The following is a 131,873-nucleotide window of genomic DNA, read 5'->3' as shown; positions in this document are numbered from 1 at the left end:
AAAGCATTTAAATAGTAGAACATGTTCAGTTCTGACTCAAGCATAAACCAGCAAAACTCAGAGGGTGCTGGGCCTAATTTAGGGCTGAATTCATGCAGTGGTGAGAATCAGGCATCCAAAAATTCTAAATGAGAACTTTAATTTTGTTCCTTCATCACTGCTTGACCTCCAGGGCAATGACACTGGTCTGTGATCGTGATCAGTTTCCTTCAGAGAATAAACCTACTTCATGCAAAGGCCATGCTCATGGGTCCTGGCAACGGGCCAGATCATGACTCCCAGATCTGACCATGTAAGAAGCCATCTGTGAATGTGCAAGAATCTCCCCTGAAGCAACTGGTTGGGAGGCATCAGCTATCTCCATGATCCTATCACCTCCTGCCCCAGCCCCCACTCCCTGAAAGGAATCCCTTATTTGGGAAGCAAGAGGTTATTGCTTATAACATGATAAATGCATATGTTTTATTTTTAAGGAAGAAAAATGGGGAATGAGTAATCTCAAAACAGTTGCATGTAGTGCAAAAAGAGACAATGTAACACTGAGACAGATAGTCCTCCAGGCAGTGGAAGAGGTTGTGGGGTAGGTTGGGCCGGATTTGGGGGACAGTGATTTGATTAGTTGATTCGGATCACTGTCCCGATTTGATTCAGCCGAATCCAAATCTGAAGATTCCATGCTGATTTGGAGAATCAGCACCTCAGCCATAGACACAGCTTTAAATGTTTTTCCTACATACTTCGAGGTACCAGGCGTGGCTCATGAACACTGAGATGGTGGGGCAAATGAAACATCCCACAGGAGTGCAGGGCACCCTCCACATGCTGGGCAGCAAACCCAGAAGTGGACTGGAAGTATTTCTGGTCCACTTCCGGGTCCACCACCAAGCCCACAGGGGACCACCACCAAGCCCCCGCCCCCCCCCGCCTGTGCCCTCCCAGTGATCAGCCACAGGGAGACCCTGAGTGCCCCCCCCCGACCAGATGCTGAGCTGGGGGACCCTGGGTGCCCCCAGGAGGCACCAGTCGCTGAGCTGGGGATGAGGGAGGGGTCCGCCGTGCACTCTGTGGTGGACTCAGAAGTGAATCCACTTCTGGGTCCACCGCCAAGCGTGCTGGGGACTCCCCTGTGCTCCTGTGGGATGCTCCATCTATCCCATCATCTCAGCATTCACGAGCCATCTGGTACCTTGAGGTATGTAGAGAAAACATTTAAAGCTGTGTCTATGTCCGAATCATCGAATTTCTCCGAATCGATTTGGAGGGTTCCAATTTGATTCGTAGATATTAAAGGGTCTCTTGATTTGATTCAGATTCAAAGATTTGGCCACCAAATCAGGCCATATCTCCGCCGAATCAAATCGGTGACTGAACCTTTGCACAGCCCAACTGCCCAGCAATCACCAGTGGCTCAATTCTAACACTTCTGCTATAAAAAAAGATAGAAAGAAAACCTGGAAGCCAGGGAAGGAGTGACAGCCTTGCAAGATGATATAGTATCCAAAACAGGGGGGGGAGGGGAAAGGGGGGCTGTTCTTCAGCTTTGCCATGACCAAAAAAGTGGTGAACAACAACCCCCACTGGGGATGTTGCTTAAAAGAGATGATGTCTTAGACAGACAGTAATTTTGAAACCAAAATCCAACCATCTAAAACACAGATTCTCAACCCCCAGGCTGCAGCCTGGTACTGGGCCACGAAACCAGCGCTGGTCCTCAGTTTGCTGGTCTGCGACCACTTCCGGTCCATGATTAGTCAGTCTGCAGTCACTTCTGGTCCACGGTTTGCTGGTCCACAGCATTAAAAGGTTGAAATGCTGATCTAGAAAACCCTATAATAAACCCTATGATATTGAAGGTGCCCAACACAACAAACATTAAATATTATTGGTACAAAAATCTATGGAGGTCCCAAAACAAGAAAAGAAGGGCTTGTCTATATTGGAAATTGAATTGCAATAGCCCTACTATCCCAGTACTATTTAGCTCTTCCAGGATAGCTTCTCTTGGGCACTCTAATCCAAAACAAAGTCACTTTGTATTCCAGGAGAGTGTATCCACAGCGAGACCTATTCCAGAAGCACTAAATTATACCTGAACAATTATTAGAGAACACAGCAATTAACAAATAATTTTTCACATTTAGACAAGACCTAGCAAATATTAGTGAAAAATGTATTTGCATCTAAAGGTAATCATTCTTTCTTAGCAGCCAAAGTCTGCCTTTGGATATACAAGTACATGATTCCAGCTAACTACAGTGGGAAGCTCAAGAGCATCGGGAAGCAGAATTTGACTGCACAGCTTTTCATAAGTACTTGCTCAGTGATTAACACAACTGTCCACTAGATGGCACTATTATTCCATACATATACAGCTCCTGCAGGACTGTGTCCCTTTCATTGCTATTATCATTTAGTGTAGCATCATAGGAGCTTGATATTTTACAGACAATCCTGATTTGATCCCAGCATTGAGAATTTACCAGCCTGGAAAAAAAATCAAAACCCCCAGATCCACGTTTTTCCATGGTTAAAATGAAGCACCACTAATACACACACACATAGATAGATAGATAGATAGATAGATAGATAGATAGATAGATAGATAGATAGATAGATAGATAGATAAAGTGGTGTTTCATTTGGATCATGGAAAAACGTGGATTTTGGGTTATTTTTTTTAACCCAAACATTGGAGATTATTTTTATCAGAGATTAAACCAGGATCCCTGTACATTAGTGCTATTTGCATTAATTGAAAGAATTGTTAGGTAGCATATATTTGCTACTGAAATTTTAAATGAAAACATGGAATAGTGACCGTGTAAGTACCTGGAACCAGCATGCGTCAAAGTGCTAAACTTTTGACAATAGTAGTCTTTTCATGTGCAGACAAAATGATTCCCTGTATTCCAATTCTTCAATTCAGGGCCCAGCACCAAATTTCGTATAACAAGTATAACAATTGTATTCAGTTGCTACTCCACATATTTTACAGGTTACCAATAAATGAGAATAGGCCTTTCTTTTAGTATAGTAACAGTAATATAGAATTTAATTACTACTTTTATTTGCTCATAGAATATTTCTTCCATTGGAATATCTCAAAGAAACTCAGTTATTAACTTAGCCCCACTTTTTGGAAATAGGAGATTACTGATAGCCTTATTTTACATATTGGGAAACCAAAGCACAGATGACTTAACCAAGGTCATCCCACAGGTCAGTGGTCAAGCTGTTTATCCAAAACAGGTTTAGGGCTTCTTGATTTAAATATTCAGCAAGCTCCTTTATCTCCTTTCTGCCTCATTTTTCACTTTCACATGCAGACAATGACACTAGCATTCCCTTGCGTTCACTTTGATGTCTACTGGTAAAAAGTTGGGGTGTGCAAAACAGGCTGCATTCGATTCAGATTCGGCCTGAATCATGGACAGTGATTTGACTTGTTGATTTGGATCACTGTCCCGATTTGATTCGGCCAAATCCAAATCTGAAGATTCGATGCTGATCCAGATCTGAAGATTCGATGCTGATTCACCCCCAGACAGAGATTTAAATGTGTTTTCTACATACCTCGAGGTACCAGGCATGGCTCATGAATGCTACAATGGTGGGGCAGATGGAGCATCCCACAGGAGCATGGTGGGGCCCCCCACGTGCTTGGCAGCAAACCCAGAAGTGAACCAGAAGTTCTTCCAGTCCACTTCTGGGTCTGCCACCAAGTGCGCAGGACCCCCTCTGTGCCCCCCCCCCGGCTTGGTGATCAGCCACAGGGGGACCCTGGGTGCCCCTCCAGACCCAGGAGGCAACAGTTGTCGAGCTGGGGAGGGTGGGGGGGGGTCCCCTGCGTGCTCCACAGCAGACATGGAAATGGACCAGAAATGCTTCTGGTCCACTTCTGGGTCTGCTGCCAAGTACACTGGGGAGCCCCCCATGCTCCTGTGGGATGATCCATCCACCACACCATTGCAGAATTCAGAAGCCGCCTGGTACCTCGAGGTATGTAGAAAAAACATTTAAAGCTGTGTCTATGTCCAAATAATGAATCTTTCTGAATGTCTCCAAATCGATTTGGAGGGTCCTGATTCAATTTGAAGAGATTAAAGTGTCTCCTGGTTCAATTCAGATTTGGAGATTTGGCCACCAAATTGGGCCGCATCTCTTCCAAATCAAATCAGCGACTGAAGCATGGCAAGGTCCTAGCGAAAAGCAAATGTTACAGTAAACTCTGTTGGAATGGGGCACAGTATCATTCACACTTCGTTGTTTGTTGATTTCCTTACTCCTGAAGATTCAGGGGAAATACCTGGAGATGTTAAAAAAACTATTTTATATTGCTACACCATTTCATGAAAAGAAATAGATGCAAAGTGCTATAGCTTGGCTCTTAAAGAACTAGTACAACAACATTTTTGAGAAATATTGGCAGTACTAAATGCATACCTGAAAGAAATGTGTGTGTGCACATCATATAAAATTGTACAATATTAACATTTTTATATTTGTTTTGATTTTGACTCAGCTGCTTAGTAAATTGTCCCTCATGAATAGGGAAAAATTACAAAATGATGCCTATGAAATAATATGTGAAGATTCCTCTAAAGGAAAAAATGATGGATTGTTAGTTTATTCCTTGCTTCTGCTCATCTTAATACAGGGTGTTTATAAAGTCCTTGTGCAACTTTAAAGTGTAATAATTTTGTATATATAGATGATAAAAGCAAACTGTGAATAGCAATTGAAAGCATAATTCATTAAGTTTTTTTAGCATAGTGTATGCATAGAGTAAGGATCACAAATGCAATTCATGAAATCACTCAGCAGCAACTGGAAAATGTTTTCTATGACTTGGAAAATCAGATTGAATGATGTATCATGAAAGATAGCGGGTATGTTGAAGTCTAGAAATTTGAGCTGTATTGTGTTAAAATTTAATGAATTATGTTTTCAGTCGCCATTTATAGTTTGCTTCTATCATGTGTCCATTCAAAGTTACTGAAGTTTAAAATTGCACAAGGACTTTATAAATTCCCTGTATATTTGCACTTTAACTTAACTTCCAGTTCTACTAAGTACAGCAACTAAAAGAAACAACAGCATGATGTCTTGTCTTTATTGGCTTGCTGAATTCAGATCACAGTAATTCAGTTTAAGTAAACCCACATCTTCCTAGCTTCCTGTGTTGCAGATTAATCTTGTGAGCTGAAAATCAAGGTTCAGTCTTTTCTTCTTGACCGTAGTTTTGTGGTATTACTGGCATGTATGACGCTAATGTGCAGCTATGGTGTATACTATCACTACTCAGTTCACAGTCAGTTGCGATGCTCTCTAAACAGAAATGATGGCAGATTGACCTTTGCATCTATGACAGATCTTATTTTTTTTTCCTAATTTTAAATTAAATTAACCTAGGATATAGTGACAGATGACTAATTTGGAACTCCACCCTGCTTTTCCTGAACTACTATTTAGCTCAGGTTCACTCTTTGCTCTTTGAATCATAAAAGGATAGTGGCTCCACAACCCTGATGCAGTAGGCAGGGAGTGGGGCTGGGCATGCTGTGTGGCAGGTCCTGACCACTCAGCACACCCAGCTCCACTCCCTGCTGCCAGCAGCTCCAGCTACTTCCAGGGCTCTGGCACAACTCTGCCCCATGCCGAACCTGGTACCCAGCAACCATGGCCCACTAAGTCATGCATGCCTGGCCTGACCCAGCTGCAGGTTTCATCTGCACCACGCTGTCCCCTCTCCCCTCCATGCCTGCCCTCCAGGCATCTGGGGGCCCTGTTTGGCAGGGTCCCCTGGGCCCAGGCCCAGCTAGCCTGTGCATTAATCTGTCTATGAATAAAAGACAGAAACATGACATCACTAATGGGAGAGTACTTTTCACAGAATAACCATTCATCATTGCACTCAGAGCCGTTGTCCTCAAGTGAAACATATACTATGCCTTCAGAAGACAGGCCCAGAAATGACCATTCATAACTTCCTTGGACACTAAAACCACGGTCTAAATGCACAAATCATTACATTTTACCTGACCCCTCAGCTAACTTCTCTGTGCTCCGCAGGTTAGAACAGTCCTCTTCCTTTTTGAATAGTCTTATTCTTTATAATTTGGTTTATCTCCCTCACTAATCTTTACACGATCTGTAACTACTTCTGATAACTTCTCTTTGCTCTACCAGTTTACTGTCAACTTCCCTCCTTACATGACCATTTCATTTACAAAATGGGGTTAACCAAAAGTACTTCTTTTAAGTCTGGTTTAGTTTAGGCTGTGATCTGCTTCTTTTCCAGACCTAAGGAAGAGCATATAGTGCCTGAAATCCTGCCTAAATTCTCCCATTTTTATAGCTAAATGCAGAAGTTGAGTGACTTCTGCAGTGTTTTGACCACAGGGGGCTTCACCCACACAGTGGCTGGGTGATGGTGAAAAGCGGTGGCAGTGGTACTGAGGGGAGAGTTGTGACTCAACTTCTAGCTTCAGCTTCAGCTCTGGCACCATGGGCCAGGTTCAAAGCAGGCCACACTTGGAGCTAAATGCCATTAAAGGGGCCTCTGAAATGTTGCCAATCTCTGCCATAAAATACACCACCAAACCCTGTTTCTCACATACTCCCTGGACCATTGCAGCTACAACACTATAATGCTACTACAGCCTATGTATATAGGATTCAACTCATGACCTTTAGGTGAAGGGCACATACCAAAACTTTTACACCCAACTGCCTAAAGTTGGAGTTTGTTAAACAGCTCCGGATCTAGTAGTTTATGCTACTGTGTTGGTGAGCATTTGAAGATTCCCCACTTCAGATTTTCATACATCCTCCAAGACTGGGCCTTCATGCTGATGGAGTGGATTTGTAATGTAAGAGATTGACCTTCTGGAAACCATTGGGCATTTAGAGGCTGTGGGTTTAGACCTCCTCAGAGTTCTCAAAAGTGCTGTGTTTTTAGCCTCCATCAAATAAAAAGCACAGTACAAATCTCAGTCTTGCTGGTTAGACCTGAAGATAGCGGATCACAGAAGACAAATTGAAAAGGGAAGGGCATCTTAGTTAACAAAAAGAGAAAAGAAGCAGGATATTATGCAATGGGCGAGCTAATTAAATTCAGGGCAGTGACTCTTCCAGGACCAGAAAATGGACTGTTTTAATTGCAGACATAAATGTAATCAACAGGTAGAAAGTGAGGAGCATGGTATGGAGATGGGATAAGTAAACTATATTTACATACTCCTTCATTTTGAAACATCTCTCAAGTTTACACATACCCCTACATGTCATCTCCATTCATCTGTATAACATTAATTAGCCTGAAAAAGAAATTAAACTGAGCTCTAAGGAGTTGGACAGATTTGGAATAAAAGGAACTGAAACAGGACAATAAAAAGGAGGAACTGCATCTCCAGGGCATCCTAATTTCTTTAATTAGTGACTGCATTAGTTATTTGTCTATTTCACAAACTCAGCACATAATCCAGCCTGGTTAGTGGCAACTGTCAGGTTTTAGTCAAGAAAAAATCATAGCTGTAAAGATTTGGGAGATCTGGGTTCTAGGACTAAGCTACACTAGCAATGTTCCACTGGGCCTAGGCAGTGCTGACCACCCCTTGCTTTCAGTTTTTAGCAAGCACTTATGTTTAATCAATATTTAAACCATATGGAAAGAAATCACTGCAAAAAGTACCTTCCTCTGCAACATTGTATTATTCCTCAGAATGAAGAATCGTCTTATTGTAATTATTCTGAGTCATCTTTTCCTGGAAACGATTTAAAGATTGCACTTTCAGTACTGGCATTTTGAAAGTAGGCATCAGTAGTTTTTACCATATATATGTTAAAACGCACTGCAGTATGTTTAAAAACACACTGCAGTTAGAAAAAATCAGGGAAATAGAAACTGAATAATACAGTGGAAATGTTTTTGCTCAAATTCAGAATGCATACCACTGGGTTCTGCAGTTTACATCTCTGGAAATATAGCCAATATTGCTTTCAGAGTGTTTGTTTAAGAAATAAATCAAGACAGATTGGTACAGACTGCAGGTAGCCCATTTCTTAATGCCCCTGCAAGCAACCCACGCTTAACGCGGTTTCACTTACCACGGTTTTGTTATAAATAATGTTCATTTAAAATACCTACCTAGTTTCGCTCAGTGTGGGCATGGGGAGAAGCAGTGGTGGTGGCAGCAAGGGAAGTGATGAGTGGTAGCCAGTGGGAGCCCAGAGAGGGGTGGCAGGAGCCTGGGGTCTGCTCCGGCACATGGTGCTGGAGCGAGCAGGGAGGAGCAGTAGCAGTGAGAAGGGGAGGGTGGGGGGCATGAGCTTGGAGCCCAGGCCAGCAGGGCCCAGGAGCACAGGGTCCACTCCGGTACATGGTGTTAGAGTGGCCAGCACACAGGGAGGAGCAGCGGCAGAAGTGAGAAGGGGCGGGTGGGGGGCATGAGTGCAGGGCCTGGAGCAGCAGAAGCACGGGGCCCAAAACCAGGGCCGGCAGGAGTGCAGGGCCTGAGCCAGTGCAAGCTGAGCCCACAGAGCTCCCCCGCCCCAGGCTGCAGCCTGTGCCCTCCAGCCTGTTCCACTCCAGCCATACACCCACCCACGGGGCACAGACACTGTCCCGAGTCTGCAGTGATCTGGCAGTGGTGGCTTGTCCCAGTGTCAGGTGTCCGGGAGGGAGCCCCCACTGGGCAAAGTGGGGTGTGGGCAGGTGGGTGGCCCCACTGCTTACCCTGCACCAGAGCCCCGACTCAGGCCCCATGGGCAGGCCGGCTGGGGCCATGCACATGTGCACTGGTGGCCAGTGGGTGTGGGCCAGCAGGGGCCATCAAGGTGGGGGAACAATGAGGCTGGGAGGAGCTGATGCCTTCCCTAGCAGAGCCCAGGTGGCACCTTGCCAGGAGTGGCCCTCCCAGGGCTGGCAGAAGCGCAGGGCCTGGGCCGGCAGGGCCCAGGGTGGGGCTGCAGGAGCGTGGGGTCTGGGTTGGCAGGTGGTGAGGAACCAATTACCTATATTTACATTAAATCCTATGGGAAAATGGGTTCCACTTAACACTGTTTCACTTAGCGCTCAGTTTTTCCGAAACCAATTAGGAGCGCTAAGCGTGGGTTGCCTGTATTTCCAAGGCAGACTGATGCCATTATTCTGAGTTTTTGTTGTCGTTGCTCTTGTTGCTGCTGCTACTGCTGTTTTTTAAAAGGGTTTTAGGCTGGGGGGGGCAGTTGTAGCATGAAAATTTGTTGAAGAGGTTCTCAGGGGAAAATTGGTGTTTGTGTTCGGCATTTGTACATTGTTATCCAGCCCAAAATATGCACATTGTAAGTACATTGCTTATTAACTTTTTGCTTTGTAACAAATCCCACAAAAAAAGAAAAGTAGCAAAACTTTCTGTGGGCATGTCTACATGTGCTGTTAATGTGAAGCAATAAACTAGGGTGTTTATTTCTCCAGAGTTTGTTTCTCCTGGGCATGCTGTTTAAACTTGTACCCAGGACCACAACAGGTTGAGCCAGGTTGGAACAGCCCTGACTGGCAAGTTACAAGTACTACCCTGTGAGGAGTTTTCTAGTTTACTTTAACCTAATAGCCCTGCACATGTAGACGCCAAGACATTTACTGAAGAGCTATTTCATCTATTCAGCAGTAAATGTCTTGTGTAGACATGCCCACTCTTTGATAAAATAGTGATGCTTGATTCTTGGAGATTTGAAAGTTAATGCAGCACTAAAGAGGTGCAAAAATCTTGGAAGGAACAAATTTAAAAATTGACTTGCTTTCTGAGTATATAGAAATCCATGATAAACATCAAAATTGTTAACTCACAGCATGATGAGTCCTGCTGTTACTACTTCTTGTTCATCTCCAGATTCCTGATATTTTACTGGATGCACAGCAATTCTTGGGACTGAAACCCCCTTTTTAATAATTGATTATATAATGCATAGATAATAGGGCATTTTGCATCTTTTTTTCCCTGTTTTTGTTACAGATAGATATTGATCCGAGCTTCAGTACTTTTATATAGATGCTTGAGCCTTCTTTTGGAGGAATAGAGACTAAAGTTTTTTCAAGTGCATTGTGAGAGAATAAGGACCACTGGGCTAGAATTCATAGTAACTTGAGGTTGTCTGATCTTCATTAGGATTTTACATGGCCTTTTGCTAACTCACTTTAACTCATTCTATGAACTGCACGGAATGAAATGTTGTGGGAGAAAACTCCCTAGAGTCCGTTGTCTAGCTGTATAGAATCCAGACTACCCGGGTAAAGGGCTAACTGCAGTTTATTTGCTCGAGCAAAGACCATAAACCAGCAAAGAGGTAAAAAATGGCCCCGACTTAAGGGTGGGGCTGTCTTTTGTACCTTTTCTAACAAAGAAAACTACAAGGTTATTGAATATGCAATACTTATGGTAATCATCTCCTTACATGGTGCATTACAAATCTCAGTACTTTTCCAAAAGAAAAAAGTTAGTGTTATCTTACACATTCCAATCTGTTTTTCCTGTACTCCGCTGTACCATCTTCTTCCTTCTGGGCCCCGCTTATCTTATCTCACTCCTAGCTGCAGCTGGTACTCAGTACACAGACTTAATTTCTGCTTTTTCTAACAAAATGGTTAAGGCACTTGGCATAAGAAAATGGCTGGCTTAGCTATCATTCTGTCTTGTGGTCAGCAACATTGCTAGGCCACAGGTCATGCCTTGTGTTTAGCTACAAATCTAATACTATTTAATAATCTAAATTATTGTTAACCTAACAGTATGCTACAGAAAACTATTTTATTTCAGGGTAAAAACAAACTTGCCCATCACAGAAAGTCTTTTTTGAAAGCTGTCTTCTAATAGAAAGCAATCGCTCAGGGTTTGTCTATGGAGCCTCCATGCTGAGACCAGGAGTACCACCAAGAAGCCTGACCCATCCACTTGCTCCACTCTATGTTCACACACATCTCGGAAATCAGGCAATGCACCATATTTACTCAAATCAAAATGAGGTCCCCCCCCCACCATTCAACATTGGGGAAAAAACCCTTGTCTTAGATACAAGTACAAGCATGGGGGGGTGGGACTTGGAGGAGGAGAACAGGCAGTGAGTGTAGTTCCAACCCTGAGCCCCACGTTGGAGTTGGAGCCATAGCCACTGACTCCACCTCACTACCTGCCTCCTGCAGCCTCTGCTCTCCCCTGCCTTTGCTCTCACCTCTACTTACCTTCCTTTTGCAGCTCCAGCCCTGGCTGGGACTCTGCTCTGGCTGTGGGTGGACAGCAGAGAGCACATGCTGCCTCTGGCTCTAGCCCAGTTATACAGTGGCGGTGGCAGGTCTGGCCCCAACTCTGGGGCTGGGAGATGAAGCTGCTTCTTTTGAAACTGCTGCTGTGTGGGTGAGCTGGGGACAGAGGCAACCCTCTGTTTTAGTAGGGAAAACAGGCAGCAGGGAGTGCAGACACTATGGGGGGAGGTATAGGGCAGGCAGGAACTGCGGAGGGTGGGGAGGGAAGCAGCCAAGGGAGTAAATAGTGAGGGGAACTAGGCAAAGGATGGCGGTCAGGCCACTTGACTCCCTTGCTACTGGCCCCACCCCTCCACCACCTGCCTCCCTGGTGCTTGCCCTACTACAGCAGCGTGTGTGTAGATGGGGGAGGAGGAAGGTTGGAATTCAAGATGACCCTCCCAGATTAGATTCTAGACATGAAAAATGATAAATTAAAATTTGTCTATGACCAGAGTCTAATATTGGGGGGTCATTTTAATTCAGAGTTGTCTTGGACTTGGGTAAATGCAGTAGTTGCTTTCAAGTGACAACCAGGCTCTAGGCTTGAGTGTGATTTTTAGCATGGGCTCAGGGCCGTTCTAAGTATTTATATTGCCTCACTCCTTGGATTGGCACAGGTAGAGTGGAAATGAGGGGGCTGGCTGGGCCAGACAGAGTAGCATGGTAGCAGTGTAGTAGCATGCCCTTAGCAACAGTATTTTGGTTGTTTGCAAATAAAGTATCCCATGTACAGCTGAGAGGTCTACACTGAATCCAGCTAATGGTGAAACATCCCTTGGCATACCTTTTTCCTAGAGTAGAAAATAGATTCCTACCCTATCCAACTTATCAATTTCCACCTTTTCTAGTCAAATATATCCTCTTACAGCCATACTACCATATATGGAACAAAGCCTTTCCATTGATATTCATGCAAAGTGAATATATTTTATCAATGCCTATATTGGGAGGCTTGTTATTAATCAGAAATGATATCTGTCTCTTCCTCCACTCCTTGTAATTAATATATGTGCTGCCGAAGAAGTAAACCTGTGATTAATCCACCAGAAAGGAGAGGCAGTTCAGTTGTTGAGGCCTTAAGGCCAAATGCCTTCAACTATGTAAGAAATTAAAATGCAGCAATTAGCGTGTCTCAATAAGACTTATAATTAACCCTTGCTTAACTCAATAATTTCAATAACCCAATGATTTTAAAAATACTTTGTGTTTTCAGATTAAATCCTTAAATTCTATAATGAGAAGGGCCGTACAAGGATCCAAAAGAACAAGTAGATACAGTGAAACCTAAAACAGAGTTGTACTGGACTGGGAAAAAGTTTTGCTTTAGACAGGTCTCTATCTTATCCAGGGAGCAGAAGTGCCTGCACCCCCTGGCTCCCTGATAGCCAGTCCAGCAGTGAGCTGTCAGGGAACACTGTCCTCTGCCTGGTACCACTAATAAACTGATCAATGGAACCAGGCAGGGAGGGTCTGTCAGGATGGCAGGCCAGCAGAGCTAATGGGAGGTCTGTACCACCTAATCAGTTCTTGCTGTAGCTTGCAGGGAGCTCTATCACCCTTGCTTGCCTGAAGCAGACACAAAAGGGGTCACATGCATGCTTCCATGTCCCATTACTGCTCACAACCAAAGGAGCAATGAGGACAGGGCAGCACCAGTGAGTAGGAGCAGCTTGCAGGCTGCCCTCCCCACCCCCCCACACTGGTTCCACCCAGCATTTTAAAAGATGCTCTGGCAGGCCCAGGGCTGGGGAGCTGTTTTCTAGTCCCAGGGCTGCTAGTACCCCATTTTAATTTATCAGGGCATAAGCAGCCCGGGACTGGAAAACCACTGACCAGACCCAGGCTTTTCATGCACCAGGTACTGGACTAGGAATCAGTAGCCTAGCCTTAGGGGTACCACTGTGCCTTTTAAAGAAGACAGCGGGCATACATGCAGACCCCAGATCCCAGTGTTGCCTCAGGACTGGGAAGTGCCTTAGGGACACAGGCAGCCTGGGATTGGGAGGTGGCGTGGCTTCCACTACTCGCTGAACATGAAAATCTTGGGTTGCTCTGGAAATGTCTCCAAAAAACATTCAACTGGCATAACGTTGTAGAGGAACAAATTTTCCTCAACATACCATTGGAAACATACCTTGAAAGTACTAGAAATCATTAAGTACAAGAGATACTGGTTCATTCATTAGATTTAGTTGCTCAATAGTTACTTTTCTTGCCATCTAAGAGAAGCAGCTTTTCTACATCTTTAGCCATGCCAATAACAAGACAAAAAATAGTCTCATTTTTCCCAAGCTTTGTTTTTTGGTGAGGTGGATGTGTTAGGCCATATTATTCTAAACCCAGAGCTGTTTTTCATAGAAGATAACATTTGCCGTAAAGGTATATGCTTTACATTGTTGTGTGATCCTTATAGATACCAGATAAAAATGCCTGCAAGACATTTCTCTTGACATTGTTATTTTGAGTAATCTGTTTTTGTTGAGTTTTTGCAAGACAAGGCCTAAGGTTTGGGGGGGGGGGAGGAGGGGGGTTATGGCAGACATCTGGTTTCTCGTATCACACCCATTATGAAGTCTTCAGACTTTTAACAATTACTGTCAGAACGTACCACACACAGTGATACTTAATCAGTGAATATAAAATCAGATGTACTCCCCTGTTTTCTGCTGACTCTGTAAGATGCCATGGGAACACTTTGTCATTGTTCTTTGTACAAAACTGTTCAATACTGTTCTCTCTTTGGACAGAACAGAGCTCCAGTAAAAATTGTCAAAGTGTAACATATCAAAGGATGAATACAAGATGTCAAAGTAAAAGCCTTGTTTATTTAGTAATTTTATAGTTTGCTCTATAAAAATAAATAAATATACTGTATGCAGAGATCAGTCCTCACAAATGAAACCCAGAAGTATTAAGAAAAAAATGTCCTAAATAAACCCAGCTCTTATTTAAATCAGTTTTTCAAGGCAATCTGATCCTGCTTCCAAACACTTCATTGTGTTAACTTGAAGGAACGACGGTACTTAGATTGTAAGCTATTTGAATTAGTAACTGGTTTTTGGTCTGGGTTCTATAGCATCTATCAAAATAACCAAGGCTCCTAAGTACTACTCCAAATACCTATAAAAAGCAATAAACATGATGGCAGCTTTATGTGGGTGAAGTCACTAAGCATGATGGATACCTCAAAGTTTAAATGCTCTATGGCCCTGTAATTTTGTTATAGCTAGTAAAATCAAGATGCTGTCCTACGAAAATGTTCTCCTGATGGAATGAAATTAAACCCAATGAGATTTTCTTGTGCAAAAAGGCTCACAACAATTATTAGTTCAATTGAATGCAAATAAGCTTCTAAACACTTCTGTGAGAGGGATGATGCCCAGAGGAAGGAGCTGGCCAAGAAGCAGTATTTAGGTAAATATTACTCATAGGAACAATATGTCATTATAACACCCAAGGCTCTGGTTGTGTTACTGTCATAATCAATACAGGAGTTTGTAAATCTAACTTCCCCAAGCATAAGGTTCTGAAATGACAGCATAAATTTTGCAAAAATGATTATTATAGGAACTATTCTGACAAGGTGCTGAGCACTGACTTTGAAGTCCTGTAAAATGCTGAACACCAAACAATTTCTACTAATCTCAATGCTCTAATTATAGATTTCATAGATTTCATAGACATAGGGGCTCGAAGGGACCTCACAAGATCATCAGGCCCAGCCCCCTGCCCAAGGGGCAGGAAGTCAGCTGGGATCAGATCACCCCAGCATGATAAGCATCCAAGAGTTTCTTAAAGGTATCCAGAGTTGGTGCTTGCACCATTTCTGGGGGGAGTCTAGTCCAGACTCTGGAGACTTGGCTGGTAAATAAGTTTTTCCTTATGTCCAGTCTAAAACTATCTTCCAGGAGTTTGTGACTGTTAGACCTTGTCTTCCCTTGGGGTGCCCTGGTGACCAGACATTCTCCCAATTCCTGATGCACACCTCTTATATATTTATAGGCTGCCACCAAGTCACCCCTGAGCCTCCACTTCTCCAGGCTGAAGAGTCCCATGCCTCTTAGCCTCCCCTCATAATGCCTGTTCTCTTGACCTCTAATCATGCTCATGGCTCTCCTCTGGACCCTGTCAAGCTTCTCCACATCCTTCCTAAAGTGTGGAGCCCAGAATTGGATGCAGTACACCAGCTGCAGCCTCACCAAGGCTGAGTACAGGGGGAGGATGACTTCCTGGGTCTTGCTTGAGATGCATCGGTAGATGAAAGCCAGAGTTTTATTTGCTTTGCTGACTGTGGCATCACATTGGTGGCTCATGCTCATCTTGTGGTCAGTCGTGAGCACTTCGCATTTCTCTGCATTGAATGTCATCAGGTTTTGATCCACTCACCTTGTAAGCCTGTCCAGGCTGGCTTGAACTGCCAGCCTATCCTCTAGCATGACCGCACTTCTCCATAATTTGGTGTCATTTACAAACTTAGCCAGTCCACTTCTGACACCCAAATCCAGATCATTTATGAATATATTAAAGAGTACTAGTTTTATATTTGAAGATAGGCATCACATTGGCCCCCTTCCAATCTTCAAGAACCTCTCCTGAGTGCCAGAGTTCTCAAATATCCTTGCCATTGGTCATGCTATGATGTCAGCCAACTCTTTTAGCATTCTTGTGTGCATTCCATCCGGGCCATCTGACTTGTGGATGTCCAGCCTCTCAAGCTGTTCCCTCACAAGATCATTGCCAATTATAGGCATATGATTGCTCTTACCCTGGTAGTCCTGTGACCTGTCAGGCAGGGCAATCCCCTTGGGCTGGTGGAAAACCAAAGTACCATATTTTCACGCATATACCCCACCCACAGGTATAAGCCGCACCCACGCATAACCCACGGAAAATTGTATTTTTGTAAATAAGTCCGTGTATACGCCACACCCATGTATTCCCCGTGGCGGCATATACACGGGGAGGTGGCACAGCCCAGCCTGCCCCAGCCCCCATGGCAGCGGCAGCACAGCCTGGCCTGCCCAGGCCCAGCAGGACGGCGGCACAGCCTGCCCTGGCCCCGGCCCCTGCAGCAGCAACGCAGTCCAGCCCACCCTGGCACCAGCCCCTGCAGCAGTGGCGGTGCAGCCCGGCTTGCCTGGGCCCAGCGGGGAGGCGGCACAGCTGGCCCCGGCAGCAGCAGTGGCACAGCCCGGCCTGCCTGGGCCCAGCAGGGAGGTGGCGCAGCCCGCCCCGGCCCCCACGGTAGCAGCGGCAGCGGCCCCCGTGGCAGCAGCGGCACAGCCCGGCCTGCCCATACCCAGCAGGGAGGCAATGCGGCACAGCCCAGCCCGCTCTGGCCCTGGCCCCAGCCCCCTGAGGTGGCGTAGCCGGCCCCGGCCCCCATGGCAGCGGCAGCAGTGGCACAGCTTGGCCTGCCCAGGCCCAGCGAGGAGGCAGCGCAGCCCACCCCGGCCCCCCGCAGGGAAAAAAAGTCCACTGATAGCCCACACCCCCATATAGCCCATGCCCATCCATTTTTTTTGTAAAATCATGTATATCCCCGCAGGATATATGTGCAAAAATAAGGTAATCATTGAGGAGATTAGCTTTTTTCTGGGTGTCAGTTGTCAGCTGCCCCATTTGGTTGCCCCTGTTTTTTTTCCAACCCCCCATGTATTTGAAGAAGTACTTTTTATTGTCCTTGATTCCTGTAGCCAGTATAAGTTTGGTTTCAGCCTTGGCTTTTCTGGTCCGCTCCCTACAGGTGCAGACCAGTGCTACATAAACCTCCTTAGTGGTAGTTCCCAACTTCCATCCCTTATAAACGTCTCTTTTCAGATTCAGGAGGTCCGTAAGTTCCCTATTGAGCCAAGGGGGTCTCCCAGTCCCTTTGCTACCTTTCCTATGGGCCAGAATGGACTTCTATTGTGCTTTTAGGATCACCTCCTTAAGGAGCAACCACTCATCATGGACTCCCCTCCCTATCAGATCAGGGTCTCTCAGGGCCTCAACAACCAACCTCTTGAGCTTGTGAAAGTCAGCTTTCCTAAAGTCGAGGATTTCTGCATTGTTGACTGATTTGCCAGCTTTGTGATGGATAAAGAAAGTGATCAACTCATGATCACTGTCACCAAGCTTCCCTTCAATCCTCAGGTCACTGACTAGATCATTCCCTTTGGCCAGTACCAGATCCAGCATTGCTTTACCTATTGTAGGCCTGTAGACTTCTTGAGCCAAATAGGTGCCTGGCAGGACCAAGGTTTGGGCTTGTTTTGATGACTTGTAGGCAGTACATTTCTGTTCACTTTAACTAGGAAAAGGACAGATCTAGCTCTAGCCTAAAGTCAGGTTTGGGGACTGTAACAGAGGGCTTCCTCAGGGCCAGTATACCAATGTCTCGCCCACCTGTTTCTATGGACAACCGCTCACCTCCTTTCCTGCCACACCTTGATGAGATATAATTATGTTGTTAATTAGGAGGGAGGCTGCCCATTCTTGCCACAATGCTAGGGGGCGCTATCTGTGGCTCTGTTCCTCCCCTACACTGCAGCCCAAGCCTCGCAGATGGCATCCACAGTTCTTATCATCACTGGCCCCACACTGGGCCCTAGAATCCTCCAATTGGGACCACAACCAAATCCCTCCAATCAGGCAGTCTACTCTACCTTAATTTGGGCTGCCTAGTTCCCTGAACTATTCCCCTTCTTGGGCATGGCCCCCCCAGGACCTTTGGCCACACAGGCCCTGACCTCACCTCCAAGACCAGTCAGAAACCCCAGGCCCTCAGCTCTGGGCATCCCTCGCAGTGGGCCCCTGGCCTTTTTGACCGTTCTGATTCTGGCCCCAGCATTGACCACTGAAGGGTATTCTAAGTCAGGCTTCTGAGTCTATAGCCCACTTTCTTATTTGGGTCTGCCTTCTTGATCCTACTATGGGGTAATCCACCTGGTTGTCAGAGCTGGGGTTAAGGCGTCCCAACCTGCCTTCCACATGGGTAATAACTGGCCTGGTATTTCCTGGGGACTCCCATGCCACTGGGAGCCCCACCAGGCCACCCATCCCTAGCAGGGTGCAGTTTTAGGTCATGTCCAGGACCAGGAGCCTCCAAACCCTCCCCTACAGCTCCTGTCCTTACCTCCAGGATGTTGCATGCAGCCTTGCAGCCAGGCGATGTTTCTGCCTGGCCTGCCAGCAGCAAGCCGCTCTGTTTATATAGGCAGCCAGGGATCTAAAATGGTGGCCACAATCAAGCATCTGCTGGTTGCTTAGCTTAGCCCTTAATGTGGCAGGCACCAACAGTGCCCTGCCACACACCTCCCCCCTTAAGATACTCACATCACCCCTCAGTAACCTGAGCTTCCAGCCCTCTAGTTTCCCCCTCACTGGGGCTCCTCATCTCCACCCCCTCACTGGGGCCACCCCCTCACTGGGGCTCCTCACCTCCAGGCTCCATGCCCTATTCTCTATCAGGGTCTCAAACCCTACCACTACAGGGTGGAGAAGGTAGTACTGTGCTCGGCTGTTGGGCTGATGTTTCCTGGCCAATGCACCAATGTAACAGGGGCTTCCTTGGAGCCTGTCTACCAATGGCCCACCCACCTGTTTCTGTGGGCAACTGCTCACCTCCTTGTCTGCCATGCCTTGATATATAATTGTGTTGTTAATTAGGTGGGAAGTTGCCCATTCTTTCCCTGATGCCAGGGGGTGCTATCTGTGGCTCCATTCCTCCCCTACACCAGAGCCCAAGCCTTGCACATGGCATCCACAGTTCTTATTGTCACTGGCCCCACACTGGGCCATTGAATCCTCCAATCTGGACCCCAACTAGATCCCTCCAATTAGGCAGCTTACTCCACCTTCATTCAGGCTGCCTATCTCCCTGAACTATTCCCCCTCTTGGGTATGGTCTCCCCGGGACCTTTGGCCACACAGGCCTTGACCTCACCTCCAAGGCCAGTCAGAAACCCCAGGCCCTCAGCTCTGGGCATCCCTCATGGTGGGCCCCTGGTTTTTTTGACCATTCTGGTCCTGGCCCCAGCACTGACCACTGAAGGGTATTCTAAGTCAGGCTTCTGAGTCTATAGCCCACTCTCTTACTTGGGTCTGCCTTCTTGATCCTACTATGGGGTAATCCACCTGGTTGTCGGAGCTGGGGTTAAGGAGCCCCAACCCACCCTCCACTGGGGTAGTAACTGGCCTGGTATTTCCTGGGGACTCCCATGCCACTGGGAGCCCCACCAGGCCACCCATCCCTAGCAGGGTGCAGTTTTAGGTCATGCCCAGGATCAGGGGCCTCCAAACCATCCCCTACAGTTCCTGCCCTTACTTCCAGGATATTGCATGCAGCCTTGCAGCCAGGCAATGTTTCTGCCTGGCCTGCTAGCAGCAAACTGCTCTGTTTATATAGGCGGCCAGGAAACTAAAATGGCCACTGCAGTCAAGCACCTGCTGACTGCTTAGCTCATCCCTTAAAGTGGCAGGCACCAACAGTGCCCTGCCACAGGGACATAAAACAGTAGATAGCTATAGTACAGGGATAATGCACTGCATGAAAAATAAGCTCCTATTTGTATGTATAAGCTACTGGCAAAGCATAATGCAATATTCCATTACATGCCTTCACTTTGCAGCTGACAAGTAGGGTGAGATTTCAAAAGCACTCATCTAATTAAGTTTACTCCCCCGGAAGTCAGTGGGACTTTTGCTTTTGACTTTATGAGCTGATAGAGTCCAGCAACAAGTGCATTTAGAAAATCCATCTGAACATTTTAAACTGTGCTTTATTGTGGTTCATTTGTGACTTAAAAAGTTGTACACCCCTTTCCTCTCCCTGTCTCACAGATACTCCCCAAACTTTTTTATTGTAGCAAGCATATTAAATCCCAGGGCTCCCCTAAAAGCCTCCTCAAAGCACAATTGTGCCATTATTTGTGCAGTATGTGAGGACAAGGAAAGTAATATAGAAAGCCTCCTACTGGGTGTTGTGTGTGTTTTTTACCCTCATTTATTATGTCACTTTTAACATTTTTGCTTACTTTAAATAGGGGTGATGCTATCAATAACATGCAGGTGGTTGTCTGAGCAAAGGATAACTTGTGAACTAATGGAAACGACAGTTTATTTACAGCTAATGTTGAAGGGCCTTTGTACACACCATGTTTTTTGCCCTTTCTTGCGCTGCAATGTCTTGACTGTTTGCACAAGCAGTTTTTCCAGATGCTTTAAAAGTCTTTCTGGCACATTAAAATAAAACTCCTTGGATGCAGTTTAGTTTGGCTCACTGCAAATTAAAGTATCACGTTTATGGATTCATTGCACACAAACACAAAGGTACTCAAAGAACTATAATGATCCTCTTTGTTCGCCAGGTGGCACTTCAACTTTTTTGTAGTTCACCTCTTCAAATTGCTTCCACTTTTTTTTTTCTGGTGCTGTTTGCTAGGTCTGTGTTCCCACAGCTGCGTGGCACAGGATGGGGGGCCTGAGGCCGGTGGAGGCAGGGCCTGAGGCCGGGGGGGTTATCCCACTCTCCTGCAGGACTGGCCAGGCACTGGGCTTAATTCATTCAAAAACCAAGTGCATGCAAATACTGATGCGATGCTCCAAAATAAACAAGTTTAAATTTTATAAATCTATTTAATTTAATGAGGCTTAAACCCCAAAATGGAGCATGATCCCCACCTTTCTCCCCTCCCCAACAGTGAATGTCTGTTGGGTTAGGGGGTTGCTCTAACTCATGGAGCTTTCTGTAAAGCACCATGAGTTAGAGTGGGGAGCTTCACTTCTATCAGCACCCTATAGTTATAATTTAGTTTAAGTGGTGAAGCACGAGGTTTAACATCCCTCGCACACAATTTTTATCATCTTATAATTTTGACAAGAGTGAATATTCCTGTTCTCCAGGAAAATGTCCCATTCTTTTTAGTTTCTGTTACATTCTTGGGCTCAGCAGCTTCAGTGGCAGTAAGTCCCTAGGTGTAATGTGTTAAGAATTCATTACCTGCTTTTTAATTTCACAGGCTGTCCCCTTGTTCATGTAGTGTTAAGTGGGACAACACAAGTTCTTGATCTACCTTCCAGAGACTGTTCATTATTTTAAATATTTAAAACAGATTTCAATAAGTGGAACCAAACTTTTCAGACTTTCTTCATGAGTTTTTCAAGGCCTTTAATCCTCCTTATCACTCTTATTTATAGCAGAGGCAACTGGTAGGGGGGCACAGGGGGGCACGTGCCCCCCGAGATTGGCCCCCAACTCGGCACTGATCAGGACAGGGCAGTTTTTTTGCCGCATGGGCCAGCAGTGTGTTGGGGGGCACAGTATAGGAGTGGATATGGGGCTTTTGGCCGGCCCCCAGGCCCACCCACAAACTGTGACCCCCCCCAGACTCAGGAGGCACTAGTCACCCCTGATTTATAGACCTCTAATTCTGCAGTATCCTTTTTGAGAGGGGGAGATGAGTTCCGCACACTCTGTTCTTCCTGAGGCTGTAACACTGATTTAATTCACAAACATTGTATTATTCTTCCCATTCTTCCCATTATTAATCAGCGGGTTCCTTATGCAACTTAGTTTCCTGTTTGGTTTTTGGACTTCAACTGTACACTGCAAGCAGGAGGTATCCCATCGCATGTCTAAGGCAAAAGATTGCACACAGGAGCTGCCATGTGGTAACTATCTGCGTATATGCTGTTGCTCCATGGAAAATGAGAGAAAACTATAGAGCTAAGCTTCTGTGAGTTAGCTTCAGGGTTTGAATTACAGGGAGGCTTGGAGGAGCTGAGCCCCCCGTAAGGGTTGAGAGCCTCCTATAAGGGACAAGACCTCCTCAAGAGTCAAACTGTAAGTCAAACCCTGGTTAGCTTTCACTTGCCATGGAGTAACAGGATACATGCAACAAACTACTGAAAGGCATCTGGCATATGGTAAATCCCAGTCTTCTTATGGTAATTGGTTAGTATGTCTGTGTCCTGAGCAGAAGTATTCATCATGCATCTACGACATGAACTAAAAAGTGAATGTCTTTTCATATGTTAAAAACTATGAGCCTGATCCATCATGACCTACTGGGTCATCTAAGCTCTCCCTCTAAGATCTGAATGAGTTTGGGCAAATGATATCATGTCACTATGCACCTTGCACCCCAAAACATACACACGCAATGTTTTGACTACGTGGAGTGTAAATAGGGATAGGAGGTCTCTCTCCATATGTTTGTACAGTGTCTAGGAAAATGAGGACACAGCCTCAGGGAGGGGCCTCTAAGCACTTCTGCCATTTTTTTTCTCTTAAAAGATCAAGAGCAGGTGAAATCCTTTCATTCAGTTCTTCAGACAACTTATCAAGTCATCCTGTCTATCTGACTACCTATTCCCCAAGTCAGTTAACAGTTATATGCCATAAGCTTCCGGGCAAACTCCCAAATTTTGTTTTCCAAGTGATATAATTCCAAGTAATGTACTACTCCTGCCGTCATTGGCACGTGCACTCCCTGAGATTGGTCATGCACCCCCTGGAAATGCCAGCTGCAAAACCAGAAGTGCTGGTGGAAGTGCACTTCTTCCACCAGCACTTCTGGTTTTGCGGCTGGCGTTTCCAGGGGGTGCATGACCAATCTCAGGGACTGCACGTGCCAACGACTGCAGGAGTAGTACAGCAGTTTCACCACTGGTGATTTTGGGCTTGGCAATCGGCCACTGCCCCGCCCCCCCGCCAACTTGGGAGGCACCAGTTGCCCATGCCTGCAGTAGTGACAGTAATAATAATAGAAGCAACTGAAGAAACAAAAAACCTTCCCCAAAATGTTCTTTATTTGTGAACAAGCAGATCTGGTGTAGATAGTACATGCCATGACCCTAGGGCATAATAAAAATAACAGTAAACTCCTGTTGGCTTTGGATTATGTGCTCATGTGCCCTGTGTCCTCCAACTGCTTCTAGAACCTTATTTGATTAAACCATTTGAAGTATTTTTGGATTTTCCCTTATTCTCTTTCCTATTGTGTATCTTTACACACTGGAAAAGTTTGTATTCTGATTAATCAAATTCAAAGTATGAATTCTATTACCATTGTTCTCACCTCTGCTTTTCATATCCTGTCTATCACAGATATATGACTAGTTATTAAGAATAACTTCTCCATTTGTAACTAGAGGTAGAATATTTTTTTAGGTTGACAGCATATAATTACCTAAGTTGAAAAGAAGAATTCACATTTAGTTCAGTGTCGGTCTTTTGTCATTATCCGAGTTTTTCTATATGTTTTAGCTTAAAAGATCAAGGGAAGGTGAAATCTTTTCATTCAATTCTTCAGAGTACTTATCAAGTCATCTTGTCTATCTGACTACCTATTTCCCAAGTCAGTCAACAGTTATATGCTGTAGAATTCAGAGCAGACTCCCAAATTTTGTTTTCCAGGTGATATCATTCAAAACGAAGAAGAAAGAATATTTGATGAAATTGCAGTCAAGAAAGTTATTTTCTTGAGTGGTGGTTTTGGGAGATAGCAGGAGTGAAAAACCTTGGGGTACATAGGTACAATATTATCAGACCAGTTAAATAGCTCTAGTTCAGGGGTGGGCAAAGCCTGGCCTGCAGACCAGATCAGATGCATGGTGGACTCCATTTTCCAGCAGCCCCTGTAGTGGTAGCTCCTTCGGGCTGCTGCCACTGGACCCAGCCCTGCTGCCCAGGCACCCTCACCCATGCAACCTGTACCTACAAGGGGTGGGACCTGCGCAGGCAGGGCACACAGCTGGATGGCTGGGATGGGGCCACTGCCAGGAATGATATAGGTGGGTGGAGCTGGGGAGACCCTGGTATCTTGGGGAGCCAGGGCCAAGCCGTGACCCACTCCCCACATGCCCCTGCTATGGGCACAGGTTCCACAGGAAGGGACATGCAGGGAGTGGATCATAGCTCTGCTACTGCCCCACACTGTCACCAACCCAAGATCCCAGCCCCAGAGCAGCTCCCTGCCCAGCCACACACTCTGCCCATGTGGCTTCTGGCTGGTCTCTGTGGAGACCAGCCAGGAGCCACACAGGCAGGGGCTGCTAGGAAATGGAGTTCGGCCACTGGCCAGATCCCCCATTTTGTCCACCACTGCTCTAAATATTTATAAATATAGCTATAATCATAAATGTTCTGTTCCATTATCTGTTCTACCTTTACAACATTTTTCTTCCTTATCAGTTTTCAAAGCTCAAATGACCAGTTTGTTTTATTTCAGTCATTTTTTTAGGATTCAGGGCAGACTCCCAAATTTTGTTTCCCAAGGTATATCATTCAAAAAGAAGAAAAAAGAATATTTGATGAAATTGCAGTCCACTAGATACCTACTCCCAACCAGTTGTTGGACTATTAATGACTACTCATTGAGCACAATGATCCAACCAGTTGTGTACCCATCTTACGATACTGTCTAGACCAGGGGTTCTCAATCCCTGGGCCACAGCCCCAGTGCCAGGTCACAGCAGGTCAGCTGCCGATCCACAGCATGGTTGGCTGCCGGACCAGAAGTGGCTGCGGACCGGCAAACCACAGCTCCCCGTAGCCGGGCAGACAAACAGTTACAAACAGTTTCTTCTGTTTGTAACAACACATTTAGACAGGAACAAACAACATAATTTTCTATCACAAAGTCATGGCAATTTGACTTTTTTCATAAGCCCCCACAGATGTCTGCCCATGTAAGTAACACTACTGTTGGAAACAAAAATACAGTATTAAGTACCTTCTTATTCCTGAAGGAGAAAATGGCTGTAGGGGACAGGATAGGAGCAATGGCAGAGGAAATTTAGGTTGGAGATTAAGAGGAATTCTTTGACTATGACCATGGTCAAATATTGGAACAGGCTATCTAGAGAAATTGTGAAATCTTCATCCTTGGAAATTTTCAAGAGCAGGTTAAACAGATGGGAAGGGTTTAGTCAGGGATGGGGTTTAGTCAGGGAGCAAGGGCTGGACTAGATGACATAGTGAGGTCCCTTCCAGCCCTACTTTCCTATGAAATTAAATGTTACTGTAGACCCCAAATGGACTACCCATATTCATTTCTGTACCCAGGCAGAGTTCTGTTGATTCCACAAGGGCTCTGTACATGTGGATCCCCTTGAAAAACTGGGACTATAGTCATTTAGTCCTTGATTCCCACAGTACTTAAGAATTTTCTTAGTTTACTTACTTAATAATAATGGAGAAGCAGCAATGCAACTTGTATAGGACTAACTGTGTAAAAGATTGTGCCATTTCTGCTTAGATTCGGGTAAAACCCTGGGACAATCAGGACTGGGTCAAATGCAGCACTTATTTATAGCCTGGGTGGACATGGGTGAACTTTCCAAAGTCACATTGCCATGGGAAGTCTGTTGCAGAGCAAGAAACTGACTCCATCTCTACTTAATGGGCCTACCTTAATATTAGTAAATGAATAGCAAATTTTCTGTCTTTAAAGAAAGATTTTGGAACTCTTCATAGTGTGATAATAGGAACCACCTTTCCTTTAGAAAGAATGACAATCAATTGCATAATTAGCAGTGAGTGAGAGGGACACCTGCCCTGGGCGCAAAGTTAGAAGTGCCAGACTCACCTCCACTTCTGCAGAGTCTGAACCCTGGCAGCATTGCCATGCTAAGAATTTCAACCCAGGCAGAAGAGAAAGACTGAAATAGTGGGCCTTTAAAAGCAACACAGCCAAGGTGGGAAGAGCCTGTGCAATGACAGTAGCTCAGACCATTTAAGAGTTCCCTGTGTGGGTAAGAATGCTTTCCACAACCGCTTTTCACTCCAGAATCCATGCCTCCCCACCAGAGGTCATGTGTTGGGGGGCACAGGAGGCATGTGTCCCCACCAGATTTCTGTGCCAATGGTGGGGTTTCAGGCTCCAGCTCAGCTAGAGCCAGGGCCCGGCAGCAGCCAGGGTGGTAGAGGCACAATTTCTGCGCTGACGGTAGAGGGCAGGGTGCAAGGCTGCAGCCAGGCCAAAGCCAGCACCTGGCAGCAGCGGAAGCAGTGATGGTGGAGCAGAGTTGTGCCCCCCCATTGTCAACACTTACATGTCGTCTGTGCTCCCCACCCCCTGCTCTTGGAACTGTTTGCTCCCCACAACCTCGGGGTTTGCCCCAGATATTAACTTGGCTTGTTACACCACTGATAACAATCGACACATTACCAAGGGTTTAAAATAAAATTGTACTGCTGAGCTGTTATTTGCATGAATATTGTATAATAAATGTTTAGTTTCTTCCTGTCTCTTCTCATCTCTTCTTTTCTGCCTGTCTTTCCATCTTTCTGCCTGTCTGTACTTTATAACTGGGGAAAAGCAAATGGCCCAGACCAGACTCTTTTGCTGAACTGTCAGCATGCCTTCTGAAAAAATATTGAGCCTTTTTCTAACAAAAAGGCCATTAAAAATCAATAATTAGTTAATCTGTTTCTCCTACGGAAGACTGAAATACAGAGTCCAGAATCTTCTGTTTGGTCAGAAATTTCTATCCATCCGGAAACTTTGCCTCCCTCTAGTGGTCTATTGTTATCTACTAGACAATACATTTCAAGCAATTAAGTTTTTAGGCTGCATTATTTTGCAATGGGTATGATGTCTTTTTTTATCATGCAGTGTGAAGGCATATTGAAGACTGAATTTGCATTAAAGATCACTGTATGCTAGACAGTTTTAAGATTATGTTTTAAGATTTCCATCATGCTAATAATTACTACTTTTGAGCCTCAGAGTACTTTTCAAATATCCTGGCTCTAGTTCAAACAAAAAAAAAATGCAGTCTATTAGTTAACATCCTCTAAAAGTGGTAAGCCTCTTTAGGGTTTTTTCAAGTTCTGCATATTTCCTTAAAATATACCTAATATATGCATCTAAAAAAAGCTTTTGTTACCATAGCCCATAGAACTTCAGGTCATCAGTTGGAGAGCCACTTGTGGCTCAGGACCAGCATCTGGGTGTCATGGAAGGTGTTAGGAGCATAGGAACTGCCATATTAGGAAAGACTTCTAATCCATTAGCCTGTTTCTTAGGGATTGGAAGACAACATCTTTATACTGCTATAATACAGCAATTATATTAATGTGCATAAGGAGCAGTTAGATGCTACACAGTTGTAACTTACTTGAATCCAGTGTATAATTAGCCCTAGAAAAACTAAAAAGAAAATACACCAATGTAGGTTACCCCTGCCTATGCATCCTAGATCCACAGCTTCTGCCAGGGTAGCTATTTGCTATAGACAATACTATTACCTGTTTCCATACTATCTGGGGGCAAAGTACAATAATTAAGCTTATTGCCAACAGATACTTTGAAATAGCTGCTCAATACTTGATTTGCTCTGGCTCCTACCATACTTTACATTTGATTTTACTTTACCCAACACAGAGAGCTAGCAATAGCCAGGAATAAGATGATGAACTGATACCAGACCTTTACATTTTAAATGCACTTAATTGCCTTGCTTGCATTCTAAATGGTATTTGATGGAAAGAGATTATGAGCTCTTTTTCTCTAGGTCAGGAGTAGGCAACCCCTAGCACATGTGCCAGTGCATAGCACACAAAGGCATTTTGCTTCACACACGTCACAGGGCAGATAATGGGGAAGGGGCTAGGACTGCGCTGCCCCAATAAGGACTGGGTCCCTCACCATCCACCCTGGCACGCCAAGATCTTACAAGTTGAGTTTGTGGGTGTTTTTGGCCAAAAAGCTTGCTGATCCCTACTCTAGGTACTCATTTCTGGTTATTCCATGTTCCTGAACCGCATCGTCTATGAACTTCCTGCCTTGTGTTCTATCAGGGTGGCCATCTGAAGTGACTGGATGACTCTACACTTTGTTCAGTATCACCAGGCAGCTTTAATTGTCTACACCAAGGTTGGCAACCTAAGACCTGCAGAGGCATTGGAGCCGGCCTACAGAGCTAGGGGGTTTCAGCGATGGGGACCTTTGCCCATTCTATGGACAGGTGGCAGGGAGCTTTGCCCACACGGTGGCCAGGCAGCAGTGGTGACAGTAGTTGGATCCTAGCATTGACCCATCTCAGCCCCAAACTGGGTAATTCTGGCTTGCCACCGAAGTGTGTTGCCAACCATTGGACTAGGTCAAAATACTTGATTAAAGTATTTCCTTTCAATTTTTGGCACAGTTTTATATAGAGCATATATTCATGGGCTGTTGTTATTTATTTCCCTTTTTCTATGTGTCTGTGAGCATATCAGTTTTAGAGTCTATATTATTAAAATGATAGTGACAAAAAACAGATACCTCTGGATATTATTTCCTCCTTTAATATAACAAAATGCTTTGACCCACGCATCTTTCTAAACTAAAAGTCAATAGTAACATTTCCACCAAATCATGCTTACTCATTAGTCTCACTAACGTAAATATCATCATTCATAAAAAAAATTAATCAAACAGAATTTGATTCCTAGGTAAATGGAAAGAGGAGCTCATGAATATATAGATTTGTTTAAAACACTTATATTTCTAATGGTTTTTGTCAGGGAATTCTCAGAACAACTTTAACACCAGAGTTTTAACTCTTTCTTTTATTCTGTCCATTTCTGGAATATTCTAATATCTTCATTAAGGATAAATAAGTCCCAAATAAACCTTTTTTTTTACTTGAAGATCTTCTGGCTATCAAAATAGTCCTTTTATATTGAATTCTTAAAGACAGTCTTTAAATTTATATAGTCATTAAAGAAGTCGTTGCCTTATTTGGGGATCCTAGTTTTCTCTGTTAAAAAAAAAATCCCCAATTTTTTATTTTAAAAAAGTAACCAAAAATCCACATTTTTCCATCATTAAAGTGAAACACCACTATATGTTTATCTATATATTAGTGGAGTTTCATTTTAATAATGGGAAAATGTGGATTTTGTGGATTTACTTTTTTAATCCAAAAACTGGGGATTTTTTTTATCAGAGAAAGCAAGGATCCCTGCCATCTTAACAGCCTTTGGAGTGGTAGGTCATGCTTTACTGAGTTTGGTACTGAAATTGCTTAGTACTGGAAGATATACTCAGCTTCTTGTATTAATATCTACTTGTAATATCAAATAATTTTGCCATATTGTACAAAAACCATTTTACTGGTTTAAGCCCTCCTCTGGGAGCTGAGCTTAAAGGATGGGACCTCAGGTAGTTTTTTCCTCTGTGCTCCCTGGTGCAGCCCACGGTCCAAGGAGGCAAAAATGCATCGATGAGATAAACTGGCATCTCCGACGGTGGTACCACCAAGAAGGCTTTGGCTTCTACTACCACAGTGCCCACTACAAGGACAGAGGACTCCTGGGGAGAGACGGCATCCACCTCACGCGGAAAGGTAAGTCCCTTTTCTCAGCCAGGATGGCTGATCTCTTACATAGGGCTTTAAACTAAGATCACAGGGGGATGGGGAAATGCTAATTGGAGCCTACCTGGGGACCAATATACAGGAAGGCTCCATTGACAATGAAACCAAGCAAGCCACTCTTACAGGAGCTGAGAAAACAGCTCCCCTTCAATGCGACAGGTGGCCAGTGACCTCAGTAGAAGAACTTAGGTGCCTGTACACCAATGCCAGAAGTATGGGGAACAAGCAGGAGGAACTAGTCCTCCTGCTTTCCACTGGGCACTACAATCTAGTAGAGATCACAGAGACCTGGTGAGACCCCTCTCACAACTGGAGTGTAACCATAAAGGGCCCCAAAGAAGAATAGCTTCAAACCCTCTGGGTCAAGCTCTGGGGCAGGTGCAGCGAGAGAGACCTGACTGTAGGTGTATACTGCAGGCCGCCTAACCAAGGGGAGGAACTTTATCTAGCATTCACCTGTGAACTAACAAAAGCCATGTGTGCATGGGACATGGCTGTCATGGGTGACTTCAACTACCTAGACATCTCCTGGGAGGAATGCTCGGCCAGCTCGGATCGATCACGATCCTTCCTAACCCGCACTGAAGAGCTTTTTTTGACTCAGGAGGTGCACAGGCCAACTAGAGGCAATGCAGTTCTTAACCTGGTCCTGGCCAAAGGGGATGACCTGGTGACCAACTTAAACACAAAAGACAGCCTAGGTGATAGTGACCATGAAATTATTACATTCATGGTCCATCGCAAGGCTGACAAAACAAGACTTCAAAAATGCAAATGTTAATAAGCTCAGGTCATTAGTAAAGAATGCCCTGAGAAACCAAGGACCACAGGTAAAGGGAGCACAAGAAAAATGGTCATTCCTTAAGGACACAATCCTTAAGGCTCAGAGAAAATCCATTCCTTCCTTTACAAAGAAAAAGTAGCAGAAGGGTCAAAAAACCCTCTTGGCTAATCAGGGAAGTTGCAGCCCTCCTACAGAAAAAGAAAGAGGCATACAAACAGTGGAAGCTTGGGACAGCCTCTAAGGAAGATTACTTGACAATGGCCCATACTTGTTGAAACCAGATTAGGCAAGCTAAGGCAGAAATCAAACTAAAACTAGCTACAAGAATCAAGGACAACAAGAAGTCCTTCTTTAGCTACATAGGGAGTAAAAGGAAAACTAATGGGAATGTGGGGCCACTGCTCAATGCCTCAGGATACCTGGTCACTACCACTCAGGAAAAAATAGAACTCCTAAATGACTTCTTTACCTTGGTCTTTCATAAGACCAAGGGGAACAACATGCCAGGTAGAGCACAGAATGAGCAGGGAGGGATTGACACCATTCCCACCATTGCCATAGAACTGGTGTATGATCAATTAAAGAAATTAGACATATATAAATCAGCAGGACCAGATGAACTCCACCCAAGAGTGCTGCAAGAGTTGGCTGAAGTAATTGCAGAGCCCCTGCCAAAGGTCTTTCAAAACTCACAGGCCTCTGGAGAAATCCCAGGGGACTGGAAGAGGGCCAGTATCGTTATCGTGCCCATCATCAAGAAAGGGATGCATGGAGACCCGGGAAACTACAGGCCAATTAGCTTAACTTCTATTCCAGGGAAAATCCTAGAAACATTCATCAAAGAGACTATATGTGACAAACTTGCAGAAGGCATGATACTGAATGACAGCCAGCATGGCTTCATTGCGGGCAGGCCTTATCTGACCACCCTCATTTCTTTCTATGATCAGGTGACAAGAGAAAAGTGGTTGACATCATATACCTTGACTTCCAGAAAGTCTTTGACCTGGTATCCCATGAGGTACTGATTAGAAAACTGGAAGATATTGGGCTCAACTGTGGGACCGTCAAGTGGGTGCAAAACTGGTTGTGGGGTAGGATGCAGAGAGTCCAAATGACTGGATCGGCATTGTCCTGGTGAGATGTGGGCATCAGCGTACCCTAGGGGTCAGTACTTGGCCCAATGCTGTTCAATACCTTCATTAATGACCTGGATGAGGGGGTAAAACGCCCATTCACCAAGTTCACGGACGACACCAAGATATGGGGTTGCACAGACACATCCTCAGATAGGCTGCAGATACAAGGAGACCTAAACAGGCTGGCATGTTGGGCAGAACGTAACCAAATTAGGTTCAATGTAGAGAAATGCAAAGTGCTACATCTGGGAAGGAAGAACCCCAAGCACACCTACAGGCTGGGCATCGCTAACCTGCTCCACACTACAAATGAAAGGGATCTGTGGGTAACAATAGACCCCAGCATGAATATGAGCCGGCAATGCAACGCAGTAGCCGCTAGGGCCAATAAAACTCTGGCATGCATCAATCGATGCATCTCCAGTAAAACCAAAGAAGTGATTCTCCCACTTTACTCAACATTGGTGAGACTGCAGCTGGAGTATTGCGTCCAGTTCTGGGCACCGCACTTCAACAAGGACGTACTAAAGCTCAAGAGGGTCCAGAGAAGGGCCACCCACATGATCAGGGACTTGCGTGGCAAGCCATACGAGGAGAGGCTGAGGGATCTCAGACTCTTCAGCCTAAAGAATAGAAAGCTGAGAGGGGACCTGATGGTGGCTTACCACTATATCAGAGATGTACATCAGGGGCTCGGTGAACAACTGTTCACCAGGGCGCCCTGGGGGAAAACTAGAAACAACGGCCGCAAACTCCTGGAAGGCTGAACATTAGGAAAAACTTCCTCACAACTAGGGTATCCAGACTATGGAACAAGCTCCCCTCAGAGGTAGTGCAATCATCTACCCTAGAGGTCTTCAAAGACTGGACAGTCACCTGACCCCAGATATCTTTCCTGCTCATGCAGGGGGCTGGACCCAATGATCCATCAGGGTTCCTTTCAGCCCTATGATTCTATGACTGTTTACCTAATAAGGATAATGGAAAGTTATTATACAAGTTAAAACATATTTACATATCAAAACAAGCCTGATTTTTATGAGCATTAAAAAGTAACCAAGATTTATGCCAGGAAAACAAAATTTAAACCTTTTAAAAAACATTTTTTAAAATAAGTTTAAGAAATTAAAAATTAGAGTGCCTATAGAAGACTTTACTTTCATGTTTGAGTGTGCGGAAGAGGGCCCCATACTTGATGACATAATTGACTTTGATAACACATCTCAGTGTTTCCCTTTGTTCCTAAATGGAATATCCTTGCATTCTTCTAAATCAGGCCTTTTTCTAGAACATAACAATAACACAAACCTTTTTTTCCTGAGATAAAAACCATGTTGTTATTACCGTAATACCTTGTACAAGCTGTTTTTTTTCTTAATGAGCCACTTGTTGGTATATGGTATTTATTTTATCTTGTGTTCCCATTAAGTTAATGCTATATAATTCTATGCTAAGTAGTCAACCAAATTCCCATGATGCTTTGTTTTTTACAACAAAGGCCTAGATAAGAGGTTTAGACTTTTACCTTAATCAAATATTTTTTTAAGAATTGTTTAGTAAAGGTTTTTCCTCTCTATTAAACTAAATGAATTGTGTGTCTTGCACTTATGTTTCTTAGTTTAAAAATGTTGGATAATTACCAGCAAGAATTTGCCTGGTAATGGAATATTTTCATTATACTCCATTTCACATAACCATATGTGAATGAACTAATTCTCTCAGATTACATGCTGCAAACAAGTTAGCTATAAGAAGGATCATGTGTAGTAATAGGCTGAGCTTGCTCCATTTCAACTGCTACAGCACCCTTGGCAGAGTATTTTCTGATAGTGGATTCATTATGATTAACAAAGGAATGTAACCAGGAAACTAGTTGATCTTCCAGACTTATAGTCATATTAAATAAGGGATACTCAGCATGTTCTTGTTGGTAGTTTGATTCTTGACTAAATGGTTCCTAGCTTTCTAGTACATTTGCAGCTTGCAATTAAGGATTCTTATCATCAGATAGTCTAAGCAAAGTATAAATTCCCATAACCAGTGCTTATTTTCTGAAATATAGCTTAAAAGAAAAAAGTATTGAAAGTTAAAGCAAGACAAAAGCTATAATAACTGTCTTTTAGAGTTTGTATAAACTTATTTGGGTGTTCCATGGCAGAGGTGGGTGTCTTTGTCACTAAACTAGCTTTTGATGACAGAAAACAAAAATCTGTCAGAATGCCTTTAACTAGCCTGAACATCTCATTTAACAAAATTTCAACTCAAAAGCCTATGTTTCCATAGTTTCTAAGCCTTTTTCAATCACAGTGGTGTGTCTAGAAATTCAGAAAAGCTGTGGGATAAATTACACAGACCTTCTGTAAAAATAAATCATAATAATTTTATTAACAACCAGTTTTTGCATCAATATAGACATTTCATCCTGTAGTCAGATTCTCAGCTAGAATACTCAGCTATAATACTATGTGGCACTAATGAAGTCCTGATTTATGCTAGCTGATGATTTGGCCCAGTGGCTGGGTTTGGGTTTGTGTGTGTGCGCGTGTGCTTATTTTAGATGTTTATCTTCTGTTTGCCATATAACAGTGGGGTGTCTACACGTGAGCATTTAATCCGCATTAGCCCAATTTAAGGCACATTAAGGGCATGTGTCTAAAAGTCAATGGTGATTTTAGGCTATTTGCGCAAATAGCTAAGTCACATTAGTGAATGTGTAGACACGCTAATGTACATTAATGCAGTGTGTATCCATTGACTTGTGACTAACTTTAGTCCCGAGGCAGTCTGCACACCTGCATTAATGCGCCTTAGTGGGTGCACAGGTAGACGTGTGCCTAAATCACCTTAATGCGCATTAGGCTAATGTGCATTAAATTTAGGCATGTGTAAAACCACATGTAGACATGCCCAATGTGAGTAAAAAATGTACCAACAGCTCTTAAGGAAATGATGTGTTGCTCTTTAGAAAGATAAACTTTTCAAGATAGACTGAGGAGGAATTAAGGCTCTTTCCAAAGATATAGGTAAGGAAAAGACACACAAAATGATTCAAGATCTAGAAAAAACATACCTTAAAGCAAACAAGTTACTTAAAGAGCTCACTCTTCTTTGCTTATCAAAAAAAAGATCAAGAGTGAGTAAGGATCTGATTATAGTGAATAAGAATCTTCAAGGGAAGAAAATACAAGACACTAAGCTCTTCACAATGAAAGGCATAACAAGGAACCAGCTCCAATTGAACAAATTCCAATTGAATATAAGACAACTATTTTTGACAGAAAAAGTGATTAATCCCCAAAACACATTCCCAAAAGAATGGGTAGATTATTTTCCTCTACTAAACTTTCAAACTAAGCCTGAAACTTGACACTTTCAAACTAACCCTTTAGTTATTGGGATCAATACCAGAGGAGCTGGATGAAATCTATTACCTGAGTTATGCAGGAAGTCAGACTAGCTGATTTAATGGCCCCTTCTGCCTTGAATTCTATGCACTGGGGAGAAAAGGCATTGATAGGGAGTAGGAGGAAGATAATATGTTGGGGCTAGACTACTAGCAACAGATTTAAGGCCTCATGCTGTTTATTGTTCATAAATGTTAAAACCTTCATGTTACTCCCTAACTTTATGAAATGAGATTTGCTAGATTGAATAATTAAGAAAATGTGCATACCTTAGAACAGTGGTGCGCAATTCATCTAGCCCTTCAGGCTGTATGAGTGACACAGGGTAGTTTGTGGGCCCAATCCAACATGTCATACTGGTCTATGGGCCTGCTCTGGTGTGCAGAGTTGCATTATTTAGCCCACAGTTCTCCCCCTGGGTCTGGAAATTTGCTGGTATGACAAGCAGCAGCAGCACTAGTTGCCATGGCTCCAGAAACCACAACCATTGTTACTATTGAAGCCACTGTTACCACTCCCTTACAGCCAAAATTTCAGACCTATGGGGAATCCCATGGGCCAGATGATATGGCTCAATGGACTGGATTCAGTCTATGGGCCAGAACTTGATTGCCCCTGCTTTAGAAGATTTATCATGTTTCACTTTTTTGGGTAAACTTCAGAAAGCAGAAGAACATGTAGAGTTGACAGCTATTATAACCATTGCAATGCAAGAGACCTTGAAGTCTTTTAGTGAGTTGTCTGAAGTGATAAGTGCCTTGTTTTTTTCAGAGCCTATTACCTATTTCTGTTATGGGTAGACACTGGTTATGTCTGCTGGGCTATACTGATATGTATAGTAATTCCTAACTGTGTCTCTTTTCTTGTCTTCACTAACAAAGCTGCATTCTTCAGTAGCAGAACAGATGGGTCAGCCTCAGTTTGAGCTTCTGTTGGCGGACACCTAGGCAGAGTGTGCTGGTAGCCAAAAATCTGCCAGGTAAGAGGTAGGAGAAAGCAAATGTGGCAATGGGAAGCAGCCACAACATTTCCTCCACTGTGGGGTAATTCATAGCTCCAAAAGCACAGTACTGGTGAGGTGGGCAGGCACAGTGGCTCAGTGCATTCATAGATTCATAGATTCATAGATGTTAGGGTCGGAAGGGACCTTAATAGATCATCGAGTCCGACCCCCTGCATAGGCAGGAAAGAGTGCTGGGTCTAGATGACCCCAGCTAGATACTCATCTAACCTCCTCTTGAAGACCCCCAGGGTAGGGGAGAGCACCACCTCCCTTGGGAGCCCATTCCAGACCCTGGCCACTCGAACTGTGAAGAAGTTCTTCCTAATGTCCAATCTAAATCTGCTCTCTGCTAGCTTGTGGCCATTATTTCTTGTAACCCCCGGGGGCGCATTGGTGAATAAATACTCACCGATTCCCTTCTGTGCCCCCGCGATGAACTTATAGGCAGCCACAAGGTTGCCTCTCAACCTTCTCTTGCGGAGGCTGAAAAGATCCAGTTTCTCTAGTCTCTCCTCATAGGGCTTGGTCTGCAGGCCCTTAACCATATGAGTGGCCCTTCTCTGGACCCTCTCCAGGTTATCCGCATCCCTCTTGAATTGCGGCGCCCAGAATTGCACACAGTACTCCAACTGTGGTCTAACCAGCGCCCGATAGAGGGGAAGTATCACCTCTTTGGACCTATTCGTTATGCATCTACTGATGCACGATAAAGTGCCATTGGCTTTTTTGATGGCTTCGTCACACTGCCGACTCATGTTCATCTTAGAGTCCACTAGGACTCCAAGATCCCTTTCCACTTCCGTGCCACCCAGCAGGTCATTCCCTAGGCTGTAGGTGTGCTGGACATTCTTCCTCCCTAGGTGCAGCACTTTGCATTTCTTCTTGTTGAACTGCATCCTGTTGTTTTCTGCCCACTTGTCCAACCTGTCCAGATCTGCTTGCAGCTGTTCCCTGCCCTCCGGCGTGTCCACCTCTCCCCATAGTTTTGTGTCATCTGCAAACTTGGACAGAGTACATTTCACTCCCTCGTCCAAGTCACTGATGAAGACATTAAAGAGTATCGGTCCAAGGACCGAGCCCTGCGGGACCCCACTGCCCACACCCTTCCAGGTCTAAACCGACCCATCCACCACGACTCTCTGGGTGCGACCCTCTAGCCAATTCGCCACCCACCGGACTGTGCAGTCATCCAAGTCACAGCCTCTTAACTTGTTCACCAGTATGGGGTGGGATACCTTGGCAGTCTTTACAGGCTGTTAAGTTACCCAGATGTTGATGGGGTAGGAGTAAGCCCAGATGAGAGTTAAGTAGCAGTATCACAACTTATTCACCTGAGAGTCTAAACTTCCTAGCATGCAAGAGGATCAGCTCGTCCAGAAGAAAGTAACTTACACCCTGTAAGTCATCATCGGGGGTACACAACTGAAGCTTTGCATTTCTTTGGCTCCTCCATCTAGAGATTGCTAATATAAATGGATTCATTCTCACAATAACCCTGTGAGGAGGAAGGAGTAACATCATTATATAGATGGGCACATTTTGCATATTTGTGTTACTACTCATATGCATTTCCAGTCACTCTTTTAATCAAGCTTAATTTTGGGCCTCAAGGATCTCCTGAAGCTATAAGATCCACAGTTTAATTATTCATTATGTACATATATATTTCTTTTGATCGAGTTTTAATTTGCTCCTTCCAGTAGTAGTAATAGGCAGTTTGCAAGGTCCTTATTAAATGAATTCGCATGAAAGTTAGTGTGGGTTTTGCCTAAACAAGGACCAAATGTGAGGTATGACTTCAAGACCTCAAACCACATGCTGTTGGTATGACCTCAAACTAATTCTATTTAACATTTATTTAGTGCAGTGGTTCTCAACCTTTCTGGACTTAAGGCACCCCTTACTGGACTTGAGGCAGCCCTCCATAATTTCTGTGAATTAAATGGCAACCAATTTCAAAAACTAATTTATGTATTACAGTGCTTACCTCCTTACACAGGGGCTGGGCAGTAGGGGTGATGGACCTTCCAGGCAGGGACAAGCCGGAGCATGGCTTATCTGCTTGACTTTCAGCTTACCTCCTCACATCTTGCTTATCTCCTCAAACCTCATAGCAGCTTTCAAAGGATTGTGAAACCCCAGGGTGCCCTGGTACCCTGCTTGAGAACCACTGATCTATTGCTTTACATATTCATGGTACTGTATTAACGTTAATCTTGAAGGCTGCGTCCGATGAGCAGTGGCATGCATTTGCAGCAGTCCACATAGTTGTGGTGCAAATTTGTGGCTGGGTGGGGCACAGTGTGCCTCAGTGTGGGGACTGTGCAATGTGTGGAGATCAGAGAGTAGGCAGCCCAGGGCTGCCTCCTCCCCTATCTCTGCATTTGTCCAGGCGCATGCTACTTTTGTGTGTTTTGCCCCACTTTTTTATCAGGACTTTTTTGCCAGTGGGATATCCTCGTAGTAAATTTTGCCCCCACGCTGCAAATTTGCAATGCAGTACATGGTTTAACATGCAAGGCTTGTGGTTTGTGGTGCCACAAAGAGGTTTATCATGTCACAAACCACACATGCCTACATGTGTGAATGTAGTCAAAGTGTCTTAATATTGCACATCATTGCCTCTTTCTCCCTACCTTGCTTTCCCAGAAACCTATTGTCTGTGACACAATCAGTGCAATCAGGTGTGAAGGTGCCTCTTTTATTGCACCAGAGCTCAGTTGCTAAGTGAAAGGTGGTCTCTGTGGGTAAGAACAGATGTTGCCAAACAAAACAGATCAGCTATGGCAGGATGGGTCCTGCCACAGGTGATTAGCTTTATTCAGCAAACTGCACAGTGCCTGTTGTCTTGCATTAGACAGGGGCCTGATTTGTAAATGGGCAACATGTTCCCCTTGCCTGGGGATTCCCCAGGTCCTGTTCTGCCATGAGCTTTCTTCCTGGGACCGGCACCAGATCCCACCCTGACTCATGTCTCACACAATTGAGGTACAGGTTGGGGCAGATCCCAACGTGGGGCAGCACAGAGGCACAGGATGGGCATGGGACCTTGGGAATCCTGGACAACACTTGCCTTCACACCAGGACCCACACTTGGCACATGCCTCCACATGAAGCACGAAATGGAACCAGAGACACAGGGCAGGGCAGAACCTGAGAATCCCCAGGTCTCTGTGCGCCTGTGCCAGGTCTCTTGCCAAACCATGCTTCACATAAAGGAAGGTTGTCATGGGTCCTGGCATGGAAGCACATAGAGCTGGAAATTCCCTATGCCTCCTTGCTGGGACCTGCACTGGCCTCCTTGTGAAGTGTAGGTCAGTGCAAGACCTGGCACAGGTTTCAGCTTGGAAGCATGGGACTTCACAAGTCCTGGACTGGAGATACAGGGCACCTAGCATTCCCTGGATCCCATACCTCCACATGGGGACATATGTGGAGTTTACCTGGTTACGGAGACACACCTCTGGAGATCCTGGGGCAGATCTCTGTAAATGGGGAACCCACACTTTCCCCACTTACAGAGGGGTACCCTGAGAAAGTGGGGAAGTGGGAAAAGCTTGGCAGATGCTCCCGGGGCTTGAGGGACCTGATATTGCGTGGGAGTTCCTGGGGTATGCAGAATCAGGCCCCTCAAGGGGTCACCTGCCTGGGGTGGCTGAGTGCAGGCAGCTCTGGGTTGCCCGCACTCTCTTACCACAGAGAAAATAGATGTTCACTACAATAGAATAGCATTATTTACACTACCTTTTGTCGTGGCCACTATTATGGCATGACAAAGGGTCTATTTACTCACAATTTGTGCTGCTGTTAAATTTTTTAATGCGACATCAGGTGACATCTGTTTCTACCCTGTTTGTCTCTGTATTTCTCATGCATATCAGGAGTAATTGGAACCTATGCAGGTGGTCTATTTAACATACACCAGCTGCTCCTCGAATTGGGAATCAGTTTCTTCCTTGCAACAGTCTTCAACAAGAGGGGTCTTGGCATTATTCTTAACCAAAATTGCCTCAATTTTAGTGTGCTTAATTTAGAAACAACTGTGTTGTAATTCAGTAGTGCTCCTATTAGTATTAGGTTTTCATTGTTTCCATATCACTTACCAACCAATCCATTCTAATTTCCACAGAAACATGGAAGTGAGCAACCTTTTGCTTACAAGTATGTACAACTCTCACTTCACTTGATTTTCTGTTCAGTAGGGATTACTACTTCTGCTCTGGCTCCTGTAAAACACAGTATTTCAGAAACCAAATGGGCAGAATACTTTTTGAGATTTCAATTCTGGTTGCAGGCACTAATTATTGTTCTTATAATTCTACTTATAAAGCATGCTTCCCAGCTAAAAGGCTTGGCATGCCCTGCTACACAGTTAAAGCAATCCAGGTAAACTAAAACCAACATGTTTAAACATAGGTAGCAGGAATGCCATAACACTAGTCATATAGGAATAATAATTCACACCTTAGATTATCACTAGTATCAGCTCTCCACTGAATTGGCATCATAATATGTTGTGTTTAGTACATGATAACTGTGTTCAGTACACAACAGTTGTGTTCAGTAGACAGAAATGAGTGGAAAGATCAAAATGCTGTCAGATATTTAGTGGGGAGGTGGTTGCTTTTGCTTCCTGTGCTAACCTATGTGGGAGTGTTTCCTGTGCTAACCTATGTGGATCTACAGGTGCATTTGATGCAGGAGCAGTTTATTCATGAGTAAACTACTTGAGAGTAAATGCTCCCAGGCAGGCGTCTACACATGTAGGGAAGTAGAAACAGATTTGCTGCTAATGACAGCAAACTACTCCTGCTTCCTGGGGTCCTGCGCCAGCTAGCCTGCCACCACTGGGGCTGTCCATGCCTTCCTGGACTTCCAGCCTTGCTGCCTCTGGGCCTGCCAGGCCAGCCAGGACTGGTGGCTGCACATTGTCCAGGCCATCTGGGACAACAAGCAGTGTCTGGAGGTGTTCCACATGACCCGGGACACCTTTCTGGACCTCCTGGAGCAGCAGGACACCACCATGTGGCAGCCCAGCCCCACAGACACCCAGCTGGCCATCACCCTAATGAAGCTGGCCAGCCTCCACTATGTGGGCCACCTCTTTGGCATGGCCAAGGTCTCTGCCGGAGAAGCCATCCTAGAGGTGTGCATCACCCTCCAGGATGTGCTGGGGCACACCATGCTCTGTGTGCACAACCCCTTGGCAGTGGTGGTAGGGTTCCAGGTCCTGGGATTCCCCCAATGCATTAGGGCCCTGGATGGGACCCACATCCCCATCACCTGCCTACTCCATGGTGACCACCCCTACTACAGCCGGCGGAGCTTTCACTCCATCTTGCTCTAGGCCAGAGGTGGGCAAAATATGGTGCATGGGCCACATCCGTCCTGCCAGGCCATTCTATCCAGCCTATGGGCATATAAAAAGTTTACAAAATTAATATTTATCTGCTCCTGACTGCCTGTCAAAGATGACAGGAGCCAGGGGCAGTAGGATCCAAGGGAAGCTGGCAGGACCCAGCACAAAGGCTGGCCCACCCCTGCCCCACTCCCAGCCCCCTCATGCCCCTGCCCCACCCCCACCAACTGGAGGCCTGTGCCTGCACTACTTTGACTGCTTCCCTGCACACCTGCTCCAGCACCATGTGGCCCCTGGCTGTATTGCTGGATTGCAGCACAGGGAGCACAGGGCCACTCCAGTACCCCAGGACCAGAAGCAGGAGTGGGGGGAGGGGTATCTGTATAATGTGGGAAGGAGAGACAGTGTTTGTCTGTGTTTGTGTCTGTGCAATGAGGGAGGGGAAAAGAAAGACAGAGAGAGCAATGAGGGAAGGAGAGGGGGAGAGAGAGAGAGAGAGAGAGGAGTGTGTGTGTGTGTGTGTGTGTGTGTGTGTGTGTGTGTGTAGTGAAGAAGGCACAGAGTGTGTGCATGTGTATGTGTGTGTAGTGAGGCAGGCACAGAGTGTGTGCATCTGTGTGTGTAGTGAGGGAGACACAGGGTGTAGGTGTGGGTGTTCATAGGGTGAGTCCCACAAGCACACCCCACCATACACATGCATCCACACCCCCCTCACAATGCCATACACACAGACCCCAGACCCACACTCCCTCACACACCCCATACTTACTCACACCCTACATATCCATAGATATACCTACACGCTCCCTCACCCCACACACCTATTCACACACCCACAAAACCCCCAGACATGCCCACATCCTCCCTACACCCCACATACCAACACACCCACAAATGGCCCTTAAATAAAGAGGAACCTCCTGTGTGGCTGAGCCACATGACAGGAAGGTGTGGGGGGCTTCAGGGCATATAAACCCAGGGTCTGAACCAAAGTGGTTGGTCATACTGTGCATGTTGCAGGGAGAGGAGCTCCCCAGGGAAGTTGGCTGCAGGAAGCAGGTCCATAGACATCCAAATACCCATGAGAGTTAGACTGAGACAGCTAATGGGGAAATAAAGCTTGTGGTAGGATATTGATTCAGGGCAGGTGAGAACTTTTGTGGAAGCAGTTTGCTTATTGTTTTGGTTATGCCTGTTTATGGTTTTTAGGACTGGGTTGTGACTACGGGGGTGGTTTGGAGGCCACAGGGGTGCCAAAGAGATCCCCAATAAAGGGATCCCAGGGGCAGAGCAGTGAGCAAGCAGTCATGCCAGGGTTGGGAAACCTAAGAGCTATTACATAAGACAGGTCCCAGGGGCTCAGAGCATGAGACAAGGGTTGGGGGTCCCAAACACATGAGTGTGAGATGGGGCTGGGACCCAGAAGCTGAGGTCCAAGACAGTGGACCTTGGATTAGGAGGCCTACCTAGAGAAAAGAGACTGAAGCCATGGAGGTGGAAGCTCCAACAAAGGTTTGAGGCTTGAGGGACCAAGTATAGAGTGAAGGCCAAGTAACACTGACTGGCATCTGCTCCGTAGGCTTGACTATGGAGGTGGCTGGAGGTCATGATTATTGTCTCTAAGGCACAACTAGTGTTCTCGTAAAGGGGAAACCCATCCTATAGAATTTGGGGCAGAGGACATCAGAGGTTTGGGGGCAGAGAAGGACTTCTAAGAACAATGAGGAAAAGCACCCAGGAAGAGGCTACCCTGGCTTCTGCAGGCTGCCTCCCTAGTGAAAAGACCCTAAAAATCAAGTCATGGCAGACAAGAGATAAGAAGCAAGGGGAGGCCAGGGAGAGTGAGCAGGAGGTCTGACCACCAGGGGGCATCAGATACCTGGTGGATTGCCTGAGTATGTCAGAGAAACACTTTCTTACATTATGCAAACTGTAGGAGCAGACAGCAAGGTCAATTGTAAGCAGGGATTACCTGCAACTGGTAATTTCACTCTTGACCCCAATTTTAAATTTCTATTATTTGCCCTGGTTTTCAGTTGGAATTTAGGCGCAAAGTGGAAGTAGCTGTAATAGGCCCAGGAAATGGGCCCCTGGGTGTAAAACTAAACTGTATTTCATGTATTTCCCTTTTGAAAACAAAAATGTACCAATGCCTGTCTCAGGTGGCTCATCATCACACTAACATCACATACAGCATAAGAAAGAAGCTCATACACTATCATCCTTAGACTAATCCAGTACTTTAGTGAAAGAACACCCTGTGGCTGCTTCTGGAGAGAAAAAGCATCAGAATGGCAACCCTGCAGGGAGCCTGCACTGCTGCTGCAGCCTGCGTTGGGGGAGCTTGTGTGAAGGCAGCAGCAGCCAAAGTGGTTGGTCAGACACTGCCTGCAGAAGGAGGTAAACACCTTCCTCCTCCTTGTCCCCGCACCATGCTGCTTCAGATGCCAAGATTTAGTTACACCTCTTGTTTGTACCTCCTCCTGCCATCCAAATAGATGGACCTTTCCAGACCATCCTGAATAGCATCAGATCATGGGTATTTAAGCCAATGGTAGAAAGGTGAATGTCAAAGTCCATGCAACCTTATAAAACCCCCACCTTTCAGGCAGTTTATTATAAAGATAGAGGTAGTTAGCCATGCTAGTCTGACATCAGTCAGAAGGCATGGTAGATATATTGACAACATGTCATACAAGCAGGACGTTGGCTGCCATGGTTTCCCAACTTTACTTGTGGCAGATTAGGATTTTAGGTCTATGTTGTGTCAGATTGATGATAGTTTTATGCAGAGTTTAGATTATGGTTTGTATGGAATGGTTTGGATAGGGATGATCATGCCTCAGGCAGAGGGTTGGACTAGATGTATGTGCCATTATAGACTAACTAAATAAGATATATATACACCTAGAGAGAGCACAAGATTTCCTGAACCTGTTTACTTCATCAGATGCTGCAAAAGGACAGCATAGAGTAGAGTATAAAGTGGATTTAGTGATTAGAATACAATAGGTGGAAAAGCAGGAGGGAGGGGAAGGAAGAGTGCTGTGGGAGGCTTACAAGCAAAAAACCCAAGGGATCCAAGTGATCACAAAAACTGATCCAGGTAATGGGATTAGAAAGCATAGTCCCTGCTTAAATCATGTTTAACAGTCCAGTTTGTGCAGTTTCTTGTTTCACAGTGTTGCATTCAAACTAGTTTTTAACATAGTTAAACTATGTTTAGCTAGTTTAACTAGTTTTTCTGCCTGAGAACAGCAATCCTAAGGTCAGCAATAGAGTGTCCAGGCAGGGTGAAGTGTTGTGCCACAGGCGTTTGTATTTTTCTGCAGCTGATGGACAGGTTTATTCCCAATGGCTACCTTGAGATGGTCATCCTTTCCAGGTGGGTTTGGAGATCATAAATTATGCATTTTCAGTTTTCAAGCTGGTGACAACCAGATGGATTCTGTAGTTCTTTTCCTGGGGTTGGTATTGTAGCAGGTGGGAGCAAAGTCTTAGTGTATTATAGAGACATGACTTCAACTTGAGCAGCTCCAAGGAAAGCTGCTGTGGCAGGGACCAGAAGAGGGGAATCCTTCAAGTAGGTAGGTCACAGACAGCTTAGAACTGTGGATTGTACACATTGATTCTGTCACAGTTGTATCTACTATGGGCCTCAGGAAATAACCCATGTTCCTTTCCATATTCACATATAACTCCCTACAGAAGTATATGATGTAGTGGTTTGCTATAGTTCTAATTGATTATATTCCTTGCCAATTAAATAAAATGTTAGGACTGCTTTTCCAGACACTAAAAATGTATCACTCTTTTGTGACAAAACACATGTCATTGCTTCTTTTTGACAGCTAAAATGTAAGCAAATATGAATAAATGGAGAGGGAAAAAAGAAAAAAGAAAGCCAGAAGCACACAGTAAAAGCAGAAAGAAAACAAGAACCAGGCTTGTTTCAGGGCATTACTGAGTGCCAGGGACAGTGCCAAGACTAAAATGAAAATGTTGTCACTGTTCTTGTTATGCACAGTAACACAAGCCCTGGCAGCAAGAGAACATCCCTCTTGTCCTACAATAAGGTGCAAATTTAACATCCAGTGTAGATTCAGAGGTTGGTGGCTTGCTGATGCATGACTGACTGAAGCAAGTGAAAGCATACTTCTGTCAACATCTTAGAATATCTCATGATGAGAGACACCACATGAATATAAAAAGCTCTCATCATCCCTGGCATTTTAATAAAATTGATGATGAGTCAACAACAATAATCTAACTTTGAAGAACTTCAGAGAAGAATGGGAATTAAAGTACATAATAAAAGCCTCATTATGAGGAGTTAGCCTGTAAACATAAATGTTAACAATTTGCTTTCTTATATAAATATTTTAAATGAAATTGTGCCAAGGAAACTTGGAATTGTGTAGGTAATCATTTAAACATAGGTTTGGAAGAGTCCTCAATTGTCATAACCTCTTGTTCCATCATTATTAGGCTTAGCTCATCAGGTGAGCATCTTTGTACAAAGTGTGAATGCAAACTAAAGTATTTACTGATGTTAACATGTCCTATAAAAGTCCATACGTTCCAACATATCAACAATGTTTCTCTAGGTGACCTCTCACTTTTAAGTGGCTTGGAACCTGACATCAATTAATTTGAACAGGTGAGAAGTATTGTTTTTGTTGATGCCCTTAAGGCAGTGGTTGGCAACCTTTAAGAAGCTACAGGCCACAACAACCCAGCTCTGGTCTAGCATAGGTCAGTGGCTTTGGCAGCACATCAGTGCTTGGTGTGGGCTTTCCCTGCACCTGTGCTGAGGCACACAGCTGGAAGCTGTGTCTGCAACACTTCTGCTTCTCCCAGCATGCCCCTGCCCTCTGGCGTTGTGCAAACTCAGTTTCCAGCCAGCTGGGAGGGCTGCACTGGGGCTGGGGAGCGGCAAACTGCATCTATGCGGCCCTATTTCTCTCTTCTCTCCCTCTTCCCCCACTCCCAGCTGCAGCAGGGGCACAGCTGGAAGCTACAAGGCCCTGGCACACTTCCCTAGGAGCTGGAAGCACATGAGAGGGTGCAGATGGGGAGAAAGGGCTGTGGCGCAGATACACCTGAAAGCCACATGGTCCCAACAGAGCTTGTGTGCCTGTGCCTGTGTCAGGGCAGAGCAGCAAGAAGGTGTGCCGGGGCCAGGGGAAGAAGGATGGGGAGAGGAGGATAGAGAGAAGTAGTAGTGGCACAGGTGCAACTTCCAGCTCCCCAGACCGCAAAGAGCCCCACACCAGCTGGAAGCTAAGCCTATGTGCATCTAGGGAGGGCGGTAGCGGGGAGGCGGTTGGGAGAAGTGGTAGCACAAAGTCCTCTAGCTCTTGTGCAGACCAGATTCAGTGGCTCCACAGGCTGGATCCAGCCCACAGGCCAGATCCAGCCCACAGGCCATATGTTACCAACCTCTGCTTTTTGGTAATTGATTATATTTTCTGCATTCTTTAGGAATCTGTATTTATCAACACAGAGAAAAGGATTCCCTCTCTCTCCTTTTTTAATCCCCACTTGCCTCTAAAGATTGCAGAACCATAAATTCCCACAGTCTCCTGAGAGGCTTCTGAGTATCCTACAATAAGTGTGGATTATAGAGCAACACTTTCCCACAAGTTGGTGTGCTTGCAGCCAGCAAGGAGGACATTGGGATGCCTACCAACAATGTGATACCCTTCTGTTAATACAACATGATGTCTCCTATATGGACACAGCACACCAGTACAAGTAGCTGAGTACAAACAGACTTTTCCAAAATCACTGTGGAAACATCTCTGTGATGACAGGGCTCTCATCAGAACAACTTCCCAGTGCATACAAGCCTTGGTTTAAAAACTGATCCTTTCTCTGGGTAGGTTGATTCATAGATTCATAGATGTTAGGGTCGGAAGGGACCTCAATAGATCATCGAGTCCGACCCCCTGCATAGGCAGGAAAGAGTGCTGGGTCTAGATGACCCCAGCTAGATACTCATCTAACCTCCTCTTGAAGACCCCCAGGGTAGGGGAGAGCACCACCTCCCTTGGGAGCCCGTTCCAGACCTTGGCCACTCGAACTGTGAAGAAGTTCTTCCTAATGTCCAGTCTAAATCTGCTCTCTGCTAGCTTGTGGCCATTGTTTCTTGTAACCCCCGGGGGCGCCTTGGTGAATAAATACTCACCAATTCCTTTCTGTGCACCCGTGATGAACTTAAAGGCAGCCACAAGGTCGCCTCTCAACCTTCTCTTGCGGAGGCTGAAAAGGTCCAGTTTCTCTAGTCTCTCCTCGTAGGGCTTGGTCTGCAGGCCCTTGACCATACGAGTTGCCCTTCTCTGGACCCTCTCCAGGTTATCCGCATCCTTCTTGAAGTGTGGTGCCCAGAATTGCACACAGTACTCCAACTGCGGTCTGACCAACGCCCTATAGAGGGGAAGTATCACCTCCCTGGACCTATTTATCATGCATCTGCTGATGCACGATAAAGTGCCATTGGCTTTTCTGATGGCTTCGTCACACTGCCGGCTCATGTTCATCTTGGAGTCCACTAGGACTCCAAGATCCCTTTCCACCTCTGTGCCATCCAGCAGGTCATTCCCTAGGCTGCAGGTGTGCTGGACATTCTTCCTCCCTAGGTGCAGCACTTTGCATTTCTCCTTGTTGAACTGCATCCTGTTGTTTTCTGCCCACTTGTCCAACCTGTCCAGATCTGCTTGCAGCTGTTCCCTGCCCTCCGGCGTGTCCACCTCTCCCCATAGTTTTGTGTCATCTGCAAACTTGGACAGAGTACATTTCACTCCCTCGTCCAAGTCACTGATGAAGACATTAAAGAGTATCGGTCCAAGGACCGAGCCCTGCGGGACCCCACTGCCCACACCCTTCCAGGTCGAAGCCGACCCATCCACCACGACTCTTTGGGTGCGACCCTCTAGCCAATTCGCCACCCACCGGACTGTGCAGTCATCCACATCACAGCCTCTTAGCTTGTTCACCAGTATGGGGTGGGATACCGTATCGAAGGCCTTCCTGAAGTCTAAGTATACGACATCCACCCCTCCTCCTGTGTCCAGGTGTTTCGTAACCTGGTCATAGAAAGAGACTAGTTAGGTGTCTTGTCTGATGACTGTTAGATTTGTCCTTTGCTAGATTATATATATATATATATATATATATATATATATATATATGCTGTCATCTAAGTTGTTGTTTGCTCATCTGTATTGAAGATGAGATATTTAAGATGTAAGATAAAAAGTACAAAATGTAAAAAACAAGGTGCTAAAACCATTCAAACACAATATACATCCAGGGATCAGTTTATATATATATATATATATAAAACTGATTTTATATATATAAAATATATATGCTATATGAGTGGCACAGGGCCAGTCTGTGGCCCTGTGCCACTCATCCAAATTGTCCTGCTGTGGGCAAACTGCCCTTGCCCAGCTCTTCCCAGCTCCCAGTGTGCTGGGGCACAAATGTAGCATAAAGATGCTACATTTGTGCCCCAAGAGGAAGAGCATCTCACTGGAGGACCAAGCCTCCATTTGTTCTGGTGCACACTCTTGTAGTGTGCTCTGTGCCACATTTTTTCCTGGTGCTTTCTCTTTTTGCTACTGGGAAATCCTGGTAGCAAATGTTGGCCCCATATTGCAAATTTGCAGTGTGGGGCATGTTTTAACATTCCACACATGAAGTTTATGGTGCCACAAAGAGGTTTGTAGCACCACAAACTGCACACCCCTGCTCATCCATCTGCGACCAGTGACTCTAATGCCAAATGCACCATGTATGCTGATTTATATTAGGAATCAGGCCATTCTAAGTCCAGTGGTGGCCTTAGGGTTGTTGGGGCTCTGGGCAAGAGAGTCATTTGAGGCCCCTTAGAAGTTTAATTTTGATTACCTATAAGCAAGTTGGACATTTTTTATTTCAATTTTACTTTGCCCTGTCCATGAAACTGCAATGAAAGTATCTTAATACGATATTGATAATACAAATATTCAGTGTAATTAATTTTTATTATTATAAAGTGTGGGCATCACCCAGTTTGCCCTCCCCTAAGGCCACTACTGCTAAGTTATGGCACTATTCTAGATTGTACTTTAATACGTGTATAGATTGGCCAATTGAGTTGTATCCATGCAAGTGAAAGGGGACTCTGGCCTGCAGTTCACAGGGTGATTTGAAAAACAGATGGATCACCAGTCCTTAGGGTGTCCACTATACCTTCTGTGTCAACTGGACTTGTGGTGAGAGGTGTCATGGGGAAAGTGAGCACATCTACACGTGTCCCTATAGCACTGTTGTTACTGCACCATCGGTAAGTACTTCCTTTTGGAAGTACTAAATGATGGAACAGTAACAGCCCATACTGCACCATGTGCACTGCGTATGGTTATTTTTAGCTGCTGCATCTCCATAGCAATGCGCTATACTGAGGGAGTGCGTCACTATGGTGATGTAGCTGTGGCATCACGGTTTTTGCCTGTGGACACTACCAGCGATGTAGCATCACATATAGATGCGCCCAGTGTAATTTTGAGATACATTTGACAGTGAAGCAAGCCAGCTGGTATCCTACAAGGGGTATTGGGCTTGTGAGAGAGGGCTGGAGAAAGAAGAGTATTGTACACATGTGTGCATTCTTATTTTCTTAAAGGATTAAGTCAGAGACCTTGAGGTTTGCTGCTAATGGTCCACCAGGCTTTCTTTTCTTCTGTCCAAACACAGGCACTCATTCTTTCCCCTTAGGGATTCTGGCTTATGTCTTCCAAGAGGCTTCTCCTGTATGAAGTTCTCTCATGAGGACTGCCACTAAAAGGCCTTCCAAATAGTGCAGTCTGAACATCTCTTCCTGTCTTATAGGGTAGGAATTTCAGGCAGGTATAGTACTAGGTGAAGAAGACTGTTTTTTGCTCCTAATGTTGCTTATTCAGTTTTCCTAGTGACTCTATTGCAAAAATGAACAAATGTTGGAAGCTTGTTCCTTCCTCTGATGGGGCAGTGTCCACCTTCCTGAGACACAGAATCAGACTTTCTCTTGTCTGTTCTCCTCCTGTGCCCAGATTGAGGAAGGTGCTCTTGGTCATATCTGGCCTATAGCTGGGGGTTATGTTGCTGTTGAGTGGCATAGAAGGGTTGAATCAAATTCTCTCTGGGGGAAGTGAGCCTAGAACCTATCCTGGGAAGGTGCTCTAAAATCTAAGCTGCTGACCAGAAGGTGGAGTACTGTCAAAGGAGGTATGTGTTGTTTTAGGTCAGCTGGAAGTTAGGGGAGGGTTGCATGCTGCACTTTTGGCATAGCTGACTCACGATGGCATGTCAGTGGATTTAGAAGTTTCTGAAGCAACAATGAATAGCTTCCAAGAATGTACAAAGGGACAAAGTCATATAGGGCAAAAATGTAGCCACATAAGGCACTTAGCTGTGTGCATGTGAGACAAAATAGTATGCTGTTGAGTAACTTATAAGTGTAAAACTATGCAAGTGCCATGCATCTTAGCAGGCAAATAGAATTCAGTTCTTATTATCTAAGTAGGCAGCAGGTAAGGCAGGGTGGCCCATTAGGGACTAACTGGTTCAGAGGCATGACCTTTCATAGGCAACAACCTACTTTATGAATGTTATTAACACAATCCTGTGGTTTCTTTGCTTCTAGTGACATAACAGACTTTTTACTTTATCTATCTTGTTCATGAAGAGCAGAAAGCTTTTCCTTTATCTTGAAAGGAAATATTTACAGCCAAGTAGGGTTCATGAGAAGTGAGGGTGTCACCCAAGTAAGAGGATGAATGCTCCAGTAGATAGAACGGTAGTCTGGGATCCCAGACTCCATTCCCTGTTTTGCCTCTGACTTGTTGTGTGATGTCCAGGGATCTTGGTTTTCTCTGATTTAAAAAAAATCCCCAGTTTTTTAACCAAAAAAAGTAACCCCAAATCCACATTTTTCCATGATTTAAATGAAACACCACTCATATATAGATCTCTCTCTCTCTCTCTCTATATATATATATCTATATCTCTATATCTCTATATCTCTAGATAGATAGATAGATAGATAGATAGATAGATAGATAGATAGATAGATAGATAGATAGATAGATAGATAGATAGAGAGTGGTGTTTCATTTTAATCATGACAAAATGTGGATTTGGGGTTACTTTTTTTTTTAATGAAAATTGGGGATTTTTTTAAATCAGAGAAAACCAGGACCCCTGACTGATGTCAGACATGTTCTATTCCTCTCAGTTTATCTTTTGTTAAATAGGCATCATAGTCCTGAACTACTACTCAGAGGCATTATGAAAATCAATTAAATTTTGTGAAGCACAGGTACTGAAGGAAAGAAAAGCGATGTTATGGTAAGCCAATGGTGATTTTAATAGTGCCTGGCCTACATCCTACATGGCAAGGCAGTGGAGGACCTGCTTCTAAGACATAGTTCTTACTGCGTACATTAAAGGTTTGCCATCTTTACTAATGTCAAACAACAATTGACAGCTTTCTCTGTTTCTACAGTAGCTGGTGATAAAACTCTATCAATAAATAATCATTGGCAATTCCTAAAGCATTAATCTTGTGATTTAGTGGTGGAGGATAACGAGCAATACCTTCTGATGGGGAAAGACGAGCAAAGCATTGACCACAATGAATTAAGTACTCCTTAAGCAATAGCAACTGCTATTGTAAGATCCACCAGGGGTTATTAAAGTAGGATTCAGAAAGTGCTTTCTAGCACATCCTGCAATCTAAGGGCACTTGTGGTAACAAAATGCAAGTGGATTCCCATTGACTTTAGCAGGCTATGAATAAAGCTCCAAAACATTTCTCAGCATTAGAGGGTGTACCCTATGGGCATGTCTATACTGCATCCATGCTGTACTCGAGAGCTCTACTGTGAAGTGCAGGCAGTCCTCGACTTACAACGTTTCGTGTTACAATGTTTCACACTTACAGCATTTCTAAATTGACACCCTGTTTCAACTTTCTGATGTCAGTTTAGACTTACAGCGCTTGATCTGACGTGATGCTATGCCAGCGAATGAGTTTGCTGTCACCCATCTCCCTGGAGAACGTCTGTCCAAACTTCCTTGGACTTTCTTTGAGAAAGCAGACAAGATTCCAGAAAAACCTGCAGCCAAGACTCCTGAGAAGACTCTAGCCAAGAACCCTTCAAAAAGTCCAACCAAGAACCCTTCAAAAAGTCCAGCAAAGTCACCTCAAAGAAGTCCTTCCAAATCAATATGATTGCTATTTACAATATAAATACATTAATGTAGCTATATTACTCATCTATAATTGATCGAGTACAAAATTCTGGGTTATTTTTGGTGAAAATAGGGTATTGGGCCTTGGTTCAGGAACCAATCCCCCATTTATAACATTGTTTCCTATGGGAAAATCAGTTCTGAGTTACAACATTTCGACTTAAGATGCGGTTTTCAGGAACCAATTGTGTTGTAAGTCCGAGGACTGCCTATACACCCATTAATGCAACTAATCCTTATTTCCCTTTTCTTTTATGTCCCATAAGCCATTAAAGTTTTAGGAACCATAACAGAGCCTATTTTGCCTTTTTTTTGTGAGTTTCTTTGAATCACATAATATCAATGGTTTTCAAACTTCCTAAAGTCACAGAACCCTTTTATATCACTTCTGCTGCTGTGGCACCCCTAACCCTATCCTAAAAACGGACATGGAGCTAAGTGACCTGGACCCACAATGGTGGTGCACTGCCTCCTGGCCTGCTCTGATATTACCCCACAGAACACAGTTTGAAAACCACTGACATTTATGCTCTCTGGATGAAATTTATTCATATGACTGGACAGTGGAGCAAAGTGGAATTTTGCAGTGTAGATTTGGCTTGAGCCTAACTCAAGAAAACACATTTGACTATATGAAATGTCTGCAACAGCATCTTTGGGCAGGTGCAAACTGTTGTGCATTTCAAAGGCTGTAAGATTCATATTCCAATGACGATACATGCGTGTCAACTCTTTCACTATCCAATAAAATGTGGTAGTGAAAAGAGACATTTCACAAAATGTTTGCTTATGTGGGGAGGAATGCAAAGGACTAGTTATGGGGGGAGAGGAAGATGTATATTAACATGGGTAGATGTTCAATACCACATGGTTGTGTTGCCATCATGGCAATTGTTTCACATTCCTGAAGGTGAGTTCAGTTTGAGGAATATAAGTGTGGCCACTGGGCATACATTCTGTTCCTTTTACAGAGCTGAGATACATTTGGATTACATTGCAGAGAGCATATAAAACACAGTGGCCTGATTCTCATTTACATTGGTTCTACAAAAGGGTAACACTCCATTAAAATAAATGGGGGTACAGTTAATTTACACCAGTATGAAATCAGAGCCAGGCCCATTACTGTTACAGCCATTTACAGATCACCTGGTACTTCTATACACAGTCATCAAATAATCTTTCTAATGTTAATGACCCAGCTCCTTTCTGTTACTTTGGTTATTTAAATGGAATTGCTACAGATTTACACAGCCCTAACAGAATAGAATTGGGCCCATATTCTGTATGAAATGATTTTATTATCTCTTATAGGAAGGCTCCTGTTTAGCAGACCAACCACAAAATACCTGCCAGACTACTGAATCCATTCTCTGTAAAAGGAAGTGTCATCAGAAGTGACAGCCTAATTTAAAGTTTAACCAACAGCCTGACAAAGATTTCTCCTTTTTCCCTTCAAGATGAGCCTAAGTCACTAGAGCTGGATGCCTTACTCGGGAACCACAATCATATTTCAAGACAGTCAGATTTCATGTTACCATCTCAGTTTAGCTAACCACTTTTTGATGTGTGCTATCAAAGTAGCTTCTCTACTTTAACTCTGAACTTTTGCAACTGCTTGAAACACCTCTTGATAAGGAAAAAGTATAAAAGGGTCTCACTATGTCCAGACCATGTTGGACAGCTGTAGGGAGTGTTACCATGAATATATGACCTGTTCACTCAATTCTGCTCTGAATGCTGTGTCATAGATGTAGCAAAAGCAGGTGGGAAGAACATGTTTTCCTGGTGACACTCCTTCATTCCCTCTGATGCAGTAAAGACATGTATTCAGTTGCTACCTATTTTTTTTTCTCCATTATTCTTATACAAACCCGGCACCATATTAATAGGGAGAGGGAAGACAATGGTGGAATTCTTCTCAGTTGCCATTGTGGCTAAGGTCTGCAGGTAGCGCAGTTGAAGCGCTACTGGAGATTCAACCAGCACCGTGGAGGCCTGTTTGAGTGCCTTTGAAGCATTCATTTCTCCTTCAGCTGCTACAACCTAAAATGGGATGGAAATGAGCACTTGTAAAAATGTACACTACAGCAATAAGGATCAGTCTGGGTCATAAATGTACCACATTTCGACCATGAGAGGAAGAGTCCTGCCTAGGGGTGGATCCTGGGGGGTGCAGTACAACTGCATCCCCCCTTTGATTCCTGCTTCATCCAAACTTGAAAGCCAACTTCCTAGGCAGTGCAGTGGCATTTCTATTCAGGCAGCCCAGAGGGAGTCAACTGACTTTATGGCTCCTTATAATCTATTTGATCCCTACTAATCTGTCTTCACTCCACAGGTGTTAACAACTCCCTTTCCTTTTTAATGGCCTTGATGTTCCATTAATCAATCTATCCTTACTTCTGCAATTTTGCTATCCTTTATACATTCCTCATAATATATCTCTTCTAGTTCACAGCCCTGCAGGCTGTTTTTTGCTTCAGCTAAGAACCTTAACTCGAGTTTGGTAATATTAATTTAGATGAATATTAACTCAGGTGTGAAAATGATTGACAGTGAAGTGCTGGGTGCACTTTCAAGATGCTCAAAAAGACTAGATTTTGTTTTACAAATCTGAACAGCAGATGCACATTTAACACTAATGACTACGGGACTGATAGAATAATTTCTTTTGACTATTTTTGCCCAGCTTTTGTTATTATCTAGCAAATTAATGTGCATTCTTATAACATTATACTTATTTTTGCTTTGATCTTAAACTGAATAATATAGCGCAGTCCCCTACCATATTAGTAAAGCATCTAGTCTCTCTTCAACTGGAGAAAATTATGTGTTGTTATATGTAATGATGCATCACACCATCTGCACCCCCATTTTCAAAATCTGTGATCCGCCCACGGTGCTGCCAGTCTCACCTTAGCTCTAGCCTCTCGTGTTGCTTCTGCTTCAGCTGCCATAGCTCTCTGCATCTCCATAGGGATCCTGACATCTTTGATTTCCACACGTGCAACTTTGATTCCCCATTTATGAGTGGCACTATCCAGCATAGCCTTGAAAATAAAAGCACGACGACTATTGGAAACAAAACCATGGGAAATACACTCCCCAGAACGTTGAATGCACAGCAGAATGTTTGATACTAACCCAGAGTTTTAAAGACATTTTTTTTTAATTAAACTAAAAAAGAATAAATGAGAGGAAATGGTACTCTTCTCAGGGATATTTCATGAGTTGGTCCAAAGGATAAAGTAACCCAGTAAATTACTGATTGTGAATTGTTCTAATCTGTTGCATGCATTGAAGAAGACAGAATGTACTTTGATGGGCTTAAGGTCATTATTTTCAAACATCAATTTTGCCTGATGCTAGTCATTTTGGATGAAACCATTACCTTCAATACTGGTTAGAAATTAACTGGAACTGCAGTTTAAATAACTCGTGAGAGACTGTATTTGTGGGGCAAGATATAATAGAAATCTGCTGCTAAAAAAAAAGGGAGTAAGAGGCTATAAAAAGGTTGGTATAGCTAGCTAAAAGAAAGGCACTCAACCTTTCATAACAGGTAAGACAGTATTAATGAGTCACAGAATAGTGATAGAGTGATCTCTTCAAATTACACTGTATTTTTGACATTCAGGCATGTATCATAATGCCAAACACATGAGGGTTCTGGTCCATGACTACGGCTATTCCAATACTGCGAATTAATAATGTTTTGATTGTTCATCATTACATTGGATACAACCTTATGACATATTGCCTCTCCCCCTCAGTATCTCCTGGCTGCTGAAAGGGAACATGTCTGTGCATGTTGAGTTGCAGGAGGAAGGAGGCTGCTCCTTTCTTTTCTCTCTCTCTCTCTTTCCTGGGTGCTAAGAAATAACATTTTCTTTCTTCTTGGATCCCCCTCTGTGCTGTCAAATCAACAATTAATTGATTGCTAAAGTGAAGGAGGTATTTTTAACATTGGAACAATGCTGTTCAATACAATACAATTACTTTTATTGAAATGACATGAAGATAAACTATAATCAGGTTTAAATTTTAATCAAGTATCTATGCAAGAAAGGGCTTCCCAAAACCAGTATATTTTTCCACTGTTGCACATTACTGCTCATTTTGACAACCATCTATATGGTCTTGTGTACTTCTCCCAAGGTTAAATTTAAAAGATCTTGCTAGTTTCAGGGGAATCTGGAAAAGGATCTTTATAGTATTTCTTCCATTTCCTTTCAACAGCAGAATATGTGGTACACGAAGAAAGATGATGGAGTATTAAAAATCACTTTTATGAAAGTGCATTCCTTTTCAGTGTGCATTTCCATAAAATGAATCGCTCTGCATATTAACAAAAAACAATAGGTGTGGATTTACCTGAATATTATGGGCAATCTCTTCCCTACTGGACAGGATCTGTGACAAGCTTTGTGTACCTAGAACATTTCTCAAAGTTGTCTGTGCCAGCAGGTAAGTTGCCAAATGGACATTAGAGACATTAGCCACTGAACTAATAGCACTGTAGATTCGGTAGTAGACCACTCCATCAACTTGGGTAGTTACAGAATCTTTTGTGAGGATCTGCAACAGAGAAAAAGGTATAAATCAACAGATGATCAAAAATACAGAGATCCCAATGTTAATGAATCTTTTGTTTCCCCCGTCATGAGAAAAAGGTCAAGGTTAAATCCATATGGCTAGTGTATGTACCAACCCATACAGCTGGTGTGATTAAGGCAGACCAGTTCCTGTAGCCAGAAGTACACAAGGCAATGATGTGGCTGGTATCATGCCCAGCCATCTTTGGCTCCTCAGTCTGGCAAACTGAAGCCAGCCTTAAGAACAAGTCAGAAGGTGGTCTCACATTCACATCTCTGGAGCCGTAGTGAGATACCTTAATTTTTTGCCATCACATCTCAGAGTGGGGTGCGATTATAATCCAAGGAAGCTAAGACAAATTGGCTTCAAGGCAGAATTTAGTACAAAATATTTAACTGGTGAGCCAGTGGTCTGGTATCAATTTCTGATTCTGAGTACATTATTACTTCAGTGAAGGCTTTTGAAATAGCAGTATGTTTTGTACTGAATTAGTTTTTAATTAATTGTCTATCAGATTCACTTCATACTAACAACATAAGTTCAGGTAATTGTACACTGGTTTATCTCCTGATTTGTGTGAATGCTGATGAGAGAGGCATAATTATATTAAATTGTGATTAATTCCACCTCTTTTATTTGGTCTTCTGTCACTCATCTTTGGCTGTCTCTAATCTCTTGTTCTATTCATACTTCATGGTGTCTAACTCAAGATTCTGAAAGTAATAAGGAAGAACTTGATGGCTTAGACAATGTTATGGCCTGAGCTGGCATGGTTGTAGGCCTTATTAAGCTCTAGATCCATCGTGGTGCTAGTATGTGCAAGTCAGTGAAACAAATGAAGCAAATTCTTTACCACTGCTAAGCCTATAAGCAAATGAAAATTGTTTTATTTATCAAATTGATGCTGTACAAATCACAGCTCTTGTACATTTTATTTCTAAAATAAATGGCTACAGAAGAGTTCTTACCTCTTGTGGGGGAATGTTCCAGGTAACAGTTCTCAGATCCACCTTGGTAAAAACATCTGTACATGGAAGTACCAAAAGCAGACCTGAAATGTTAAGAAAATCCTGAGTTTGAAACACTTCTCTGTGAGGGCTAAACCCTAATCCTAATATGCTGTTTATACATCAAGCGGACATATATGCATATATTATAAATGGAAACAGCTTACAGAGCCATGGTGATACTTCATTACCACAGTTGTGAGTTTTGCAGCATTAGGTGAAAAGGGAAAGATTTTATATTACATATAATGGAAGGAAATGCAAATGTATTTAGATTAATTTAGCATGTTTAAAGGGGTAGAGCACAGAACTCATAATCAGGAGATCTCAATTTAGTCTCACATCTACTGCATAACCTTGGAAGGCTTACTTTGTCCCTGTGCCTCAGAAACTTGTTTACTTACACTTTGAGTTATTTAAGTCTTTGGGATCATGGACCACTTAGCATACCTCCTCTGCTAGCCTCTGCCCAACTGTTGTTCTGTAAAAAGATGGCAGGGGGTGGGGGGCAGAAGGTGGATGGTTCACATTGGCCCTTTCCTCTTACAGAGTTTCACAGCATGTTTCCCAATCAATTTCTTTTCTTCTGTGTGGTGCAGACATAATTATTTTAACATACTTGTTATAATAATAATCCAGGCACTACTTTATCATTGATTACTATATTACTTCATTATTGTATTATAATATAGTCCCAGTGGGGATCCTATGCTGTACAAACACACACATGCACATGATCTGCTCCAAAGCTTTTGACTTTAAATACACAAGATGGCTAATGCATAGAAGAAAAGAAGTATCATCATGGCCACTTTACATGTGGAAACTGATGGAGTTAAGGGTCAGATCCAAATCTTTTTTGTAGGCACTTAAATGGGACTTGGACAGAATGTAGGAACTCAGAGGCCAGGGTCCCATGGCCTCCTCAATCTAATGGGATTTACATTTCCCACTTCCCAGGACAGTATGCTAACTAGCCACCTGGCTATCCATCAGATTGGGCGGGGACATCACTCACTCCTCTTGCTGAAATTGAGATAGCTAGGAGTGCAAGGGTTATGGGGCCAGAAATACAGCAAGCAAGAAGCCTTCCTCACTGGACTGTGAGGGAAGTTCTGGGTTCTGTTCCCAGCACTGCATACATAGTTTACATTAAACAGCTGGTTAATAAAATAAAAAAGAGAGAGAATTCTGGGTCCAGAGACCAGAACCCAGGACTCCCCTCTCAGACTGAATTCAGTATACTCAGTGTGATTTAGGCACCTCCTTTCTGGGTGCTAAGAGTCCTGAGATGGCAAGAGTGCCTAATGGGCATGCATCTATGTTCTGAGAAGAGCCTAGTGTTTCCTATCAGCTCACTGTAGGCCCCTTCCTGTTCAGCACCTAAGTGCTCTGGATTCCTCATTGAGGGCAGCTAACTCTGTCCATTGACTGGCCAGGAACCTAAGATCCCAGCACTATCAGTTTGGCTCACCCTCCTCGGATAAAGTATCTAATTTTTAGGCACTGCAGTATTAAAGTGGCGCTTTTGAGAATGATTTGTGTTCAACCCTAAATGACTTGGCAGAGGTCACCCGGGAAATCTATGGTAGAGATGGTACTTAGAGCTCTCAAATTCCAGTCAATTGTTTTTATCATGCATTCATCTTTTCCTACCAAGTGGGAAAGCCAAACTGATTCTCAGGATTCAATGACTTTCTGTGTTGTGCTGACTATTAATTTGGATTGTCCCTTTAAATAGAGCAGCCAACAAACAAGGAGCAGATGCACCCCTCAAGGTGAAAGAGTCACTTTGTACAGTTCGTAGTGCCCTGGTCTGAATCATCCACACTTGAACAGGGATCAAATGAACTTTCACAGCCAGAACAATTCCACATAGTCTCCAGAAATCTTCCTAGAATAAAAACACATATACATACCCGGACTCTTGGCTTTTTTAGGCAATATGCGTCCCAGCCTAAATACAACCGCACGTTCGTATTCTTTGATGATCTAGGGAATAAATGTTGAAGTAAGTATATTAAAGAAACCAACAAAATGCATGTCCAACTACACATTTTCTGGCTTGCCCTCCAGCTATTTCTTTGCTGTGGAATATGAGGCACTGATTCCACAAATACCTCTGAACCTGATTCAGCATGTCAGTATCTTCATTGGTTTCACTGTGAACTACTCATGGCTCCTATTTCAAATTAAGCATGTACCAAAGTGTTTGCAGGACTGGGGCCTAAAATTCCTTGGAATGGGGACTTGCATTGATATTTGTCTTTACTTAGGCTTACCACTATTTCTGTGTCCTTCATCAACAATGAGCTTCTCAAAAACCTTTGTAAATTTATTATCCTACCATCCCTATAAGGTAGGGAAGTATTATCTACAGTAAACAGATGAAGAAACTGAGGCACAGAAAATTTAAGCGTTTTTTCTAGAATTATAGAGGTAGTCTGTAGAAGAACTGACACACCATTCTCTTGCCTCCCAGTCCTGCAACTTAACCCCATACTCAGCCTCCTTCCATCCTGGTCGAAAAAGAATAGGAATAAGATCATTTTCTCAGTGCTCCCATTCCCATCAGCTTACCTTGACACACGCCCAGATGGAGAAAGGGAACGTTAGAACCACAAAGAGGAAAGAAAGGGAAACCAGGATCCAACCACAGACACCAATTCCTTCCTTTCTATCAGCTATAGAACACAAAGAGAGAAATCCGATCAGGCTCTTGGGCTTATAGTCAAATATTTGGCAGAGCAACAAAATAGCTCTGCCTGTGGAAGACAAATAAAGCCTTCCAGTACATTTTAGTGGAGGAAGCATAGAGCTCTCTGATGTTCTGCTTGCTATGCCCAGTTCTGCTTCCTTCCCTCAGCACATTCTTATTGACTGAGGGGTTCTGGTAGTGCCCGGAGACCCCCCGCTGCCCAGATCAAAGCCATGGCTCTAGCTGAACAGCCCATTGGGTAGAGTGGTTAAAACACACCAGTTTCAATGGCCAATGGACACAAAGAAGGGATGTATCTAGCACTACTGACTCCTCAGCGTAAATGACCCATTGCTTATTGAGAGGTGGATCAAGAGGGGGAGGACAGATACAGTGTTTGGGGGTGGCATTTGGTATAAGCCTGGAATAAGACTATGAGCTCATGACTTCTAAAGCCATAGCAGGACACCTTAACTACTCTGACACCATACCCTGGCACCTGCCCAGCCATCAAAAGTAATTTTTGGGAGGGGAGAGAGGACCAAGAAGCTGTTCTTCTTTTAAGATGAAAGAAGATGCTGGAGTTGTAGCACTTTTCACAGGAACAGCTGTGAAGAACAATGAATGGAACAGTTCGTCGAATCATGTGTACAAGTTCCTGAAGGGCAAAGGCCTTTTAGACTAGGAGAGCAGCTGGGGAATAAGTAAAAGGAACAAGGGCAGTAGAAGGGAGTGGCTGTCTTTGGGGGAAGGCTGCCTTAGAAGAAATTTTTGGAGCAGATTATGGCAGCAGAATGTGATTTTTGCCAGCCTCCTACTGAGAATGAGTGAAGCTGAAAGTAGCTGCCACCTCCAACCCTTCCCTCTGCACCCCACTGCAGCTGTCAGAGGGAAATATAAGACTTGAAGGACTCAGATCTAGTCCCCTGCATTCACAGGGAACATTTACCTAAGGATTTGCGTGAAGTCCCAGAGGTCCAGGAAGGAAGCATCTTCAGAATCCAAGTGCCTGGACCCCTGCTCCAACCCTGCCTTCTATTGTGATCTGGACATGGGCAGGGCAGGGCTGTCACCCATGCAAGAACTAAAATGTTTTCCCTACCCATGTGTTCTGCTTGTGCTTTGCCCTGGCAAGAAGACAACTTTTTCAAAACACCTCCCCCTGCACTACTGTCTATGAGGAAAGGGGCCTGCTGTGCTTGACTGCTGTATGAGCCAAGTTTCTGAGATCCTTGCCACAGATTTATTAACTCACAGGTTGAAAGATCTGGACCCAAGAGGACCAAGTGTCAGGCTTTGTTCTGAATGTCCTGCCTTTCCTGCTAAAGCCTCTTGGCTTTTGTTTTCACCCATTTCAATGGAAAAAGACATTTAGATCCACAATCACAGCTAGGTGCAAGCTGGTGACTAGTAAAATATTATGTCCCCTCACCATTGCTAGAACAGATTACTCAGACAGTTCCTCTAAGGAAATGACCATGCAAACCTCAAGAGAATATATGTGTGTGAGGGCAGGACAGAAGCTTTGGAGGTTAATGCTGAAAACTTGTCGCTTCTTCACTCCAGCTACTGCCCTATTAGGACAGATCTAACTACAAACTTCTACCGGGTCCACACGAGCTACTTCCTTAACCAGAAGATTATGGCCACATTTGTACTGTGCTGCTGGCAAACTAATTAGCATTATCATTCCACTGCGGAGCAGCACAGTAAGTTTGAGGGTGGCGCTCTGTGGTATGGTAAGTTTTTCCATTAACTGTCAGGTGATAGCTGGTACATTAAGTGACAGGCAAGTGTTTAAATGTCTCTTCTATCAAGTAAAAGAGAGCAGGATAGATTATGGAGTGGACAGCATTAGAAATAGTTCAGCCAAACCTTAACAGGGAATCAATAGAAGTGTTTTATTTGCCTACCAAACTTAGGGACGAGAGCTTCCTGAAATATTTCAAAGTGATTCTGGAAAGCCTCACACATCACCAATAGATGACTAGAAACACACTAGCTGGGACTGATTTGGGACCAAATGCTCACATTTTTGCAGACTGCCATCTTGCCTTTTTCTCAGCATCTGAGTATTGTGTGCCAGTAAAGGTAGGTGGTGCATTTACAAAGCACATTGGTACAACTGACTACTGCTGAGAGAATCATCTGAGATGTGAGCAAGTCAACACCAACAGTTTGGACATCTTTATGCAAATCTTACCACTATCACTCTGAGAAGAAGCAGCATACAATAATATAAGTATATAATACTAAACCCAGACTAAGATCTCCAAAACCTCCCAAGATGTCTCATTAATTTCAGGAACTCCTTCTAATTAGTGGCCAAAGCTCTGAAAACCTTTGGGCTTCACCATCAGATAAACAGTGGAGGTTATGAGAAAACAAGCTGCAAGACCTGACAGTGGATCCTATGGATCTACCACCTGGTTTCACCATACCAAATAAGAGATCCATCACAGCAACAGTATCAGAAACTCATATGTGCACTGCAATCATCTATTGGGCAAGGAGATAGTGGAGAAGACAGGCAAAACATAAAGGACATCTAATAAACTACTGCTATCTATAATCCTTCCCTGGAAGAACAGGCTATGTCAATAGAGCCACAGAGTGGATGAGAATCTTTTGGATATCAAATTTTAATGTTGCTTTTTAGCAGCAGTAGAAGAATGACAAGTAGAAGTGTACTGAGTCTATCCTGTAAAGATGGAGGCATGTGGAATGAGTAACTGATCATTTTTTTCTCGATCCCCATCTCCCTGCTTTCCGCCAGTATTAAATCTGAAGACTGACATTTGTCATGTTTATCTTACTCACTCTGATGATCAAATGCAATATTAACAAATAATGGCCAATTGTTGTATAAATGTAGGTTTACTGTCTGCTCCAAGTACGAGTCCCTTTGGGAATTAGGACTGTGTTTTAATCAGAGGAATTTTACAGCTGCTGAAAAAGGCATACAGTATCTCAGTCTCAGTCATCCTTCACGTATTTAGGCCCTGATTCCTTCTACCCTTATTTACCCACCCAGCACATACATCTCAGTAGACAGGCCAAATTAGCCCTTTTGACCACCGGAGAAAGTTGCACATCCCACTGCTTTCAGGTAAGGGTTGGGATATATTGGCAAGACAGTTTAAGTAGGATGGCATTGTTGCTGCCCATGGAGATTTAGGATTTTAATCTCCAAGGAATCAACCCAAAGCTTTTGACCCACATTTAATTTCACACATACGGGTTTGTTATTTATTAAAAGTAAGACTGAAAAGAGGGCTTACCAACTAGATTCTCCGCGCTCTCTTTCCTAGGTGTATTTGTCTCAGAATCCATCTCATTCTAGGGAAATTCTTATCACAGGCAGATACACTTTCAAAGAGCACAAAGGTTTGGAAAAGAAAAGTACAGCGAGAGAAGGACAAATTCTCATTTGTGTGAGAGCTCTCCCGGGGTTAGTTGCCCTGGTGAGGACAGACTGTTTACAAAAAACAAAGTCTAATGGGTCACATTCATCTCTGAAGGAACTCTTCTGTCTTCTGTGGTTTTACCACAGGGATGAATTTGGCCAAGCCCTTTCAGTCAGTTCATTGCTCTCCTTGGGAACAATCAGCACGTAGCCCAACAGTGAATGACACCATTTACAAAGTCAGATTATAAAGGGAACAGATGATAAAGGCATAGTGTAAGCTCTTCAGGTCAGGGACTTTGTCATACTCCATCTTAGTACACTGTCCACTATAACGGGAACCAATTTTGATTACAGTCCCTAGGTAGCACTGTAATACAAATATTCCCTAAGGCAAATTCTTCACTCAAGTTAATTTGAGACACCTTAACATTTTTATTGCAGGACCCAGAGGCCAACCAAATGGGAGGCCTTGTGCTCAGTGAATCAGATGAAATTCAAGAAGGACAAATGCAAAGTTCTGCATTTGGAACAGAATAATTGTATGTGCAAATACAGAATGGAAAATGATTGATTAGGCTGCAGTACTGGGGGGACCTAAAGATTACAGCAGGTCATAAACTGAATATGAGTCAACTAGTGAATTGCCCATCAAGAATGACAGGGGGAGACGGTTGGGGGGGGGGAAGGCGAGTGTGGTTTCGTCTCCCCCACTCTGTCCACTCTGTCCCTGCTGTCACAGCAGCACTCTGCTGCCTCCAGGGAGCAGGGCGGCGGGTGGGGGGACGGTGGGGGAGGCCAGCAGCACTGGCTTCGCCCCACTGATCCATCCCCTCCATCCCCACTACCATGGCAGCGCTCCACCACCCCCTGGGAGCAGGGCCGGGGGTGAAGCCAGCACCACTGGCTTCGCCCTCCCACTCCATCCCCGCCATCATGGCGGTGCTCCACTGTGCCACCACCTCCTGTCCATAATGCTCTTGGAGCACTCTGATTGATTGTTTCAGTAACCAATCAGAGTGTTCCAAGAGCATTATGGACAGACAGACAGATGGACTAAGCCCTCTATTATTGTTACGGGGTTGGAGTCCCTCTTCTGCCTCATTCAGGAACTCATATGCCATGCCTTTGATGGGAGAAAATTGAAAGATTCATTCCAAACACAGAACATTCGGTGCTCTCAAGGTATTTAACTGAAATAGCTGTTGGTTTCTTTTCATGCTCCCACCTGGGAAACTACTAACATGGATATTCATTCAGCAGAAAATAAGCACAGTCCTTAAGGTACTTTATGGCTCAAAGTTAACTCACTCTGCAATAACTTCCTGTCTTTTCTTTCAGGTTGTCCAGTTTCCATCCCCTGGACAGTCTTCTTAGCAGCTGATCGCCGTGGTAAGTAAGCAAATCACGGTCTCACTGGCCGGTAGTCTGTCCATTCCTTTGTGGTCAGTCTAAGTTCAGGGTCCCTCATGTCAGGTGTCTCCCCTTCTCTTTGCCGAACTCTCTCACTGTCTCATTGCCCTCTTGGGCAATTTCCCCTTCTCTACTGCCGGGTTTTATTGGTGGCATCCTCTACCTCTGCGTCGTTCCTTTCAATTCCTTCCAGGTGGGGGATTCCCTACAGCTGGCACTGCTTAATGACATCATCCTACAGTGATTCTCTGTCCTTAAGTAACAGGGTTTACACCGGCACCCTGTTACAATTATATTAGAATAACGTGCTTTTGCTGAAAAAAAAGCCATCATACTGGGCTGTATTAACAGGAGTGTCACTTGCAAATGAGAGGAAGTGATTCTTCCACTCTATTCAGCACTAATGAGGCCTCATACCTGGTGAGGCATCACAACTGATACGGTGTCCAGTTTTGGGTCCCAAACTTCAAGAAAGATGTGGATAGATGGGACAGAGACTAGTAGAGAGCAACAAAAATTATGAGAAACCTGGAGAAAAAGATATATGAGGAAAGACAGAAAGACCTAGAATTATTTAGTTTGGAGAAGAGAAGACTGAGAAGGGATTTAATAGCAGCCTTCAAATATCTAAAAGGTAATTACAGAGAGGATGGAAGCTGTGGTATTTCCATACTTGGAAATTTTCAAGAGCAGGTTAGAAAGACACTTCACTGGGATGGTTTAGTCAGGGATGATCCTGCCCTGAGCAGGGGGCGGGACTAGATGATCTCATGAGGTCCCTTCCAGTCCTACTTTATTATGACCCTAAAAACTGAACAAACATAAAGCTCTTCAGTTTTAAGTCCAGGATTACAAGGCTAGATGGGCATTCTCTAGACCAGTGGCTGGCAACCTTTGGAGCTGCAGGCGGGAACAACCCAGCTCAGGTCCAAGGCGGATTGATGTTTCAACTCAGCAATGAACACCATGCGCCCCCTGAAGCTAGGGGGGCATGGCAAGCTCTGGCAGGCAGTGGCAGCGGTGGCAGCGGTGGGAGCATGGCGGTGTTGTTGGTGGTGGGGTGGGGGTTGGAGAGCACCGACTGGTGATTGGCAACCACCCGCAAATGCTGCCAGCAGTGGCAGCAGCGGCCAGCGGTGATTGCGGACCTCCCACAGATGCCGCCAGTGGTGTCAGCAGCGAGGGGGGGGCGGGTGGTAAGCAGTGACTGCCTGCAGGTACTGCTGGCAGTGTTGGTGGCGCCTTTTCATAGGGGGTACACATGCATTCATGTGCACCTACTAAGTGTGACCAATGAACTCATCTGCTGACACTATTTCTCCCCACTCCTCATCTTTGGCATGGGTGCACTCTCCGCCCCTGCTGCCTGGCTTTAATGCAGCTCCTTATTGCCTGGCCCAGTGCAGGCACAGGAAAAGTCACCAACTGCTGAAGCTCACTGCTGCCTATATGGCACTGAATTCCCACAGCTCTGCAGGCCAGATCCAGTGGCTCTGTTGATTGCATCTAGCCCAAAAGCTGTATGTTGCTAACTGCTGCTCTAGAATTTCTATGGCTCTTGTGCTTTAATCCTGACATCAAACCAAGTATAACTTATGTGTGAAAACAGCATGTAGCAGGGAGGCAGGACAAATAGTATTTCATCTTACTTCATAAAGAGACACAACTTTGCATATATAAGTTATGACATTGCTATGTAGTTATCACTTGCTTCCCTGGTGCTGCAGTTTTAATTTAGTTTTCGAGATTACCTGTTATCTTGGCTAAGTCCCTGTCTTCAGGTACTCATCAAACTGATATATTGAACCTATACCTTGGGTGCCTACAGATGCTCAGGGCCCCTGCTCTAACTCATGGTGTTTTACATAGAGTGCCATGAGTTAGAGCTCCATCCCCACCCACCTGCAAGCCAACAAACATTAAACCGGTTGGGTCGGGGGGCTTGAGTGTACCTGCACTGGCCCTGACTAACAGGTGTGGGTGCTCCAGTAACCTTGGAGAAGGCTGCCAAACCACCCTTCTCCCCAGCCCTGCCCTCTCCCCAGGCCTGGGCCTGTCAGCGGGGAAGAGAGGGGGAGGGAGCAGGAGGCAGCTGCTGACTCTGCTTAGCCTGGCTGGAGCTGGATGGGGGAGAATGGGGTGGAATGGAGCCCCCTCACCTTGTGGGGCCCCCTGCTGCTACTTCATATGGGGTATTGGGAGAAGCCAGGCTGGGCCCGTAAGACAAGGGGGGCCACTCCACTATCGCCCCCTCCAGCACTGGCCAGGCTATGCCTAGTCGACAGCTGCCTGCTGCTCCTTTGCCTTCTCCTCCCTCTCCTCCCCTCACTGACAGCCCCAGGGGTGGGGCTGGGCTGGTGTTCACTGGCACAAGCCCCCAAAGTGAAAAAAAAATACCCCTAGAAGGAGCACAAGTTCCCTATGGTGCTCTGCTTTAGAGCACCTTCATCTAATACCTCGTTGGAGGAGGGTTAATTTTTTGCACAATCAGGATTTTAAAAGCACTTAGTAGCCATGCATGTGTGCTATGTCACTGCTGTAATATGCTTTTACACACTCAATCACATGAAAAATGTAACTTGTGTAAGCGCTCTTTGGGTATCATGTTTCTAAACCCATTGGTCTGAGAAACGTCCAGACTCTGAAATCAGTCTGACCTGGGGTTTGCCAGACCCACATTCCAGCTGCCCTTGACCCTGGAAGCAGCACAGATCCCCCCACCCAAGCATCCTTAGTAGTTTATGCAGAGTTCCCTCAAGTTCTGCCCATAAGGGGCATTCCCAGAATAGCACTCTGAATGCTGAACTTTACACTGAACTGAACGCAGATTTTGAAGAGTTTGACACCTCTTCTGTTCCAAGGTGATGAAGTGATTTACATCTAGCCCTGAGGTGCAGAGCTTAAGCTCTGAGGGGGAGCAGGCATTCAGACATGTCCATTATAGATTGGATTGTCCATTATAGATTACTAACAGTTTCCATCTGCAATATGGGGTCCTAACTACCTAAAACTTGTCAATTCTGATTGTTCTCTAGGGTGGTTGGTTTGGTTTCAGGTACTGCAACACCCATGTAAAGGTGCCTTCAAAAATTATTTGGATCTAGTCTCAAATTTCCATCCCAATAGCCAGAAACTAGGAATGTGGAAACCTCAGTACTCTCTTAGCAACTTCATTATTTTCATCAGGTAGAGTGTTCCAAATTGATGACCCTTTTCAGATTCAAGTATGGTCTTCTCCTGACTAAAAATGGTAGTTTTAAACAATACTGAAATTTTCAATCAACAGAGAGTTTCCAAAATCAAACAGGCATTCATAAGTTTACACAGTCAGAATCCTCAAATTGTCATAACACATGTTTAAATAAAATGTAGTAAATTGATTTTAAGCAGCAGGCCCCAGGATGCTTGAGTATGAGATCATAGCTTTACAGGGGTGAGCTGTACAATGCAGCATTCTTGCCAAACAGTTATGAGGGGAATATACTTACTCATTGCATGTTTCAACTGCAGCCATTCAGCATGTCCCCCCAATTTTAGAATGGTCTGATTTTGTGAAAAATTACTTTTTTCATTACAAGTCGTTTTAATCCTCAAAATCTGCATAGCCTCTATCAGCATCTGCTTGATACTTGAGAAAAACATATTCAAACATAACAGTAATAATAATTGCTCCCTAAAGTCTATTCAGAAATCCCTATGGTTGTTGTAAATACATCTCTTGGAAGGTGACTAAGTAGATGGTGTTTTTATTTTATCTGCTGGAGTAACTCTGCATTTCTTTTTGTACTTCAACTTCAGCTACAAACAAAACACCTGAGATCCAGGAAATGCAGTCAGAGGAACATTATACCTCTCTACATGGTGATGATAATACATTGGCTAGGATCCTCCCTTCAGAAGTTCAACAGGACACCTAAGGAACAGAACAGCACATCAGTGCTGTAGGGCAGTCTACCATCTTCGCTTTGCTAAGGCAAAATGAAAGTTTAAGTCAGGCATGGTAAACAGACCTAACAGTATGTGACCTACACTCAAAAGCAGAGCCTACCTCATATTTGCAAAACATTATCAGCCTTTCTCACTTGCCATGGGGTTTCTTTTGAAACTTTACTTTCACTTACATCCTCATTAAGCCATGGAGACCATGGTCACATTGCATCAAACTGCTGACAATCCCCACAAGAAGAAGATCCCTATGCACTACTACTGACGTAACTTAGAGAGCCCAGCACTGGAAGGAGGCATGCTTTATTCTCCAAAGTGTTTCCATCACTCCAGCACTGCAGCTCCAAAGTTAAAAAAAAAAAAATATATATATATATATATATATATATATATATTTATTAAATTTATATCCTGCCCTGTCCAAAAGACTTGAAGCAGCTTACCATAAACAAAGAACCCACAGATAGAATTCCCCAAACAACATCCCAACATCCCAGAACTCTACCTCCCCTTCACTCCCAATCACTGCCCCTCTGCCCAGACCCACGCACAAGCAAACCCTCCCATCAAACACCTCCCAACCGCCACTCACATCCAGGTGCAAGAAAACTCTTCCTACGCCCTCACCCCTACCCGCCCACTTCTACTGCCCAACTTCACCCAGGGGAGATCCCCCCACACTCCCAATGTCCCCTTCAAACCCCAACCCTGTCCCCCCACCCCACACAAAAAAACACACCTAGTTTTTATCCCCACCTTGGTCACTGCAGGGCACCCTTAAGCATCTTCCCAGAGTGGCACCTGGTCAGGGGGGCTGCTGGTTTTATAGGATCTTCAGCAGGGGTGGGCAAAATATGGCCCATGGGCTAGTTCTGGCCCACCAGGTGATTTCATCCAGCCTATGGGCAGGTGCCTACCAATTCATTGTATCTGTTCTGGCCCCAGGCTGCCCCTGCTGTGCTTACACAGGGCCGAGCCCTGATTACTTCTGCAGGGGCAGCTGCACTCCCACCCTTGCCTGTGGAATGGCCCTGATCCTGGCCCCACAGCAAGGGAAGCAGCAGTGGCGGGTGGGGGAAGGGTGGCAGGAGGGGGAAGGGTGGTGGGAAGGCAAGGAGAGGTGGGGTCAGGTGCAGGGAAAGGGCAGTGGCAGGTGGAGGCAGGGGAAGGGCAGTAGTGCTGGTGGGTGAGCGGGTGGGCAGAGAGAGGGGCAGGAGAAGTGGGAGCAGCAAGTGGGAGTGCAGTGGCAGCTCTGCAGAAGCATGGGAACCATGCCAGTGGGGGACCAAGGTGGGGTGGCAGGAGCGTTGAGCCTGGGCCAGCAGGGTTGCAGGGCTCCCCGGGCTCACATGTAGTTCCCAGGTTCTCTGTCTGAGCCATGAGCCTCTGGGTTGAGTCTCATTCAATGGAGCCAGCGGCTGGGCCCCACTCACTGCCAGGCACAGATCATGGGAACAGCAGGGAGCCCTGTGCTATGGAGCTGGGCCAGCTCTACCCCTCTCCCTGCCACCCCAGCCAAGCCACATGACCTGCACCACCAGCTTCATCATGCGGTGTGCCCCCCGGCAGTGCAAGCCTTGGGCATGCGAGTCCTGAGTGATGGAGCTGGCAGTCTGGCCATGTGCAGTCCTGGGGCTTGCTGGGATCACATGCTGCCAGGGAGCTCTGCCTGCTGCAGGCCATAAGTGCCCCAAGGGCCTGCAGCCTGCTGCTGCCACTGGCGGGCAGGAGCCGTGCACAATGTGGGAGTGTGTTTGTAGGGGGGTTCCACATGCACAACCCCCATACACATGCACCTACACCCCCACAGACCCCTGCAGACACCCTCCCCCTCCACATACCCCACAACCGACAGCCCCCTCAAAACCCCATACACACCCACACCCCCATACATCTATACACACACCCACATGCTCCCCCACCCCACATACCCATCCACCCCCTCACACCCTCTCCCCATAAACCTCATACACACATCCACACATACCTCACATACACAAACACCCACATACACACACCCACAGACCCCCACAAACCTTATACCCACCCACCTGTACCTCTCCACCCCCCCCACTATACAAAGGTAAGACATTTTGAGCTATTATGCAATCACTTCTATGTACACAATGTAAACACACACAAATCAGGACAAAAATCTTTTTTGAAATAAAAGTAAAATATGTTATTGTAGATGTTTGAATTTTAGTATATAATTTGTTTTTTTTCCTTGTTCCAAGGTGACTTTTTTCTTGTTCCAAACTCCCTTGCCAAAAGGAGTACTTTCAGGAGTAAGGGGAGGGACTTCCAGTGGCAAAAGTCAGGGGCAGCACTTCAGGTCCCAAGATGGTGACCAGGGGGTGGGGCACCTGTCAAGGAGTGGGGCTATCCTTGCAGCCCTTAACAGCTCACCAGAACTCATTAAGTGGCCCTCCAGCCAAAATTATTGCCCACCCCCGATCTACAAGCTGACAAGGCCCTCCCTTCTTTTGGGTGGCCTGAACTGGCCCCCAGCTCCTCCCCCGCCCCGCAGAAGCATATGTACACACTCACACACACACACACACACACCTATTCCAGATCTTGTTATCTCACTTTTAACTAGGAATATGAACCAGGGGGATATACATGCAACAGGTACCTTTGATTTCTCACTGCTGCAAACCTCTTTCCACTATATCCTCTTTTCTCCCCTGACCTTATTGCTCTCACTTGCTATATGAAATCTTATTTAAATGGCAAGAACCATGGGAAACAATTTCTTCATGTTCAGCTGTCAAGCACATACGCTATATATATAATTAGAATTCCAAGGTACACTAAAAGTGTATAGTTCACTTTTAATTGGACTCTGATAGTGTATCCCTATTTTTCAAAAAATGATCCAAACAAAACCAAAATATTTTAACAATAATTAGGATAACTTTTTTATGGTGCCTTCCTACAGCAATTCCAGTGGCCCTTCTGAAGCTAATTTAAGTATGGGGTTTAGTCAATGTCAGTGCACACACAAAAAAATAGCTGAATTTGGTCCTTTCATATACAAATGAGAAAAGTTTTAAGAATTTAACTTTGCATATAATAGATGAAGTAGCTTAAATGTTTAGACATAATTAAAAATGACAATTTAGTGCTTATTTCATAGCAATAATTTGGAAAATAATGAGAATTTTGTTAATAATTCTAAAATATGTTTAAATTAGATAATTTAGTGCTTTCCAAATATTTTTCTGTGGTTCTTTCATAGCTGATATCCTTATAATCTGTAACGTTCATATACAACATGCTATTTTGCCTTATTTGTGTAACTGAGTTGAATTGAAAAAATGGACTTTCCTTGTTAGCTGACCACAAAAACCTACAGTGGCCCAAAATGCACAGTTAACCCAATTTCTTTCCCATATTTTAGCCTTAACCCTGTTACTACCCACACAAAATAACCTCAACCTGATTTTGCAATTGCTTTATATTCAGGTCAGCTTACCTCAGCTAAATAACTTAAATACTCAGAGGTTGTCTGTACATGAGCATTGGAGAAGATTCAATTAATCGAGTCTGCTGGAGCACGGTAATTACCATCCTGCAGCAGCCTCTTGTGTCTCCTGTATTAGAGTCCTTGCGCTTCAAAACGGTGGTGGGGGTGCTTGAAGTATACCTCAACAAATGAGTTTTAATTCAAGCACCCCCACCACCATTTTGAAGTGAGGTGACACCAATAGATGAAACACTGTGACACTTTAATTAAAGTGCTGCCCCTACACTCGCAGAGCATGTATAAAAGTGCCCTTAGTTTTCTACTGCCTGCCCACCATTTCCACAGAACAGAGATGAGCTCTCAGGAGTGAGACTAACTGATATGATAACTTTGGCCCCAAAACTCATCATTTTAAGACTACACTACAAGCTTCAAACTCTCCTTTCTCATCTCCATTAAGATGACAGTAACTGTTGCCCATTCTCTGAGATTTACTGAAAAGGTAAGTTTGGTCCTAATGTCAGGTTTCACCCTCATCTGCCCACCTCCTGACTAGCAATTCATTCCATCCCACACTCCCAATCTTCAGATCAGTCTTTCAGTCTAGTCTCTACATTCATTCTGCCCAGCCCCTGGCTCCCATGTCAGTTCTGCATCCTACGTGCAGTCTTGTCAACATCACTTGTAGCTTCCAGGCCCTCCTGCAACTTCCCAAGCTCAGTCTTGTTGGAAGAAGATGGTGGAAGAGCAGTGGAAACATTTTGCTGCTCACAGGAAGAGCGGAAGCAGAACGGCCACAAGCTGTGGGGATCCTTCTGCCCTTTTCCCTTATGGCAGAGTGGTTCCTGAGGGGACAGAGAAGAAATCTGTCTTGGCTACGTGTCCCACTAGCTTGTCTCCTTGGGAAAAACAGTCAATGGAAGGGGTAGGGGTGGGGGCGGGGGGACAGTCTGCCAATAGAGGGGGGAAGGAAATCTATAGGCAGGGTAGAAATTTGCAAGAAATCATAATCATAATCACAAGATGTGGGCAGACCTGCGCTACTTGTGGAAAAGAAGTGATTCACTGTGATCCACTCTAACTCCTCTGTCAACCTGATTCAACCAATTTCTATACCATTCAGTACATCTCATCTAACAGTAAATGTCTGTTGGTGTATACGCAGATAAACACTACAAACCACATTTGTGGGGGACAGCCTAATTCTCTTAGCCAAGTAAGCTACGAGCTTTCCCAAACTGCCATGGGGTAATCTGGGCTCAGTTCAAGATCCTGAAGCCAAATTAGTATGGGTGCACCAATAGAGATTTTTGGAGGCTGATACTGATAGGCGATTTTTAAAGAGGCCTATCAGCCGATACTGATCCAATTGCTGATACAGCTGCATGTAGCTGGCAAGTCCATTGTGATGGGAGAGGGTGTATCGGGGGGGGGGGGCAGATCAATGCTCTACATGGTGAGGGAGGGAGTGGGGCAAAGGCTGCCCAGCTGGGTGGTGTGGGGCAGGGTACAGGAGCCGCAGCACATCTGTGGGGTGGGGGGACAGTTCCCACTGCTGCACACCCCCTGGGAGGGCATGTGCTCCCTGGATCTGCGAAGGGCAGGGCGGAGCAGGCTGCAGCTGCAGCCAAGGCTGCGCCGGACTCCTTTTGGCAAAGGCTGGGCTCAGGACAGGCGGTAGCAGCACTGAGAGAGGTGCTATGGGGGAGGGGCTGCAGACACCCCAAATTTCACTGTAGGTCCCCCATAGCCCTCCCTACCAGTGCCACTGCTGCCCGCCTGGTGCAGCCCTGGCTGTTCCTGGTGCATGGGTGGAGACGGAGCTTGCGCCAGGGCTGTGCTGGGCAGGCGGCAGTAGTGCTGGGAGGGGGCTATGGTGAAATTTGGGGTGGCTGCACCCCCCCCCAATAGCTTTCCCAGTGCCGCCGCCATCCACCCCAAGCCCAGGCCCTGCCAAGAAGAGCCTGGGTGCAGCCCTGGCTCTAGCCTGCAGCTGCAGCCCGCCTGCCCTGCGCAGCTCCAGGGGGCACATGCCCCCTGAGCCGAACTGCAGCTCCATCAGGCTCCCTGTCCCGCCCCAGCTGGGCAGCACCTGCCCCAGCCCCTGTCCTACTCCCTCCCTCACTGTGGGGGGCAGGGGGTGGCTTTGATCTATCCCCCCCACGCCCCTTCCCTCCCCTTCCATCACAACAGATTTACCAGCTGCACGCAGCTCTCCAAGCTGCCAGGCTGTGCTCCTCGCTGCCTGCATGCTGCACTGCAGCTGCATGCACGCACGGGCATTTATTGGCCTTATCAGGCCAATTGCCAATACAGCCAATTTTCTTTACATCGGTCTGGTATCAGATCAGCACTGATATATCAGTGGCCAAAACCTTATTTTATTCTAGGCAGGTCTCTAGATCTACAGAGTGAATGCTTATTTTTTCTGCTGAGGGAAACACTATATTCTTCTTCCCTCTGCCCCCACATTGATACAAAGAACATGCAACAAAGGGAAGCGAATTACACTTTTCTTACCTACAATTTTCATAAGCATTGGTAGTGATTTGGCCCACAAGATTTACCATAGACTCTTTATCTGCTAATATAAAATAGTGGCTTCAAATACAGCACCACCAAGCTTCTCAAACAACACATGTATGAAACCCTTTTCCTGCAGTGTCAGAAAGATTTGCATGTCCTGGGAAGCTTATTTCAAGAACATCCATAACAAAACAGGTTTTACTTTTATTGCTCTTGTCACATTACACAGATTAAAAAGTGTTATTCAGTAAGCAATATCAGATATATTGCATTTAAATATTGGTCTGATTCAGACAAATTTAGGCTTCATATAGACCTTCTGGGTGCCACTCTTTAGGAGGGATGTGGGCCAGCATCAAGAGGGTCCAGAATAGGGGCACTTGCATGATCCGGGGACAGAAGGGCAGACCCTATGAGGAGAGGCTACTGGAACTGAACCTGTTCAGCCTTCACAAGAGAAGGCTGAGAGGAGACCTGGTGGCCGTCTATAAACTTACCAGGGGGGACCAGTGGGGAATGGGAGAGACCGTTCCCCTGAGCACCTCCCGGAGTAACAAGGAATAACAGCCACAAGTTGACTGAGAGTAGATTCAGGCTAGACATCAGGAGGCACTACTTCACTGTCAGGGCAGCTAGGATCTGGAACCAACTCCCAAGGAAAGTGGTGTTGGCTCCTACCTTGGGGGTCTTTAAAAGGAGGTTTGATCATTACCTAGCTGGGGTCATATGAGCCCAGTATTCTCTCCTGCCCGGGGCAGGGGTCGGACTTGAAGATCTACTTAGGTCCCTTCCATCCCTACATCTATGAACCTAAAAAATTCAGTTTCTTCCTGGGAGGGTTGTTGCTTTTCTCCCGGGAGATGTTCAGGCTTTTTCTCCCAGAGTACAAACTGCTACTCCAGGAGAAAAAAATAAATATAGGAACCACCAGGATTAAAATTACTTCCAAGAGACTTTCAGTTGGGAAAGCAAATGTTTGTACATGCTGACACCACAGACTGACCATGGGTAGTCTGGGTTACCAAATCAGGCGTTCCCAATACACTGCTGTCATCTGTTGCCAGGCAAGACTAAAGAAGCCTGCAGAGCATACTGAGGTGCGTGCACAGAGGGCGTCCCACCCTTCTCCCCGCAGCTGCAAAATGCAAGCTCTCCACTCTTCAGGGCCTCAGCATTCAGATGTCTGTACACGTGGCTATGGGTAGTTTTTCAACCACAACAGAAACTGTGAGAGAATTCTCCCAGATTATCTGAATATGTACATTCAGCCTTAGTAAAATATTTTTTCTATCACGCTTTTTCAAAGGTAGTTGTGTTATGCGTACCATAAAAATTCCATATCATAAAAATGTCATGGTGAAATAAAACCAGCCTATAATAGTTCAGCAAACATCTTTGTTTACTGGCCCTATTAGTTTACGTGCCACATATATAGTCAGCAGAGCCTTGTGCCATGACTGTAAACATTTTATTTTAAAAAACCACGTTAAAAACCAATACAGGAATTTCCATTTATGTTTTAAAAAAGTTTGTTCACATGTTGAAGGAAAATATGTTAGCAACATCTTCCAGCAGAATCCATCTTTAAAAAAGTAAAACTCTAGGTACAGAGCTGTCCTACAGTACATCCTCTACCATTTAATTTAATCACATAATCAGATATCAGAGTCCTCTCTATCATCTTCTATAACTGGAACAAGGGTTTCTCTTAAATAGATGATATTCAGTTGTGTTACACATTGCCACAGATACTAAAAATCATGAAGAGAGTGCACACTGCATTTCACCAACAAAGCAAGACTGTTCTATATACTGTCATACCTTCTCTGGCTTATAGAGTTCATTCAGTTATTTGCCTTTAAAATCACTTAAGTTTTCCAAGGAAAAATACTAAAAATCCAAGGGCTAAGTTCTGTGTCCACTTATATTCATGGGGTAGCTTGACTGTCAAAGCTGGTTACACAAAAAGCCTGGATATATTTATTGGGGTTAAAGGAGTACAAGTGAGAGCAGAATTTGACCCATGACTGTAAACATTCACAAAAGTTATGTAGTACAGCAATCAGGAGACATAACCTGCTCAGGGTATAATTATTATAATTCATGTAGGGCCAATGCTCAAAAGTATACCCTGGAGAAATATTTAAAGAAATAGTTGCAGATCTGTAAGTGTTCCTGCCTAGCTAAAAACGCACTCCATTAAAAAGCAATTCATTTCTATCTGAATACAGTACAACATTATTTCTAAGTTTTTTTCTGGTCTGAGTCAGATTAGAATTCAATTCAGCAGCAGGCCCGTGACAACATTTCATGTACCATAAAAAAACAAAAAAGTCTAGTCTCCCCATGGCATCCTATTGATGCTATACGAATTACTCATGCATATAAAGGAGAGAATAGATTCTAAGAGCCATATAAGGACCTTGTTCTGTGCACACAACTCCCACTGACATTAACAAGAGTTATGCATCTAGGCAAAGGAACATCTACAGCCTTAAGTGTCTAATTTCAATCTAGGTGTTCTTTCTACATTAACCACACTTTACCATACAAAATGTAAAAGACTGAGAGGCATAAAAAGATACAGAGTAGGTATACTGTCATCCCCATATAATTTAGCTGCCAATTGTTTTATTTACAAAAAATCAGAGTTTAAAGTCCCTGATCCTGTGAATATTGATCCAAACATTCAACTCATTAGGACTAATGACAGTCAAGGATGCCCAGTTTTTACCAGACCAGACCCTGTTTTCTTTGTTAAGCAAAAGTATTTGTGAATTTGTTTGCAATCAAACATAGGATCAGTTTCCCGGAATCACTTTACCCTCTTCATGTCTTCCCTCTCCTTCCTCAACTCTAAATCAGGTCATGCTCTCATTGAAGTCAAGGAACATTATGCAACTGAGCTCAATGGGGACAGGGCCAGTCTGTGTCAAGCAACTACCGTAGTCTTCAAAAAAATGCCTCTCTTGTCAGAAAGAAGATAGCATTTATTGCCATCCACTCTGGGGTAGACTTGTCTGCAGTGAAAATGGTGTTCCTGGTGCAGAGGGATAGCTGGCAAAACCATCAGTTTGAGTTGGATAGCTCTCCAGACCTGAAGCTGGATGTGCCTTCAAGAAAGAAAAACAAATAGGTAAGAAAGTCCCTGCTTTTTAAAAAACACAAAGAACAAAACAAGATATGCATAACATTATTCTTTAGCACAAATAAGAACATTTAATTGGAGAAATATCTGATGGTCTACAGACAAGGGAAACCAAACAAAGTTCCAACAGAGGAATTATTCCCCTGAAATGCTAGGGAGTGAAAAAAATTTCTGATTCACAGGGAGAGTAAACAGAAGGAAGATCAAATGCTTTCATTTTCTAGAGGGGTGGCCTCTCAGAAGACTTCAGGCAGGACAAGTTTTGAAAAGAGTTTCACTATTTTGTAGACCTTGTATCTTCTTTCTTAAATTTTATTTTAGCTTTAAACTGAGGGTCCAAAATGAACAACTTGTAATAAGTCCCTGCCTCCTTTAATTTGCAAAACATTAGCTGCTCCTTGGTAGCAGGTCATGTGCTTTGCAGTTACCCCGCCTTAAGCAGAGTGGCAATATATTAAGTGGTCTGCCTAAGATCACAAAAGGAACAGTGGTACTTAATGTGCTGTCCAGAGAGATTCACTTTCGGTCCACACTTGCTCCATACTCATATTGCTGGCTTTTATTAAAAATCCACCACTGTCAGGGCTGCAGCACCACCCTGATGACTGCATCTGAAGTTATTAAAAATAAGAACCAACTGCAGCTCTCTTGATTCCTTAGCCGCTAAGGAATTTTGTCACTATTCTGAAAAGGTTGGTCTTCAAGGCTATTCAGGAGAGATCAAAGCAAGAGCCCAAGTTCTTTCCCAGGAAGATCCCAGGAATGGATAAAAAGTATATGCAACAGTGTGCATACCCACAAATGCAATTAATGAGACTGAATATACTCCAGCTCAATTTGAGCCACAGCAAATTAATCCCAATGTCACTGTCAACATATGCATTTAAGCACAGTAATTTATTGTGCTGCCAGATACCACTTGTATTTGACAGGACTATCCAGCAGTGAAGTAAATTACTCTACTACGCCCTAATTGCCATGCACATGCAGATGGTAATGCTTTACTATGCAGTAAATTAGTCTGCCGTGCAGTAAAGCGTCTCGTGTAAATATACGCACTGAGCCTAAGAAGAACTTCCAGTTATCCAGCACTTCTTCAGAAGTTTCCCTGTTATGGGGGACATTCTCTCCCAGAAGAAGAAATCAATCACAAAGCTCAGGAAAGGGAAGGAAAAAAAAAAAAGTGCACTGTAAAACCAGCACTCCAAGCAGCATTTCATGTAGCAAACTTGGCAGCTAGGACCATGGCTATGGTCATGACAATAAAGGGGCTATCCTACTTCCAAATGTCTGGGGTCCCCTCTGAATCTGTCAGCTGTGGATGTATCATATAGAGGAAACCAGATGTGCAGTGCATGCTGTGCATTATTTCTTGAAGAAATAAGACTGATCTTCAGACAGAGTTGTGCAACCTCATAGCCAGCTCCTTCTAAGAAGCCATGCTTTAAAATCAGTTCAATATTGAAGAGTTAACAACCGAGCACCTTCTCAAGTGCAGTCTAACATCACAAAATGGACTTTACCTGTAGTAGTGCTGACTGTGCTGCCGCACTGTGCTGCAATTCCTGCAAGGAAGATTGTGCGGCACTTTGAGGAAATCCAGGGATACCAGGAAGAGACAAAAGACCAGGGAAAACTGTATTTCCTGGGGTCTGAAGCCCCGAAGTCAAGCTGAAACAATCAATGAAAATACAGCAGTTATTACACACCCACCGTTCTCAACTTAGTCTATCCTAGATTTCTGACTTCATAATATATATGCTAACAGCACCTCATTTTCTAAACATCAGAGAGCCAAATTTTCCCAACAGAAATCCAGACTTCACCTACAGCATATGTACATGCACTAGGCAGGACATTCATATACAAATGCACTTCAGCATGGGAGCCAGTACCCCGTTTGTACATGAAGGTATTTGTAGGTGAAAATTAGGCATCACTGTTTGAAAAAAAAAAAAAAATAGCACTAGATGCTTTACTTAATGCAGAAAAACCTAGGACATTACCTCCTATTATACCCATGTATGTCCACTGGTACTTATTTTGGGCCCATTCATGCAAAATCTTAGCATGGCCTAAGAGGTGCCCAGTACCCTCAACTGGTAGCTAAGGACACTCAGCACCTTACAGGATAGGTTATGGAAACTGGGATGTTACAGATTACTTACTAAATATAGACTGGCCTCCTCATCTAACTGCTAGAGACAGATAGAAATAGCCTGCTGCAGTAAGGGAACGCTTTTCTTTTAATATTAAAAAGTATTCCATTTCTATGACTGAAAACACCATCTAGGTCTAAAAACAAACACACTTTTCCTGAGAAAAAGGAATGGTTTTGACCTCTTTCTGAAACAGAAACATACCCAGCCTGTGCAACAAGTGCAGAGTTGAAGTTTGAGCTAAAGGCCGAGGCAAACCCTGGCAGGACCGGAGCCGGAGATGGAGCTGTGGCAGCTGCCGGCAACGGTGCAACTGCTGCTACTGTGGAAGATGCCTGGAGGCCAGGGAAAGAAGGGAGAGCAGGAGTGACAGTGGGTGTGTTAGAGACAGGAAAACCAGGGAAGGATGGATTTGATGATCCCAGAGGCCCCTGGGTGACAGAAAATAGGGAGGGAACAGCACTAGACAAATTAAGCGAAAAGGGTGGAGCAGAGACTGTTGCTGAAGCAGCAAGTCCCGAGAGAACGACTGCTGTGGTATTCACGTGAGCAGCAGATACAGCTGAAGCAGTAGTAGACGGAGCAGCTAACAAAGACCCTGGCAGAGTGACCGGGGGTGTAAGTGCTGGGTTACCAGTAAAAGCAAAGTTACTGGTCAGTGATGTGAAAGGAGGAAGTCCATTAAATACAGGGGCAATCGGAGCTGAGGAACCATGCGTGGCCAGGGAAATTGAGGCAAGAGAAGTGGAGCTGTTTAAAGGAGCAGTCAAAGAGGAGAGACCAGATAATGCTGGATTAAGGGAACTGGGTACAGAGGCTGCTGAGGTATAGGCACGCCCAAGTGCTGACAATCCTAAAGTGCCATGAGAAGGGCCAGCTGAGTGAGAAGGGCCTTTGAAGGCTGAGAGAGTAGGGCTCATGCGTTCCGTTTTCACCAGAACTGGGATACTTGTGGGCACTGGGGCTGATGAAATTTGCTGCTCAGTATTAGTGGGGCTGGTGCCATGCAAGAGGGAGGATGAGGAGCCACAGCTGACTGGTATAACAGAGGGTGAAGTGGTTAAAGGTGATTGTGCAGGCAATGTTGGGGGAGTGGAACTGGGATTGGCCACGGAGGGAGAAGGAAGACCTGGGAAAATGGCGAGCCCTGGAGTGGAAGAGCGTTGTGGGGTGGGTGTGGCAGATGGAGTATAACATTTGTTTACAGAGGAAGCAGGAGGGTCAGTGCTTTGATTAGTAAGAGCAGACAAGGAAGCAAGCTCACTTGTCACAACGGAACTTAAAGCGGATGAATTGATTAACGAGGAATCGTTCGATGGCAGAAGTCCCTTCAACACAGACAAAATTGGGTTAGGCAGATTTAGCGAACCAGAGATGGTAGTGGCAGGAGAGCTAGCAATCGCAGAGGGAACAGGACTAGAAATGCCTTGAGGAGTGGGGGGCAAAGACAAGGGGAGGCCAGCAAAAACTGATGACAATGGAGCAGAATTATTAGCTGATGCAATTGAAGTGGTTGCAGGAAAAGGCAGGCCAGCAAATGGTGCGGCAGCAGATGCAAAAGCCTCATTAGGTGCAGGTGTAGCACATGGTGTGGAAGAACTGTGCGGAGCTGGTGCAGCAGCTGGTACAGAAGCCAGGCCGGAGAAAACTGCAGGAATGGGGGTGGAAGTTGCACTATGAACAGACGTGACAGGAACACCAGGCAATGAAAGGGATTTAATGACAGTAGGGGTTGGGGTAGATGGCTGAGATGTATGAATGGAAGAGGACACCTGTCCTGGGAAAACAGGAAGAACTGGGTTAGACATGCTCATCCCAGGGATGAGTGGAGTTGCAGGTGCTAATGAATGGCTTATTGCCTTGACAGGTGATGGGGTAGGGATGGGAGTAGCAGCAGATGTTGAAGGATTAGAACCATGAGGAGTAAAGAGCTGATTCACTTGTGCAGAAAAAGCTGCAAAGAAATAAAACTGGTAAGAATACTTGAAACCGACAGAAATGTTCGCGTTCAATACAAATGCATCTTATACAATTATATTTTCAAGTATGATACACAGCAGCTAACATACAAAATTTACATATGCACACAATCTACACGGAAAGCCATAAAGTCAAAACACATGTATATATGTTTAAGTCACACTACCCATATTGTATATGGTATATGCACTATTAGGTATTTTTCCAAACCACTCCATAGCGTTTACTATCACTTTGAGCTAGCAGAAGAGTGTGCATCTTCAAACATGCTCCTGAAGATCAAGACAGTAGGTGGCTAATAGTCTACAGTCTAGGACCAACACTACTACCCCTCCTCATTAGCTCCATTTGAGGGTTAAAATTTACTCCTGAACAGGTAAAGTGTGTGCACCAGGATTTTAAAGAGGGGTGGATTAACAATTCAGTCAACAACTACAGAACAGTTAATTTTAGGGCCCTGCCACACATTACACTTAATATGTGATTAATCAGTTAATCATGGTTCGAGTTGAGACCTGGCCACACATTCAATCAATGGCATGATAAAAACATATATAATAACTTTGTGGCTGTTTTGTACATTAATTAAACATGTGGCTAGATCCGGGGGGGGGGGGGGGGGGGGCGGGGGGTGATGAGGTGGGCAAAATACAGCCCGCGGGTCAGATCTGGCCCACAGCAGGTCCCTTGGTCCCACCTGGCCCAGGTGCCGCCCTGTTATGGCATGTCCTGCTGCCCCCTGGGCATGCAGATGGGCTGGGGCAGTTCTGTGGCTGGACTGCCTTTGTAGCTGGATTTCTATCAGCTGCCGCCACCACCACCCCCGAGCCCCACGGTACTGGCAGGGACCCATGTGCACAGCCCTGGCTCGGCACAGCCCCAACTCACCTATCCAGGCTCAGCAGCAGTAGTACACAGCAGGTGCGGGACCTGGGCAGTACAAAGTGGGCTGGGGTTGCATGTTGTTGGCAGTGGCAGGGAGGTGCCACAGGGCACGTGGGCTCTGGGCTGTTACGGGGTGGAGGCGGGCATTGAGCGGCTCAGGTAGAGCACATGTGGGGGCTCCCACGCACACCACACCATGAACTCAAACCCTCCCCCACAAACCCCACAACCACAAACATTGCACAAGCCTCTGGGGGGAGCCCCGTTCACTGCCACACACACATACCCCCCACCACACACATGCACCCCCCCATACCCTCCTCCTCTACACACCTCACACACCCCCAAACCCTATACCCAACACATCCCCACAAATATTTTTTTTAAATAAAATTAAAACGTTATTGTGGATGTTTGATTTTTAGTATATCATTTTTTTTCCCCCCCATTTCCAAGATGGCAAACCCCCTCCCCAAAAGGAGTACTTCCGGGGACAAGGGGGTAGACTTCTGGTGGCAAAAGTCAGGGTTTAGAGGGTGAGACTTGTGGCTCCAAGATGGCAAACAGGGGGCAGGGCACCTCTCAAGGAGCAAGGCCATCCTTGTGGGCCTCGACAGCTCACCAAAACTCTTTAAGCAGCTGCCGAGATAGCTGCCCACCCTTGGGCTAGATGCACCCTCGAGGCTGAAAGCCCTGACACCCAATAGGGTTCCCAGCTGGGAGAGTGGGGGAACATGGAAACACCACGTAGTTCCAGCTCCATGGGGCTCCTAGCTGTAGGAGTTTGCTATTTTCCAGTGCAGAGGGAGCCCGGGATAATGATCCCAGGCTCCCCCCTGCACCAACAAGGCATGATGGGATCTGATGTGTGATCCCACAAATGTGTGGCATGGCAGGAAGCACTAAAACTAGACTGTGCATTAAATCCTATTTTTTTTTACCTGCATGTCTAGTGCAGGCCTTAAGATATTTTACTTTTAATCTTTACCGGTATGTAGATTGAAATCTTTCATTATTTGATTCTGAAACAGTTTGTATCATAGATCATGACTGAAACTTATTAAGCTCAAAATGAAACTTGTTTCAAGAGACTTGCTTTTATGGGCAGTTTGTTCCGAATAAGCATCAAGCCTCCCATTTCTCAGCACCAATGGGTTACATTAACACCATGAAGTTCTGCTTATATGAACCCTACACCAGAGTAAAATAAAGACATGTCAGCAGTGCTCACTGGTGAAAAGCAGGATGGCAAAATAGCAGATTAGTGGGCATATAGGCACTAAGTCTGAATCCAGGCATATCAGGGTTTAGTTTTCATCTAATCTAACATGTTCCCTTGTGGGGAAAAAAGTGAGGCAGGTACTACTCACTAGCAACTGACCCTTATATTTTAAAATAACAAATGTTATCTCTTAAGTAACCTTATGTTGAACATCGATCCAGAAGGCCAAATTCACTGCTGGTGTAACTGTCACACAGAACGTTTCTTTCTTTTATTCCTAATCTAGGGGTGAGCAATTATTTGGGATGGAGGGCCACTTAACGAGTTTTGGCAAGCTGTTGAGGGCTGCACATACACACATACAGGCACGCTCCTTAGCCCCAGCCCACCCTCAAGCCCTAACCCCCGCTTGGAGCAGGCACCTGCCAGCTGTGTCTGCATCGGGGCAGGGGGCATAGGATGGCTGGCTGTGTACGTCCATGTTATCCTGCCCTACCATCAAGCCTCCTGATGCACATTTCCCTTTCTCCTCCTCCCCCACCCCTCACAGCTCCCAGGAGCCCTGATGGCAGGATGGGACAAGACAGTGTAGAGGCCCACAGCCACGCTCCATCCCTTGGAGACAGGGGCTGGATGAACCCCACTCAAACTGTAGTGGCTGCTGGGTGAAAGCAGTCCTGCCCACCCACCCGGCACCACCAGGCAGCTGGAGCCGCCAGGGCCTTAGCATGACTTGCCCAGAGCTTGCTGCATGGTACTAGAAGGGCAGGGCTGTTTCTGTACAACACTTCCCATGGCACCTGGGAGATGCATTGGCCCCACAGGCCCGGGTGATGCCTGCCAGCAGAGGCTGGGGCCTGAGTGTGGCTCACTGAGGGTCTGAAGGGCCAGAATGCATCTACATTCCCACAGGGAATGCTGTGCAGAAGCAGCCTTGTCCTCCCAGCAGGTCCTGGGCAAGCTGCCCTTAGGTCCTTGTTTGTGCTGGTGTGCAGCACCCCTGGCTCCAGATTCTGCTGGTGCTGCACAGTGGCAAGAAAAACAAACAACCAACCAACCCACTCAACTCTAATATTTTAGGGCATTGTTTAGACTGATCTGCAAATACTTGTTTTATACTTTAAAAAAATCATAAACATCTTAGCCATTGCCAAGTAAAATAACTTTCCTTTTTCCTTGCTACAAGCCAGGAACCACAAGCCCAAAATATGGGCTCTTCTCCCAACTCACCCCATTCTTGAAATTAAAGTAATAATCTTCACCCTTGGTTCTGAGTCCAAGTCAATATCAGAGAAATGCAGGTCTATGTATCCAAGGATTATTTTGGGAATTGTGTTTCTGGGTACTGATTTTCTTGTATAACTAACATGTAAGTACATGGCTACATCAAAATGCATCTCTAAATATTACTACTGGTACAACTATAACTGGGCATAGGAGAGGGGGAAAAGAAAAGACAAAGAGAGTATATTCCCAGAACGCTTTGAAATGGCCATATTAAGCTTAGTCCCTTTATTTTGTTGGTCTGCAAAACTGAAGATAAGTTCAAATTTTAAAAAAGAACTTAAATTAGTTTGGTTTCTCATTGGCATAGCTGCTCGCAACAGCCATGTGACCAGTAGACCATGAGTTTCATCATCATTATTTATTGGTATAGCCTCCTGGGCATCATGGCATACTCATGGATCCTGGATGTTGTTCAAAGTCAGAGAAAAGAGACACTGCCCTAAAGAGTTTGAAATTTAAGTACAAGACAAGAGAGTACAGACACACATACCAGTGGGGAGGAAGCTTCTCCACATGTGGATTTTTACAAGCTAGACAGTTTGAACATATGATAAAAATCTATTGGTTCTGCACTCAAGTTTCCCATTTGACTCTTGCTTGTCTAACTACTACACAGTCAGGCCCTACATTAAACAAAAAGCAAGTACCAACAGTTACTATTCAGGTCATTTTAATGCACTCAAAGTACAGTCTCTTAGGTCAACAGCCTATTTTCTAGACAATTGTGCACACACTTAAAAACGCAACGTTTGAGTGGATCTATGTAATAGTGGCAGATGTTTAAAGGCACTTAAATGTACCTCAGTGGAAAACTACTACAATTTTTAAGAGTCCACTGATGCGTTATTTCATTGGGCATTGGTGTCTAGGTAACATTTGAAAACCCCCTTTAGAAACTTAAAAATCAGGCCCCAATAAAAAAAATATCTTGAGGTTTAAAAATAATTTATGCTTCCTAAAAAGAAAGAAATTACATTGAAATAGAGCACACTTTCCCTGCAAAGATGCACCTTACCTTGATTTTGGGAAGGTTTTGTCTGATTGGAAAGGTCTTCATTTTCTACACAGAGAATGAAAACTAGTTATTATCCATCTGCAATCAATTGAAAAAAAAAATCAAAAATCCCTGTTTACTTTCATAGACAAACATGCTTTACCTGATACCACTTGATTAGGAGTATATGGCGGAGGAGCTGGCAAGCCAGGAGCTATGACATTTGCCATGGAAACTAGACCTGCATTGTTATAAGCACCTAAAAAACACAACCATTAAATATATGCCCGTTAATACATAAATTGCTTAACAGCAGATGAGTTAAATCTTTCCTTTAAAATAACATATTCAAGGTGGTAAACTTTTTTGTGGATTAAAACAAAACCAATTAATCCTCTAGGCTGTACTAGCCAAATGCTAGATGTTAGACTGAGTGGTCTGTGTTCCACTGAAAGTTTTTACAAGGGCAGCTTTCTGCTGGTTCACAGAACAGAGTGAACCAGAAACCAGGATGAATGAAATTCCTGCTCTCTGAAGTAGTCTAGGACAGCAAGACTTTTCTTTTCAATTCTATGCTTGCTTATAAGAAAGAGCAGAGAGAAAGAACACAATACAAAAATAACTGTGGGTCAAAAAGTGTTTAAGGGATCAGGCTCCCCCTGCACCAGCAATAAGGCATGATGGGATGCATGAACCTACAATCATGCCTCCTGCTATGCACATCTGGCATAGCAGGAGGTGTGACTGTATGGATTATGAATTAGATCCCATTGCGCCTTTACCTGCATGTATAGAGGGGCCCTTAGTGCAACCAGACTGAACTACTGTGCTATACCTACCATATATAGTTTTATTATACAGCTGAGGTACTGCAGTGAAGAGAAACCATCAGACATAAGAAACAAATGCATAAATCCCCAAATGGGTGCATATGCACATTTTATCTTTGCAAATTTGCACACACAACAGGGGCAGCAGTACTAAAGCCATGGAAAACAAACGTACAAACAAAATCCTTTCTGAAATATACTCTCTCCATTAGTCATGTATATGACTTCCATCAAGCTAAAACTGTCAAGTTTTTTTTCATAGTTTCATAGTTGATAGGGTCAGAAGGGACCTGAGCAGATCATCAAGTCCAACCCCCTGCCATGGGCAGGAATGAATGCTGGGATCAAATGACCTCAGCTAGGTGATTATCTAGCCTCCTTTTGAAGACCCCCAAGGTAGGCGCGAGCACCACTTCCCTTGGAAGTTGGTTCCAGATCCTAGCTGCCCCAACTGTGAAGTAGTGCCTCCTGATGTCTAGCCTGAACCTACTCTCAATCAACTTGTGGCCATTATTCCTAGTTACTCCAGATAGTGCTCCGGGAAACAGGGCCTCTCCCATTCCCCGGTGGTCCCCACTGGTAAGTTTATAGGCAGCCACCAGATCCCCTCTCAGCCTTCTCTTGTGGAGGCTGAACAGGTGTTCAGGTCCTGTAGCTTCTCCTCATAGGGCCTGCCCTGCTGCCCCCTGACCACATGAGTGGCCCTCCCCTGGACCCACTCAATGCTGACCACGTCCCTCCTGAAGTGCGGTGCCCAGATCTGATCGCAGTACTCTAACTGTGGCCTGACCAACGTCACATAAAAGGGGGAGGATCACCTCCTTGAACCTGCTCATGATGCATCTGTGGATGCATGACAAGGTGCGGTTAGCCTTCCTGACCATGTTCATCTTGGAATCCATAATGACTCCAAGATCCCTTTCTGCCTCTATGCTGACGAGAAGGGAGTTCCCCAGTCTACAGGTATGCTGCTGGTTCTCTCTCCCTAGGTACACTGTCAGTATTGAATCCCATCCTATTCTCATCTGCCCACCCCTGTAACCTGTCCAGATCTAGCTGTAGCCTGTCCCTCCCTTCTACCATGCCCACCTCTCCCCACATCTTAATGTCATCCAAGTCTTTTCACTCCCTCGTCCAAGTCACTGTTAAAGATGTTGAACAGTACGGGCCTGAGGACTGAGCCCTGAGGGACTCCATTGCCCACATCCCTCCAGGTCAAAAATGACCCATCCACCACCACTCTCCGAGTGCGGCCCTCTAGCCAATTTGCGACCCATCTGACTGAATGTCTGTGGACCAAGTCAGATAAATGATCTGCAGTCTTTGTGAGGACTTGGGAGATACATTGAGATGATGTCTACCATCACCTTACACATCGGTTGTGGACACTACTTAAAGGCAATCACAGGAAAGAGAGGTCTCAGCTTGTTAACTACAGTCACATTTTAAGAGTGACATGTGGCTTAAAACCATGAAAATGAACTCACTCCTTAAAGAGGTAGCCTTTGGCCTTATAAAAGGAACAGTATCCTTACCACCCCATCCCAGCCGGATTTAAAGAAAGCACCTATATGACGAGCCCCAAACTTTTCCTTGTTTTTTGTGGTACAGAAGTTAAATATTTATAATCAAACAAGCCCTAACAGTTCAACAGCTGTTAATATCCTAATCTTTTCCTGACATGCATGTTGCTTCTAGTATGAAAGGAGCCTGCAAACAGAATAAAATCAAGTTAAAACGTGTTTATGGCAGAAAGGTATCGCTACAAAGCCCATTTAAAAAATAAAAGGCAAATGGCTAAAACCACAAGAACAATGTAAAACATGAAGAAGTCTTACTTGGTGCAATAGTTGCATGCGGCCGACATGGTGGAATAGGATATGGAACAGGTTTGTGTGGATTGTACGTTGATGGAGCCTACGTAGAAAACAAACAAACAAAAAAACGAAGAGGCAATAGTGAGAAAACAGTTAAGTAGTATGTTACTCTAACTAAGGGCTAAACCTCACACAATCCTACTGATACTGAACAGACCAACGTTATTTATTTAGGGAAGAACTATATGAACAGGAATTTGGCCCTTTTGGTTTTTTAAAGTACAAAAATATTATGTCACTGCATAATATTTTACTACACAAGATTCAACAGCATAAATAAAGCCATCAGTGCATATTGTTATGACAAGAGAAAAAGCCCCTCCCTCCCCCTTTCCTTTTTAAATTTCATAACTAGCCTTATAAATACTACTGTTTTAAGACGTACTGGTTTGGATGGTCCAAGTATACGGGCTGCTATTCCCTTTCCTTCATTACTGCAGTCTTCATTCTCCTTCTTGACAGGGGTTCCCTAGAACATGAAAACAACCTGCTATTAAGCATTTATTTAAAATAAACACAAGAGGGTGTGGAGATAGTTTCACTACATAAGAGTTTACACAATAGCCTCTCTAAATTATTTTCAAATGCACAGCTATTCTGATCATGTTAAATCAATAACGTAACAGCTAACAAAAAGATCTGTTCCATGCTGTTTGAATCGTAAATAAGAAAATCCTAATTAGGCTGCTTTATAACAGTGGCTCTCAGCCTTTCCTGTGGCTCACCACTCTCCCTGCTCCTTGCACAGCCCATAAACCACCTACATCTCTTTGGACCCAAACTCCCCCACATTCTCTTCTTGGCAGACCTCACCACTACAAAGACAAATCAGCGGAGTTCATCTCCACATACACCATCATTTTGTTTGGGATATTTAAAACTGCACTAGACCTAATGAAAGTATTAATGCGATCAACTATGTATTGGGTCAAAATTGTCATCTCCCAACTCATTTTTTAAACAAACATTCAACTTTTAGTTCCTACAATTCTATCAAGCATATTTGCAGCATCTTATCTACTTCTTGCAGAAAAAAAGTGTCTTACCCATACATGGAGTGCTGTTTATTCAAGAGTCCAATAGAACTATAACTGGATTATTTTTATTTGTACATTATGAACGCTTAATGAAAAAACTAATAGGACTATGCTTACTGGAAAAATCCCATTTATGCGACTTGGTTTTCCCTTTGGATAAGGGTTTCCAGGAATCATACCACAGGAAGATATCATGGCATGAGGCGCTTTACAGCCTACTTTGGAAGCCTGTAATACAACGAAAAAAAATTGATTTAAAGAACTACAAACCTAAATAGAACAGTAATATTTACTGTCCGAAATTCTGCATTTTTAAAAAGTGTAATTTCTGTGTCATGCTATTCATACTACATTAAGGAGGAACATGCCTACAAGGAACTCTCATATCTAAAGCTCTCCACAACTTTACCTAACCCTTTATGTTAGTTCTTTTCTGCTATTCCTTCCTGCTCACTGCATATCAGATGCTCTATTCCTGTCTTGATATTCTTTTGGGCCCAATTATGCTTATATTGAAGGTAATGACAGAACTTGAAATGTCTTCAAAGTAGATAGTACCCCTAATTTTCTCTGAGGTTTCCATACCCATTATTGTATATAATCTTAATGCCTGGCAGAAACTTCCTCTCCCTGCATACCCAGTTATTTTTTATTTCTCTTGCAGATTCACATTCTCTAATTCATTCTCCTCAAGCACTTTCTGGTGGCTATTAATGATAGAGGCCATGGAAATAACTCGATATCTCTAATACCTGCTCAAGAATTCTCCTGCACCTTTTCTTCTCTGACATATTAATCCTGAACAGTTCTTCAACAAGACGATAATTCTGAGCATCAACAATGTTGCTACAAAGAAAGCCATTAATTAGTTACTGTCATGTTATTCACTTATCACAGATTACCAGAAATACCAAAAGTTTTTCAATAGGGCTTTATTTTTTCAAACAGTTCTCAGCACTATATTCAAGAAAAAAAATAGCATTCTTAACACTATGCACAACTTGATTTCTTTGCCTTAAAGGTGAATAAATGAAAAAAACCTCAGACTAAAGGATACCTATCACAACTGTGACTGAAATATCATATCCCAATTTTTTTCTAAATGTATACAATACATAAAAGAATACCCATCTGAATTTATGATCATCAGAAACAACCAAATTAAATAGAATGAACTGCACTGAGAGGTTTAAGTTAGAAGATTCATTGCAACCAAACCCATTCATCGCAGCAAGTTCTCCAACTTGGCACATTTTCTACCAGCCTGTGTTCTGCTGTTCCAATCTCTAGTTTTCCCCAGGATCAAAAAGAAAGGAGTCTCAGCAATTAGCTCAATGTTTTGCAGAAATGAAACATTTCAGATGCTCCCAAATGGAAGTGTAGTTTCCCCAATTAAATTTAAATTAGAGGAATAAGCTACTACCCCCTAACAAAACAAATTGCACCAGGCAACCCCAACCCTAACATACAAACTCTGCCTCAAGACCTTAGTAGTAGGAGGTCATTGTTTCCAAAGTTGTTCCAGACTAGCATCAGGGAGAACTGTGAGAACCTTTATGAAGTATAGTTACTTAACATTACAGTTTGGAATGAAGGACACTTAAATGAAGGAAATGTAATGCTAAAGCGACCAGCCAAAAAGCCGGTAAAAGCTTTCAGAAACACCTCAGCACACTGGTATTAAAGATGTGACTCACCTTGGAACTGAGTTTTCTCCGCTCTGCTGGTTTGCAGCATAAGTATAAAAAGCCCTGTATGAAGTGTTTAAGAGACTAGCACCTCCTAACAATGTATAATTATTCACGTCAAGAGTTTACATGCTAAGAAGTGCTCAAGTGGGTCAACTTCATGAACCTATAAAAACAGCACTTCATGTATGGGTAAAACATCCCTTATACAAGATATAGATAGAAAACATCATTAGCTTAAACAGTCCTCCAAAACAGACAGTGCGGAAATCTTTAATAAATATAAATTGATATAACAAAAAGACCCATGGGAGCAATAACCTTTCCATATAAACATTCCTTTGGAATACCACAAAAACCCTTTATAATACTGTTCTGATTCAGCAAACAAGCACACCTGTTTAAGTAGACATTCACATAACTCACATCTTAAATTAAATATTTATTGGGTTCTAAAAATGCAGAAGATGCGAGGCTCAGGATAGAGGAGAGCAAGCTAAAGCTCCACCTAGGTGGATTCAATGCTTGAAAGAGTTCATTCAGTAAATGGAAAGAGAATTTGAGATCTAAGTCTCTAAATGGCTTTTGAATATACCATGCAAGTTTTAGCTAACTGTCAGGTTTCAGCCAGATAAAGGACACCAGCAGTAATAGTGTGCATCTACACGAAACACTTATTGCAGGGAAGCCTAATAGGTGCCACAGTAAACCGTCACCGTCTACACAAGTGGTGCTATTAGGCTGGAGTAAACTAATCAACTCTGCCACAACGCAGGTGTAGATGGTGACTGGGGTCCGTTGGGGCACGAGGATACTACAAGCGTGGGAGCTGCCTGCTGGCTAGCCCCACACAGTAGCATCCTTGTGCCCCAGTCAGCCCCTCTACAGCAGCTCCAAGCTGGCAAACTAACAACCTCCCCTCCTCCCCTGCCTGCTACTTATAAGCCTGCTACTCATAAGCATAAATTTCTTTTTTTTTTTTTTTTAAGTTGCATTTCCACCTTAAAATGGAACACCATGCTTTCTTTGACATTTTCCTTTGTCTGACATTTTTTGTACAGGAATAAAACTATAACATTTTGATACACAAACGCAACACATAAGAGATACTTACGAAGCTAAGATTTCTAAAGCGATAAGCTTGTCTTTGCTAAAGGTGAAACAGTTGAGGATGTTAACCATTTTTGATGCTGGGATAGCAACCATTTTCTGACAAGTACAAGCAGAAGAAAAAAGGTTGGTTACACAAATTATAAGACAGTACCCCCTTATTTTTAAATTCATGAGTTTAATGCCTGAGTCTAAAGCAAAATCCCTATATCTGAATTTAAATAAACAATCACCACACACTATTTACTCAACTTAACAGCAGTTATTCACTCACTGACAGCTCACCATTCTGTAATACCCAGTACAGAAAGAATGACACTCCTGTAGAGTGAAAGGCCATATATTACAGTGGCAGAAGGCAGGGCAGATTTGCATCTTAGAGACTAAATCAGAGATGCATAAGCTTTTGTAATCAGGAGCTTGCTTCATCAGATACAGACAGGGGACTGCAGGAAGCAGAGGAAACAGAAAGCAATGATTACAATACCAAGGGATGATCATCCTTCTCATTAGATGGAGCAAGATGCTGCTTATGAAAACATTTCCATCTTTGATTTAAGTTATGCTAAAGGTGCAAATCTACTCTTGCCTTCTGTCGGTTTCAGACTAACACAATTAACCACCTCTCTCATGTACAATGTCATCAAGAGAGAAAGAAGTGAAGAGGTAAGCATACAATTATACATTATGTCCATTTGCTGGAAAAGTAGTTGTAATGGAAATTAAGAACAGAAGAAACAGGCAAACACCTCACAGTACTACCCCATGAAAAACTTACATGCTGTAAAGCCTTTATTGCTTTCAGCTGTGGTTCCGCCCAAGAAAAGTATCTTAACAACTCAACAACCTGAAAAAGACAAGCATACTGTTCATTTTTATATATGTACATTTTATTAACAATATCAAATATCTTGGAAGTTGCTTTACTTTTCAAGAACAGTGCGATCTTGCTAAATATATGCACATTTGCTATTTTATCAGGTGCACATAATAATATCCACTGTGTTTTCTGTTTGCCCTAGGATGCTAACAGGTTATCGAGTGAAAAGAGTTGGCTTTTTTAGGAAATGTATTTATAAATAAACATGTATGCTTTTGTATTTTATACATGTGTATTCCTACTCAATGTATACACAATATACAAATAAGCAAATATACTCAATGTACAAGATATATACTAGAAAAATTGTGAATTTGCTTTTAAAAGTATAGTCCCACACAAGGTTACAGACATTCAGGGTGGCATTTTAATGCTTCCTAGTCACCTAACTGACCATTTTTGGTCATCTGCATGCAGGAATTCTACTTCTGGCCATGAAAGCCTGTGCACATTATACAGCTATGTACAGACTAGGCACGTGCACTGGGAACAAAATGGAGGAGGAGGGAGAAAGCTTTCTATCTTTTGGCCCCAATAGGTGAGTGGCCAGACACTTGTGGGAGAAGCTGGAGAGAGTGATTCTAAGCCTCCCCTTACCATCAAGTATTTGAGACCTGGGTCTCTGATTTGCCAGCATGATGCTTTAGCTACCATGCCAGAGGTCAGGTATTGTCTAGCCTTCCTCTAGTGCTCCTTTTGAAACAAAGCCAGTCTCTTGTATTTACTAAATCACAAGGAAAACAAATGGGGAAAACAGCAGTGCACAGGAAAGCTTCTGCCTCAATGGAAGCAGGATTCCAAGTTAGAAATAAAGGCCCTCTTTCTTCCAAGCAAGCAGTCACTTTGTTAAGTCATACACTCTCCAGCTTGCTCATTTTCTCCTGACAATATATACCTCACAGGACTCTTGAGGCTGCCCAGAACACCAGTTTCAAAAGACGCTTCAAAGAAAAGACTGGATAATACCTGATCTGTTGTGCTATTGGTAGAATGATGTGCTGAGGGAGTCAGAGACACAGGTTCAAACTCAGGCTCCACTCCCTTTGGGTGACAGGGGCCTAGAACCTAGTCCCTAGCCACTCAGATATCGGGGAAGGACAGAAAGGCCACTTTCCTTCTCCTCCTAAGCCCTTCTAGTCATGCATTCCAGCTGGATATATTTTAAAGACCTTAGATGCCACTGCAGCAGGGGTGTCAGATACAGCCATTGGGCCAGCAAGGGCTCATCTGGCTGGATCATCTAGTTCATGGTACTGCCAAAGGGTCCTGGGCTGGATCTGGTAATGCTGTATTCAGCATGTGCCCAGACTAGCTCCACGTGCCAGATGACTAGAGGTGCACCAATACATTGGTCTGCTACTGGATCAGCACCAATATAAAGAAGATTGACTGTATCGGAAATCAGTTTTGCCTGATGTGGTCGATAATTTGACTAATAAATGCCTCTTCCATGCGCGCAGCACGTAGGCAGCGAGGAGCACAGCCCAGCAGCTTGGAGAGCTGTGTCCAGCTGGTAAGTCTGTTGCAGGGGGAAAGGGGGGGGGGGGGGAGGGGAAGAGAAGGGAAGGGGGGGGCAGATTGAGGCTCCCTGCAGTGAGGGAGGGAGTGGGGCTGGGGCAGGTGCTGCCCAGCCAGGGCATGGGATGGAACTGTGGCTTGTCCAGGGGGTGGCTCCCGCCACTGCACACACCCCAGGAGGGCATGGGGGGGGGTGTGCCCCTGGATCTGAGTGGGGCGGGGTGGGTTGGGGCCAGGGCTGAGCAGAGGCGCTCCACTCAGAGATGTTCCAGCTAGAAAGCATCTACACCCCAACACATGGGTCACACTAGACTAATACTTATGTAACAAAGCACAATTTTTCCCAAATGTCTTAAAATAAGAGCAAAGCAGTAAGTCAAATTCTATCTGATTTTTCATGGTCTGTACATTAGTGTACAGACAGAACCCAGGACCTAATATTTTATGAAAATACAGAGCAGTATGTAGAACTTTACCTGCTCACTAGAGAAGTATCCATGTACATATTCAATAGCCTTTAGCTTGTATTCAGTCAATACAGCCTAGAAAACACAAAAGAACAGCAATTAACTGATAAAACCTAATTATAACACAACCATCTGCAAAAAAAAACTATTCATGTGAAAAACATGTCTAATGTTGCAAAGCAAGTTAGCATTTGTTACTGATGGCATTTGTTAGAAAGAGTTGTACACTCCTTGAAGAATAACACGACTATTTGTCAGCACAGGGAAGACATTAAAGCTACAGAGTAATACATCTTTACTTCTTTAGTTTCTCTATTAAGTTTACCATTTCCCTTTTAAAAACTTCAGAAGAACACCACTACCATTCTTTCTATTCCCTCCACATTTTAAATAGACTGGCTCCATTATTAACTCCAGCAGACACCAGCATCACATGTATCAGCATCCCCACACTGAAAAATGGTGGCAGGGGCACATTAACTAAAAGCGCCCCCACCACCATTTTTCAACACCAGGATGCTGATATACATGATGCTCCAGGTGCTCTCAGAGCCACTCTAATTAAAGCACCCCACCCCCAACACATCTATAAACACCCAAGGGCTGAAGTCGGTCTGGAACCATAGCAAATGCATGAAGTATTGAATGGATTATCAGTAGACTGTTTAGATAAACTGAGAGAGAGACAGTAGTATAAAAGAAATAAAATAAGGAAGTATCATGCTGCTAAATGTATGCATCTCCAATTAAATGACACCTTTCACATCCACAAAGAAGAATCTGGTCTGATCCAGCTCTGAAGACTTCAGTGAAACAAAGATATTTAAATAAAGCCGATCAGGAATCTCTGATTAGGCTATTATGATCATGTTTATGAGGCACCCATACATTGGAAACATAACTGGAAGGAATTGGGCAAGCTAACTTTTCACACCAGAGAGACTGTTTTCTTGAACAGGGACCAGGACTGTCCCTACCTCTGGTAGGTGGGATATCCCAGGGATAGCTCTGTCACACCTTAAGCCGGTGTTGATGTAGTTGGGGATCTTCTGGAAGGACTAGACATTTTAAAATCTGCAGGTCCAGATGCCCTCCACCCAAGGGTGTTGAGGAAGCTGGCAGGGGTCATCGCGGAGCCCTTGGCCCAGCTGTATGAGCATTCATGGTCATCAGGCCAGGTGCTGGGGGATTGGAAACTGGCTAATGTGGTCCCAATTTTCAAGAAAGGGAGGAAGGAGGACCCAAGTAACTATAGGCCTGTAAGCCTCACCTCGGCGCTTGGGAAGATTTTGGAGAGAATCATCAAGGAGCACATCTGTGGGTGGCACGCAGGGGAGATCACGCTCAGGGGCAATCAGCATGGGTTCAAAGGCAGGTCCTGCCTGACCAACCTGATTGCCTTTTATGACCAAGTAACTCAATCCTTTGATGAGGGTTTCACCGTGGACGTAGTCTTTCTAGACTTGAAGAAGGCCTTTGACACGGTCTCTCACCCCATCCTCATCAATAAATTAAGCGACTATGCCATTGATGCCTACACAGTTGGATGGGTAAAAGATTGGCTAATGGACCGCACCCAAATAATAGTGGTGGATGGGTTGTACTCAACCTGGCAAGATGTGAGCAGTGGGGTACCCCAGGGCTCAGTCCTTGGGCCCACACTGTTTAACATCTTCATCAGCAACTTGGACGAGGGGGTGGAAAGCACGCTGTCCAAGTTTGCTGATGACACTAAGATGTGGGGCGAGGTGGACACACTTGAAGGGAGAGAGAGGCTGCAAATAGATTTAGACAGACTACAAAAAGTGGGCAGATGAGAATAGGATGGGGTTCAACGTAGATAAATGCAGGGTGCTAACACCTTGGGAGAAGGAATCCACAGCATACATACAGGCTGGGGAGTTCCCTTCTTGAAAGCACAGAGGTGGAAAGGCATCCAAGATATTGACTCCAAGATGAACATGAGCCGCCAATGCCAGACCACAGCCAGCAAGGCCAGCTATACCTTGTCATGCACCCAAAGGTGCATCTCAAGCTGGTCCAGAGAGGTGATACTCCCCCTCGATGCGACTTTGGTCAGGCCGCAGTTGGAGTACTGCATCCAGTACTGGGCGCCGCACTTCAAAAGGGATGTGGCCAGCCTGGAGAAGGTTCAGAGGAGGCTTCACCCACTTGGTGAGAGGGCAGCAGGACAGGCCCTAAGAGGAGAGACTGAGGGACCTGAACCTGTTCAGCCTCAGCAAGAAGAGGCTGAGGGGGGACCTGGTGGCTGCCTACAAACTCACCAGGGGAGATCAACAGCAAATAGGTAGAGCCCTTTTCTCCCCAGCACCACCTGGGGTGACAAGGAACAATGGTCATAAGCTGATGGAAAATAGGTTTAGGTTAGAGATCAGAAGGCAATATTTTACAGTTAGGGCGGCCAAAATCTGGAACCAACTTCCCAGGGAAGTGGTCCTTGCCCCTACCTTGGGCAAATTCAAGAGGAGGTTGGACAATCTCCTGTCTGGGGTCTTGTGAACCCAGCATTCATTCCTGCCTGTGGCAGGGGGTCAGGCTAGATGATCTGTTCAGGTCCATCCTGACCCTAGCTACTATGAAACTATGACTGCTGCACGTACAAAGATACTTGCCTGATTGAACGCTGAAGGAGGATTTCCCCCCAACCTGCCATGGAGATGCAGGCTGAGAGCATTCCGTGGCAGAGAAAGACTCATTCTGTAAGATTATGCTTATTCTCAATAATTAATCTAATTTTTTCCCATTAATCAATACAGGTACACCAATGTATCAGTCCAATATTGGATCAGCACTAATATAAAGAAAATTGTCTGAGGGGCCATCTGCCCCAGGCCCCACACTTTGCGGGGCCCCACAGAGCTGGGCGGAGCGGCCACGGCAACTCTACACTGCCGCCAGCTTCGCATCCAGTCACTTGGCACCAACGCCAAAATGTAAAAAGGAGAGAGAGTCAAGTAACTGCAAGAGTGCAGGCCTAAAAAGGCAAGGCTGTTGCTCACCATGATGGAAGAGAAGAAGCTAAGAACTTCTATTTTGGGTCTATTCAGTTTCAGAAGAGATGTGGAACAGCAGGTGAGAAGTAGTTAATGCAGAGATATACCTATAGTCTGATGACCCTATAAAAGGGGTGTCGGCTGATAGCTAAGAGCTTTCCAGGACCAAACAATACATGCAGCAGCTTGTGTTTTCAGAGAGGCTGTACACCTAACAGCTGAAGCACTAGCCTGTTTCTTTATACCAACACTTCAAAGCTTTTTGGTTCTTAAAAGAATATGGCATCTTCATCCTTAAAAAATTATTATTTTTAATGAGAAAGTAAAAATGCCAATTTATACGAGGCCTCCTAATCATAGGATAATTATGGGGGGAGGCACACTAAGTGCTTTAAAGCTAGGACACTCATTTTACTTGCATTCAAAACTGTATTTAAAAATAAGCTGATAAAAAACAGGGTGCATTGCATGAAGCAACTGGTAAAGACCGGAGTCAGTGAAACCCCATATGGAATTACAGTAGCGTTCAACTTTCCAGGAACCCTATCCTATGCAGCATAAGATGATCCTTAAACTCAGTCAATGAAGAAAAAGTGACAAAACGTTTGAAAAATAATATTATAGCAATTTTTTCTACACATTCGTGCCTTGGTCCTAAAGAACTGGTTCATATATTTAAAGTTTGCCTGCTCAAATATAAACATTTTAGTAGAGAATTATCTAGTTTAATATGAGATGCTTAGCCATTCAGCATCATTGTCTAAGCAAACGGGAAAAAAGTTAAGAGCGAAATGGATTACTGAAGAATCAGAGACAAGAGTAATACTTTACAACAAGCATCAAATGAATGCACAAGAACAGAACAGAAGTTTCAGAACCTTTGTAATTGTTTGCACTTCCTGACACCTTTCACACTTCACAGCATCTTGCAAATAAATATAAGTGAACTGAGCTTGATTCCATGATAGCATCACCTTCAGACAAGCTCCTGATTAACGTCAGATCAAGACACTACTGTTCAAGAACAAGAGTGCTTTGTTTCTTTAGCTGAGTCCGCAGAACTCTTCCCAAAATAAAACGGTATCTACATGTGGAGTCATTCAAGAAACTAACTACCGAGTTTAAAATCCACACACTATCTTAATCCATGTTACTTCCTTAATCTAGATGAGTGCAGCAAGAAATGCAATGACTACATCCTACCCACCACTCTTTCGTTAGTTAGACAATCGCCCATCTACTTACAGAAGGCAAAGGAGAGATGCCCTATAGACTAACTGCATCAGAGATATGTAAGTTTACATAAACAAAAGCGCACTTTATTGTAAACTATTTGTTTCTAACACTCCCAAAGAAAACCATTTATAGTTTCTACTGTTCTAATATAAAAGCCTAAGTCTGTGCGTGTCACGCTTTATTCCCCCTCTGATTGGCTGTTTCCGTCAGCCAATCGGAGTGCTCCAAGCATGGGGGAGCACCCCTATGATTCCAAAGGGGGGCTGAGGCCTGGACAGAGGGTGGGAAGCAGAGACCAGCAGTGGTGCCCTCAGCTCCCCCAGCCCCATCCCTACAAGAGGCAGAACAGTGGCAGCATGGGGTGTTCGGTGGCAATGCTCCATCCTAGTTCCCTCCCTGTCATTCTTCACGGGCAATTGGCTAGTAATGATAAGTCCTCAAATTCCTGGAACAAAGGGGCATCCATAACTACTGAGCACAGGAGTTAGGGATACAGCCTCTGAGTCAAAACTTCCTTAAAAGGGGAGGAGGGGGGCTGACTGCAAGTGGCAGAGGAAAGGGGGGCGGGTGGGACGGGGGAAACCACAGTCATACCCAGCCCCCTCTCCATCTCAGCATCCACTCTCTGTCCCTGTGACACAAGACACTGGGCAAGACAGACCTACAGTCTCACCCAGTAAGTGCCTGTTCTTAGATTTATACGTCTAAATACATTTTAGGAAGCATCCACATTGAACCCAACGCAACCAGCCGCCCGGCTCGGAGCCTCCCCCTGCCAGGGGTCCGGCCTGCACTACCCTGCGCTCACCAACAGCCACAGCTGGCGAGCCTCCTGCGCGGGCGACTCCCCTCTTTGTTGCGAGACCCTGACCTGCAGCTCCCGCTCGGGGTGGAGGCTCTCGGGCAAAGCGCCCTGAGCCCCCGCCAGGAGGCTCGGCCTCCACACGCGCAGGGGCCGCGTTACCTTCCGGATCTCGTCCAGCACCGTCTCGAACGACTTCTTGTCCATCTCCTGCCGCGAGGAGAGGCCTCCGGGCCGCGCCCCTCGATTGCCGGGAGGCGGAGCCGAGGGACGGACGAGGCGGGCGAGGGCAGCAGCCGCCCCGGCCCCGGGAGAAAGTGGCTTACGAGGGGAAGAGGCTCATGGTCCCCCCGCGCGGCGAGGGCCGGGGGCAAGGGGCAGAGCGGGAGCGGGTCCCACAGCCCTCGGCGTCCATGGCCAGCGCCTTCTCCAAGCCCCGCAGCGACGCGCTCTCCCACCGCCCGCCTCAGGAGTCCGCGAGCTCTTCGGTCGCGCGCCGATGACATCACGAGGCACCGCCTGGGAGGCCCCCTCCATGCGGCCGAAGGCGACCACGGCAGGCGACTGAAGATTATACCTTCATGCCGCTGGGCTCGTTTGCCGCGAGGCTGCTGAAGGGGCCGACGGAGCTTGTTTTTTTGTTTTGTTTTTCAAAGTTCTTCCTCCTCCGCGGCATGGTTGGGTTGTTTTTTGTTTTGGTTTGTTTTTCTCAGGCACTCAAAGAAACACCTTCGGAGGATTGCTAATCCCATTGGTCGTGTGACTTGACACGCCACCTTTCGGGAGCAGGGGGCTTCGCCTCGTCCTCTAGTCACATGGTATGGTGTGTCGCGTCGCGTCGCGCGCCCGTGCTACTCCCCACCCCCCCACCCACTGATCTCTAGCCGGGGGAGTGGTGCAATTGCGCATGCGCCCGCGGGGTGGGGTCCGCTGCCGGCTCGTCGCCAGGGTAACGGCGGCAATGGCCCTGGCGCTGCTAGTGCTGGCGCTGCTCGGGGCCCTGCCCGGCGCGCAGGTAGGCACCCCCCACCCCGGGCCGGGGTTGGAGCTTGACCCCTCTTGGTTAAGACGAAGCGGGGCAGCGCGCGTGTGGGGAGTGTCCGGGGCGGGGGGCGCCTGTGTGGGGCCAGAGCCGCCGTCCCGGGCGATTGCCCAGGTTTGCAACGTGACTCTTGGGCTTTGCCCCTTGAGCCCGGGACGGAGTTGGCCTCGGAAAGGATGCAAAAATAAAATACAGTGTTGTTTATGAGGTCCTTGAGCTCCTCCTGGGCAGCCCCCCCTCGCCCCGGCTCTGGTCCAGCTCAGCATCTGTGAGACCAGGAAGGAGGCTCTGTCCACTGGCTCCTTGAGCGCGTTGTACTCTGCTCGCTGCCCCCTTGGCATGCTTGGACCCTCAGTCCTTTTTGGTGTTTTTTGTCGTCTTTGCCCCACAAATTCAGTCCAGGACCCCCTTCCCCATTAACCATTGGGGGCTAGCTGTTGCTCTCTTGGCAGACAGCCCATGTTCCCAATGTGTGTGTCAAACAGGCAAGGGTCTCACGGTTCCTGACCCTGGTCCGTTCATGTCTCCAGACAGTTTCACTGAGCAACACCCCCTGGCTCCTTGGACTGATTTGAGGGCCAGCAGGCAGTGTCTGGTGTGCTTGGTTCAGTGTCCCACCCTTGGTGCACTCATTAGGTTTTGCCCATCCCATCCTTAGTGTGTCTTTTATTTGTCCAGTTGACACATACCCAGTAGCCCTCTCTATTAATTGAGGGTGGGGGGAGGGGATAACTGTTGCTTTGTGGCTATAAGGCTCATGTTGAGATGTGTGTCAAATGGGCAGAGTGGAGGCTGAAAGAATAGGAACTGTGTTTTCCTCACTGTTTTTCTTTTGCTTGCAGCCTCCAGCATTTAAGGTCTCGGAAGCTCTGATTCAGAGCCTGTATCCCTAACTCCCATGCTTAGTAGCTACTAGTGCTCCTTTCCTCCAAGAATTAGTCCAATCCCTTTTTGAATGTAGCTAAACTGTCAGCTTCCACAGCTATCTGGTGGCATTGAGTTATACCTAGCTGCATGCTGTGTGAAAAATAACTTGCTTTTATTAGTTTTAACACCTTCTAGGCTACTGAGGCACTACCCCCCCCCCCCAAAATGCTATTTGTTAATTTTCACTGTTTTGCTACAGAAAAATACTAGAGCCATCTCCTGTTGTAAAGAGCTTGGAAAGATTGCAGTAGGTAAGAGTGGGTTTAATGTTCTGGATTCCCACTTGAAATTTCAGGGTTTCTCTTTCAAATCCTGTTTGCGCAGCTAACATTGCATGGCATGCTGCAGCACCCATGAAAGGATATCAAGGCACCCCAGGGTGTTGTGAGTCCTTTGTTGAGAATCACTGGAATGGACTAACTAAATGAATGGTAGAAAGACTTTCATACATAGCAGCTTGCTTCATCTGGTGCTGTCTGCATCAGCTTTCCTAAGCAGTGGCTTATTTCATCAGGCAGCATTTGATGAAATAAGCTGTAAAGATTTCCATCTGATTTAGTTAGCCAGTAAGGTGTAAATGTGCCCTGCCTGATGCATGTTAGACTGGGTTGGGGTGGCCTTAGAGGTGCCTGTGTGCTTGGCATCCCTGTGGCCTTGGAAATAACCGGAGCTAGTTCTTGGGCTGCTAATACACAGTATTGTAAACAATGTTCATTAAATATACAGCACTGAAAGTGCTTATTAAGTGTTCTGTACCTAATGAGCATCATTTATATTGGGTTTGGGTAAGTGCATACCTCTTTTTTCTGTCCTGAGTCTGTGTATTGAAACAAAGTATACTACATGAATGTGTGAGTCCTTCAGAGTACAGTGATGCTTTTGTTTTACACATACAAGAGAGCATACATGAACTAGCATTGTCCTGTATTGCAGATCACCAAGAGATTATAGTTTATGATCAGAATTCACTAAAAGAGATCTCTCTCAACTTATATCATACAGATCTGTGTTTTGGGAGCTAAAAGATTATGGCCCTTGCCTTGACTATAATGCTGCAGAATCATGTTAAATGCTCTGGGTATGTCAGCAGTATGTCAGCAAGGATCTTGATATCCATCTGCCATACATACAAGTGTTGTGCAGTGAAGACCCCTTAAGAGTGAAAACCACATTGGGGAAGTTAAATTTAGCTATTATCCAGTTCAGAAAAGTTCTTTAAGCACAGGGTTTAAGACTTGTTACCATACTACCTAACACAAAGCTACATCATTACAGTAATTAGGGTCTGGGATTCATGTGGTAAATGTCTTGTGCATAGTTCTGAACAACATAATATACAATAAAGTTGACTCTACTACAGGATCAGCAGGGGCATATTAGCTAGAGTTGGAAGAATTTAGCAACTTAGAATTGAGGCCAGCTTTTAAAAGAGCATAGCATATTTTGGAGTGCAGAGAGTATTCGTGGAAAAAAAAAAGTATATTTTTGCATCAGTAATTATGTAGCATCCCGTGTGAGACATTTCCATGTCAGAATAGTATTTGTTAAGGGTGTGAGATAGATTGTTGAGTCTTCACCCCCACCCCCCGGGTAAAAAGGCAGAAGGTGGAGCAAGGTTCAGTTGGTCTCTATAAGGTCCCCTCTACATATTACAGGTATTATGCAATTAACTGGTTAATTGTGCAATTACCTTAAGCCATCTATACATGCAAAGTACTTATCCCATGATAAAAAGCTCCAACTAGCTATAAAGTTAGACTTTGAAAATGTGTACTAACTTTATAGCTGGTTGCTATTGCATTTTAATTTGCGTGGGTAGCAGGTTCTCCCCTGCAGCTGGGAGCCCCATCAGATTGAGGCTGCTGTAATCTCCCAGCCCTGGAGTTGCATGGGGTGCCCCCATGGCTGAGCGGCCCCTCAACTGATGGGGCTCCAAGCCATGGGAGCGTGCATTTTGCTGGTGCAAGGGGAGCCTGGGATTAGGCTCCCCTTGCACTGGCAATAAAGTGTGATAGGCTCTAATGTACAGTCCCACAGTCATGCCTCCTACCGTGCACATGTAGCATGGTGGAGGCGCAATTGTGTGGATCATGCATTAGATCCCATCACATCTTTGCATGTGTAGAGGGGGCCTAAGGTGCCACCCTACCCTACCTTCTGCCTGAGTTCAGACTACCATAGTTAACAACTGCGTGTCCCTGCTAAAATGACAGCCTCATCACATAGGCCCTTTTCCTCCACCTGCTACTTATTTATTTTTTTACTCCCTCTACTAGTAGTAGGATTCTATCAGACTCATTACTCTGGTTAGGAGCTTTTTTTCTGGCATATATTTCTTCATGGTTAGTTTATATATTTGCTCTTGTACCTGCATTGTCCTTTCATTTAAGTAGCCCTCTTCTTCCCTGTTTCCATATTCTGGTGTATCTGGACATCAGTCATATGCCATCTTAACCTTCATTTTGCTAAACTAAAGAACCCAAGCTCTTTTAGCTCTCTCATATGCCTTACATTCTTCATTCCTCTTTTCATCAAGTAGCCCTTCTTTGCACCTATTTCAGAGTGAATTATCCTTTTCTGAACATTGTGTACAAAACTGTATATAGTACTCTGAATGAGGTCTTAACAGGGCTTTAAATAATTACACGAATACTTCCCTGTCTCATAGATTTCATAGACATTAGGGCTGGAAGGGACCTCGGAAGATCATCGAGTCCAGCCCCCCGCCTGAAGGCAGGAAATCAGCTGGAGTTATAGGATCCCAGCAAAATAAGCATCCAATTTTTTCTTGATCGATGTAGAAATTTTTTCTGGTTCAATGTAGGTGCTTGAACCACCTCCGATGGCAGGCTATTCCAGACCTTGGGAGCTCGGACAGTAAAGAAATGCTTCCTTATGTCCAGCCTGAAACGGTCTTGCAGTAGTTTATAACTGTTCAACCTCATCATCCATTGGGGCGCTCTGGTGAACAAACGTTCACCCAGATACTGGTGGTCACCCCTGATAAACTTATAGGTGACCATCAGATCAACCCTGAGCCTGTGCTTTTCCAGGCTAAAAAGCCCCGTGGCTCTCAGCCTGTCATTGTAAGTTCTGTTTTCCTGACCTCTGATCATGTGTGTGGCTCTTCTCTGGACTTTCTCAAGCTTCTCCAAATCCTTTTTGAATTGTGGGGCCCAAAACTGGATGCAATACTCCAGCTGCGGCCTCACCAAGGCCGAGTACAAGGGGAGAAAAACGTCCTGGGATTTGCTTGTCTGTAGTGGAAGTATTTTGCCTGGAAATGTGTTGTCTGATGCATCCTAGGGCATTTGCCCTTTTCACATCTTTGTCTTATTGACAGCTCATAATCATGCTATGATTAACTAAAATGACCAGGCCCTTCTCTTCAGTAGTTTCCAACAGATGACCTGCCATTATATAAGAGGAAATGTTATTAGTCCTGAAGTGCGTGACACTTTATGATGCAGATTTTTATCCTGTTTCTATTACTCCCTCCACAAAACTATCCAGTTCTTTCTGTACAGTAACTGACAGTGCTTCCTAATGTTGTGTGGCCAGCAAATTTTACCACTACCCTACCACTGGTTTATTAATGATAACGTTAAACAAGATCAGCCCCAAGGCAGTCCTGAAGGAATTCTATTAGTAGCATCCCATCAGCCTGGGACTTCCTCTTTCAGTACTGCCCATTGGTTGAGGTGGTTAATGGGCCTGTAGTTACCTTCATCGTTTCCCACCCACTCTCCTTTTTTAAATGTAGACAGTCACAATGGTACTACCTCTGATTTAATAGATAGATTAAAAACATTTGCTACTGAACCTTCATTTTCATATGCCAGGGCGTTTGGAATTCTGGGATGGAGAGTATTCAGTGTAGACTGATACCAGTGTATTGAGACTTATCCATGTATTTGATTTTGATGGCACCTTCCCCCAAAATGGCTCAGGGCAACTTACAATAACAAGATAAACAGATAAAATAGATAAAAACAGATAAAATATTGATGTAAAATAGTAGATGACAGAACAGTAACCCTAAACTTAACCCTGCCTGTTAAACCCCTGCCCAAACAAGAAGATCTAACTAAATTTCTGGAAGATTCTACTTCAGTTATGGAAATCTCCATTTCCATATCCCACTCCTGATAGCCACCTTTGCCTTTGCAGTGTTCAATCCATTTTTCCTTAATGAAAACTGAAACAAAGAATTCATTAACTTTTTGTCCATTCTTAAGTTATCTATACCTATTCTTATTTTTCTTCCCTTGTTCTCCCTTGATTTATGTAGCTGAAGAATTTATGTGTTTGAATATTCTCTAATAACAAGTTGTAATTCAACCTGACTTTGGACAGTTCTCACTTTCTTTTGCATTCCTTGTAGTGTTGGCTACAAATGTCCAACTCAGGATCCTTAAAATTCTGGTTTATTAGGCGGATTGAAACTCTGTAATGAGTTAAATCATAAACCTTGGGGCTGGTCCCCACACACACACACACACGTGCGCGCACACACACACACACAGTAGCAAGCTACAGAGTCAGGTATACCTATCCTACAAGCGCTGGAGTCTGCCGTTGATGGCCAGTTGAGGCTTCTTTCAGCGTGGTGTTATCCTCCAGAAGGGGGTCACCGGCTGGTCCTTCTGGCTGGACAGGTCTGGTCGAGTTGGAGATCAAGAAAGTGCCACTGAGGGTCACTTTTCACTGCCTTTTGTCTGTCCTTGGCAGACTTTGGTGACTCCCCAGTTTTTAGGTTTGCTCGATCCAGGGGTCATTGACCCTCGTGGGACTTCCCCCCCCTCGTTGGCTACTGGATGGCATCTGTCAGCCCCAGGGGTCGTCCACATGAACGTGCAGGTTTGGGAGTCCGTTGATGAATTTAGAATAGGGCTCTGGGAGTGGTCTATCTGGACATATTCAGCCCAAAAGTTGGTCTCTGGCATTGATTAACTCAGGCCAGGGCTTCTAGCCCTTGATCAGTGACCTTTAGAGATTTCCCAGTTGTTACATTGTCTTCTATTGAGTTCTTCCCTTGGTTGATCTGCAGCTTCCAGGTGATAATTGTTGTCTGCTACTATGTTACACATTCAATCACTGATTCACTGGCTCTTTTAGGGGCCAGCCTGATACAGGGAAGGGCAGTTTGATTCCTGCCTTTGTTAACATTGTTACAATGTATAACTTACTTATGAAACTAAAACACATTTAGTTGAAAGGTGAGGAGTATAAAATATAAGCTACAAATGCCATGGCGCACACATAGATAAAAATACCAAAATACAAGGGGAGATACAAAATGCACACATACAAATTTTAAAACACAATTCCTTATCTTAAAGTGAAAGAGAGAGGAAGGAAGAAAAGGTAGAAAAAGAGAAACATATCCAAAGAGGGGAGAGCAAATGTAGGCAAGAGGAAAAGGGGGCTTTCTGCTACAGTAGACAGTTTGCGTATTTGTAACATTGTCTCTGTGGTGACTATTTATTCAGTTAGATTTGGAGCCCTTTCCTGCAAGCTTTTTCCTTGGCACAGTATAAAAATTCCAGATACTTTTAGTAGCATTGATGTAAAACAAAAAATCTAGATCTCTGCTGCATTTGCACCCTTTAGCTCCTCAGGTTCATTGACGTCACTAATTAGTGAAGAACTGAAAAATCCAGTTCTGCTTCTGTGAAATCAAGAAGGTATTTACAAGGCTTCTTTTATTTAACCTTCCATTTAATTTAAACTGAATGAAGTTGTGATCATTTTGTCCAAAGGTCATTTTCTGCAACCAGCTCTTCATAATGCTCTTTACTTAGCAAAACAGTCTAATACAGGGGTGGGCAAAATGTGTGATCCAGTCAGCAGCCAGACTTCATTTCCCATCAGCCCCTGCATATGGCTGGGGCTGGTCTCCATGGAGACCCTAGCTGCCTGTGAAAGCTCAAGGTTGGGGTTGCCATGGAGACCAGCCCCAGCTGTGCTGGGAGGGTGTGGAGCAGAATAGAGCAGGGGGCTGCTCTGAAGCCACTGGGATCTTGCAATAGGGGCAGCTTGCTCTGGATCCAGGCAGCGGCATGCTGGCAGCAGATTGAGGCTTTGCTGCAGCTCAGGACCATAGCAGTGGTCTTTGCCTCTCACAGCAGTGTTCCCTCTCTCTTCCCTACCTTTTGTATTTAAATTACTGCTTTCTGTTTAGAACTCTTGTACCCTGCAGGTCCATCATAGCATCTCACAAAGTAACCTGTTGCCTGTGAAAGCTTTATGCCTGTTTGAATTTAGTTAACCCTACCTTGTTTCTGGAAAGCTAGTCTTCCATACTAAGGGGGTACATACTTGATTTACATTTTTGAAATGCATTGATTCACTTCGCTTTTAAAAGGGAATTCTTCAAAGACTTAGGTAAAAGTTAGATGTTCCATTGAAAGTCAAGGAGAGTTTTTGTTGCACGTTAATTTTAGGCAGATCCTAGAGCTCTTAACACCAGGATTTTCTGCATGTTAACACTTTTAAGTGGCTTAAGGCACTCATTATGTGGCTCAAAGTTATACCACTCCAAGGTAGGATTTTCTTTGATCTGCATAACCCAGCTCCTGTTCCACATACCCAGCCACTCCCCACAGATGCGCAGCTCAAGTTGAAGGTGTGACTGCAAGATAACACGAAGCAAATCAACATTTGTGTGGCTCACAATGTAACATGTAACAAGGCCCTTAGTTACTTACCTGTCTTTTTGCACCTTTTAAAATAGTCTCTCCAAGATATAACTAATAAAATACTAAAGGACTGCACAAAATTACTGCTCAACTGTTAATGGACATTTACTTTTATATGTTAAGGTATTAAGGACAATCACATTCTATTCATCTTGGATGAATGAGCAACGATTATATAAACTGGATGTAAGCTGGCCTAAACTTCCAGAATACTTCACTGGTCAAACATTTTGTGTTGGCGTTGACCCTATCAGTGATTTGGTCTATGTTGCACAAGTAAGTAAAGACATTGGATTTCTGTGCTCGTTGGTATTGTAGTGGGTTTTCCCTTTGTCATTCACATTTGCTTTTATATGAAAATAGCTATAGCAAGTAGTTATTCTTTATTTAAAAAAAAAAATGACTGAGGTATGTAACAATTTTTTTAAGTAGCCCTAGATGTGAAAGTTCTAATGAGACATTACAGGTTTGTTGTTTTTATACATCTTAAAGTCTTTTAAAGTTATTACAGATAATGAATAGTGTTATCATACCCACGAGAGAGAGTTAACTTTCTGCGGGATGTTATTGACCACAATGAGGTGAGGTCACAAAAATAGTAATGGAGGCAGCCTAGACATCTTGCTCCAGAACATGATAGGCTTCCAAGTTTTAGATTAATTGACACGTTTTATCAGTTGGTCTTTTCCATTAAAAAATAACTACACTAGTGAGCTCCATATGTTGGAGTCTAGATCCTGGCTTTTGTTTCAGTAGTGCACCAGACAGATATATAGGAACCATATAGAGGTGCTTGGGATGGTGCAGAGTTAAGAGATGCAGTTAACTTTTGGGCCCATTTTAGGTTGAATACGGTTTACTACCCTCCCTCTTTTCCTCCACTTCTCGAGATTAAATGAATCCAGAGGTCAAAATAATATACTCAGGTCTCTATGCAAATTGGTTTTGTGCAGATTCGCTTATATGCGACAACTTTATTTATACCAGAAATTCGCTTTGTCCGAGAAAAATCCGATCTTATGTGAAGTTGGCTGGCAATGAGCTCCCTGCAGGCTGGTAGAGTTCCAGCCTGCAGGGAGCTGGGAGAAAGTGGAAGGAAGGCGGTGAAACAGGGGGCGCCACATGCATGTACAGTACATGGACATGGCCCCACATAGCCTTGAGGGCAGCTCTGGCAGGTAAGTGGGGAGAAGAAGGGGATTGAGGCCCCTGTAGGGAGGGAGCTGGGCAGGGCTGAGGCTGCTGTCCAGCTGGTGGGTGCTTGGGGCCCAGGGCCACAGTGTGCAGCTGCAGGGCCCCAGCGGGGAGCAGGACAGAGCCTCCAGTGGCTCGCTGGGGGAGGGCTGGCTCCCCACTGCTGTGCACACTTCCAAGGGGAAGGGGCAGATCCACGGGCACAATGGGTCCTGGCCCTGATCCTAGGCCCAGCTCAGACTTCTCCCTGCCTGGTCCCCATTGCCCTGGCTACGCGCCTCCTGTGGCATGGGGCTACCCCCCACAAAGAGCGGCAGGCAGAGGAGGTGCATCCCCAGGGCAGCGCAGGATGATTCCTTGCCGCCCTGCTTTCCTGCCCTGGGTGCCTCTCCAGCCCAGTGGGCACGACCCAGTGCAGCTGGGAACAGTAGGGTTGCACAGAGAAGCTATGAGCTCCCTGCTGCACTGTGTCATGCCCACTGGACTGCGGAGGCTCGGGGGCAGGGAAGCAGGGAACAGCAGGGCCATGTGGAGAAGGTGCTCACCCTGCACTGCCTTGATGACACACCCGCTGCACGTGCCACTGCTTGCAGCGCAGAGCGAGCACCTTCTCTGTGTGGCCCCACTGTTCCCTGCTTCCCTGCCCCGGGTGCCTCCGCAGCCCAGTGGGCATGACCCAGTGCAGCAGGGAGCTCATAGCCTCTTTATGCAGCCCTGCAGTTCCCAGCCATGCAAGGTTGCTCCCGCCAGGCTGGAAGTGAAGCAGAGTGGAGCCAGGAGCAGCAGACAGCCATCATTCCCTGCTGGCCTGCTTCCCTCCCCTGGGTGCCTCTCCAGCCCGCCCCACGCTGCCCTGGCAATGCACAAACTCTGCGTGCTGCTGCTTGCAGCATGGAACTTACAGCCTCGCCGCGCAGCAGTTATTGTATTGTGTGATTACTGTTTGAATTTGTCATGGTTTGTGGGGGCCAGTAGAGTGAGGCTGGTACATATACCTATTAATTACATATAATAATGGATTTGCTTAATGCAAATTTGCTTTATGCAAGGTGTTTTTGGAATGCAGCCCTTGCATAAAGAGAGACCCGAGCATAAAGACGGTGAAAGCTGCAGGGGTTTGTCCCACCTTAATCAAACTATGTACACCTCAAGTTATATGTCAAAAGTTAACTTTGTAAGAGTAGCCACTGATTTTCATCTTTCTGTTTCTTGCTTTCACCAGCTGCAGAAATAAGATTAGTGATATTTGTCCCCCTCATGAGCCTGAGAACTATGAGTTAGTGTCTGTAAAGGTTTTTGCACGTGAAAAATACTAAAAATTAGACAATCACCAAAAATAAGGCTGTTTGCAATGATCTTTTTTTTCCAATTAGTTTTTTTTTTTTATACTTTACAGCGAGGGGTTAACGTGCCAAAAGTACTCGTGTTTTCAGAGAATGGAGATTTCCGGCAAGCTTGGAATTCTACAGTTGAAATGCCTCATGGTATTTTTGTAGCCAGCAATGGTACTGATAGCTCAGTATGGATCACAGATGTTGGAAATGGTATGTCAGATTGTTGCATATTAAAAGTATTGGCTTGGGAAGAAAATAACACCTTTGTAGGTATTCCTCTGAACATCTGTTTTGAACTACCCTAAGAATGTTAAGTCAGATTCACAGTTCTCTGGTGCTGGGTTTGTTGTACACTGCTCCAGTGCTGCACAAAGTACAGAATCTTGAAGGCTTCTGAATTTCACCATTGGGTCATTGGCCATGGCTTCTAATCTTGGCAAACTTTCACAGCCCTTTATTCAAAAAAGGGGCTTGCATCTCAGTCTGATGTGTTCTCTTTCCAATTCTGGTGGCTCCAATCCTATATGTACATGATTTGCAGATAGATTAATCTGCACTCATTAAGTTATTACAGAGTTGCCCTAGTTTAGTTTTATTACTTTTAATGTAAAGTGACAGTGGATTTTATCTTCATAGTACTATGTTGATGTTTATAAGACATGGTTCTACTGAGAAATGTCAATGCCTTTGTTTTGATGCAGGGAAGTATGGACATACTGTGAAACAGTACAGTACTTCTGGTAAACCAGTGCAAACCTTGGGCACTCCCGGTAAACCAGGTTCAGCTCTGATTCCACTGCAGTTTGATCAGCCAGCAGAAATATTTGTTGATCAAAATGGGGATATCTATATTGTAGATGGAGATGGAGGCTTGAACAACAGATTACTCAAACTGACCAGTGGTATGTAATATGTGAAATCTTCGAGGCATAATAATGCTACTTTTAAACCTCAATGTTGCTAACTATGAGTTTGATCCAGTGCCCACTGAAGTTAGTTGCAGGTTTCCATCAATTCTAATGTACTACAGATCACAAGCTGTTTCATTAACTACCGTATGCGCAGAAACATTCATGCTGTTTTCTTATCATTGTTGAATGCAGTGGATTTTTTTTAATAGAGGCAACTAAGGCAAGTAAGTTCCTGCTAATGCTGCTGGAATAGTGGATGAGAAGTTAAAAACCCTACAAAAATATATGAAGTTTCTTCCAGTTCTGCCTCCAATTGAAGAGAAAGTGCTGCTCCTCTCTGGCATGTGTCACCAAGCAGTTCATGATTACAATATGAAACTGTCAGAATTCTCCATTGATTTCCCTCTGTCAGCTGCCAAAGTACTAATCATCACTTCTAGAACGTAGTTATTCATGGACAGCGCAACAATGCATGGCAAATTGAAAGTCTTTGCTCAGCCTATGGTAGTGGATATGATGGAAAAGGGATTCCATGATGATTAGATAGTAAATATTTGTACTCAGTAAAAGCCTCTGTACTCTAACTTGATTCTACTATCATAACCTCAATAGCTTGACATGAGAACTAAGGGGTCTTGCTGCTGATTTTTAGTTCCGTCTTTCCACAATAAGAAGAGGGGCCATTTTTTAAAACTTCTGTACATTCAGTGCTGGTATGGTATAAAATTAAAATTACTTTCTACGGTCATAAGAAACACTGACAGCCAGTGAAACTTTTCAGTAGGTCCTGAGGAAATGCGATTTGAATTGTTGAGTTTTGTTGTGGTAACAGATCTGTATTGGTTTGTTCTTGGCAACTGTGGTCTGCTTAATACAGTTCATGAAGGAGAATAAGTTTTTGCTCTGTTTTCTCCAATTTGGAACATGTAAGTCCCATAGTAATTCAATAGATGGTATGTAATTTAGGAACATCATAAATGTCCAAATATTTTTACAATACCCATTTTGTAATTGATGTGGTTAAAACTAAGGTTATGATCCTCCAAGTACACAGAGACTTGACATTAAGCATGTGAGTAAGTCCTCTGAAGTGATTCGGACTGCTTGCATGGTTAGAGTTAACAGCATTTAAAGTGAGTGTTTTCAGGGTTAGGACCTATAATACGCTCCTGTACTATTGTTTCTCAGATATAAGTCTATTTGTGTATCTTGAAAACAAACTTTGCTTATAAGAAGCAACAGATACTTCTTAAATCAATGCACTGCATTAATTATTATGAATTACTTTTTCTGCAAAAATAGACCTCCTTTGTGTTGTCTATTATGATATTTTTTTCCAAAAATGTATCCTTTATTTTCACTTATTTTGGGTGAGAAACTTTATGCATTAACAGCCTTATTAGAATATAGAGACATTCTACTTTTGTCTGGTATTTCGCTCTTTTAGTATAATAGCATTCTCTTTTAAGAAAAAACATGCTCATACACTGAATAATGAAGAAGAATGCACTGCATTCAAAAGCTTGTCCAAGTCTCTCCCTGCTATGTAGTTGGTCCAGTAAAAGTTATTGCCCATGAATATTCTTCTTTCTCGCATACCAGCTGAACTATTGTGGCTAAATGCTAAACTGGCACTTTATTGCATTTAAAACTAAGTGGAGTTTTTCCTTATGAACTGTAAGATTTGAAATTAGGTACAAGTCTCCAAACATCTCTGTGTTTGTGCAGAACCTCATGCTCTGGGGTCCTGGTTCATCATCTTAATCATAATTATAAACTCATAGTTTTGCTACCATTGAAGTTCTTGGCAATGCTCCCTTGGACTTAGGCAAATGATTGCGTTGGCTTAAATTTTAAATATTGCTAACCATAATTTGGAAGAAATTAAACAGTTCACTTCTATAGTGTAATATGAATGTTCCTTAATATTTTTTCACTGTTATAACCATTAGATTTCAAGGTGATGTGGCTGCGTGCAGAAAATGGTACAGGTGCTGCTCAGTTCAGGATTCCTCACAGTGTAACAGTGGATTCTGTTGGACGGGTAAAGAATAAGTCTTTTCCTTGAAAACTTACAGTTTTACCTTGATGTGGCTTTGTTAGATATAGGAGGGAGTCCTGACTAGCTGCATAATCGTGTTCCCTGAGTGAGTGAGTGAGTGAGTGAGTGAGTGAGTGAGTGAGTGAGTGAGTGAGTGAGTGAGTGTACGCACACCCCCCATATTTGCTCAAATCCAAGATAAGCTTTCACCACCCCCATGTAACATGTTGGATGGGGAGGGGCTCATCTTGAAATCAAATACAAAGCAGCTGGGGGGTAGGCAGCTGCTATGACTCTGACCACAGCCAGGGGTTGGGGTCAGAGCTATAGCTGCTGCTCACCCCTCCCATTGCTTCTCTCCATCAGCTTGTCTTCCCTGCCATTGACTTACCATCTCTGCCACAGCTCCAGCCCCATTCCATGTATAAAATCTAATTCTTCTATACATGTCGGGGCAGGGGGGAGGGTTGTATTAAATTCAGAGTAGTCTTGGATTTGGATAAATATGGTATATATAGATCTAGATGCATACAAATGCATGTGCATATGTAGGTTTGTATGTGCTCGTGCATGTACTTGCACACCCATGTGCATCCCCCCCACCCTCCCTCCCATTGTTTTTCACATATGTCATGCCTGAGAATAGGATACACATCTTGAGTTTGAAAGGCAGAAAAAAAGATCTTTCCTCATAGTAGATAACTGAGTAACAGCAGCTAGGGAGCTGAGCCTGCTCAATGTTTTGCTCCCCGTGGATCACAAACAGACTTAATTTTGCTTTTGTCCAACAGAAGCCTAAGTGGCAGAAACATCCTCACTTACAATGCGCACTTAAATTTCCAACAGCTGGTTCTTGGAAAAAGATGGGTGATATATGTGAGAATATGGTGTGTATATGTGTGCACACACATGCACGCACTCACACATGCACCCTCTTCCCCCAACGGATGTTCTTCCTTAAGAGGCTAGGACAGGGATCTGCAACCTTTTTGAGTGGAATACCAAAAACGCCCCAACCTTAACTTGTAAGATGCTGGCACCCCAGGGGCAGACAGCAGGAGAGCTGCATGGGGCCTGATCCCTGTCGTAGGAACACAGCCCCAGCCCCTTTCCCACCATCTGTCTGTAAGCACACGTGCACCCACTACCATCAACAAACCAGGCTGGGGCTCCATAGACCTCAGTGCAGCAGCTTGCAGCATCCCCACTGCCTGCTGTGAGTAGCCCAGGCTCTGTGGCAGGCAGCAGGGGCCTGCCTAGAGCCCAGGCTGGCTGTGGCAGGCAGTGGAACACTGCAAACTGCTGCACTGAGGTTTTCAGAGCCCTGGCCCAGCTTATTGCCAGTGGCAGGTGCACATGTGCATAAAGGCAGACAGTGGAGGACCTGTGACAGGCTTGATTTTTGTTGTAGCAGTTCAGCCCAGACCCCTTCCCCGCCATTTGCCCTGAGTTGTGCATGCCAAGCAAAATGCCTTAGCATGCCACACTCTGGCGTGTGCGCTAGGGGTTGCTGACATCTGGGATAGAACATGAGTAAGAAGGAAGAAGTATAGCCACTTCATAGGTTGGTAGCAAATGCGTCTTATTCCCTCCTAATCCTATGCATCTTCTGAGAGCTGCACTATGAGAGTCTTGACCCTAAGAACTTTGGATCTGTATGACCAAGGACGGTACAACCATTTTAATAACCCAGGAAATTCTGAAACAAACTTAGTTAAGAGGCTTTCTAAGTATATGAATAGGTGTTCATGTCTACTGGTAAAAATATCTGAGAAATTTCCACTGGTAGAAATCTTTGTGGAAGAGGGAGCTTAGAGCATTCAGCTTGCAGCTGCCCCTTCTTCCCTGCTTGCCATACCTTCCCCAGGCAAGGGTGATCCTGGTCTAGGGCAGGCATGGAGAGCAGGAGTTGCTCCACTCCTTCCAGTCCCCAAGGTGGAGTGGAGTAGTGGGGAAAATTCCCAGACCAGGGTCTAAAGAATGGGCAGGGAGCAGCCTCCCCTGCTCTGCTTCTGGTCTCCAGGAGTTGAGGAGAGTGGAGGGAGCAGTAGCACAAAGCCCTCAGCCTGTTCCCCATGCCATGCAGTGCCCAGTTTGGGAAAGAGATAGGGAGCACTGGCAGCTGTTCCCCTCCCTTCCCAGATTTTGGAGCAGTGGGGCAGTCCCTGCTCTGGAGAAGTGCAGGGAGCATTACCCAGCTGCTTTGTTTCCCTCTTGGACCAGACTGACACCCAAAAGATCTTTCTTCTGGAGACAGGCCCATGTACACTCATAGTTTCTGTCAAGGAAACACCAATTCTCTCAATAGAAAAATAATGCTTGTATGTGGCCCAACTTAAAACCTGTTTTAGCATCCCAGAGTTGGAAACAAGTTATCCCTACAAGACTGTTGTATTTTCTCAAATAAAAAGATAAACAGTTGCATTTAAAAAAAAAAAAAGTGTAGAAAGTGACAGTAAAGATGCACAAAATCAGTCACTTAATCTCTGCTTCTGCAGTGATACTCTTAGAAAAATCTAAATGTTAGGTGGATCCGATTTTTTTTTTTTTTTTTTAACAAAAGCTTCAGCCTGTCAACAGTCAGAATGTCTTTTTATCTTGGTTGTACAGTGGAATTGTCAACTCCATGCAGCCTCCATATCTATAGTGGAAAAAACTTATATTATGAATTTCTGATAAAGGGTATGCTGAAAATGGTTCAATGTAGCAGCCAGCTTCCAGAGTGCCAGTGGGAGCATGTGTCCACGTGTGCCAGGCTGACAGGCCCAGATCATTAAATTGGAAAATCAGTTAGAAAAAGCAAGTGTTTCTGTGATGACGAAGCATCATATTTAGTCCTGGATAAGTGTATGTTTGTAATTGGTTAAAAAGGCACCTTCTTTGGTGAATGTTTTTAAAACATGTCCACAAAAGAAGTGAAGATAAGATGTCAGTCTCTTGGAGCAGAAGGAGATAATTTATGCATCTAATTGTGACTTAAGAATTTTTTGTGTGGACATTAACACTTTCTTAGCTTGGAAAATTAATATTGAGGAAATTCTTCCTTGCTCCAGTTCTCTATACTTAAGAGTATTTGACCCATTATGTATGAAAAACTGATTCCTTTGATTTAGCTTCTTTCGGTTTTTTTAATAATCACTTTTATTGCGCACAATAGGTGTGGGTTGCTGACCGAGCAAACAAAAGAATCCAAGTTTTTGATAAAGTCACAGGCGAGTGGCTAGGGGCTTGGAGTAGCTGTTTCAAAGAAGATGGTCCCTATTCTGTCAGGTACCGTAAGCATTGTGATGATGTATTTCCATGCAAACATTTTGTTTCCTTTGGAATTTACTTTTTACTAGAAAGATTCTGTGATACATGGGTCAGCAGCTTACGGCCTGTAGGTTGGATCTGGCCTGAGAAGCCATTTGCTCCAACCCGTGGACATAGGGTTTCAATAGCAGTCAGCGGTAGGGAGCTTTGGCAGCAGTTGTTCATGTAGTGCCACCTTGAGGAAAAGCAGTGGCTATGGATGCTCACTGCCTGCTGCTGTGGCATAAAGTACTGGCAGCAGCTGGGTCCTAGCACCCACCCATCTGCCTGCTTCTGATCCAGACTGGGTCACTGGCCTGCTGCCCAAAAAGTTGGCTGACCATTGCCATCATAAATGCTTGATATCATGGTTAGTCAGTGGACTTGAGACAGAATTGGGTTCTAATCATATAAAGACAAATTCTTGAATCTACATGGGGCCCCACTTTTTATAGGGTCTACATGTAGTCTTTCAACATATAGTCTTCCAACATGATTTGGACTGCAACATGAGATTCTCCAGGGCTACAAATATCAACAACTTTAAGTAACAGTGAAGTTCCCAATTCAGCTGTCTTATCTATGCAAGACACTAATACTTTCCTGCTGAGCCCAGGACCACCATCAGAGTCATTCCTGGCTTGTGTCCTCCCAGCCTTGGCAGGTAGGAAACAAAAATAGGTTTATGCAGTCCTGAGCATGCACCCTTCCCATGTTGCCAAGCTTGACAGCAATGGTGGGTTCTTTGCAACCTCCTCAAGATATCTGCAATGCATAATTATTGGGCTTGTGTTCATGTAGAATGGGAACAAGTGGGCAGGGTTTTCATCCTTAGTGGTACTTTCAGGCTCAGTAGGGTGGTAGAGGGACTCATATAGTTCAGGTTGCAGGATGAGCCCTTTGTTTTTAATAGAAGTTGTTGGGCTTTGTAACACTGGAGAACATTGTTAAGAGCTGTACATTGCAGTCCTAATCATATGTTGAAGGACAATAGGCATAGGCCCAAACCTTCTTTGTGTCATTTGCTGTAACAAGGAGCAACAGCATGTAGAGCAGGCCTATACGCCTACTCTTCAATATTGTAAGATTGAAAATAGTAGAATGGCTTCCATTTCTCTTGAGGTCAGTAGCTGAGTTACAAGAAACTGAAGCCTGAATGACAAATGACTATGACCAAAACCACAGGTTTTCATGTTCAGATCAAGGTGGTGGGTGTGTCTGTGGTGCCTCTGTGCTACCATGAAGCACTCTTACTTGCTCACTCCCACTGTACATGCGCCAAATCCTGGAAAGGAAGCAATAAAATGACACTGAGTGCAAGCCCAATACTTCTCTTGCATGCGGTCTCTTTGGTCTACTTCTTAGTACACACTAGGTGCGTCCACACAGGCAAGCACATGCACTTTCAACAGCTCAATAGAAAGTGCAAATTTAAGCCATGGCTTTTTGCCTCAGCGCACGTGCCTGGACATGCGCTTTGGTGTGGGGCATTAGTGCCACTTGGGGCAAAATAACCCTGCCTGGCTCCTCCTGGATCTGCAGCCAGGGGGAGCTAGAGCCTGGGGCCAGCACCTGTGCTGTCCCCAGCAGTATAAAAAGCTGCCCTGTCAAGTAGCTCAGGGCTACTTGCTCTCAGGAGCTTCTGGGGCCCAGCTAATTGGTACCTGGGGATACTAACCCTTGTGCCAGCTGGACTGCTGAAGCAGCCCTGAGAGTTGCCTGCACCCTCTACCCACTGCAGCAGACTGGCAGTGGGGGCTGCTGCTTGGCTGTGACCTGCTGCATACCTGCCAGACCCAAATGGGGACTGCACAGCCAGTAGAGGCATCTGCCCCTCTGGGCCAGCTGCCAGTAGGCTGTGGCTGCAGAGTTGGCCTTTGCACAACACTACTGCAATGTGTCCCCCCTGCCTGACCATCTGGACAGCTATTGCCTGGAAGATGTTCCCAGTGTGGTGGCCTGCTTTGAACAGTCAAAGCATGTCTTCTTGGCCCCCATTGGCCAGAAGGTCAGCCACCTCCAGCTGGGTTCAAGGTGCCAGCTCTGAGCAGGCTCCTCTGCCTGGGTCCTGCCACTGGCCTCCCTACCAGGAATTCTGGTGTTCCCTGTTTGAAAACTGAAAAATCCCTGTTAAAAAAAATCCCAAAGTCACTCTGTAAAATACCTCAAAATCCATGTTCCTCCACAAGTAAAACAAAAGACCACTATATAGAGAAAGAGAGAGTGAGTGAGAGACACAGAGACAGCAATGAGTTGGGCAATGTTTTACTGATATATCTACAGTGTTAAAGCATACCAGTGTCTCTATCATCGTCATAAAATGAATTCTAAATACCTATATGTTTTGCTGCTCCCAACAGGAGCTACAGCCCTCTCAACAAGGTCTACTGCCCCCCCACAGGGACTACACCCCCAAGTCCCCCAGGCGGGGTAGGGATCAGGGGTCTCGGGGGACAGGTGGGTATGGGGCTGGGCAGATAGGGATCGGGGGGGCTCAGGGCAGCAGGCAAAGGGGTGGGGCTGTGCTGGGCAGGGATCAGGGGGGGCTCAGGGGCTTGGGGGGATGGGACCAAGCAGCTGGAAGGGTTGCGGGGACAGGCAGGGGATGGGGCTGGGCAGGGCAGGAATCGGGGTGGGGGAGCAGGGGAGGCCAGCGGGGGTCCCTCCCATGGTCCCTTCCCCACTCCTCCAGCCCCCTGACCCCTTACGTACCAACACTGGAGCCCAGGTCCAGGTCCAGCTCCCTGCTGCTGGTATGCTGCCTGCCCTGCATGGGCAGGCAGCATGCTTCAGCACTAGGGCGAGAGCCAACCATAGAGATGCTCTGGCAGCCAGAGGAACTCTGTGGAGGACCCAGCCTCCGGTTGCCTCAGGGCACAGTCCCTGCCCCGCATTTTTTGTCTGCAGGTTTTTTTTGACCCCTGGATATCCAGGGGTCTAATTTGGCCCCGTGCTCTAAATTTGCAGCGTGGGGAACATTTGACTCATTCCTGCCATGCCTCTTGCAGTGTCTCAAAGGAGTTTGAGACACTGCAAGAGGCACGTGCGGGCTCGTTTGGACGCGCCCGCTCTTTGTTCCCGTGGCATGGCTGCATTGCTTTTTGTCTGGTATCTGGTGCTTGCACAACAAAAGTGAGCAAGGAATGCTTTGTGGCAGTGCTCCCAGTTGTAGCATAGAGGCTGTGTAGATTTCTCAAATGCTGTTTCCTTGAATGGGTTTAAAACTGATTTTTCAAAGCACATAAACAAAGTTACCATGAGGTGTTGTAAGGAGACTGTAAACCCGGTTTCTCTTTGTCTTTTATAGGTTAACTCCCAATGAGAAGTATCTGATTGTAGCTCAGCTGAATATTAACCGAGTATCCATCCTGGCAGCACCCCCAGTAGGATCCATTGGAGACTGTATTGTAGTAAACATAATCCAGATGGCTGATGAAGTCAAACCACACCTTGTGGATGTAAATGTGAAGACTGGAGCAATTTATGTAGCAGCAATTGGATCTCAACAAGTACATAAATATGTACCTTTAAATTAATGGATTTCTTCGGTTCATTCAGCACAAGCCACTTTCGGCAATAAGTGAGTTTTTCTTAAATTCATTGCAGACTGTTCTACCTTCCACAAGCACAGGATGTTTCACTCCGAGGACCCATAAAACAGATGGCTCTGGTTTGTGACCTGTCTTCTTTCTTTTATACCGTCTTTTGTTAATCTCAGGGATTTTTCTTGTTTGTTCTTTGTGTGTGTTTCATTTCTATTAGCTACTGGGATTTGAAGAATGTATTTCATGAGCATATTTGCTTCATTTTATTACTTTCTAACCATTATTTTAAACTTCAGCGTAGTTCCCCCTCCCTCCCACCCTTTCTTCTTTGGTTAAATTATGACACATCCTGTCTAGAGCAGGGGTTTGCTATATGTGGCCTGTGGCTGAATCCAGTCTGCAGCAGCGGGAATCTTCCACAACTTTCCAGTACCAGGTGGCTTTGCTCACATTGCAGTAGGGCACCTGGGAAAAGCAGCAGTGACAGAAGTTCATTTGGAGCACTGGCCCATTTCAGACCCAAGCCAGATTGATCCAGCCTGTGGCTCTGAAAGGTTGCTGGCCACTGACCTGAACTGCCTGGAGGTGCATCTATGCTTAGTCCCATTCCAAAGGTCCTAACTGGCAGAAAGGTACCAGACCCCAGTTTAGGATTCCTTGAATGCTGATTTAGTACAATACTAAACAGGCAGATGCAGTATGGGAGCGACACCTTTGACACTCAAGGCTGATATTGACATTTTAGCATCTTTGGCATCTTCCCTAAGTAGTTAACAATGCTGCTGTTGTAGTCAAATTTTTCAGTCCCAGCTAAAATAATCTGTTCCATAATTACTTAAGTGAAATGATTATGATGCACTTTAAACTGAATTAAGTGTCTATGCAGCAACATGGCACCACTTTTAACTAAATAAATTAAATTAGAAACTGATCTAATCAGTTCAGGTTTTCTGTGCAGGTAAGGCCTGACAGGTAAACTTCAGGATGTTCAACAACTTGAGTTTCCTGAGATACATATCCAGGATTTTCTAGGAGACTTTTACTCAGCATTAGATACTTTAGGCTTATAATGATTTTTTGTTATTCTCATGTTGTTGAAATTCAGACGTGTCTGAGTTTTTACCTATTCTGGACTCCGGATCTTTCTTTTTAGTGAACTGTCTGTCTTTTTATTCTGTCTTCAGATTTTCATTAATGATTTTCTCAATGTTCAGTCATATTTCTACTTTTTTTGGAGGAACTTCTGTTAACATATCAGTAGGTAGTTGCTCATAATATAGAGCTTGTAGTTTTCTTTAGCTTTTTCCAGACTCTTTGGTCTTTTCAGTTCTTTCTCTGAATACAATTTGGGTTTGAATTGGATAAACAATTATCTGCTTCTCCAGCTACAGACTTGTTGTACTACGATCTTTCTTCCATGCCCAGTCCACAATGATTGGCTTTTTATTTGATGCTGTACAGTCTTGTGATTCACCCTCTTTTTTAACAGAGACGATGCAAAGAGAGTTCAGGTTCTTTTGATGTATTGCAACTTAGGCAAGAATGACTTGCCCAGGAGAATAATTGGGTCCATCTTTGAGAAACTGGACACATCCTGTGTCTTCATGCCTCATCTATTTCAAGAGATAGAGAGGCAAGATAAGTCATTCTATTTCTTCCCATAAAGGAACATAGAAAGTAAACTTATTCTACTAAACATCCTGTGTAATGTATATACTCATAGTCAATTGTAATACTGATTATTTCAATATCAAATCTACTAAAATGGAATAAGTTGCATTCACTTTAATCTGGAAGACCTTTCCTTCCTGATGATCCCAATCTTTATGGAAAATACAACTGCTGTAGTTTGAAATAGATCAGTGAAGCATCAAATCTCCTTTCCCCTGTCTAGTTATTTCTTTAGGAATGTCTGGTCCCAAAGAAACAAAGCAGGATTTTCAGTCATGCTGAAAAAGACATTGTTTTGGCAGGTGCTTTACAAGTGGTACAAAAATTGAAATTCTATTTGCGCTTTTGAGATGTTCAGGTTCTCAAACAAAAGGTGCTGTTCAAGGGTATTGTCTGTTTACTAGGTGGTTAGCATTAGTTTTTGTGCTAATTAGCATGTTGCCTCGTCACCCTCCTAAAAGTGGTTAAAGTGATAGGGACCACACTGATTTCTTAAAGTGATAGGGAGACAGAAGACCACTGATAGGGCACATCCCCACATGCAGGGATGTTCATTTGCCACAGCAAAAATAGCAGTGGCACAAATTTTTGCTGCTGCCTTTTGTCACTGTGCATGCCCCTGCACATAGGGTTTGGCATGGGGCAAAATGCCCTGCTTCAGGGAAACTGCTGTTTCCTCACTCTTCCCAGCTCCCAGCTTGCTGGAGGAGCCAGGGGATACCTAAAGCAGTGTAGATGCTCTGGCTAGCAGCCAGAGTGTCTCCCTGGAGAACTGAGCCTCCGTGTCTAGTGGCGCATGCTTCTGGACTGAGAGCCACATCGCTTTTTTTTTTTGGTGGGGGGGGGGGGGGGAGGAGGGTTGCAGTGGTTTTTTTCCGATACCAAGAGTTCCCGGTATCAAATTTTGTCACCATGCTGCAAATTTGCAGTGCCACAAACAGTTGCACATGTACTGCATGCAGTTTGCTGTACCACAGACCACATGCATGCACTCATGTGGGCATGCCCTTAGTGATTTTTTTTTTCTTGGTTTGTTTCTTTCCTTTCTATTCCCCCTTCCATGGAAGCAGTGCATCAGTCATTGCAGAAGGACATCACACAACAACTAAACATACCTTGTGCACAGGTGGCAGCTTAAATAAACTGTTACATGAATGTGATAAACTTTGAACAATTGTTCATCTAGTAAATGACTGCTCAATATGTTCCTTTTCTGGAGGAACAGCAGAACTTTCTGTGGCATCTCTTGACTAGTCAGCAAAACTTCTTAGCTTAAAGTTGCTTCTGTTTTCCAGAATAAGACATGTAATTAAAAGGATTTGAGATTCATCCCTCAGAGTCATTATTCTTTATTGATCATTTTTGAGCAAATGCATATAAAATGAATTGCACTTCTGCTTTGGAGGCAGATGTCCAGATTTCAGCAAGATTAATTGTTGATTCAGGTAATCTAGAGGTCTCTTTCTTTATCTGACAGTGCTGTCCAGAAAAAGTGAGTCAGTGGGTACTTTAAAAACCACACCAAACCTTTCATTAAGCCATCATGTCTCATGGCTAAATCTTTATCTGCCCTTACCCTAACCTTTCCTTATTGTTTGTTCACCCTGAAACTACATTATAAGCTCTTTGGAAAAGGGACAACGTGTGAGTGTTTCGAGGTGGGTGTTGGGTGGGGAGTGGGTGAAAGACTCTAATGCACTTTTGGGTGCTGTATAAGTTATTAACAGGTTTCAAGTAATATTGTTGTTATGTGATGCTTCATTTGGTCTTTCCTTATACACATATAGACCACATAAAGCATCAAGTAGCAACTTCATTTTTAATCAAAATGAAGGATAAATCCAGTTTGGTAGAATGTGCTGCTATTCTAGTCATAGGCCTCTCATGCAGCGACTGTTAGTAGTGCCAAAAATGTTTATGTTTATAGGCATCTGTCCACATTAGAAATGATTAGGATGATACAAACTCCTTTTTGCCTCTGCAGTTGTGACCTAGCAGAAGAGGTTACTGATCCATCCATTAGCTTGCCACACCATCCTAATTTCAATTCACATAATTTTGAAGGTGATTTCTTAAAGTGTTGCAAATATTTAGCATAACTTGTTAAAATGTGAATGACAGGGTCTGTAATGGGGAAAACGTGAACTTCAGGTCTTAAATCATGTTTTGTAGCAAAAAAAAATGTTTTTTAAGTAACTTTTGCCTAATTGAGTCAATGAATTAAAATTATTTACATGGGATCTAGAATTCTGTGTCCTTTTTCATTTCATGCCTCATTACTCTTGTGGTCTCTCTATATTGCTACAAATTTCTGCATTAGAAAGGAATACATAAATCTTTCATACTTTGCTAGATATTTTTCTTTGAGTAATGCAACTTAATTAATTCTTAGTAAACCTTCATATGAAAACTGTGTAAATCATTTTCAACTATACTAATTCTTTTTACATCATTAAACTACTGCTTATGTTTTCAAATGCAAAGTTAACAGACTTATAAAGCAATATCTATTTAGTTTTAAAAAAATCAAGAAATGATTTGCTTATGGTGAACCAGTATCAATATATATGGAAAGTTGCTATTTAATCTAGCAGGAGAAAAGATAAATAAATTAAAACAACAGGAGATTGAAGCTACAAATTGGTAACAAAGCACAATTTTTTAACATTTAAGAGTGATTAGATCACTGAAACAAATTACAAGGAACAGGCAAATTCTCCATTTTATTTATATTTTTTAGATCTTCAAATTGAAGCCAGATTACTTTCAGGAGTATGTGCAAGGTATTGGGCTCCATACAGGAGTAAACTGATTTAAATTTAGTCCTGTATTGCCTATGATGTAATGTTGCTGGTTAAGTGCAAAGTACAGGAGGTCAGGCAGCATAATATGAGGACTTAAAATCTATCAGTGTGTCAGAGAGATGGTTTTAATACATCTGTTGTTGCTTTAAAAACAAGAATAACTTGTTTGTGCCTTTAACAGAGTATTATTAACATTGTTGTTGCTGCTGCTGTTGATGTTATTATTAACAACAGTTATGTGAAGCTGGTTCTAGCTCTGTAAGTGTTGGCGGGGTGTTCTGGGTTAAGTAAAATTTCTTTCTTGTCTGCTACCCAATAGCAGTGCCAGGGCATTTTGGTAGAGTATTTACAGCCTTCTGGTATGGCATGAGTCAAGGATCTTGCTCTGTGCTCATGTTGAAGGTCTGCCAGTTGACCCGTCTGTAGATAGGTTTTAAGGCTGGGAAGCCAAAAGTGGGCAGACATACTAGCCAGACCTACTAACCATTGGCTATAAAAGCTGATGTGCCTTAACTATGCTAACCCAATGTGCTGTGCAACTCAGGCAAACTTCTGATTTTTTTTGACCAATTATAACAAAATTGAAGGTCACAGTGGACTGTTTTGTACGTACCAGACAAATAGCAAAATGGAATTGAGGCATTTCTGCTTCAAGTGTCTTCCTGGATATCTTAGGAAAACACAACCATAGTTGTCATAGGCTTTATTTGTTTAGTTTCTATCAGCAAGTACAAAAGCTATATATCATAGTAGAAAATTCTAAACATTTTCATGAAAAATTTTCAGCATTCGTGGAAAGAACAGGCAAACTCATGCAAGTATTTGCTTACCCTATGGAAAACCCAGTGTGCATTCATAAGCTAAACAATGCAGAGAAGCCCTGGTAGGCTCCCTGTGGGAAGACGACTTCTGAGTGATTGCATGCATGTTGTGAGACTACCCTCTTTATGTGCACACTCACTGATAACTTATAAACACTCAAACTAGAAAACATTTTAGATGCTTTGAACCATGTTACTACCTAGGTACCTACAAAGCACTGTGAAATCCGTGTTTCTATGGCAAGCAAATTAACTGTTTTTAACTTTGTTTTAGCATTCCAACATAGCATTGACTAGTACTGTATAACGGCCTATCGTGTTGGCTTAGTTTATTTTGTAGCATTTATCTATCTGGCTCTGACATGATGGAAACAAATTTATACAAAATACCTGTGTTTATTAGTAAAGAAGCATGTGTATTTGAGCTGTTTAAAGTTCTATGTTCTCAGCTTTTAATGGTTACTTACAAACTTTTTTTTGCTTGATGTGATTCACTTCTCCCTGAGGTTTGCTTTGAATTGCTAGTTAAAATATAATTCAGGTGAAGTGGTCCAACTGTCTGGCTTCCTCCTGTGAGCACACTGCGTTCTAGAATGTCTCAAAACACACCCAAAATTTATTTAGAGCAGTGGGAACCTTAACAAACTTGGGCTAGCTTTCCTGACCTGAGGTTGAAGGTCAAAAAGGATTATTAGAGGGAAAATGCAATATATATCAATTCCAGAAGTTACATTATTTACAAATATTCATAAACATTGTTTCAGAAAGAAGATATCATCCTAATTTCCTGTGTCCAATTTGCCTCTGGATATTTTCACAGCTAAGATGCGAATGGTTTTGCAAGCTTTCCTTGCGGTAAGATATACGTGATGGCATCCAGGCAAAACCCTTTTGATCACTCAGCTAACTACTCACCCAAGATCATTTATTAAAGTTGGCTTAAAAATAAAAAGACATTGAGCTATTGCCTGTATGATAATTTATCATAACTATGGTCCATATTAGGTGTTATAAGTGCTTAGTACTGTAGAACAACAAAGTGGTTAGAAATTCTGTGTCTTTTTTAAAGTGATTCCATTCTCTTATTTGATTTCTTACTGAGTATTCATAAATGGAAGTTTTAATGTTGACGAGCCGGTAAGCTTTGGCATGTGCTGAAATTCTTTTTTCGAAACACAAGAGGGCACCAAAATTCTGTAACTGATGACTGGTATTTTCAACCTAACAATGCACAAGCAAATGCAAACATCAGATCACTTTTGAATATTTAGACTAAGTCAACAACAAAACTCAATTGTTCTTTATTTACCTCTTATCAAAACAGATTGTCTGCAACTTAAGTAGGTAATAGTATTAGTCATTTCACTGTATTTTTATAAGATTTATGGCTACCTTTATTTGTTTCCATTACATTTCCTAGTTTAAAGGAATTTGTTCAAGTAAATCAGTCTACAGAAGCTGCCAGATGTCTGAACTGATCTCTTCCCTATGCCACAGATTTCAACATTACTCTCATGTGTAATTTTGGAAGTGATACAAATTGAACCAAAATAGATAATTGTAATTCCAAATAAGTGTCCATTTGAGCTATTATACATCCATATGAGCTATTATACAAGTATTAACTGTAGCTATATAATTATACCAAAATATTCCCCTCTGTAGGTGAGCTTTAAGTAAGATCAGAACTATCTTGTTGGGTGTGATTTATCGTTCTTCATTCTACCACCACTATTCTTCCACAGAGTACTCTCTATGACACAGTAGGATTAAGTTTGACATAATCTGGCTTTACCTTACAACACTACTTACCAGCAAAAATACATTACAGATAAGATGAGGTCCATCAGTACTTCTATGGCAAGTCGTTGAAAATACCTGAAATCTATAGTACTACTGTGCATAGAACACCACCTCTTCAAAATGCTGTTGCTTTTAGACGATTTGAAATGATTGTTGTAATGCATTTGTTCATGCCTAGAACATAGTTACAGTGCAGAAGGCCAAGTAACATCGGTCTCAGGACCATAGCTTTGAAACTAAAGAAAACCTGCATAATGCAAGCCAGATAATCTCAACTAGTAAACTGACATTCAGATTTGTTTTAAGACTTCAGGTATGGAAAAACTACTACTTCCTTAGAGAAGTTGTTCCACAGTTTAATTGCCCTCACTATTAAGAATTTATTCTTTATTTCTAGTCTGAATTTGTCTGCCTTTACCTTCTACTATTGTTTTGCCCTTTTCTGCTATTAGAAATCTATTTTCCTTGAAAGTACTTGCAGGCTTGATCAAGTCCCATCTTAATCTTCCCTTGGATAAGCTAAATTTATTGAGCTGTTTTATGACTCTCATGATACAAATGGTTTTTCAGGCCCCAAATAATTCTTGTAGCTTTTTTTATAGCCCTGTTCAGTTTTTCAGTATCCTTTTTATAATGTAGATACCAGAAATGGATACAGTACTCCAGTAGTGGTCTCATTAATGCTGTATACAAAATTCTACTTCCTTTGATACAGCTCTGATTATACCTCCAAGGATTGTGTTTGCCCTCTTACATGTAGCATCACCCCAGGAACTCATGTTTAAAGGGCTGTCTACTACCACCCCTAATGCCTTTTCAGTGTCATTGCAGTCCAGGATGCTCCATCTAATATGGCAATGACAGTTTTACTGAGATCATAAGATTATTTTAAAATAAACTTATATTGTCAAATAATTGTCAACACTCATGCACATCATCAGTACCGGTCTGCTTCCTATGTTCTGGCATCCATGCCAGAATGACTTCAGCCCCAGCAACTGCTGTTCTGAGTGAGTTAACTGTTCACTTTTTGACTAAGTAAGGAAGTGAGACCTGCTGGCAGGGAGGTGGAACAAAGCAGAAAAACTGGCCAGGGGATATTGGTTTCTTGCATGAAACATGAAGTTCCAAGAAAAAAAGAATCAAGATTTTAAAACATTGCTAATAATTTCAGTTACCCCGATGTTTAGGTGCCTAAGGCACTTTTTACCAGACCTATTCTTATAGTTCATTATTCACCATTTTCTGAAAATCAGGCCTGTCAGACAAGGAACCTCAAATCAGACTACCAAAAGCAAAGGTATCCTGGATCATGAGACAGACAGAGAAGTGGTAGCTCTAGGTTACCATTTGCTTGATGGCCATACCTACTCTGCATTCTTGCAGTCAAACAGCCAGAGACTTGATTCTGCAGGTCACAGCCTCCCCTCAGGGCATGCTTCTAACAGCACAGCCCCTGACCCCTGACCCTCCCCCCCCATGCCTGTCCCCCAAAGGGGAGGGGCTGGCTAAACATTTTGCCCCCTCCTCTTCTCTCCCCTCATACCTATCTACAGTTTCCTTCTACAACTTCCAAGAATGTCGGCCAGGTGTTCTGAACTGGTTCTGCATCTTTCCAGCCCTTTGCTCCAGCCTGGTTCAGTGTGATGTAGTGATCCAAAATCCAAAAGTTTAGCTAAACCCTAGCTGGTTGTCATCTGGCAGCTGCCCAATTTCCTAAGGGTTAAAAACATTTTTCCTTTTGCCTGTAAGCAATGGAAGAACAGCAGAGCAGAATTTTGCCATATTTTCCACACCAAGGAGATGCAACCAAGCTGAGAAAAACATGAGAAAAATCAAGCCTTAGGCTAATTTTTCTGTAAAGTAATAAACACTTGAAAAGCCTCCGCCTGCCTGAGAATCCCCTAATCACAGACTGTTGCTAATGATCCCACTGCTCACATCCTACACAAGGAACACAGTCCCCAAGTAGGACTAGTCATGC

General features: G+C 44.2%; 3 protein-coding genes across 5 annotated transcripts; 1 reads left to right on the top strand and 2 right to left on the bottom strand.

Moving 5' to 3' along the window:
- Window positions 1-51,682: 51,682 nt before the first annotated feature.
- STOML3 (stomatin like 3) lies at window positions 51,683-64,352 on the bottom strand. Its single transcript, XM_006268662.3, has 7 exons — window positions 64,190-64,352; window positions 60,791-60,894; window positions 60,130-60,202; window positions 58,172-58,254; window positions 56,982-57,185; window positions 55,523-55,657; window positions 51,683-54,650 (listed from the first exon to the last, which is right to left on the bottom strand). The coding sequence occupies exons 1-7, from the start codon at window positions 64,239-64,241 to the stop codon at window positions 54,435-54,437; spliced, it is 867 nt and encodes a 288-aa protein (XP_006268724.1). The 5' UTR covers window positions 64,242-64,352; the 3' UTR covers window positions 51,683-54,434.
- A 12,764-nt stretch (window positions 64,353-77,116) lies between these two features.
- On the bottom strand, window positions 77,117-102,314 carry PROSER1 (proline and serine rich 1). The gene is made up of 13 exons (XM_006268661.4): window positions 101,967-102,314; window positions 96,762-96,827; window positions 94,666-94,734; window positions 93,892-93,986; window positions 91,842-91,935; window positions 91,207-91,317; window positions 90,438-90,521; window positions 90,014-90,092; window positions 87,509-87,604; window positions 87,367-87,411; window positions 81,182-82,931; window positions 80,342-80,489; window positions 77,117-78,783 (listed from the first exon to the last, which is right to left on the bottom strand). Exons 1-13 carry the CDS (start codon window positions 102,009-102,011, stop codon window positions 78,661-78,663), a joined length of 2,805 nt encoding a protein of 934 aa, XP_006268723.1. The 5' UTR covers window positions 102,012-102,314; the 3' UTR covers window positions 77,117-78,660.
- A 343-nt stretch (window positions 102,315-102,657) lies between these two features.
- On the top strand, window positions 102,658-129,405 carry NHLRC3 (NHL repeat containing 3). Of its 3 annotated transcripts, none has more exons than XM_019491377.2 (8): window positions 102,658-102,819; window positions 110,598-110,750; window positions 113,065-113,212; window positions 113,704-113,904; window positions 115,866-115,957; window positions 119,112-119,224; window positions 121,606-121,702; window positions 122,553-122,658. In XM_019491377.2, exons 1-8 carry the CDS (start codon window positions 102,712-102,714, stop codon window positions 122,565-122,567), a joined length of 927 nt encoding a protein of 308 aa, XP_019346922.1. In that variant the 5' UTR covers window positions 102,658-102,711; the 3' UTR covers window positions 122,568-122,658. The 3 variants fall into 3 exon arrangements, with proteins under 3 accessions (XP_019346922.1, XP_006268722.1, XP_059569407.1); XM_006268660.4 differs by lacking the exon at window positions 121,606-121,702 and adding an exon at window positions 128,851-129,405 and having other exon boundaries at window positions 102,663-102,819; window positions 122,553-122,825; XM_059713424.1 differs by lacking the exon at window positions 121,606-121,702 and having other exon boundaries at window positions 102,663-102,819; window positions 122,553-126,708.
- The last annotated feature ends 2,468 nt before the right edge of the window (window positions 129,406-131,873 follow it).

Source organism: Alligator mississippiensis, chromosome 1, assembly GCF_030867095.1.
Source record: "Alligator mississippiensis isolate rAllMis1 chromosome 1, rAllMis1, whole genome shotgun sequence".
NCBI lineage: Eukaryota > Metazoa > Chordata > Crocodylia > Alligatoridae > Alligator > Alligator mississippiensis.
This window is presented reverse-complemented; position numbering and strand designations above follow the sequence as displayed.

Coding starts and splice junctions, on each gene's coding strand:
- PROSER1 (XM_006268661.4), bottom strand. CDS start 102,011: ATGGACAAGAAGTCGTTCGAGACGGTGCTGGACGAGATCCGGAAG. Junction 94,735..96,761: donor GATACTTCTCTAGTGAGCAG/GTAAAGTTCTAC, acceptor TGTCTTTTTCAG/GTTGTTGAGTTGTTAAGATA. Junction 87,605..90,013: donor GCATGCAACTATTGCACCAA/GTAAGACTTCTT, acceptor TGTGTTTTTTAG/GTGCTTATAACAATGCAGGT.
- STOML3 (XM_006268662.3), bottom strand. CDS start 64,241: ATGGATTCTGAGACAAATACACCTAGGAAAGAGAGCGCGGAGAATCTA. Junction 55,658..56,981: donor AGATTGCCCATAATATTCAG/GTAAATCCACAC, acceptor TTTATTTTCAAG/GCTATGCTGGATAGTGCCAC. Junction 54,651..55,522: donor CACGAGAGGCTAGAGCTAAG/GTGAGACTGGCA, acceptor ATCCCATTTTAG/GTTGTAGCAGCTGAAGGAGA.
- NHLRC3 (XM_006268660.4), top strand. CDS start 102,712: ATGCGCCCGCGGGGTGGGGTCCGCTGCCGGCTCGTCGCCAGGGTAACG. Junction 115,958..119,111: donor CAGTGGATTCTGTTGGACGG/GTAAAGAATAAG, acceptor TGCGCACAATAG/GTGTGGGTTGCTGACCGAGC. Junction 119,225..122,552: donor GATGGTCCCTATTCTGTCAG/GTACCGTAAGCA, acceptor TGTCTTTTATAG/GTTAACTCCCAATGAGAAGT.